General features: G+C 44.4%; 2 protein-coding genes and 1 non-coding gene across 3 annotated transcripts in view; 2 read left to right on the top strand and 1 right to left on the bottom strand.

The window, feature by feature from the left end:
• Positions 1-1,603: 1,603 nt before the first annotated feature.
• Positions 1,604-66,845, top strand: SLC23A3 (solute carrier family 23 member 3). The gene is made up of 12 exons (XM_077447833.1): positions 1,604-1,800; positions 6,099-6,250; positions 20,708-20,802; positions 28,223-28,290; positions 41,088-41,269; positions 52,196-52,319; positions 52,417-52,609; positions 55,845-56,098; positions 58,955-59,060; positions 59,243-59,410; positions 62,869-62,964; positions 65,828-66,845. The coding sequence occupies exons 1-12, from the start codon at positions 1,702-1,704 to the stop codon at positions 66,130-66,132; spliced, it is 1,842 nt and encodes a 613-aa protein (XP_077303959.1). The 5' UTR covers positions 1,604-1,701; the 3' UTR covers positions 66,133-66,845.
• On the top strand, positions 42,042-42,171 carry LOC143925869 (U6atac minor spliceosomal RNA). Its single transcript, XR_013262084.1, has one exon. It is a non-coding gene; the product is annotated as a U6atac minor spliceosomal RNA (small nuclear RNA).
• A 25,407-nt stretch (positions 66,846-92,252) lies between the features above and the next one.
• ABCB6 (ATP binding cassette subfamily B member 6 (LAN blood group)) overlaps positions 92,253-144,179 on the bottom strand; it is a gene marked incomplete in the record, with an annotated part of 73,568 nt that continues 21,641 nt past the window's right edge. Inside the window, 17 exon segments of the mRNA XM_077447834.1 lie at positions 92,253-93,427; positions 94,278-94,346; positions 94,470-94,564; positions 96,873-96,985; positions 97,479-97,653; positions 105,795-105,899; positions 113,380-113,437; positions 115,437-115,522; positions 116,759-116,822; positions 119,646-119,722; positions 119,911-120,036; positions 122,553-122,618; positions 131,916-132,025; positions 138,516-138,637; positions 140,284-140,476; positions 140,573-140,665; positions 143,190-143,373. Coding sequence (XP_077303960.1) covers positions 93,271-93,427; positions 94,278-94,346; positions 94,470-94,564; positions 96,873-96,985; positions 97,479-97,653; positions 105,795-105,899; positions 113,380-113,437; positions 115,437-115,522; positions 116,759-116,822; positions 119,646-119,722; positions 119,911-120,036; positions 122,553-122,618; positions 131,916-132,025; positions 138,516-138,637; positions 140,284-140,476; positions 140,573-140,665; positions 143,190-143,373 — 1,893 coding nt within the window.

The raw sequence follows: 144,179 nt of genomic DNA on the forward strand, positions 1-144,179 counted from the left end.
TGGTGCGATTCCAGACCTTTCAAAATGAATGGGGAGGCGTGATTGGGCAGAGCCACGATGATGTCACTCCCTCGCATGCACGCAGGAGCCGCCGGTCACGGCACAACTCCTGAAGAAACAGCACAGCGGCCTGTTTCTTTGCGCCGATGACATTGGCAGCAGCACATGTACTGCATATCTCCTAAACTGTACATGCTTAGGAGGTAAAAGTGGTGTAACAGGGTTTACAACCACTTTAAGGTGTCAGCATACCAAGATATTTTGGACAATTTCATGTTCCCAACTTTGTTGGAACACTTTGGGGATGGCCCCTTCCTGTTCCAACATGACTGCGCACCAGTGCACAAAGCAAGGTCCATAAGGAAAACCCTAATGCCGCGTACACCCGACTGGACTTTCCGGCAGACTAGGCCCGACGGTCTACCCGACTGACTTGTCTGACTTTCCGAACAAACGGACTTGGCCACACACAATCACACCAGTCCGACGGATTCAAACGTGATGACGTACGACTGGACTAGAATAAGGAAGTTCGTAGCTAGTAGCCAATAGCTGCCCTAGCGTCAGTTTTCGTCCGTCGGACTAGCACACACAAACAAATGGATTTTTCAACCGGACTCGAGTCCGTTGGAAAGATTTGAAACATGTTCTAAATCTAAAGTCCGTCTGATTTTTCTACAGCAAAGGTCCGATGAAGCCGATACACGGTCGAATTGTCTGACGGAATCGTTCTGTCCAAAAGTCTGGCCGTGTGTACACGGCATAACACTGTCTACATGGTAACAGACAAGCATCATGAAAGCACACTGGCCTAGAGCAGACCTCATGTACACTTCTCCTTTATTATGTTTACTACCCAAATATCTACCTACTATAATATGCGTGCTGTAACACAGATTACCAGCTCAATTTACACTTATGCCGCGTACACACGATCGGAATTTTGGACAGAATAAACTCTGATGGTTTTCCCGACGGAATTCTGACGGGATTCCGCTCAAGCTGTCTTACATACACATGGTCACACCAAATTCCGACCGTCAAGAACGCGGTGACGTACAACACATATGACGGGACTAGAAAAAGGAAGTTTAATACCCAGTAGCCAATATCTTCCATCTCCTAGTTGAATCTGAGCGTTGTATACACACGATCGGAATTTCCGATAGAAAGTTTTTCCGTCTGGAAAATTGAGAACATGCTATAAATTTTTTGCTGGCGGAAATTCGGACAGCTAAATTCCGATGGAGCATACACACGGTCGCATTTTCCGATGAAAAGCTCTCATCTGTCTTTTTCTGTCTGAAATTCCGATCGTGTGTACGTGGCATTAGAGGCCTAGTTTACACTTGTGGTTAGGGGGTGGTTTTTACTGCCCCTCAACTTCTCCCCCTTTAGCTTCAGAGGCAGTGGCTGGGGGTATACACATGCAGCGGCCACAGTGCTTTACTTTGCAGCCACTGCAGGAATTATCCCCCCCTATTCCTGGTAACAGTATTCCCTACATATGGTCTCTGCACGAGAGCTTCAGGTTACTGGAAAACCCCTGTGCATGCAAGCATGACACCAAAGTAAATGACTGACCAGAAAGGGGCCTACAGCAATCAGACAAAAGTTGTCAGTTCAGCTGAGGATGGGTCCTTTGGCAGCGAGATCTTTCTCGCCTTTTTACTCCATCCGCCATTGATACTGCGGACAGAGATGTCTATAATCTGTTGTGGAACCAAAGCTTCTCGGATCTCAACCTACAGACCTCATCATACTCCACCCTGGCTACTGAGCTTCTTCTTTGCTCTTCAGGTAAGTGACAGCCTACCCCTACCTGGGAACCTGGAAAAACAGATGCATCTTTTGCGCATAGCAGAAAACGCAGAAAGTATAGCCTAAGCCAATGGTTCTTAACTTTTTTGAGACCAGGGCCCAGTAAGTTATTCCTAAACTTTCCATGCCCCAACAGTAAGAATGAAGTTTATGCTACACAATAAATGTATGGGAATGCAAGGTATGTATTAAATTGCTTGAAGGCTATGGATGGGGCTTGTGTCACCGTGGAAGGGTGGAGGTTTTGAAGTCGGTTAGGGGTCTCTGCAGCAGATTTGGTGGACCTGTAGGGGATGAGGTTTCTGCAGGGGTCTGAGCAATGGGAGGTTGGGGGGCACTGTGGGACACTGTTGGAGGTTGGAGCCACTAAAGAGGACTGGAGGTTCTGCATGGTTGGGAGTTTATGTGAGGGCTGAAGGCTCTCAGTGGGCCTGGGGGCACTGTGGGCTACTATGGAAGGTTGGGGGCAATATGGAAGCTGAGAGGTACTGTGGGGGGGTTAAGTTGTCTGGAGGCCTGGGAGAGCCGAGGGACACAGCTTAGCCATTGGTTGAGGAACACTGGTCTAAGGCTCCATTCACATTAGCGCTTATTTGATGCAACTTTGATCTGACTTTACATTCTCTGGACCAAAGTTGCACCAAAATAGTGCAGGCACCTTTTCAAAATCGCTGCAATTTTAAGTCGCACTGATCTGAATGGGAGTCAGTACAAATAATGGGCTGCGAATGGTCCTGTCCAAAGTCGCATGACAAGTCGCACAAATGTGAATGGGCCCTAAGGTATATTTGAGATCAAATTTACCCCTGTCAGTTTTTGTTAGCTCTCTGTCTCTCATTGTGGGAAAGTTGCCTTTACTTTGTATCCTGTATATACATTATGTGTCAACAAGTACAAGGAAATCTCTTTAAAGTGGGAGAAATCCCCTCTTGGACATTTGTCACATGAACATGTGTCCTCATTTGATGATATTCCCTCTTTTCCTAATGATAAATCAAAATGTTGGATTTCCCATCTCTTTCTGTCCCACTGACATTGGTCATCAGAATGAGGAGAATGAATTTCCTCAGCAGGGACACAGATGGCAATAAAAACCTGATGGAGGTTTTAACCCATCTGTCCATCTGTCTAAAACCAAACCTTATTTATTTATTCACTTTGGATGGTATGGAATGATGTTCTTCTTAGATAGCCTCTGATGGTTTTTGTTAGCTATCTGGGGGATGTTCACTCCCAAAAGAGAGAAAAAATCTCTCCAAAGTGAGGGGAAATCTTCTCTTAACTGTCACTAGAACAAGTGTCTCCTTTGACAAAATTTCCATTATGTACTCCATACTTATTCACATGGGGGCAAGGATCTGGTGCCCCCCCCCTCCCCGCTCGCAGATCCCCACAACAACCGGCCAGGGTTGTGGGGAAGAGGCCCTTTTCACCATCAGCATGGGGGGAAGGTGCTTTGGGGGGGAGCCCCCTGCTCCAAAGAAACTTCCATGTTGAGAGCATGTGACCTGGTAATGCTTTTGTTCGCTCACCCCCCCCCCTTTCCTGGCCTGCCGGACTGCATGCTCAGATAAGGGTCTGGTATGGATTTTAGGGGGGACCCCATGCAATTTTTTTCTAATGTCAGCATTATTTTCTACATTCAGCTGTCAGCAGGTAATCCCGCTGACAGCTGATGAGTCATTGGTTGTTACAGATGCGGTGGCCCACTCCTTACAACTAGCTAGTCGCTGCTGAACACCAGCACAGAAAGTGCTAAACACTGGAACAAAACCACTCAATATGAGCATTTTTTTTCCAGAGCATTTTTGTTCCAGAGTATTTCTGGTGGTTTTTGAAGCTCCTAGTGTGCACGAAGCCTAAGGCTGCCAGATGTATATCTTACCGTATCTGGGAGGCTACAGCTGGCACTCTCTTTCGTACATAAATTTCCCATATCTCTCAATTTCTCAAAGCTCAGATATGGTGTCACTACTATAAAAAAAAAGGCAGGTGACAGGATGTTATCTATAATTCTCATTTCTTGATCCAAGTGCTTTTATTGTGAGTCTTTTGCGTGATGGATAGAGTAGACCCCCTGATGGTAACATTGATTTGGGTAATAGAATTGATCTCTACCAGCCTCAAGTAACATGTTCTCAGTTTCGTATTGTCTTCTGCAGCATATCCTCTGCCAACAATATATCCTGTCCACATTCTCTGATTTCCTCCATTAGGTCTGCAGGTTCTGAACATCCTCTCAAGCATTACATATATTGAATATTATGTGCGGACCTTTGACGATGTCAGGGGTCACATTTAAGGCCCCCTTTAGCTCAAAAGTTGACAACCACTGGAATAGACAATGGTCAAGTTGGCTCATCAACTGCAAAAACAGGTTGTGCTGGTTTATACCAAACACATACTCCATAAAGATTAATAATTGATCCCCATCCATCTGACCGACATCCCTCTCCCGTTTATCTCTCATTCATAAAGGGTGTTTTTTCAGAAAGTTCTGCAGTAGCATATTATAACATTGCAATATAATCCCCTTTGTGGTAGAGGCCCCCTTGATCAAGTTAAATAGAGGTGTCGGAGATTGGAACCCAACCGAAGATTTTCTCTGAGCTATTATGGCATGCCTTAATTGTATGTAATGGAAATATATGGAAAGCAGTAGACCAAACTTCTCTCGTAAAGCTTCAAATGACATCAGTACCCCATTTTGGAAGATTTGTCGGATATACAGCACCCCATATCTCTAACATAACGCCCTATGTTGCAGCTTGGCGAGTTCCATATAAGACCATTCGACCAAATTAGGCTGAACTCAGTAAACCCTGTCACTCCCTGAAAAATATCTAGTTTTATTCCATATTTTTTTAATAAGATTATATCTAAGATATAACTTATGCAGCTTACCGAAGGCCTAAGCCTCAAGCGCTAACGGAACTGTCCCTCTCCCTACTGTTTGCAGCATCACAGCTTCAGAAGAGCTGCGTTTGGCGCTCTCCTGTTCTGCATCCACATTCTGCAGCTGAGCAAAAAAAAAAAAATACAAAAAAAAATACAAAATGTAATTAATTTGTTTTTCATTTTCCCAAAAATTGTGACAAAAACTTAAAAAACTCGCCATGCCTCTTACTAAATGCCTCAGTCTCTCCAAAAAGGAGTCATTTAGGAGATATTCGTGCTGTCCTGGCATTTTTAGGGCCTCAAGAAATGAGATAGGCCATCAGTGCATCAGTACTGATCAATTTTCATATATCCTGTATATACCATACTTTGTAGACGCTATAACTTTCACACAAACCAATTAATATATACTTATTGGGATTTTTTTTTTTTTTTTACCAAAGACATGTAGCAGAATACATTTTTGCCTAAATTTATGAAAAAATTAGATTTTTTTATTTTTTTTTAGTGGATGTTTTATAACAGTACAATAAATGGATTGCTCTAACTTTTGTGAAAAAAATAAAAATAAAATATAATACCACTCCTACAACATATATATCTTGTGCTATGCTGTGCCAACTGTGAATCTATAGTACAATCTTCTGGAGCTTAACATGTTACTAAACCCAGGAGCCTGCATTCACCATATCTGTCTCCCACAGTACACAGACCATGGAAATGTAATAGTTTTAGTAAATATAAACGGCTAAATACCTTTTCTCATCATTAGTATATAACAGTCTTGTGACTTCTATCAGTGTCTGGTTAAAGCTTGTACAAGTAGTTTTCATTCCTATGAGGCTGCATGACCCCTGACCCTCTGTCTGGAGAGTGCTGATTGGCCCTCCCACCAAAAAAAAACAAAAAAAAACAAACTCTCAAGCAATTCATACCAAACTGAGCATGTGCAGAGTGTCCCCAAGGCTCTGTGCTATCAGGAGATGGATTGGGGACTGTGGAAGAAGGGAAGTATCAGAGAAGATAGGATCAAACAGCCTTTTTACACAATGCAGATCATTAACCCCTTAGGTTCCACAGTAAATACAACAAGAATGCTTTACTGCATATACAGACTGATTTTACTGTTGTGGGTTTGGTAATGCAATAAGTGGTTATATTGGACTGTCAGATATAACTATTGTTTGTGATGGTATTACAATGCTGATGTTATAAAATTAAAGTGTATGTTGTGATCATAGATCTCTAGTACCAGTTCTTCATTATAAAACAACATCATGCTTTTGTGTTAGGCCGAAAATAAGAAAAGTAGAACAATAAACTGATTTGTATTAGTTGGTTTTTGCTACACATAACAGTTGTGATCCATCTGTTTCCAGCACCTCTTGGTCCAGGCTTCCCTGCTGTGCACCTGCCATAGCCTTCTCTACCAGAACTTGCGCTTGTCAGCCCCAGACCAGAGCCGTCTATTGGCCAGTAGCCTCTTTGCCTGCGGAATAGCCACCAGCCTACAAAGTGGTCTCGGTACAAGGTAGGGTGCTAAAAACGGACTTCTCATTGTTGGTTCAACTTGAGATCTGACTCTGATTGGGCCAGTATCTCGGCATATGCACTAATAAAATACAGTCTGTGGTATTTTTTAATGCAGCCTACCTGTGTCCATCAATGCTGCTTCACCTGTGCCCATCAATGCAGCCTACCTGTGCCCATCAATGCTGCTTCATCTGTGCCCATCAATGCAGTCTACCCATGTCCATCAATGCAGCCTAGCTGTGCCCAACAATGCAGCCTACCTGTGTCCATCAATGCAGCCTAGCTGTGCCCAACAATGCAGCCTACCTGTGTCCATCAATGCAGCCTATCTGTGTCCAACAATGCAGCCTATCTGTGTCCATCAATGCAGCCTAGCTGTGCCCAACAATGCAGCCTACCTGTGTCCATCAATGCAGCCTAGCTGTGCCCAACAATGCAGCCTACCTGTGTCCATCAATGCAGCTTGGCCGTGTCCATCAATGCAGCCTACCTGTGCCCATCAATGCAGCCTACCTGTGCCCATCAATGTAGCCTACCTATGTCCATCAATTCTGCTTCACCTGTGCCCATCAATGCAGCCTACCTATGCAGGGGGAGAGAGGAGAGGAAGAGGATTGCTGGCCTGATCATCAGAGAGCAGTAGAACATCATTGTAACAGCTTTCATTTCAATTGCTGTGTGTTCCCTACACTCGCCGTGACATACAGCATACCAGCATACACATGCTTCCTAGGCCGGGGACGTTAATATACATGACCTGTCCCGGCTGTTATAGCTGCAAAGGGTGGGCCAACATAATATTGAGCCCTACGGACTAAGCCAGGGATGCCATTAGAGGTCATGTGTGTGTAAAGGCAGGCGTCCCAATACTTTTAGTAATGTAGTGTATAAGTGGCCTTTGCAGCAAAGAGCACATGAAAGGGCATGTCAAGAAACAACAGAGAAAAATTCCCAGCTCACTTACCAGCCAGCCTGCAACAAACCCAATCAACCTGTCTAGTAATTCAAGTTCAAACCGGGGGGAGGGGGGTGTTTAGTTTGAACAAATTTGCAAACACATGCATAAGCTGCAGCAGCCACATCACGGCATCCCAGTGTACCGCAGTCCTAACTCTATAATTTTGAGAGTCTCCTGAGTTGGAGTACATATATAATAATAAATAGATTAAGGACAGGTATGTCTGGAGGGACCCACCCCTCCTTATATGTACAGGGATGTATTGGACATCCAGAAATAATACAATGGCAGCAAACAGGGCCAAAACTAGGGGGGGTGGGGCAGGAGGAGCACCTTCCCCGGGTGACACATCTAGGGAGGTGCCGCCAGGGAACCGTTGCTCTGAGGGTGCCACTGCCGCTCGATCAAGTGTAATGAACAGGCAGGTCTCCCTCTTAGTCCTGCCCAGTGCCCAAACAGCCTATGTCTTTCCGCGTGAGGCATCTCAGAGAAGAGGAGGCTTCAAAGAAGGCCTTGGACTGGGGGGGAGGGTGCCGAGGAGGCCCTGGGCTGGGGGGTGCAGAGGAGGCCCTGGGCTGGGGGGTACAGTTAAGGCCCTGGGCTGAGGGGGGGTAGAGGAGGCCCTGGACTGGAGGGTACAGTGGAGGCCCTAGGCTCGGAGGGTGCGGAGGAGGCCTTGGTTTGGGGAGTGTGGAGGAGGCCCTGGGCTGGGGGGTGCAGAGGAGGCCCTGACCTGGGGGGCGCGCTGAGGATACCCTGGACTTGAGGAATTCAGAGGAGGTTCTGGCGGGCTTGTGGGGGGGGCAGAGGAGGCCCTGACCTGGGGGATGCAGAGGATATTCTGGGCTGGGGGGTGCAGAGGAGGCCCTGGACTGGGGGGGGGTAAGGAGGAGGCTCTGGACTAGGGGGTGCAGAGGAGGTGCTGAACTTGGGGGGGGGGTTCAGAGTAGGTCCTGGAGTGAGGAGGTTCAGAGGAGGCCCTGGACTAGGAAGGGAGTACACAGGAGGCCCTTGACTGGGGAGTGCAGAGGAGGCCCTGGACTGGGGGATACAGAGGAAGCCCTGTACTAGGAGGGGAGTACAATGGAGGCCCTGGACTTGAAAAGTGGGGTTGATAAAGGGCCTGGATTCGGAAAGCAGGGTGCAGAGGAGGCTCTTATTTTGAGGTGGGCTGTAAAGGGATGGGTGCAGAGGAGGCCATTGACTAGGAAATGGGAGTTGGTGTGACAAAGGCCCCTGGATAGGTGGGCGACAAGGGAGATACTGGACTAGGTGAGGGGGTGTCTGGAGGTCCCGGATTAGGAGAGGGGGTGTCTGGAGGCTCTGGACTATGAGAGGGGGATCAAGGAGGCCCTCTGGTCTAGGGTTTGGGTTACTCCATTACACCTATCCATGATTTTTTTGTGTATTGTTATGCATCCTTGATTATTTATATGTTTCTGTGATATTGTAACTATGTATTTTTTGTATAATAACATTTTTTATATATATTTTCCTACGTATGTGAATATGGTAGTACCTATAAAGTCCCACTTCTAGGGGGTTTCTCCATTTTTCTGGTCTAGGAAAGAGTGTGCCTGAGCAGCCTAAAGGACCTTCTAGCTTCAGGGAGCTGTCCATGAGACCCTTGGCTGTCTGGGGACTCGTACTCCTGATTGGCTGTTGGCAGAAGTGGGAGCCATTGGCTCCCACTGCTGTCAATCACAGCCAGTGAGCCAATCGGAAAATGGAGGGAGTGGAGTTGATCCATGGCTCTGTGTGTGAATGGACACAAGCTGCTTGCTGTGGGGGCACCTAGAACGAGGAAGGGGCCATGGGTGCCGGCAAGGGACCCAAGAAAAGGAGGATCCAAGCTGCTCTGTGCAAAACCATTACACAGAGCAGGTAAGTATAAAATGTTTATTATTTAGAAAAAAAACAAAACGCAAGACTTTAATATCACTTTATAGTTATAGTTTATAGTTAGCTGTGCGTAGTAAAGAATATGCAATAGAACAGTTTTATTTTATTAAAATTAGTGTACGGAGGTTTGTACTGTCTGAAACATACTCACTTGTGGCACAGTCATTAACTACTTCCCACCCGGCCAATGTACATTTACGGCCGGGTGGGCGCTCTCTCCTTCTGAATGGGCATTCAGAAACGTCCTTCAGAAGGAGGGGGATCGCGCGCGCGCGCGTGCCTGCACAGCGGCACAATCCCGTTGCGCTTGTGTCACCCGGACACGTCGCATCTCCGATCGGCAGGAGGGCTCTGTGATTGGCCCTCTTGATCACATGATGGCCGTGTCCAATCACAGCCGTCATGTGATGTAAACACGGAGCCAGTTGCTAGGCAATCGGCTCTCCTCTCCTCACACGGTAGTTGTCGGTGAAGACAGGAGAGCAGATCGCTGCAGCCGGTTGGTGAACAGTGAGTATGAGCTGTTTTTTACAGCTTTTTACTCACTGATCACCAACCTAGTGTAAACACACATGTTCCCACACAATGTCCCCAAAACACACATGCCCCCAAATAATAAAAACACATGTCCCCACACAATGTCCCCAAAACACATGTCCCCAAATAATCAAAACACATGTCCCCCACATATGTCAAACTACAATCACATGTTCCAATGATTATCTGCACACATATGTCCGTGATCACCTGCGCACATCTGTAAATGATCATTTGCGTACATATGTCTGTGATCACACAAACCAATTATTATACACTTAACAGAATTTTTTTACTGAAAAGATCTAGCAGAATAAATTTTGGCTTAAATTTATGACAAAAAACGATTTTATTGGTTTTCTTTTAAAATAGAAAGAAGAAAATATTGTTTTTTTCCCAAATTTCCACTTTTTTTCGCTTATATCGCAAAAAATAAAAAACTGAGTTGTGAATAAATGCCACCAAAATAAAGTTCTATTTGTGTAAACAAAATTATAAAAATTTCATTTGGGTACAGCGTAGCACGACCGCGCAATTGTCATTGAAATTGCGAGAGCGCTGAAAAATGGTCTGGGAAGGAAGGGGCCCCTCCCCCTGTTGATACAATCTGACCGCACCCACAGTTTAGACTCTGCGCTGCTATATTGCAACATACCCTTTTTCTTGGGGGGGGGGGGGGGGAATGTCCAGCCTCGGGTGCCAGATGTGCTAGCTACGCCACTTGCAGCCAAGGTATCCAGTGTGTCCTCTCACCAATTCACCAACAGCACAAACAAATGGCAAACACCCCAACCTATAACTGGCTTTGCAGCAAAGGTCACTTAGATGGACGACGTATGTCAAAGAACAACAAAAACAAAATTCCCAGCTCACCAGCCAGCCTGCAACAAACCAAATTGACCCTTTCTAACAGTTCAGATTAAAACCAAGGGGTTTAGTTGGCACACATTTAGAAACACATGCTCTAAACACAATCTCCTGCTTGCATGCTTGCGTTAAGGGCATATGGATTCCAGGAAGTACAGTGCCTTGCAAACGTTTTCACCCCCTTGGCATTTTTTCGTGTTTTGTTGCCTTACAACCAGGAATTAACATGGATTCTTTGAGGATTTGCATCATTTAATTTACAGAACATGCCCACAACTTTCAATATTTATTTTTTCTTTTAATTATTGTGAAGCAAACAACAAATAGGCAAAATAACAGAAAAGGTCAATGTGCATAACTATTCACCCCCCTAAAGTCAATACTTTGTAGAGCTACCTTTTGCGGGTATCCAAGTCACTTTGGATAAGTCTCTGTTATTAATATTATTATTATACAGGATTTATATAGCACCGACAGTTTGTGCAGCGCTTTACAACATTAGGGCAGACAGTACAATTACATTACAATTCAATACGGGGGGAATCAGAGCCCTGCTCATTAGAGCTTACAATCTAGGAGGGAGGGTCGAGTTATACAAAAGGGTAATAGCTGTGGGGGATGAGCTAATGGAGAAAATAGTACAGTTGTTAGATGGAGGCAGGATAGGCTTCTCTGAAGATGAAAGTTTTCAGGGATCGCCTAAAAGTGGATAAATTTGGAGATAGTCTGACAGATTGGGGTAGGGAATTCCAGAGGATGGGCAAGGTTTGGGAGAAGTCCTGGAGGCGGGTAAGGCAGGAGGTGATGAGGGAGCTAGAGAGCAGGAGGTCTTGGGAGGAACGAAGAGGGCGATTAGGTTGGTATTTTGAGACCAGGCTAGTGAGAGTTGTGGATGGCTTTGTAACTTATTGTTAGTATTTTGAATTAAATACGTTGGGTGAGTGGCAGCCACTGGAGGGATTGGCAGAGAGGGGTGGCAGACACTGTGCGATTTGTAAGGTGCATGAGTCTGGCAGCAGCATTTATGATGGACTGAAGGGGGGATAGTCTATTTAAAGGTGAGCCAATGAGGAGGGAGTTGCAGTAGTCAAGGCGAGAGATAAACAGGAAGTGAATCAGGAGCTTTGTGGTTTCATTGAGCTTGCCAAATCTTACCACTGGGATTTTTGCCCATTCCTCCTTGCAAAACTGCTCCAGATCGTTCAAGTTGGATGGTTTGCGCTTGGATTGAGGTCTGGGCTTTGACTAGGCCATTCCAACACATTTACATGTTTCCCCTTAAACCACTCAAGTGTTGCTTTAGCAGTGTGTTTGGAGTCATTGTCCCGCTGGAAGGTGAACCTCCGTCCTAGCCTCAAATCACACACAGAGTGGTACAGGTTTTGCTCAAGAATATCCCTGCATTTAGAACCATCCATCTTTTCGGGCCAGAACACCTTCCTCCATACATTTTGGGAGTCTCCCACATGCCTTTTCACAAACTCAAAACGTGCCATTTTGTTTTTTGCTGAAAGTAATGTCTTTCTTCTGGCCATTCTGCCATAAAGCCCAACTCTATGGAGCGTACGGCTTATTGTCGTCCTATGTACAGATACTCCAGTCTCTGCTGTGGAACTCTGCAGCTCCTCCAGGGTTACCTTAGGTCTCTGGGCTGCCTCTCTGATTAATGCCCTCCTTGCTCGCTCTGTGAGTTTTGGTGTGCGGCCATCTCTTGGCAGGTTTGCTGTTGTGCCATGTTCTTTCCACTTGGTTATGATAGATTTGATGGTGCTCCTAGGGATCATCAAAGATTTGGATATTTTTTTATAACCTAACCCTGACTTGTACTTCTCAACAACTTTGTCCCTTACTTGTTTGGAGAGTTCCTTGGTCTTCATGGCAGTGTTTGGTTAGTGGTGCCTCTTGCTTAGGTGTTGCAGCCTCTGGGGCCTTTCAAAAAGGTGTGTATATGTGATGACAGGTCATGTGACACATAGATTGCACACAGGTGGACATCATTTCACTAAGCATGTGACTTCTGAAGGTAATTGGTTGCACCAGAGCTTTTTATGGGCTTCATAACAAAGGGGGAGTGAATACATACGCACATGCCAATCATCAGTTTTTTATTTCTGAAAAATTGTTTTATGTATATATTTTTCTAATTTTACTTCACCAACTTAGACTATTGTGTTCTGATCCATCACATAAAATTCAGATTAAAAAAAACCCATTGAACTAAAGGCTGTAATGTAACAAAATAGGTGAAAAGCCAAGGGGGGTGAATACTTTTGCAAGTCACCGTAAATGCTACATGTATCATTTGCCACTACTCAGGATGGCCACGGCCAGAAATGCTGGGGAGTTGTTTTTCAAAGTGATTCCTCAACAAAATAAAGTATGGAAACATGGATGGATGGGCGAGTTTGCTTTGAATATTAAAAATGAATTAAATAGTGTTTTTGGTTTGTGATGGGCTCAGATGCTCAAACCCATATTATTACCCAGCAGGGCCCTCTGATTCCTCTCCTACCAAATTGTATTATAACTGTACTGTCTGCGCTCTTGTTGTAAAGCACTGTTGGCACTATATAAATCATCTATAACAATAATTAATTTCTACACTGAACACAACTGCTGAAGGACGGTATTCTGGACAGGGACTTTACTCATTCAGTACTAGTAGCAAAGGTTCCCTGAAGATTTGCTATTGTTGGCAACAATTTTTTTTTTGTTTGTTTACACAACATTAGGTAATACAAATATGCCAAGAATGTACAACCACTTCCTTGTTGTATTAACTTTTTTGGTTTTATGGATAAACAAGTGATCATGTAACCAAGACACAGGGGCGGACTGACAACTCATGGGGCCCCTGGGCAATAGGAGAAGATTATGGGGCCCAGGCAATAGAAGATTATGGGGCCCCTGGGCAATAGGAGATTATGGGGCCCCCGGGCAACAGGAGAAGATTATGGGGCCCCTGGGCAATAGGAGATTATGGGGCCCCCGGGCAACAGGAGAAGATTATGGGGCCCCTGGGCAATAGGAGATTATGGGGCCCCCGAGCAACAGGAGAAGATTATGGGGACCCTAGGCAATAGGAGATTATGGAGCCCCCGGGCAACAGGAGAAGACAATGGGGACCCTGAGCAATAGGAGATTATGGGGCCCCCGGGCAACAGGAGAAGATTATGGGGACCCTGGGCAATAGGAGATTATGGGGCCCCCGGGCAACAGGAGAAGATTATGGGGCCCCTGGGCAATAGGAGATTATGGGGGGGCCCCAGGCAATAGGAGATTATGGGGCCCCCAGGCAATAGATTATGGGGCCACACAGTATACACACACACACATACAGTATACACACACAGACACACAATATACACACACACACAGTATACACACACGCTGAAAAGGTACTGGAGAGTTGGGGCAGCTATAATCTTGGGATTTAAAAAAAAAACACAGATTTTTACATACTGTCCCTAGTTTTATTGTGGTTGGCAACCCTGATGGGGCCCCTTAGTGGCATGGGGCCCTCGGGCAGTGCCCGATTGGCCAAATGGTCAGTCCGCCCCTGCCAAGACACAATGTTATGTAATTCTGAAATAAAAAGATAAGGGAAACTTCAGCCGTATAGTTGATAAATATACATACTATTCACATCCTATATCTTTCTATGTCCCTTATCTGCCTCCAGCACTACAAGGATTGTCATAAGGTATTGTAGTGGAATGAAGGACCCTATTTTTTGTCTGAGTGGTTGATTAGCTGTAGTTCTCTAGGGAGCCATTGGTTGTTTCCATACCTCACAGTACTGTTGATAGTCTTTCTGTGTAAGGTGCCTTTCAAATATTGCTCCTTCCTATGGTTTGCTGGAGAGTATCTAGCTAATGGATAAGTGCCCAGTGAAGTGACAGCACAGTGGTGTAGTGGGTAGCACTCTCACCTAGCAGTAACAAGGGTCGCTGGTTCAAATCCCAACCATGACACTACCTGTCTGGCGCTTGCATGTTCTCCCTGTGCCTGCGTGGATTTCCTCCCACACTCCAAAGACATGCTGGTAGGTTAATTGGCTTCTGTCCAAAATTGTCCCTAGTATATTAATGGGGACCTTGGATTGTGGGCTCCATGAGGGTGTAGGGACCAATGTGAGTGTGCAGCGTTATAATGTACAGGGATAGGGACAATTGTAGACACTCACTCAGGATGGACTGGTGTCTTTATTCAACCTTACTAACTATGTACTATGGATGGTGGTGATGGGTCCTCTTGAGGATTGGGCTGCTGCCTCTTCTGTGCAACCTTACGGTGGATAAATAGAAAGGAGCACCCGGTGCCCAGAGAAGTGCAACCTCTAAAGTATAGTTCATAGAGATTAGTTAAAAAGTAGCAACATGTACATCAAGCCAATGCATTTCAGGGCTGTTGCTATGTACTATTTGATGGGAACAATTCTCATGAATGGATATGTTGGATCAAGGTTTCAGAAACCAGGATGGCAGGATGCTGGCTTTAATTGCATAGGCAGCCTGGGATCATGCTATGAAATAGTACACAGTAACAGCCCCAAAGAATGGGGAGTGTATTCCCCCAAAATCCATTGGCTTGATGTACATGTTGCTTCTTTTTAATAAGCCTATATGAATCATACTTTAGAAGTTGAACTTCTCTGGACACCAGGAGCTGCTTTTTATCCAAGTCCTATGCTTGCTGGGAATTTTGCCCTGTCAATTCCACCGTGGGAATACGCAGGTCATGCAGAGTGAACTGAGAACACAGTAGAGGACTGCCGTGAAGATTTTGGACAGCCTCTAGAAGGCGTTCCTCCTTGGAAAAGAAGGTAAGACTATCTCTATTCAATCGTTCCTTTGAGAGAAGGTCTTGGACACTTTCCACTGTGTGGTTCAGGCTCAGGTTTTTCTCCTTCTAAAGACGGTTTACAATTGTCCCAATAAGCATTCTTTGTCACTAATCAGGATGACTGTTTTATGTTAAACTTTACTACGTTGCCACTTATGGAGAATCTTTCAGGATCCTTTGTTCTTCCATGTATTTGGGGAATTACGATTGCTTGTGTCTGGGGAAATGTCACGTACCTTACAGCGGAGTCCGAAATGACGAGGGTGGCCTCTTGCACGGTCCCGGACCTAGCACCCCTGGAGGTGGAGACAGGAACTGCTAGGGCAGCGGGAGGGTGCAGTTGCCTGAAGACAAGCAGGTAGCAGGTCAAAGGTCAAGCAGGAGTCGGCAACGGGCTGGCAGAGAGGTACACAGACGGCAGGCAGGCTCGTGGTCAGGGACAGGCAGAGGTCGGCAACAGGACAGGCAGCAGAGCACGGAATCAGGAGACAAAGCCTAAGTCAGAGGTTCAAGCCGGGGTCGGTGCAGGTAAACAAGGCAGGTAAGGTTGCAAAGGTTTTCCAAGAGGGTGGTCAGGAAGTGCCGGGTGTTCAAGATCCAGGGAAGTCAGGCAAAGTAGTAGCAGGTATCAGGGCTGTCTTTAATATTGATTGGACCCTGGGCAAATCTTTTCTTGGGGGCCCCCCCCATGCAGTTTTCATTCTCCACCTGCTTTGAGACATACAATAATTAGCAGTTAGACTCAAAATCAGTTTACTGAATCAGATCATCTATTGTGATTGGTTTCCAGAGGTTAGTGTATCATTACCGCTCACTGACTGGTTGCTAGAGGTTACAGCACACATTACAGCTCACTAATTAGTTGCTAGAGGTTACAGCACATGATTTCTGCTTGTTGATTGGTTGCTAGAGATTACTGTGGATATGACCTCAGGGGGACATGATATACATATCAATGCCACCAGCCGCTGATATTTACATATGCATGCCGTTGCTATTTACATATGAATTCTGGTCATTTACATGTAAACAGAGGGTCTGCAGGTGAGTCATCTGTACACAACAATAGGGCAGAGCTGGGCAGCATTAGTAGCAGCATTTCACACTGAGATATTGGAACACAGCACAGGACTAAAACCTCAAGGGACAAGGGAATTTAAACCAGGATAGTTTGCAACTATGAGGTAGCTGCTTTGGGCCCCACAACAATGACAGGGCCCAGGGCAGCTGCCCCTTTTGCCCTGCCTTAAAAACGGCCCTGGCAGGTATACAGGAACGAGTTGAGACAATCCAGCACTGATGCTAAGTGGCTGCTCGTTTAAATAGGGCACCATGAGCCGTGATTCGCCGGCGTGCGCGCATGCGCAAAAGAATGTGCACATTGCGCATGTCCATTCTACAAAAATGCGCTGATGCGCACATCTGTGCACCAATGCGCACATCCGTGCACCGATGCGCATATCTATTACATATGATGCGCCGATGTGCACATATGTTCGGAAAAGGTGCGCAAATGCGCATATTGTATCAGGGATTCACCTGCTTGGTGCGGAGGTTCCCTGACAGGAAAGGAGCAGGACTGAATCTTCTGGTTGAGTGGGCGGCAAGGTGGACCTGAGTTCCTGGTCAGGCCAGGCTAGACCTCTTCCAGAGACTGTTGGGGTGAAGTATGCATGCTTGTGCCTCATTTTTTAGGGAGACTTTGTGAGAGCCCATGTAGGAGAACTGCAGGAAGCCACAAGGGAAGCCTAAACCAGCTACTTATGGTTGAGCTTGCAGGTTTGTTGCATTCTTTGTCATTTATTTAGCTTTAGCGGAGTTTGTGTAAGTAAGGTTGGCTTTATTAGAGTCACGTCTATCATCACCCTATTCTGACATTTTGTTTTCCTGACTTGTGTTGTTGGTCCATTCTTGTACATGCCTGAGCAAACCTGATTACATTGTACTATTTAGTTATTGCTAGTTAGTTTTGTCAGTATTTTGTACAGCTTGTTTATTACTTATGCTCTTTATCCTGGTATAGGCAATGTAAAACTATCTCACTGTGGTTTAAGCTGTCATCACAGTCCAAAGATTAACCACTCATCATCACGTGAAGATCTGTTTATCCATAAATAGAAAGCATTACTATGAGTGTCATTCATTGCACAAACGAGATCCGCCAAGGTATATCCTGTCTTTGATTATTTCACCTGATATTCAGCTTATCATCCTAAGGGTGATACCAAAGAATCAATCAGCCCTACAAGACTGCCTGTCAGGGATTTAGCTTTGGTAGGTTGCATAAGTACCCATGGCCGTCTTTAATATTGATCGGACCCTGGGCAAACATTTTCTTGGCCCCCCCAAGAAACAATAAATAGCAGCTAGACTTAAAATCAGTTTACTGTATCAGATCAAGCAGCGATTGAAATTGGTTGCCAGAAGTTACAGTGTATCATTACCGCTTACTGACTGGTTGCTAGAGTTTACACTACACATTACGTCTTGCTGATTAGTTGCTAGAAGTTGCAGCACATGATTTCTGCTTGTTGATTGGTTGCTAGAGATTACTGTACAGTAATACTGCTCACTGATTGGTTGCTAGAGGTTACAGCACATCATCTCCTCACTGCAGGGGGCATGATATACATGTGAATGCCATCTTTATTTACATATCTATGCTACAGGATGCAGCTATTTACATATGAATGCCGGTTATTTACATGTAAACACAGGGTCTGCAGGTGAGTCATCTGTATACAACAATAGGGCAGATTTGGGCAGCATTAGTACCAGCACTTCACACTGAGATATCAAGACACAGCACAGGACTAAAACTTCAAGGGACAAGGGAATTTAAACTGGGATAGTTGGCAAATATGAGACATCTGCTTTGCCCCCCACAACAATGACAGGGCCCACGACAGCTGCCCCTTTTTGCCCTGCCTTAAAGAAGGCCCTGTAAGTACCCACATCAGTAGTTGGGGGGAAGTTCATGTTTGACGCTACAATGAGTTTGGGGTGAATCCTGCATGTTTGAGATTCATAGTATCAGCACATTTATATGCTGATTTACCTGGGAGAATTTTTTAAAACCACTGCATGATCTTTGAATATTTGCTTGGAACTAGTAAAAATGAGTCTGTCAAGGACCCGGTTTACCTGCTGGTGGCACTGTGCTCAGAGCAGAAGGTTGTAGTTCTAGTGTCCACCAGCAGGTGTCTCCCGGCGGTCAGCAGATCTCAGTAATCAGGCTCCAACTGATGCTGGCTGCTGGGAGGGTATTTAGTCCCATTTCTGTTGTTACATCTTTCTCTAGAGTTTTGCTTTGCTTGCTGCCAGATACTGCTAGCTAGATTTGAAAGATATATATATACGGTGTATGTGTGTGTGTGTGTATGTGTATATATACAGCCCTCAAAAATTACACTCGCCTGCTCACATTTTACGAGTGAATTTTGAGGGCTGGCCAGGAAGGGCTGCCTGGGAGTGAGGAGGGGTGAGCACTGCCAGCCAGCAGGTTGTAATGGAGTCATTACATCAGAGAGCCAGTTGGATGGTCAGAGTGTGAGGGACATCACTAGCGGCATTCATTTTAATAGCCTTTCAGCCTTTAATAGAGTGTTCCCTGGACTCGCTGTCACACACAGCCCCACCCCCTGGTCCCCCTGGAATTTTATAGACAGATTACCCATCCAACCTGGGATGAGTGATGTGTATCAAAGTTTCCTGGCCAGGGGGCGGGGCTGTACGGGACGCCGAGCAGCGGGAACACACAGCAGTTGAAAACAAAGCTGTTATTGTAATGTCCCTCGGCGCACTTATCATCCAAACAGAAATGCTCTTCTTCTGCTCTGCTCCCCTGCATGATGGACACAAGTAGGCAGCACGATGAACACTGCATTGGTGGACAAGGGTGAGACTGCATTGGTGCGGACACGGGTGAGACTGCATTGATGGACATGGGTGAGGCTGCATTAGTGGACACGAGAAGCCTGCATTGGTCGACATGGGTGAGGCTGCATTGTTGGACACAGCTGAGGCTGCATTGGTGGAAACGGGAAGGCTGCATTGGTGGACACGGGTGAGACTGCATTGGTGGACACGGGTGAGACTGCATTGGTGGACACGGGTGAGGCTGCATTGGTGGACACGGGTAGGGCAACATTGGTGGACATGGGTGAGACTGCATTGATGGACACAGGTGAGGCTGTATTGGTGGACACTGGTGAGGCTGCATTGGTGGACACGGGAAGCCTGCATTAGTGGACATGGGTGAGACTGCATTGGTGGACAAGAGTGTGGCTGCATTGCTGGACATGGGCGAGACTGCATTGGTGGACAAGGGTAGGGCTGCATTGGTGGACAAGTGTGGGGCTGCACTAGTGGACATGGGTGAGGCTGCACTGTTGGACACGGGCGAGGCTGCATTGGTGGACACGGGCGAGGTTGCATTGGTGGACAGCTCGCATGGATGTATCCTGGTGAGGCTGCATTGATGATCATGGATAAAGTTGCTTAATTCTGCATAAAAACATTTAAGGGCAATTTCATGAGATAATTTATGAGGGCGTGTTTAGGGGCAGAATTAGGGATGCGGCAGGGTAGGGGTTGGGCGGGGCAATTGGACCTGACTAGTAGCTTAGGACTTGAAATTTTGAGCTCTGTATGTGTGTATATATATATATATATATATATATATATATATATATATATATATTTATTTATTTATATATGTAAAAGGATTAAATTGACTGTGGATAAAAAATAAAATCAAGGGCAAAATACGGAACAGAAATCATTGGTGTGTTATAAATTTATAACAGCATGGTTAAATTCGTAATAAACATTCCCCAGTAAACGAGTTTTTCAAAATTCTTACCCCAGCACTTACAGTTTGCATCTTTCAATGCTACTGGCTACCGCTGTCTAAGTGCTGCTTCCCTGAACTACTAGTCTTCACAGGAAAGAGTTAACAGGGGATAGCACCATCTCCATCCAGTTTGTTAGCTTGGACAAGGGAGGGTAGAGGAGGAGGGAGAAGAAGGGGAGTGTCTTGCCATTCCAGGCTACAGACTGCGTATTGCTATTGATGCACACAGCGTAGGGGTACACAACTCTAGCGCAATAGTAATATTGTTACAAAAACTGTCCAACTCTCTGGAATTCAGGAACACTTGGCAGCTGTAGGGTTGATTTGTTGCCTTTAGAGTTTCAACCAAAATATTATTTTACCACCTCGTACGCTTATCCATACTAATAGATAATTGTAATATTATCACTATGATATGTACATCAATGAACATGCCGAGATTACTGTTAATTGTAGAAGTTTGTTCCCACACATTCTTTTTTGTTATCCAGGCTACCCTTGGTGCAATCTCCGACATTCGAGCTGCTTATCCCGGCTGTGATTCTAAGCAGGCAGTCCACTGCCAATAGAACTAACACTGGGGTTGGTGAGTCCCAAAACTAGCACATCACTAGACACTACTGACTGTATGAATATTCTTATAAATAAACAAAGTAATTGTAAATGACCACCTTGTAAAACAACCCATTCAGTTTAAAATAGAAATGAAATGCAAAACATTTTTGTATAGATATAAAAATACATTATAAATACCTTTTTTTTTTCATAAGTGATCACATTCCCTCTGTTCTCAGCTGCATAAGAGCTGGGAGGAGGAGAAGCAGCAGCAGCAGCAGCACACTGAGCTTCCCAGTGAATGGCTGTGCAGTGGGGGCGTGTCAGGACAATCTGATCATTGGAGGAGAGCAGACTGAGTTCATAGCATAGGTAAAGAACTGATCACAGTGTGCTCTCCTGCTTAGTGTGGTCAGTTGTTAATAGGAAAGCAAGGGGACAGGCAAGAACACCAGGGATTTCACAAAAAGAAAACAATACACAGGGAACAGGATAGTTTCGCATACAAGTGCATGGTACAGCAGGCACATATCAGGAATATGAAATGTTTGGATAATTAATGCTTTAACCCTCTTTACAGAAAGATTAAACCTTATTTTTTTTTCCAAGTAATTGTAAAATGCAATTATTTTTAGATCATTAGGAAGTGTTACAGCTGAATTTCAGGTATGGCAAATTTTTCGTAGTTACATTGGCCCACCCTGGACCAATGTGAGTATGTACATGCCATACCTGTGGGATCATTGTGGAAGATGGAAGTCACTGTAGTAGGCACCAGGAAGCTAGTAATTGCTGCTAGCTTCCAGGTCTGCTGGGAGTGCTGTGACTGTATTGGTCGGCCACTCCGAGGATAAAAAGGCACAAATGCTCAATCTAAAGTTTTTGCAACCCTTCCAAGTGTATGCTGCATACCCAAGACAAAACCAAATAGACCCCCGCCCGCTCAAAAATAAATAAATAAATATATATATATATATATATATATATATATATATATATATATATATATATATATATATATGATTAGAGGAAAGGGACAACCCCCCCCCCTTTCACATAGGCAGAAGAACAAAGAAACTGGCAGAGCTGTACTGTGAATAGACCAGCTCTCTGCTTATTGATCTCTAAGCAACCTCTCCCACACAAATTTCCAGCTGCTTTTGTCTCGTGTGTCAGACAGCTTGTCAGAAATTATCATGCTGATAACAGAGGAACGGAGCAGCAGAAAGACATGGCACTTAGAGCTTTGGAGAGAGATAAGTAAACAGAAATTAGAAATTAACCACACAAATCAAAAATAAATAAATGGAAAAAAAAAAAGAACCTAAAGTGGATGTAAACCCTCTCATATACCCAGTGAAGTGAACAGCCTCAGAAGATACACAGATATGAAACAAATCTCCCTACATAAGGTTTTACATATGTATCTGCTATCTCTTCCTTTTTATATTTCTTCCTGTTTCAGCAGTGGTTGTGGAGTCTGGGTATACACTGTATGAGAGCTGATTAGAGGAAAGGGACAACCCCCCCCGCCTTTCACATAGACAGAGGAACAAAGAAACTGGCAGAGCTGTACTGTGAATAGACCAGCTCTCTGCTTATTGATCTCTAAGCAACCTCTCCCACACAAATTTCCAGCTGCTTTTGTTCTCATGTGTCAAAGAGCTTGTCAGAAATTATCATGCTGATAACAGAGGAACGGAGCAGCAGAAAGACACGGCACTTAGAGCTTTGGAGAGAGATAAGTAAACACTATAGATAGATGTGCCCAAGTCAGATTTCATGAATGGAATTTACAACAACTTTAACAAAACAACAAAACATTTAAAGAGGTGACACAGAGGCTAGCAAGCATGCACACTTGCTGCTGATGCAAAAAAAAGTGTCCTAGAAAGGGCAGTTAGGTCTGTGACACAGAGGGGGGCACAGGGGCATGTAGCTCAGCACACTGCAGTGTACAGCACTGTATGGAAATCTAAACACAGTAAAGCACATTGTAGCACAGTATTTTGCATTTTAGCACATTACAGCACTGTATAGCTCAGTATAGTACGTTAAAGAAAAGTATTTATCCCTACTGAGATTTTTCAGTGACTAACTGCAACACACCCTGACAGTATAGCTGTTGAGACTATTTCCTAGTAGGTGGGTGGGTGGTACTGATTTGTCCATTCTTTTAGATTATTGGCACCTGACCAACGTTGACCAAGGTTGAGAAGCGCTGACACGGGGGCTTACTGAAGACAGGTGGAAATGTCAGAGACACAGGAACTGAGTGGGGGCACTGGGCAGTATTGGAGGGCATAGACATTGGAGATGGGTTGGGTTAGTGAAAGAGAGCAGAGACAAAGCTGCTGAGTGGGACAATTATCAAGAACAAAGAAACTGACACAGGAGCTGAGAAAGTAAGCATGGACCTGCGTCAATGGACTTTTGTTCTCTTCAAGTGGATTTTGCACTTCCATACTGGTCTATGGAAATGCAAAACCACTTGGTGCAGGTCAGCAGGAGGTCAACTGCAGGTCAAATGTACCTGTCAATGAATCTGAATTGTCCCAGAAGCATCTCAATCTAAGAACTAATTAAGGCCATCACCGTGAAATAGAACAGAGGCACAGGAGCTGAGTGGGGACAGTGAAGGATAGCAGAGGCACAGCTCATAATTCTGAATGATCTCAGAAGCATCTCAAACTAACATCTAACTCTGTCATTTTTAAACAGGGTTTCCTCCTGAGGTTGCAAGGTTCTCCTTGAGCTTTGGTTGATTGGCCATCCATTTGATGGTGCTTGCATAGTTCCAGGACCAATGTCAGTTGGAAAAACCAGCGGCATGACCCAATTTTTTTTTTATGCTGTCTGGAACTATGCAACCACCAATGTAAGAGATATTTTTTTTCGAAAAAGACACAAGTCCATCAAGTCCAACCTATGTGTCTCTGCTCTTCTTTACTGTCCCCACTTACTTCCTATGTCTCTGCTCTTCTTCACCATCCTCACTCAGTTCCTATGTCTCTGCTCTTCTTCACCATCCTCACTCAGTTCCTATGTCTCTGCTCTTCTTCATCATCCTCACTCAGTTCCTATGTCTCTGCTCTTCTTCACCATCCTCACTCAGTTCCTATGTCTCTGCTCTTCTTCATCATCCTCACTCAGTTCCTATGTCTCTGCTCTTATTCACCATCCTCACTCAGTTCCTATGTCTCTGCTCTTCTTCACCATCCTCACTCAGTTCCTATGTCTCTGCTCTTCTTCACCATCCTCACTCAGTTCCTATGTCTCTGCTCTTCTTCACCATTCTCACTCAGTTCCTATGTCTCTGCTCTTCTTCACCTTCCTCACTCAGTTCCTATGTCTCTGCTCTTCTTCACCATCCTCACTAAGTTCCTATGTCTCTGCTCTTCTTCACCATCCTCACTCAGTTCCTATGTCTCTGCTCTTCTTCACCATCCTCACTCAGTTCCTATGTCTCTGCTCTTCTTCACCATCCTCACTCATTTCCTATGTCTCTGCTCTTCTTCACCATCCTCACTCAGTTCCCATGTCTCTGCTCTTCTTTGCCATCCTCACTCAGTTCCTATGTCTCTGCTCTTCTTCACCATCCTCACTCAGTTCCTATGTCTCTGCTCTTCTTCACCATCCTCACTCAGTTCCTATGTCTCTGCTCTTCTTCACCATCCTCACTCAGTTCCCATGTCTCTGCTCTTCTTCACCATCCTCACTCAGTTCCCATGTCTCTGCTCTTCTTCACCATCCTCACTCAGTTCCCATGTCTCTGCTCTTCTTCACCATCCTCACTCAGTTCCCATGTCTCTGCTCTTCATCACCATCCTCACTCAGTTCCCATGTCTCTGCTCTTCTTCACCATCCTCACTCAGTTCCTATGTCTCTGCTCTTCTTCACCATCCTCACTCAGTTCCTATGTCTCTGCTCTTCTTCACCATCCTCACTCAGTTCCTATGTCTCTGCTCTTCTTCACCATCCTCACTCAGTTCCCATGTCTCTGCTCTTCTTCACCATCCTCACTCAGTTCCCATGTCTCTGCTCTTCTTCACCATCCTCACTCAGTTCCCATGTCTCTGCTCTTCATCACCATCCTCACTCAGTTCCCATGTCTCTGCTCTTCTTCACCATCCTCACTCAGTTCCTATGTCTCTGCTCTTCTTCACCATCCTCACTCAGTTCCTATGTCTCTGCTCTTCTTCGCCATCCGCACTCAGTTCCTATGTCTCTGCTCTTCTTCACCATCCTCACTCAGTTCCTATGTCTCTGCTCTTCTTCGCCATCCTCACTCAGTTCCCATGTCTCTGCTCTTCTTCACCATCCTCACTCAGTTCCTATGTCTCTGCTCTTCTTCACCATCCTCACTCAGTTCCTATGTCTCTGCTCTTCTTCACCATTCTCACTCAGTTCCTATGTCTCTGCTCTTCTTCACCTTCCTCACTCAGTTCCTATGTCTCTGCTCTTCTTCACCATCCTCACTCAGTTCCTATGTCTCTGCTCTTCTTCAACATCCTCACTCAGTTCCTATGTCTCTGCTCTTCTTCACCATCCTCACTCAGTTCCTATGTCTCTGCTCTTCTTCACCATCCTCACTCAGTTCCTATGTCTCTGCTCTTCTTCACCATTCTCACTCAGTTCCTATGTCTCTGCTCTTCTTCACCTTCCTCACTCAGTTCCTATGTCTCTGCTCTTCTTCACCATCCTCACTCAGTTCCTATGTCTCTGCTCTTCTTCACCATCCTCACTCAGTTCCTATGTCTCTGCTCTTCTTCACCATCCTCACTCAGTTCCTATGTCTCTGCTCTTCTTCACCATCCTCACTCAGTTCCTATGTCTCTGCTCTTCTTCACCATCCTCACTCAGTTCCCATGTCTCTGCTCTTCTTTGCCATCCTCACTCAGTTCCTATGTCTCTGCTCTTCTTCACCATCCTCACTCAGTTCCTATGTCTCTTCACCATCCTCACTCAGTTCCTATGTCTCTGCTCTTCTTCACCATCCTCACTCAGTTCCCATGTCTCTGCTCTTCTTCACCATCCTCACTCAGTTCCTATGTTTCTGCTCTTCTTCACCTTCCTCACTCAGTTCCTATGTCTCTGCTCTTCTTCACCATCCTCACTCAGTTCCTATGTCTCTGCTCTTCTTCACCATCCTCACTCATTTCCTATGTCTCTGCTCTTCTTCACCATCCTCACTCAGTTCCCATGTCTCTGCTCTTCTTTGCCATCCTCACTCAGTTCCTATGTCTCTGCTCTTCTTCACCATCCTCACTCAGTTCCTATGTCTCTGCTCTTCTTCACCATCCTCACTCAGTTCCTATGTCTCTGCTCTTCTTCACCATCCTCACTCAGTTCCCATGTCTCTGCTCTTCTTCACCATCCTCACTCAGTTCCCATGTCTCTGCTCTTCTTCACCATCCTCACTCAGTTCCCATGTCTCTGCTCTTCTTCACCATCCTCACTCAGTTCCCATGTCTCTGCTCTTCATCACCATCCTCACTCAGTTCCCATGTCTCTGCTCTTCTTCACCATCCTCACTCAGTTCCTATGTCTCTGCTCTTCTTCACCATCCTCACTCAGTTCCTATGTCTCTGCTCTTCTTCACCATCCTCACTCAGTTCCTATGTCTCTGCTCTTCTTCACCATCCTCACTCAGTTCCCATGTCTCTGCTCTTCTTCACCATCCTCACTCAGTTCCCATGTCTCTGCTCTTCTTCACCATCCTCACTCAGTTCCCATGTCTCTGCTCTTCATCACCATCCTCACTCAGTTCCCATGTCTCTGCTCTTCTTCACCATCCTCACTCAGTTCCTATGTCTCTGCTCTTCTTCACCATCCTCACTCAGTTCCTATGTCTCTGCTCTTCTTCGCCATCCGCACTCAGTTCCTATGTCTCTGCTCTTCTTCACCATCCTCACTCAGTTCCTATGTCTCTGCTCTTCTTCGCCATCCTCACTCAGTTCCCATGTCTCTGCTCTTCTTCACCATCCTCACTCAGTTCCTATGTCTCTGCTCTTCTTCACCATCCTCACTCAGTTCCTATGTCTCTGCTCTTCTTCACCATTCTCACTCAGTTCCTATGTCTCTGCTCTTCTTCACCTTCCTCACTCAGTTCCTATGTCTCTGCTCTTCTTCACCATCCTCACTCAGTTCCTATGTCTCTGCTCTTCTTCAACATCCTCACTCAGTTCCTATGTCTCTGCTCTTCTTCACCATCCTCACTCAGTTCCTATGTCTCTGCTCTTCTTCACCATCCTCACTCAGTTCCTATGTCTCTGCTCTTCTTCACCATTCTCACTCAGTTCCTATGTCTCTGCTCTTCTTCACCTTCCTCACTCAGTTCCTATGTCTCTGCTCTTCTTCACCATCCTCACTCAGTTCCTATGTCTCTGCTCTTCTTCACCATCCTCACTCAGTTCCTATGTCTCTGCTCTTCTTCACCATCCTCACTCAGTTCCTATGTCTCTGCTCTTCTTCACCATCCTCACTCAGTTCCTATGTCTCTGCTCTTCTTCACCATCCTCACTCAGTTCCCATGTCTCTGCTCTTCTTTGCCATCCTCACTCAGTTCCTATGTCTCTGCTCTTCTTCACCATCCTCACTCAGTTCCTATGTCTCTTCACCATCCTCACTCAGTTCCTATGTCTCTGCTCTTCTTCACCATCCTCACTCAGTTCCCATGTCTCTGCTCTTCTTCACCATCCTCACTCAGTTCCTATGTTTCTGCTCTTCTTCACCTTCCTCACTCAGTTCCTATGTCTCTGCTCTTCTTCACCATCCTCACTCAGTTCCTATGTCTCTGCTCTTCTTCACCATCCTCACTCAGTTCCTATGTCTCTGCTCTTCTTCACCATCCTCTCTCAGTTCCTATGTCTCTGCTCTTCTTCACCATCCTCATTCAGTTCCCATGTCTCTGCTCTTCTTCACCATCCTCACTCAGTTCCTATGTCTCTGCTCATTCTTCACCTTCCTCAGTAAGCCCCAGTGTCTTTGCTCTTCTTCAACATCTCAATAGGGATGTTGAAGAAGAGCAGAGACACAGGGGGTGATTGGGTCTGTAAGGAAAATTGAATATTGGAAAATGTAATTTACTAGTGCTGACATGTACCCTGTGGATTTATGTGAAGTAGGAATTATAAAACTGGGTCTGCTTTAATATCCGTAAAATATTTCCAAAGAGCTTTTTATAGCAACAGTAACAACAGTAAGACTACATAGAAGAATAAACAGAGAGGCAGCAGCTTAATCCTTTTAGTGAAAACATGCCTGGAGCCGATGTTCTGGTTCCATTGTGATTACTCAGTGAGAAATATGTGCCTTGGCTGTTCCTTAGAGTCCAAAGTTCCTAATAGAATTATAGAATGTGCCAGCAGAAAAATTAAAACAATTACAGAGCAAATTTGGATTGGCCACAGTTCTTTTTTTATTAAATTACTTTGTTTAACTCTTTCAAGATTCCCAAGAAAACTGTACAGGAAGTGAATGTGGACAGCTGCAGAGTGACACCCAGCCAATAAGAGAGGTCAGTATGGCGTTGGAAAAGGGTGTCTGGTGTGTGTGTTTTATGGGTGTGTGTTGTATGTGTGTGTGTTTTATGGGTGTGTTGTGTGTGTGTTTTGTGTGTTTGCGTGTGTGTATGTGTGTGTGTTTTGTATGTGTTGTGTGTGTGTTGTATGTTTGTGGTGTGTATTGTATGTGTGGTGTGTGTGTGTGTGTGTGTGTATTTGTGTGTGTGTGTGTGTGTGTGTGTGTATTTGTGTGTGTGTGTTTATTGTTCCCAGTTCTCTTTGTGGACTAGAGAACACACCTCCCCTCTATGAGGCAAAGAAGGAGCAATGGTGAGGTGCTTTTCTAGTACTATTTTAAGGGTGCCAATGCTGACCCCATATACGTACAGTACCACGAGTGAGCGTTGTCACCCTAAGACAGGATGTTTGTTATTGGCAGGATCTCCCAGTCAGAGCCGGGACAAGTGGTGGGCAGGAGGGACGGTTGCCCCCGGCGCAATGGTTTATTACAGGGGTAGGGGGCACCCTGACCCTAACCCTAAGGAAAAGGGGGGGGGGTGCAGTTTGGCATCTTTGCCCTGGGCACTGTATAACCTTGTCCCGGCACTGCTCCCAGTGAAAATAAAGGGAAACAAGGTCTTAAAAAAAAAAAAGATGGTGCAGCCACCACAGCTAAGGACCTGTAGGCTCCACAGCGCACTCCCAGCACAGAGACCGGTCTCTCGCTGAGAGGCTGAGGTCTTGTACTAATGATCGGGACGCAGGACTCCCAGTTCCCACTCACCTGATCGCTGTAATAGCCTCTGATTGGCTATAACAGTCATCAATCACTGTGCAGCTCGCCCCTGTGTTTTCTTTGAATGGAGAAAAAAGACACATTGTATACATACAATCCTATATAATACATTGTATCTTTCTCTCCTTGCAGAGGTATGTAAATGTAAATTATGTAAACAAACAAAAGTGTGTAAAATAAATAAAAAATTCCAGAAGAAAAAAAATAGCTAGATCAAGGTTTGACCTAGGTCAGTGTCAGCGTCAGTGTTACGCCCCATACACTCGATCAGATTTTCCGACGGTGAAATGTTGGATGTGAGCTTGTTGGTGGTAAGTCTGACCGCGCGTACGCTCGATCAGATATTTGTTGTTGGACTTTCCGTCAACAAATATTGGCTGGCAGGTTCTCAAATTTTCCTCCAACAAATGTGCGTTGTCGGACTTTCTGATCGCATGTACACACGTCCGTCGGACAAAAGTCCACGCATGCTCAGAATCAAGTACGAGCCGGAAGCGCTCAATCTTGTAAAACCAGCGTTCGTAATGGAGATATCACATACGTCTTGTACGTCACTACGTTCGTAATTGTTGGCCAACATTTATGTGACCGTGTGTATGCAAGACAAGTTGGAGCTAACAACCTTCTAACAATAATCCACGGTTTTGTTGTCGGAAAGTCCGATCGTGTGTATGGGGCATTATGGTCAAGTTAAGGGTCAAAGGTCAAGGCTGGGGGTCAAAGGCTCCAGGTCAGTATATTTTTGGTAGGATTTTGAAAAAAATTACCTTTATGAAATTAGTATCAGTGTCATTTAGTGTCATTTAGTGTTAGTGTGTTTTAATTAGGTTAAAAAAAGCAAAATGCGCACTATTGTTTGTGGGCTGTACTACGGGTATAAACCACAAATACCGTACACATATGCGATGTCACTGCGATTGTCAGGAGAAGGAGAATTTACTTTGGGTTGTTGTTTTAGTAGCAAGAAATATACAGCTAAATTTAAAAAAATATATATTATTTTGGGCCAGTTTTACTTTGATAATAAAAAAAAAATGAAAGCCCAATTTGTCGCAGTATAATCCACCTGCATGCACGAAGTCAGTTAGCCAATCAGGGGAGAGAGGGGGCGGGGCCAGGTCGGGGCTCCGTGTCTGAATGGACACAGGGAGCTGTAAATCGGCTCGGGTGCCCCCATAGAAAGCTGCTTGCTGTGGGGGCACTCGGCAGGAGGGAGGGGCCAGGAGCAGCGAAGAGGGACCCCGGGAACAGGGGGATCGGGGCTGCTCTGTGCAAAACCATTTCACAGAGGAGGTAAGTATAACATGTTTGTTTTTTTTTGTTTTTTTATAAACAAGACTTTACAATCACTTTAAGGTTGGTTCATCATATTCGTGGCAAAACAGCGTCATGTTTTTTTTTTTTTTTGTTATATTCTTAGATTGCTATCTGATCCTATATGTAAAGGGTACATTGAAATAAATCCTCCTACATAAGTTGTATCTGTTTAGCTGCGGTCTTCTCTTCTCTATGTCTATTAAAGTGCTGAATTTATAAAGCTTTTCTGAGAGTTCAGGAAAAAGGGGGAGGAGAGCTGAAATTACACTCTGCAGAGCTCAGTAAGGAGAGCTCTGAGAGCTGATTGGATAGAAGAGACACTCCACCTTCACACAGCACCCAGGAAAAGAGCTGAGGCTGGTGTTTAATGGATAATACACAGAGAAATGTGTATGTGTTCCAGAGATATGTCGCATATGTTTTTTTTTTTTTTGGCCTCAACATTTGCTCCAATCCATCGCTGCATTTGGACTGTTAATGGAGGCCAATATACACCCGGGGGCAATCTACAGACTCCGTGTAGATTGAGCCTTGGCTGGATTTGGGGTGCTATCCACCCACTCCACAGTGCAGCCCACTACTCACACTATCATCAATGTTGTTATATAGTTACATAGTAGGTGAGGTCGAAAAAAGACACAAGTCCATCAAGTCCAACCTATGTGTGTGATTATATGTCAGTATTACATTGTATATCATTGTATGTTGCGGTCATTCAGATGCTTATCTAATAGTTTATTTTAACTATCAATGCCCCCCCACTGAGGCCACCGCCTGTGGAAGAGAATTCCACATCCTTGCCGCTCTTACAGTAAAGAACCCTCTACATAGTTTAAGGTTAAACCTCTTTTCTTCTAATTTTAATGAGTGGCCACAAGTCTCGTTAAACTCCCTTTCGTGAAAAAAGTGTTCTCCCTATTGTGGGGTCATCAGTACGGTATTTGTATATTGAAATCATATCCCCTCTCAAGCGTCTCTTCTCCAGAGAGAATAAGTTCAGTGCTCGCAACCTTTCCTCATAACTAATATCCTCCAGACCCTTTATTAGCTTTGTTGCCCTTCTCTGTACTCGCTACATTTCCAGTACATCCTTCCTGAGGACTGGTGCCCAGAACTGGACAGTATACTCCAGGTGCGGCCGGACCAGAGTCTTGTAGAGCGGGAGAATTATCGTTTTATCTCTGGGGTTGATCCCCTTTTTTTTTTTTTTTTTTTATTCTTTATTTAAATTTTTCATTTAAGTTGCGTACAAAACATAATCAAGTATTATAAAAGAAAACCATAGGACCAAAATACATTCATGCCCTTAAATTTTTCACATTATCCTGGTTTTCTTTCTTTACTTCTCGAGTTCTTCTAGAATATTTCCCTCCCACCCCTCTCCCCACCCCTACCGACCCATTACCTCGTTAAAAATCATAGATTGTCTAAAGATTTTCCAGTATTTCCATTTCACATGGAATCTCTTTCTTTCTCTTTCTTCCTCCATTCCCAGCCCTTCAATACTATACATTTCCTCAACTTTTCCTAGCCATTCCTTTACTTTGGGTGCTTCTATTTCTTTCCATTTTTTCGGAATCAGGCTTTTTGCCACGTTTATTAATGAGCTTGTGAGGGAATTCCTATACTCCTTAATTGGGGTATCTACTGCATGGAATAGGCATAACCATGGGTTCTCAGGTAACTGTATTTTAGCTATTACTTCTATATATCTTATTATTTCTCTCCAATATTCTTTAATCTTGGGACAATCCCACCATATATGGGCCAAACTTCCCGTTTGTCCACAATTCCTCCAACATTTCCCAGATTGTCCCGCCTGGTACTTTGCCATTATATCTGGGGTCCTATACCATCTTACTAAAATTTTATAATTTGTTTCTATCATCTTACTATTTTCCGTGGATCTGTGCACCATCTTCAATATTTTTTCTATATTTTGGTTTTCACCCCGTGCTCCTATCTCTTCTTCCCATTTTTGAATGAAAGTTGGTACCTCCGCTTCACATTCCCGTCTCAAGACCTTATAAAGCTGGGCAATACCTGCTCTTGGGGATTTCCCCTCACATATCCGCTCCAAGGCAGTCAAATTTTCTCCATCTCTAAGCGGTTGTGGTAGTCTTGAGACGAAATGTCTAAGCTGCAGGTATCGCCACTCATTCAAATCCATCCAATCATTTTCTTTCTGTAATATTGCTAGTGTTTTCAATTTCCCCTCTTTAATTATGTGTTGTAATTAGTGATGGACGAACTTCCGACGGGACGTTTCGCGAACGCGAAACGCGAACGGACACAAACGTTCGCGAAAACGACCGTTCGCCGCGGGCTCCATTGACTTCAATGGGAGGCGAATTTCGCAAACCTTTAGGTCGAATTTGCGGCCACGGGGTAATTATTAGGGGGTAGCACGTAGTCCCACCACCTGGACAATAGCATAATACATGTATGAGGTGAATTTGGGATCGATAACTACAAGCATTTTTTTTTTATTTGGGAAATTGTTCTGACAATTCAGGACTATGGAGCTAATGAAGGCAATGGAGGAGAGGGAAGGTCAGGGACCAGGGTAGGCAAACAAGAGGGTGCAGGAGATACAGAGCACTGACAGCAGCACCGTAATACAGAGCACTGACATCAGCACCGTGACATACAGCGCTGACAGCAGCTCCGTGACATACAGCGCTGACAGCAGCTCCGTGACATACAGCGCTGACAGCAGCTCCGTGACATACAGCGCTGACAGCAGCTCCGTGACATACAGCGCTGACAGCAGCTCCGTGACATACAGCGCTGACAGCAGCACCGTGACATACAGCGCTGACAGCAGCTCCGTGACATACAGCGCTGACAGCAGCTCCGTGACATACAGCGCTGACAGCAGCTCCGTGACATACAGCACTGACAGCAGCTCCGTGACATACAGCGCTGACAGCAGCTCCGTGACATACAGCGCTGACAGCAGCACCGTGACATACAGCGCTGACAGCAGCTCCGTGACATACAGCGCTGACAGCAGCTCCGTGACATACAGCGCTGACAGCAGCTCCGTGACATACAGCGCTGACAGCAGCTCCGTGACATACAGCGCTGACAGCAGCTCCGTGACATACAGCGCTGACAGCAGCTCCGTGACATACAGCGCTGACAGCAGCTCCGTGACATACAGCGCTGACAGCAGCTCCGTGACATACAGCGCTGACAGCAGCTCCGTGACATACAGCGCTGACAGCAGCTCCGTGACATACAGCGCTGACAGCAGCACCGTAAGCAGCCCCAGGAGGAAGTCAGCACAGCACAGGGATGGTGTGATCCCCTCATAATAAGAACCCCCAGGAGGAAGTCAGCACAGCACAGGGATGGTGGGAGCCCCTCATAATAAGAACACCCAGGAGGAAGTCAGCACAGCACAGGGATGGTGGGAACCCCTCATAATAAGCAGCCCCAGTAGAAATATGACACCGCTCAACCTCTTCAAAGAGGAGGGTAGGGGCATATAGTACGGTGTGCTTTTTTGGGTCAGGGAAGTGAGCCAAATGAATTAAGAAGGTCTGTGTGCTTGATTCCAAAAATTGTTTATAGACATATACATGGTCTACTGATCACATGTGTTGAATTCCTCCGAGATCCATGCCTCATTCATTTTTAGAAATGTGAGGTAGTTAACACTGTGGTGAGCTAGGCGAGTACGCTTATCGGTCACAATCCCCCCTGCTGCGCTGAACGTCCTTTCGGACAGGACACTGGATGAGGGGCAAGCCAACAGTTCGATTGCAAATTGGGCAAGCTCTGGCCAGAGGTCAAGCCTGCCCACCCAGTAGTCTAGGGGTTCATCACTCCTCAGAGCGTCCACATCGGCCGTTAACCCAATGTAGTCGGACACCTGACGGTCTAGGCGTTCCCTGATGCTGGATCCGGATGACACCTGTCGATGGGTCGGCTGAAAGAATGACCTCATATCCGAAGTCACCAACACATCTTCAAACCGGCCTCTTCTTGCAGGCGCTGTTGGATTGGTACCCGCAAATCCTTCTCTGGGAGTGGGAATTGCTCCTCTGCCAGCGCACGCAAAAGCAGAATGCAGCATTTCTCGAAGCAAGGCCTGGAAGTGCTGCATTCTGACAGCCCTCTGCGACGGCGGTAACATTTCCGCCATTTTGTGTTTGTACCGGGGGTCTAAGTACGTTGCCACCCAGTACTGGTCCTTGACCCTCATGCTTTTTATACGGGGGTCCCTATTAAAACACTGGAGCATGAAGGCCCCCATTTGCACTAAAGTGGAAGCGGTGTGGTGGCCTGGCTCCTGCTCATCATCCAGGATAATGTCGTCCTCTTCATTCTCCTCTCCCCATCCTCGCACAACAGGGATCCCAGAAAGGTTTAAAGCATGCTCTTCTTGCTCCTGCTCATCCGCCCCGGCACCATCCTCCTCTGACTCCTCATCAGACTCCTGTTGTTGACTTGTCTCAGATAGAGTAGCCCCCCCTGGGAATTCATCCAGCATTGCGACTTCCTCATCTTCCCGCTCCTGCTCCTCCACAGCCTGATCAATGACACGACGCAATGCACGCTCCAGAAAGAAGGCATAAGGTACCATGTCACTGATGGCGCCATGGCTGCGACTGACCAGTTTGGTGATCTCCTCAAATGGCCGCAGAAGTCTGCATGTGTCGCGCATGAGCAGCCACTGGCGCGGTGAAAAAAAACCCAGCTCCCCAGAACCGTTTCTTTCGCAGAGTTCATACAGGTAGACGTTAACTGCACGTTTCTGCTGGAGCAGCCTATCAAGCATATAGAAGGTTGAGTTCCATCGCGTCGGGCAATCGCAAATAAGACGTCTGACCGGCAGATGGTGTCGCCGCTGAATGTCAGCAAGGCGAGCCATGGCCGTGTAAGATCTTCTGAAATGGGCCGAGATTTTCCTTGCCTGCCGCAAGATGTCCTGGACCCCAGGGTATTTGACAAGGAATCGCTGCACGACCAAGTTTAAGACGTGTGCCATGCACGGCACGTGCGTGATTTTGCCCTGTTTCAATGCGCTAAGCAGATTGGCACCGTTGTCACACACCACTTTACCAACTGTCAAATTGAGCGGTGTTAGCCACTCATCTGCCTGTGAACGCAAAGCTGAAAGGAGTGCCGGGCCAGTGTGGCTCTTTGCTTCCAGGCACAACAGACGCAGCACGGCATGGCAACGTCTCACCTGGCATGTGGAATAGGTTCTGGGGAGCTTGGGCGGTGCAGTGGAAGAGACGCTAGCAGCGGAAAAGGAGGAGGCAGCTGAGGAGGAGAGGGAGGAGGATGGAGTAGGAGGAGGAGAAGAAGAGTCAGGCCTGCATGCAATCCGTGGCGGTAAAACCAAATCTACACGGGTGCCACGGGTTACATGCTTGACGGCCGTCAGAAGGTTCACCCAGTGGGCAGTAAAACTGATATACCTTCCCTGCCCGTGTTTGCTAGACCACGTGTCTGTGGTCAGATGTATCTTGGCACCGACACTGTGTGCCAGAGATACATTCACTTGCCGCTGAACATGGCCATATAGCTCTGGGATGCCCTTCTCTGAGAAATACTTCCTTCCTGGGACCTTCCATTGTGGTGTTCCAATGGCCACAAATTTGCGAAAGGCCTCCGAGTCCACCAGTTTATATGGCAGTAGTTGGCGGGCTATGAGTTCTGACAAGCCAGCCGCCAACCGTTGGGCAAGAGGGTTATCCGGCGTCATCATTTTTTTACGCTCAAACATTAGGCCCACGGAAGCCTGCCTTTTTGCAGAAAAATGTGAGCTTGGCGTGATGGAAGGTGGAGTGGAGGACAATTGTGAGGAGAGAGGAGAAGGAGAAGTAGAAGACGAGGCTGGACGGTGAGAGCCTGCAGTGTGGCTTTGTGTGTTCCGTTGCTCCCACTGGGCTCGGTGATGGCTGCTCATGTGCCTTCTTAAGGCGGTCGTCCCTAGGTGAGTATTGGGCTTACCGCGACTAACGCGTTGACTGCAAAGATTGCAGATGGCAACGCTATTGTCAGCAGCGGACACGTTAAAAAAAGCCCACACTGCGGAGCCATGTGCCGGTGTCCTGGGAGCGCCAGATGTGACCGTACATGGTCGATGACTCGCTCCTGATACATTTGCAGTCTGCTTTGTCCCTGCTGTGCAATGTAAGTCATTGCTGCTTCTCCTCCCTATCTGCTGGTCCATATCTCCCTCTGAACTCCCCTCCTCTTCCTCTCTTGTGGGCACCCACGTGACATCACTAGACACGTCATCATCAACGTCACCTTCCCCACCGCTATAAGTAGAGTAGGCAGCAACACCGGGGACCAACCTCCTCCTTGGGCTGATCTGGGTACTGGCGTCAGACTGCTGAGTAGCGCTTGTTGCTACCTCCTCTTCCTGATCCAATACCAAGAGTGGCTGCGCATCAGAAATGTCCTCTTGATATGGATCGGAAAATAATTCCAGTGACTCAAGCGGAAGGTATGTGGTGGTGGTGGTGGTGGTCGTGTTGTTGGTGGTAGTGTCTTTGGGGGTGCACATAGCAGAGAGTGAAGAAGAGGGTGCAGATCGAGAGGATGAGGAGGGTGCAGAAGAGTAAGGCTGAGCGAGCCACTCAACCAAGTCTGGTGCATCCTTTAAAGTAATTGAACGCACCTTCTGCAACTTCCCACTTTGGCTCAAGCCTGTTGCTCCTGCCCTACCCCTACCACCCCTGCGGAAGGGCCTGCCTCTTCCTCTGCATGTCATTTTTTAAATGACCCTGTGACAAAACTCTTAGTCCCTATACCGCTGAAGGACTGCTGCAGTATAGGTGAGCGGTCAGCAGTGGTGCACGTCAACCCTATCTATTGTGGACCGATAGCGGTCCTTACAGAACAGCAGACTGTACCGCACTCAAGCCTATGTACCGTAGCACCCTATACCAAGTTACCAGTCCTTATAAGAACTTTTGTGGACCAAGCAGGTTGTGTATTAGTGTTTAGCAGACTGTACGTCAGTCCCTATACCGCTGAAGGACTGCTGCAGTATAGGGCAGCGGTCAGCAGTGGTGCACGTCAACCCTATCTATTGTGGACCGATAGCGGTCCTTACAGAACAGCAGACTGTACCGCACTCAAGCCTATGTACCGTAGCACCCTATACCAAGTTACCAGTCCTTATAAGAACTTTTGTGGACCAAGCAGGTTGTGTATTAGTGTTTAGCAGACTGTACGTCAGTCCCTATACCGCTGAAGGACTGCTGCAGTATAGGGCAGCGGTCAGCAGTGGTGCACGTCAACCCTATCTATTGTGGACCGATAGCGGTCCTTACAGAACAGCAGACTGTACCGCACTCAAGCCTATGTACCGTAGCACCCTATACCAAGTTACCAGTCCTTATAAGAACTTTTGTGGAACAAGCAGGTTGTGTGTTAGTGATTAGCAGACTGTACGTCAGTCCCTATACCGCTGAAGGACTGCTGCAGTATAGGTGAGCGGTCAGCAGTGGTGCACGTCAACCCTATCTATTGTGGACCGATAGCGGTCCTTACAGAACAGCAGACTGTACCGCACTCAAGCCTATGTACCGTAGCACCCTATACCAAGTTACCAGTCCTTATAAGAACTTTTGTGGACCAAGCAGGTTGTGTATTAGTGTTTAGCAGACTGTACGTCAGTCCCTATACCGCTGAAGGACTGCTGCAGTATAGGGCAGCGGTCAGCAGTGGTGCACGTCAACCCTATCTATTGTGGACCGATAGCGGTCCTTACAGAACAGCAGACTGTACCGCACTCAAGCCTATGTACCGTAGCACCCTATACCAAGTTACCAGTCCTTATAAGAACTTTTGTGGACCAAGCAGGTTGTGTATTAGTGTTTAGCAGACTGTACGTCAGTCCCTATACCGCTGAAGGACTGCTGCAGTATAGGGCAGCGGTCAGCAGTGGTGCACGTCAACCCTATCTATTGTGGACCGATAGCGGTCCTTACAGAACAGCAGACTGTACCGCACTCAAGCCTATGTACCGTAGCACCCTATACCAAGTTACCAGTCCTTATAAGAACTTTTGTGGACCAAGCAGGTTGTGTATTAGTGTTTAGCAGACTGTACGTCAGTCCCTATACCGCTGAAGGACTGCTGCAGTATAGGGCAGCGGTCAGCAGTGGTGCACGTCAACCCTATCTATTGTGGACCGATAGCGGTCCTTACAGAACAGCAGACTGTACCGCACTCAAGCCTATGTACCGTAGCACCCTATACCAAGTTACCAGTCCTTATAAGAACTTTTGTGGAACAAGCAGGTTGTGTGTTAGTGATTAGCAGACTGTACGTCAGTCCCTATACCAATGAAGGACTGCTGCAGTATAGGGCAGCGGTCAGCAGTAGTGCACGGCAACCCTATGTATTGTGGACCGATAGCGGTCCTTACAGAACAGCAGACTGTAACGCACTCAGGCCTATGTACCGTAGCACCCTATACCAAGTTACCAGTCCTTATAAGAACTTTTGTGGACCAAGCAGGTTGTGTGTTAGTGATTAGCAGACTGTACGTCAGTCCCTATACCAATGAAGGACTGCTGCAGTATAGGGCAGCGGTCAGCAGTAGTGCACGGCAACCCTATGTATTGTGGACCGATAGCGGTCCTTACAGAACAGCAGACTGTACTGCACTCAGGCCTATGTACCGTAGCACCCTATACCAAGTTACCAGTCCTTATAAAAACTTTTGTGGACCAAGCAGGTTGTGTGTTAGTGTTTAGCAGACTGTGCGTCAGTCCCTATACCGCTGAAGGACTGCTGCAGTATAGGGCAGCGGTCAGCAGTAGTGCACGGCAACCCTATGTATTGTGGACCGATAGCGGTCCTTACAGAACAGCAGACTGTAACGCACTCAGGCCTATGTACCGTAGCACCCTATACCAAGTTACCAGTCCTTATAAGAACTTTTGTGGACCAAGCAGGTTGTGTGTTAGTGATTAGCAGACTGTACGTCAGTCCCTATACCAATGAAGGACTGCTGCAGTATAGGGCAGCGGTCAGCAGTAGTGCACGGCAACCCTATGTATTGTGGACCGATAGCGGTCCTTACAGAACAGCAGACTGTACTGCACTCAGGCCTATGTACCGTAGCACCCTATACCAAGTTACCAGTCCTTATAAGAACTTTTGTGGACCAAGCAGGTTGTGTGTTAGTGATTAGCAGACTGTACGTCAGTCCCTATACCAATGAAGGACTGCTGCAGTATAGGGCAGCGGTCAGCAGTAGTGCACGGCAACCCTATGTATTGTGGACCGATAGCGGTCCTTACAGAACAGCAGACTGTACTGCACTCAGGCCTATGTACCGTAGCACCCTATACCAAGTTACCAGTCCTTATAAGAACTTTTGTGGACCAAGCAGGTTGTGTATTAGTGTTTAGCAGACTGTGCGTCAGTCCCTATACCGCTGAAGGACTGCTGCAGTATAGGGCAGCGGTCAGCAGTAGTGCACGGCAACCCTATGTATTGTGGACCGATAGCGGTCCTTACAGAACAGCAGACTGTACCGCACCCAAGCCTATGTACCGTAGCACCCTAGACAGACCAAGTTACCAGTCCTGATAAAGAGCTTTGTGGAACAAGTGAGTTGTGAATGATTAGCAGACTGCAGCAGAAGGGCAGCAGTCAAGTATAATATTCTTTCTATATTTGGAAGAAAGAATATTATACGTGTACAAGCCTATTACCGTACCACTGATACCAGTCCTGAAAAGAACCTTTGTGGAACTAATAGTAACAGCAAGTCTTTAAAATTATCCTCACTGCCTGACACACTGCTTCCTGCCTGTCCCTATACAAATTGGCAAAAAAGAGTAGGCTGGAACGATTAGCTGGAACAGCTCTTTTGTGGACCTGATAGTAACAGCTAATGATGATGATGATGATGATGATGAAGAAAGACTAATCTGGCTGAGCTGTCCCTAAAATAGCAGCATACAGCGCTCTGTCCCTTTATCTAAACTGACAAAAGAAACTCAGGCTGCTGACCTAACACCTATACCAGTCCTGAAAAGAACTTTTGTGTACCAAATAGCTAGCGTTTTCTCTGTCCCTACTCCACACAGGATCCTTTCCCTACAGTGACAGAAGAAAGAATGTAAAATGGCCACCGGATCGGGTGTATTTATAGGTTAGGGGGAATGTCCAAGTGTCCATGAGCTGTCATGTCTCAATTGGTTGTCCTGTAACACATGATAAACGTGTCACGAAAGGTTAAAGTTCTTGTATACATTAAACACGTAAGTCCGCCGGGGCGAACGACGGAAAAAGGCGTTCGAACCCGCGGACGGCGAAAGTCGGAAATTCGCCGCGAAACGACCGCCGGGCGAACCGTTCGGCCATCACTAGTTGTAATTGCATATTATCTTGTTTTATCCATTTCCCTCCTATTGTACTTTTACCAGGTGCAAAAAAATCATTATCTTTTATAATCGACTAAGGATCGAGGAGGAAGGATTGATCCCCTTTTTAATGCCAATATTCTGATTGCTTTGTTAGCAGCAGCTTGGCATTGCTTGCCATTGCTGAGCCTATCATCTACTAGGACCCCCAGGTCCTTTTCCATCCTAGACTCCCCCAGAGGTTCTCCCCCCAGTGTATAGATTGCACATCTTATATCGGCCAGCTTGACATTTCATAATTGGGTATAATACCTACTATTGTATTTAATTATTTTTTTTACAGGTTTCAGGGGCACTACTTGTTTCAGGAGTTCTCCAGGTTCTTACAGGAATCTCCGGGCTGTGGGGATGGATTCTGCAGTTTTGTGGCCCAATGGTCATTGCCCCGGCGCTGTCCATCATTGGCCTCTCCTTCTACAAGCCAGCAGCCCGGCTCTGTTCTTTCAGCTGGAGTATCTCCTTGAGGTAAGCCTAATCCAACCCTAATAATGGTGCATTCAGTCGCTTCTAGAGGGTTCGCTAAATGTAGATATATTTTGTTGCAATTAACTTGGCTGTGGCTGCAGCTGCCATCATGACCATGATATCTTTATGTTTTTCTCAGCTGGCGATGCCGTACAATGTAAAAGCGATCCAAACAGTTAATTAGCTGCTGGATTGCTTTTACATTTATTTCAGTTACTTATATAGCGCCATCAATTTACGCAGCGCTTTACATATACATTGTACATTTACATCAGTCCCTACCCTCAAGGAGCTTACAATCTAAGGTCCCTAACTCACATTCATACATACTAGGGACAATTTAGACAGGATTCAATTAACCTACCAGCATGTCTTTGGAATGCAGCGAAAGGGCCCCCCCGCCGTCACTTTCTGGTGCCTTTTTCGGGCTCTCCTGTTACATTGGGAAGCCCGGGACTGAACCCAGCTTACCATAGAGATGACAAAGGACAGGAGTGTCCATGATCATCTCTATGGTATAAGAAACTGAAAGCGACAAGAATTTTGTCACTTCCGGTTTTGCCAAGATGTAAACAAGCCATTACTGGCTTGGGAAAGCATCAACTCAAACTGATCTTGGTGTGACCAGATGCTTTTAAGGGCAGAGGAGAGATCTGGGGTCTAACATACCCCAGATCTCTCCATAAAGAAGACCTGTCACTGCTCCAGCTATCACAAGGGAAGCAATAAAAGTGATAAAAAAAAAATGACAGTTTAAAAAAATAAATAAAACGTGTTGTATGAAAGGAGAGAAGGTTGGCACTCCCCTTGACAAGGATGGAAGAGGTCCCAGTGGCCTTTACAACCCATATATGGTTAAGGCATTGTCACTTACTTCGTAGCATCTCTAACCAAGTTTTTTAAACTTATGGGAATTATAGCAGAAAATCCATGTCAGATGGTATCTGACACCCCATAGAATAGCTAAATTCTCACCACAAAGTTCCAATACCTGCTGGAGGAACTGTGGTGGTGTGGGAACATTGTAACATATACTCTGGTCTTGCCCTACTTTTTTTTTTACTTGCCCTACTATAATCCCCTTTTGGAAAGGAGTATATGGAGTAATTTCAAGTATTGAATAATAAAGTACCCATGTTGCCGTGAAATGCAATTTCATCCTTAGACATAGAGTTAATTCCACCAGAATACAGGACCATAGCTGTGCACATTCTTCTGAGTGCATCATTAACGATAATGCGCCATTGGAGAGATCAACAAACCCCGTCTCTACATGAAGTAATAAATACGATTAATGCCCCATACACACAGTCGGACATTCCGACAACAAAATCCATCAGATTTTTTTCCGACGGATGTTGGCTCAAACTTGTCTTGCATACACACGGTCGCACAAAGTTGGCGGAAAATCCAATCGTTCTGAACGCGGTGACATATAACACGTATGACAGCATTATAAATAGGGCAGTAGCCAATAGCTTTCGTCTCTTAGTTTATTCTGAGCATGCGTGGCACTTTGTCTGTCGGAATTGTCTACACACAATCGGAAATTTAGACGATGGGATTTTGTTGTTGGAAAATTTTAGATCCTGCTCTCAAACTTTGTGCGTCTGAAAATCAGACGGAAAAAGTCAGATAGAGCTCACACATGATCGGATTTTCTGAAAACACTATCCGATCGCACATTTTCAGTTGGAAAATCCGACCGTGTGTATGGGGCATAACACTCACACAGCGTACGAGATGTTATATGCATCAACCCAAAACAATTACAGTAAAGCCCAAAAAATATGGGAAAAATGGGTAGATTGGTACACAATGAAACATAAGACCTAAATGTATCACTTATAAACCTTACTGTGCTACCAAAGGGAAGTAACTATCTGACTGTGTTTTGCTTTTTTTCTTCTTTCTTTCCTAATTTTATTTTATAGTTCTTTTTTCTTTTTCGAACACAAATATCTTTTTCATATACTACTTAGTCTAACATTAGACGTTATCTAACAATGAAAACAATACAACAACCCCCAAAAGAGGGCTGGGGGTCGCTGCTCTCCTCCGGAGCGCAGTGTGTTTCCAGTGGTGTTCCTCACTCTTGATCTAACAAGATATACTTTATATATCACTTTTTTTTTTTACCTTGGTTTTGATGTCTATTATATACAGACTTTGTTATAGAATAATCCCCAAGACTGAAGAAGTGCATGTCTGAGTGACTATTTTTCTACATGTTTTTTCACTTATGTTCTGTAAAATATACAATAAAAAAATATTGATTTAAAAAAATAAAATAAAACAAAAACATTTTTTAAAGCCCCCCCCCCCCCATCCCACTGTGCTCACATGCAAAGACAACGCACGCGTTGGACCAGCATGCATACGTAAACAGCGATTGCATCACACATGTGAAGTATTTCCGTGTTTGTCAGAGTAAGAGCAATAATTCTAGCACCAGATCTCCTGTGTAACTGTAAACTGGTAACCTGTAAAGCAGGGATATGCAATTAGTGGACCTCCAGCTGTTGCAGAACTACAAGTCCCATGAGGCATAGCAAGATTCTGCCTCTGGGTGTCATGCTTGTGGCTGTCAGAGGCATGATGGGACTTGTAGTTTTGCAACAGCTGGAGGTCCGCTAATTGCATATTCCTGCTGTAAAGGCTTTTAAAGCATCGCATATGACGTTTTTTTAAGTACAGTAGTTTGTCGCCGTTTCGCAAACGTGCAGTTTTAAAGTGTGACATTTTAGGTATCTATTCAGTGTAAAATCATCTTTTATATTTTACCAAACTTATAATGTGTTTTTGTGCATTAACCCCTTCCCGCCGAGCGTATGCAGATGTGGGTACTCGGCTTTCGGGGGGTATACCGGGATGATGCCTGCACCTGCAGGCATCATCCTGGTAACGTTTTTCAGAGCCGGCGATCGGCTTTCCAACCATAACAACCGATGCGGCTAAAAGCTGCTCCCATTCAATCGGGAGCCCCCCGATCAAACATCCGATGCCTCCGGCGGCTAGGGAAAGACTGGCTTGAAGTCGTAAGCGGCTTCATTCCAGTCTCCTAATCGTAAACACGGAAGCGACGTCATGAAGTCACTTACCGTTTACTCGGCTGCCAATGGCGCCCATTTAAAAAAAAAATACAGTATTCAAAATCGCAGAAAACGGCGATCTGAATACTTTGAAGTGTAAAGGAGGGATTTAGACCCCCGATCCCTCCATAAAGAGTACCTGTCACAACCTATTACTGTCACAAGGGATGTTTATATTCCTTGTGACAACAATAAAAGTGATCAAAATTTTTATTTTTTTTTAAAACAATTTATTAATTTTAAAATAAATAAGAATTTTTTTTTTTAAAGTGCCCCTGTCCCCGCGAGCTCGCGCAGCAAAGAAAACGCATACGGAAGTCGCGCCCGCATATGTAAACGGTGTTCAAATCACACATGTGAGGTATCGCTGCGATCTCCTCTGCACTAGATCTCCTCTGTAACGCTAACCTGGTAACCGGAATTTTTTTTTAAAGCGTCGCCTATGGAGATTTTTAGGTACTGTAGTTTGTCGTCATTCCACGAGTGCGTGCAATTATAAAGCGTGACATGTTTGGTATCGGCGTAAAGATCATTTTACGCCGATACCAAACATGTCACGCTTTATAATTGCACGCACTCGTGGTCTTTGTGTGATCTTTCACATTATGCAAAAAAATTGGGCTAATTTTACTGTTTCTTTTTTTTAAATTTATGAAAGTGTCCCTTTTCCCAAAAAGTTGCATTTAAAACACCGCTGCACAAATACTGTGTGACATAAAATATTGCAACAATCGCCGTTTTATTCTCTAGAGTCTCTGCTAAAATATATATATATATATATATATATATATATATATATATATATATATATAATGTTTGGGGTTTCCAAGTAATTTTCTAGTAAAAAATATGGATTTTAACTTGTAAACACCAAATGTCAAAAATAGGCTTAGTCATGAAAGGGTTAAAATTCATTAAAGTGTATATTTTCCCCAAAAAATTGCATTTGAAAAACCGCTGCTCAAATACCATGTGACATACAAAATTGCAACACCCATCATTTTATTCTTTAGGGCCTCTTCTTAAAAAGTATATATAATGTTTGGGGGGGGTAAGTTTCTAGCCAAAAAATGCAGAATTTTACACGTAGGAGATGAATGTCAGAATTGGCCTGGGGGTCAAGTAGTTAAAACACATAAATGTTCCCCCACTAACAGCTGTGGTGCTGTAGCAGATAGCGGGCAGCATCTGTTAGTGACAGTTTTAGGACAAAGTTGTGGAAGTACAAACTTTACCTGCAGTGCCATCTTGTGGTGATATTTAGTATTACAGGACATATGTTTTAGCAGGATCTCAATGGCAAGGCTCTGATGGGAGCCCTTCATGTTACTAAGTACAAGCAGAGGCCAAAGTCAGACTGTCTTTTTATACTTTATCCTATTTTATTATTTTTTTTTCATAAAAAATAAATTACAATCCACAGTATATCAAAACATTCAGGACTCAGCAAAGAACTCTGGAACTAACGGAAGTACACAATTCTTGTAGCAAAGTATTAGTTGTCATGCATAATGTAACTTATGTTTATTACCACTTTGTAATAAAAACATCTCAAATGGTAAAAACCATGAATCTGGAGAGAAGCTGTCCTTTTAGGCCTCATGTACACTGCTGCTGGTAAACGGACGTTTAGGAGCCGTTGGGCATTTTTTTCAACTGCCCCTGAACTCTATATTATCTTATCAGTACAGGTACTCGGGGTCGTTTTCTAGTCGTTTTTAGGCAGATGAGTTTAGAGGCTTTCTTTTGGAACCCAAAAAAATGCACTCAGAAGCTGTGTTTAGAGGCATTTCAAACGCCAAACGCGGCTAAACGCGGTGAATCGCGCTTAGCCGCTCTTCGTTTACAGGCGTTTTTCATTTTTGGCTATTTTGAAAAAAATATATATATTTTTCAAACGCTTCTAGATGCAAACGCAGCTAAAACGCGGCATGTAAACGCGGCTAAACAGCTGTTTTTAAATGCCGGTTTATAGCTGTCAAGTTAAAGCGGAGGTCCACCCTAAAGTGGACCTTCCGCTCATCGGAACCCTCCCCCCCTCCGGTGCCACAATCGGCACCTTTCAGGGGGGAGGGGGGTGCAGTTAACTGGATAATCCAGGTAACTGCACCCACTTCCGGGACAGCTCTCTGCGGAAAGGGGCGTAACTTACGCCCCTTTCCGCAAGTGCCCGCCCCTTCCCGCAAGTGCCCCGCTGCCTGCTGGGAAACACACAGCTCCCAGAAGCAGCGGGGAGCGTCCTTATTGCGCAACGCAATTCGCGCATGCGCAGTAGGGAACCGGGAAATGAAGCCGTAAGGCTCCATTTCCTGATTCCCATACCCAAGATGGCGGCGGCAGGACCCGACAGACGACCTAGCGATCGGCTTCGGGTGCCGACATCGCTGGCGCGCTGGACAGGTAAGTGTCACTATTTTAAAAGTCAGCAGCTGCTGTATTTGTAGCTGCTGGCTTTAAAAAAAAAAAAAAAAACGCGGAGTCCGGGAGAACTCCCGCTTTAAATCATTCAGGAGAGGACCCCGTGTACATGAAGACTATAGTTTTGGGTTTGTGATATTGAAAAAGTCGATCCTTTTTTTAAACAGTTTTAGATCTATTTTTGTACTTTTAATATGCAATATTTGTTTTAGAAATACACATTTAGTACATGCTGCACCCAGGATGCAAGATGCACAGAGAATTATTGGTTTTCTAAAGCTGTTTGCCTTCAGGCTCTCTCTTTCTGGTTCTGATTGAAACTTTGTATAAAGCTCTCCTTGGCCGGCAGAAGGTGGGGAAGGGGTTACTCCTCGCGATCAATCGGATCTTCATTCAAATAAATAACGGGCACGTTTTGTCCTGTTAAAGAGCCCTAAGCTCCATGCATTATCTGTAAGGCTAGGGTTACATCTGTGCGGGTGATTGCTGCTGTGGGAAAACACCTGTTGCCGCAACCGCCCGCACAGAAAAAACGCACTGGAAATCACTCCCACATGAACCTTTACAACCCCTTTAACCCCTTGATCGCCCCCTAGAGTTAACCCCTTCCTTGCAGTGTGGGCTCTGACTCCAGAAATGGAGCAGGGTCCTTATCCCTGCATTTCAGGAGGCACAGCAGCCTATTCAAATGAATGGGCTGCCGTGCCTGCGCAAATTGCGGCTCGTAGAGTTGCACAAATGTGAATCTAGCCTTACATTTAAAAAAAAATAAAAAATACATATATGCAATGTTTGTATTTACCCAGCTAAAAACAAAGAAAAACATTCTTTAACAAGTTTGTATTTTTTAGCTAACAGGATCTGAATGGCTGTCACAGTGGTCACTATATTACTGCAGAGACTGTCTTGTTTGTCTTGACAGCTCAGTGATTGTGCTGGAAGCCCACAGCGAGCGATCTCTCAGCACAGAGATCTCGGCCGTCCATGCATATATGCGGCATGTGGGCATTAGCCACTTAAGGATTTGACCCTTTAATGACCCATTTTTTACAATACGGCACTGCATTGCGCGGTCGTGCGACGCTGTACCCAAACAAAATTGATGTCCTTTTTTTTCCCACAAATAGAGTTTTCTTTTGGTGGTATTTGATCACCTCTGCATTTTTTATTTTTGCACTATAAACAAAAAAAGTGCGACAATTTTAAATAAAAACATTTTTTTTTACGTTTTGCTATAATATACCCCCCCCCCCAAAAAAAAAAAAAGAAAATACATTTCTTCATCAGTTTAGGCCAATATATATTCTTCTACATATTTTTGGTAAAAAAAAAAAAAAAATTGCAATAAGTGTATATTGATTGGTCCGCGCCAAAGTTACAAAATAGGGTATAGATTTAAGGCATTTTTATTATTTATTTATTTTTTACTAGTAATGGCAGCGATCTGCAATTTTCAGTGAAACTGCAACACTGCGGCGGACAGATCAGGCGCTTTTGACACTTTTTTGGGACCAGTGACATTTATACAGTGATCAGAGCTAAAAATAGCCACTGATTACTGTATAAATGTCAATGGCAGGGAAGGGGTTAACACTAGGGGGCGATCAAGGGGTTAAAGGGGTTGTAAAGGTTTGTGTTTTTTCACCTTAATGCATCCTATGCATTAAGGTGAAAAAAAAACTGTCAGTAACTGCCTCCCCCAGCCCCCCCCCCCCCTCCGTTTTACTTACCTGAACCCTTGAACTTGACCCACGGGGGCACGCGGTCTCTCTGCCTGGGGTTCTCGGCTGTTGATTGGATAGATTGAGAGCAGCGCAGCCATTGGTTCCCGATGCTGTCAATCAAATCCAATGACACGAGCGCCGGCCTCTATGGATAGCGAATGCTGTACTTGGGAGCGCGCCCGCAAATTAACCCCCTGGGAGAGCACTTCTCCCAGGGGGTTATCTGATGTGGGTAGGAGCCGAGAGAGCCACCGAGGGACCCCAGAAGACCAGGTTCGGGGCCACACTGTGCAAAACGAGCTGCACAGCAGAAGTATAACATGTTTGTTATTTTAAAAAAAACAAAAACAAACCCATAGTGTCACTTTAACCACTTTAGGACTGGGCCTCTTTTTTAGATGTGGTGTTTACAAGTTAAAAACTGTTTTGTTTTGTTTTTTGCTAGAAAATTACTTAGAACCCCCAAACATTATAGATTTTTTTTTCTAACACCCTAGAGATTAAAATGGCGGTTGTTGCAAAACACTTTTTTTAATTAAAAAATAAGACAACAGTAAAGTTAGCCCAATTTCTTTTTACATTGTGAAATATAATGTTACGCCAAGTAAATTGATACCCAACATGTCACACTTCAATATTGCGCCTGCTCGTGGAATGGCGACAAACTTTTACCCTTAAAAATCTCCATAGGCGACATTTAAAAAATTCTACAGGTTGCATGTTTTGCGTTACAGAGAAGGTCTATTATTGCTCTCACTCTACCAATCGCGGCGATACCTCACATGTGTGGTTTGAACACTGTTTTCATATGCGGGCGCTACTCACATATGTTTTTGCTTCTGCACGCGAGCTCTGCGGGACGGGGCGTGTTTAAAAACATTTTTTTTTCTTATTTATTTTACCTTTTCTTTTTTATTTTTACATTGTTTAAAAAAAAAAAATTGTGTCACTAATATTCCTATTACAAGGAATGTAAACATCCCCTGTAATAGAAAAAAAGCATGACAGGACCTCTTAAATATGAGATCTGGGGTCCAAAAAACCTTGGATCTCATATTTACACTAAACTGCAATAAAAAAAATTAAAAATAAAATGTTGTCATTTAAAAAAACTAAAACTAAAATGGCCTTTTAAGAGCTATGGACGGAAGTGACGATGTTATGATGTCGCTTCCGCCCTGCAGTGTCATGGAGGCCATCTTCCCCTCACTTGTCTCCATGCACAGCACTGAGAAGGATCCGATCGCCTCCGCCACTGCCGACGGCTCTGGAAAACGATGGAGGGCACAGGATCGCGGTGGGGGGGCTCTCACCGCCATCGATAAAAGTGCTCTCACGGCGAGAGACCACTTTTATCTTGTACCGGACCGCCGGCCGAACACGGCGATACCGGGGTTATGGCAGCTAGCTTCTGCCATAACAACGATATCTATCCCAAAGTAGGGATGTACAGCAGCATGCGGTGGTACGGACGTGGTTAAAGCGGGAGTTCCGGAGGGGGTAGGGTTCCAATGAGCGGAAGTTCCACTTTAGGGTGGAGCTCCGCTTTAAGTGTTCCCTGGGGAGGTGTTTCTAACTGTGGGGGGGGGACTGACTGACTGGAGGAGGAGAGAGAGGTCTGTTCTTGATCACTAGGAACAGACGATCTCTCTATACTCCCTTGTCAGAACGGGGATCTGTTTGTTTACACAGATCCCCGTTGTGGCTCTCTTTGGAGCGATCAAGGGCGGACGGAGGACATTACGCTGCAGGCACACGCGCTTGCCCACTTTCGCTCTTAAAGCAGCCGATGTGCACCTACAGCGATTCGCGCAGCCGTGCCAACCTGCCTCAGTATAATGATGGCGGCTGGTTGGCAAGCGGTTAAAGTCCAGTCTCTTTGCTGCCATACATATGAGTTGTATGGCAAGAGGTAAAGCCCAACTAAAATGTTTTATTTTTACTTTGGATACTCTATAGAGTGGGATAGGATTAGAGCCTCTGTCATATTTTTATTGCCATCTCTGTCCCTACTGGTGAAACTTCTCCCCATTTCCTTTGAGGACAATAAGTGATGGCAAATCTCTCCAATAAGAACAAAAGCACATTTTTAGTAATGTAAGAAAGTGCTTGGAGCTTAGTACAATGTTTTTATTACTGTCTGTGCCTTCTTGTACTAGTGATAACCACAGCCCTCATTTCTTGTACGGGTGTCACAGAGACAGGAAAGTAAGTGAAACTCTCCCCAAAGGGGGTCACAGACCTGTTAGGAATTTTAACTCTTCTCCACTGTGTCCAAAAGTAAAAGAAAATGGCTTGAGTAAGGCTGGCCATACATGGTTTAATTTTGAGAGAATTTTCTTTTGAAAGTCAGAAAAATTGTGCGTTTTGTGATCCGATGGCGCCACCATTGATTTTGAAATTCGGCCAACCAAGCCTTCAATTTTCCCTCATGTTGCTACAGAAAATAATTTTCGTGGCTGGGAATCTTCTTTTCTTTCGGGAATTTTCTTTTCTTGCACTCATGCGCATTTCTTTTTCGATTAAATTTCTCGCACGATTCTCCCATCATTGATTAGAAAATCGTTTGTTTTTCAAAAAGTTTCCAACATGTCCGATTACTCAAATTTGATTGCCGCACGAAAATCGGCTGTTGCGGCAGCCCACTAATTGTGCGAAATCCGAACGAAAATTCTTAGATAAGATTTTCGAAAGAAAATGATTTCGAAATTTGACCCTTGTATGGCCGGCCTTAGCCCTTAGCCCACACGGCTGGAGATTCCGACAACCAAATCCATCGGATTTTGTCCGTTGGATTTTGTCCGACAGGTCTTGTCCGAAACTGTTGTATACACACGGTCGGACGAAGTTGTCGGAAAATCCGAACGTTCAGAACGTGATGACGTTATTTCGTTACGACGGGACTACGTTCAGGCTAGTAGCCAATAGCTTTGATGTAGGAATTTGATTTGAGCATGCGTTGGACTTTGTCCGATCTGAATTCTCTACACATGATCGGAGTATGTCCGATCGGAGCAGTTTGTCGGAAAATATTTCCAGCAAGTTGGAAAATTTGGTCCAACAGATATTCCGACGGAAACAGTCCGATGCAGACCACACACAGTCGGAATATCCGACAAACCGCTCCGATCAGACACATTCCGACGGAATCTCCGACCGTGTGTACAAGGGCTTAGACTTGAAGGCAATTTGCTTATTTTGTCTTATACAGTATGTACTGAAATTCTCAGTATACTCCAGTTCCTCAGATGCAACTCGGCTGTTTATCATATGCTGGCCATGCAATATACGAAAAATCGGCCAAAATTTGGTCATTTAGACTGCTCGTTTTTCGGCCACTTAATGGGCACAAAATCGATAATCTTTGGGACGTTTTTGAGCCGAAAAAATGAAGGACAAGTTTGGAAATTTTCTGCGGAACGATAACTTGAAAGGTTAATGTGTTTCCCGTCCGAACTGTCTGCACTAGGTATATGTAAAAACAAAAACAAAAAATGCAATCATTATGTCCGCTGAATGATTTATCGGTCATTACATGATGGCACTATCGTTTGTGCTCACGGTCGAATGTTCGTTTATCGAAAATGGGTTCGGCCGATTTTTCGTAAAGTGTATGGCCAGCATTAGCCTCTGTGTAGTCTTATTTCTCTTGAGCCTGACTAGTAAATATCTCTAATATTTGTCCTTCACAGCCTCATCGCAGCGATCACATTTTTGTCACAAGTCCTGCGTTCTCTTCACTTCCCCGTGTACATCTGGAATAAGAAAGGAGGAGAAGAAGGGAAGAAGTTTGCTCCGGTCTTTCGCATGTTGTGTGTAAGTTCAGGGTCCTTGTGTCACAGTTATTCTTCATACACAGATGGGTGCAGTGCAGCAATTTTATATTTCTCTCTATTTATGGTGATTATGACAGATGTTCCTCTGCATTTCTTGTATCTGGATGGTGTGCACGTTCTGGGTTCCACATGAAGAGATCGCGTTTCCAAGTGAATTCCGCCTGGAGCAGAACACATCTGGATCCTTCACCATCAGAACACGTATGTTTGCAGCTAATCGTGGAGGAAACACCACGGAACTGGCCCCATGGTTTCAGTTTCCGTCTCTAGGTATGAATTTATAAAGTGAGAAAAGGTATGGTGAAGGCCCATGTGTGAAGTGCACTATTTGGTTTCAGCAGGATGTGGGGGAACATCTTTTAACCACTTGCTTACTGGGCACTTAAACCCCCCTCCTGCCCAGACCAATTTTCAGCTTTCAGCGCTGATGCATTTTGAATGACAATTGCGCGGTCATACAACACTGTACACAAATGAAATTTTTATCATTTTTTTCCCACAAATAGAGCTTTCTTTTGGTGGTATTCAATTACAGCTGGGAGTTTTATTTTTTGCTAAACAAACAAAAGAAGATGCAAAATAAAAATAAAATAAAAATCATGTTTCATAGTTTGTTATAAAATTTTGCAAACAGGTAATTTTTCTCCTTCATTGAAATGTGCTGATGAGGCGGCACTGGTGGGCACTGATAGGCTGCACTGGTGGGCACCGATAGGCACAGTTAAGGCGGCACTAATAGGCACATATAAGGCAGTACTGATGGGCACAGATAAGGCGGCACTGATGGGCAAAGATGGGCACAGATAAGATGGCACTGATGGGTGGCATGGATGGGTGGCACTAAGGGGCACTGATAGGTACCACTGATAGATGGGACTGATAGGTGGCTCTGATAGGTGGCACTGCTGGGCGGCACTGATGGGCACTGGTAAATGACACTGATGGGCACGGATATGTGGCACTGGGGTGCAGCACTTTTGTTGAGGCAGATTGTGGGCACTGATAGGGGGCACTGTTGGCACCTACGGGTGGCACTGTGGGCACTGATGGATGGCACTGTGGGCACTGATGGATGGCACCGTGGGCACTGATGGGTGGCACTGATGGGGGGCACTTTTTTAATATGTAGGTGGCACTGGCAGGGGGCAGGTGGGCACTGATGAGCTGGCCGTGAGAGGGACTGAAGTCCCTCTCACGGCCGCCGGTGATCGGTCAGCGCGAGGAGGAAAAATAGCCGATTACCGGCTCTGTTGTGTCACATGATCAGCTGTCATTGGCTGACAGCTGATCACGTGGTAAGGGGTCGGGATCGACCCCTTGCTCCAATCCGTGATCAGGCGAGTCTCATAGACCCCTCAGGGGGCGCGCAGGCCGCTCGTGCACGGGACTACGTCAGTAGACGTCGTCCCGGCAAAGCAGGTCCACGCTGTAGCCGTCATTCGACTATAGCGCGGATCTCTAGTGGTTAAATCAGGGGTCTCTAAACTTTCTAAACAAAGGGCCAGTTTACTGTCCCACAGACTTTGGGAGCAAAACTGTGGTCAATGGGAGTAAACAGTGCCTCAGGCTTGGCGGTCAGTGGAAGTAAAAAGGATTACATAGCACCTGTGGTCAGTAGGAGAAGAAATAATTCCTCAGTATTAGTGTTATTGGGAGGAATAGTGCTCCATCGTTGGTATTAGTGGGAGGAACAGTGCTCCATCGTTGGTATCAGTGGAAGGAATAGTGCCCCAGCATTGGTATTGGTGGGAGGACTAGTGCTCCATTGTTGGTATCAGTGGGAGGAACAGTGGTCCATCATTGGCGTCAGTGGGAGTAATAGTGCCCCATCATTGGTATCAGCGGAAGGAATCTAATTAATCCCAAAGGTGTTCTATCGGGTTGAGCTCAGGACTCTGTGCAGGCCAGTCAAGTTCCTCCACCCCAAACTTGCTCATCCATGTCTTTATGGACCTTGCTTTGTGCACTGGTGCGCAGTCATGTTGGAACAGGAAGGGGCCATCTCCACACTGTTCCCACAAAGTTGGGAGCATGAAAATTTGTCCAAAATGTATTGTTTTGCTGACGCCTTAAGAGTTCCCTTGACTGAAACTAAGTGGCCAAGCCCACCCCCTGAAAAACAAACCCACACCATAATCCCCCCCCCCCCCCCCCCACCAATTGATTGGGACCAGTGCACAAAGCAAGGTACATTGATTGGGACCGTGAGCCAGGCCTTCTTATCCAACATTAGTGCCCAACCTCACAAATGTGCTTCTGGAAGAATAGTCAAACATTCCCATAGACACACTCCTAAACTTTGTGGACGGCCTTCCCAGAAGAGTTGAAGCTGTTATAGCTGAAAAAGGTGGGCCAAATCAATATAAGTATATATTATATATATATATATATATACACACTCAAATATGGACTAATGCCGCGTACACACGATTGGAATTCTCATCTGAAAAAGTTCTGATGATTTTCCCAACGGAATTCGGCTCAAGCTGTCTTGCCTACACACGGTCACACCAAATTCCAATTGTTTATAACGCGGTGACGTATAACACGTACGACGCGACTAGAAAAAGGAAGTTCAATAGCCAGTAGCCAATAGCTTCTGTCTCGTAGTTGAATCTGAGCATGCGTGATTTTTGGCGTGTCGGAATTGCATATACATGATCGGAATTACCGATAGAAAGTTTTGCTTGGGGAAAATTGAGAACATGATATCAATTTTTGGCTGGCGGGAATTCGAACAGCTAAATTCCGATAGAGCATACACACGGCCCCATTTTCCGATGAAAAGCTCTCATCGTTTTTTTTCTGGCCGGAATTCCGATCGTGTGTACGCGGCATTAGACTGAGATGCCATTAAAGTTCACGTGCATGTAAAGACAAGTGTCCCAATACTTTTGAAAAATATAGTGTCTATAAGAAATATTGCATGTGCAGTTTGTGTAGTTTGCTATTCAGCCAGGGAGTGGAGATCGAATTTCAGTGCTCTCTCCTACCAGATTTATTAAAAATAAAAAAAAAAGCTTGGCGCTTACAGACATCTATAGATCAACGTGAAGCATATACATCGAAGTGAATGAGTCAGAGTAATGACTCCCTTTGGAGACAGCTCAATATAGTGAGTCAGCATGAGACAGCAGTGCCTGGAAGAGAGCTACTTCTGCTGCTCTTTAGCTAAGCCATAGTGCTTTAGTAATTCTTTATCATGAGATAAATTATAGTTTGTGAAATATATATATATATATATACTGTATATATTTTATATAAAACATGAGTTAAATAGTTTTATAGGCTTTAAAAGTAAAAATGATCTCTTCCCAGGTCTGTGTGACTCATATTTTACCCAATACTTACCGTGTTTCCCCCAAAATAAGCCCGGGTCTTATATTAATTATGGCTACCAAAAACACAGTAGGGCTTATTTTCGGAGTAGGTCTTATTTTTGGGGAAACACGTTACTAGTTTTTCTGTATTCACTGATTACCTTTCTTATCTTCTGTTCACACAGGGGCCTGGGGATGGCCAAGGCTCAGTCTGGAGACTCTCATTATGGGCATTGCCATGACCCTGATTTCCTGCCTGTCTTCCCTTGGGTGTTATATCTTATGTGCCCGGATGCTGTGCTGCCCCCCTCTACCGTTTCACTCCTGTAACCGTGGCATATGCATGGAAGGGGTTGGGAATATCCTCTCCGGAATGTTGGGTGGAGTGTGCGGTGCTGGATCCAACATCCCCAGTGCTGGCGTTACCGGAATCACCCAGGTACTCAAAGCTCCCAGTGACACCTGAATCCTAAAATCATAACCAGTCTTGTGGTTTTGCAAGGCAGGACTTTAAATAAATCAACATCTTTTAACCAGATTACTTACACATATAGTGGGCAAAATAGTAAACTCATTATTGGTTGCTTGTCTTTGACTTTTTGTCATGCTTTTTTAAATATTAATCAAGCCCATCGGGAAATGAAATAGTAAGTTATGAATGAATTATATTACTATCTGTAACTGTGGACTGCCGTGTATGGAAACCTAAAAGTGTGAGCAAAACCTAAAGGAGGACCTTCACCCATCCAATCCACTAGGCATCATACCACTCCTCCCCTCTCCACAATGTCAAATGTAAATGTAGCGGCCATAACCCTCGTTGGGGCGGCCTTGACTTTTGGGCTTACTGGTTACCACCGCTTGGCTGGTTCTTCCACGTCTAGGGGTTCCCAGGGTTAGTACCCAACAACTTTGGACGCTGACACCAAAAAAGTCCTTTAGAAAGGTTTTTATTTGCAGGGGTAGCATCCAACAAACACAGTCTCGTATGGGAACAGAGGGCAAGGGTGAAGAAACTCAGGCACCTTGAACTGCTAATCACCACAAGGTCTCTAATACCACCCAGAGAGTAGCCACTCTCAGTTGGGCGCTTCAAGGCTGAACAAATCTCTAGCCAGAGATCATGGCAGTCAGCAATTTGATCCGGAACATACAAAGTCTCTAACCTTGAACAAAGCTCGCAACCGAAAATGAACAGGAATCTTTTTCTTAGTACCTGGAACGTTCTCTGTCTCCTTGGCAGTATTGGAAAAGCGTGGATTCGTTAGCGTCCTTGACAACCCAGCAACCGGGCACTTCTTGGGATGCCAGCTTGTTGGCCCTCCTCTGAAGAGTGCTCCCCCCATCGCTTACACGGGTCGTGGTGCCCCTCCAAGTTGAGAGCACACTTGGACGCCTTGAATCCTCCTTCAGTTACTGCGCCTCAGACCAGCTGGTTCCGAGACTCGGGAACAGATGGATCCTTACCCTAGACCATACGGGTCTAATGGGGCTAGCCAAACCGACCATGTTGAGGGTCGGCACACGCTCCCGTGACCGGGACCCCCGGCTATCCCGGTCCAGATCCAGGAACAGGCAGCTATGGCCTTACAAACGAACCTTGAACACGTGACTTCAACATCTTAAGTACCCTTCCCCAGACTCCTCAGCGGGGCCAGACCCACCCACTGATTGGCTCTGGGGAACGCTGATACCCAAAGCGTCCAACCAGGCCTGGTTCTGGGCCTGTCATGTGCACCTAACTGTACACATGACCAGGCAGAACTCTAATACAGCCCAGCCAAACTGAGGCCAAAGTTAATTCTACACAATCAGCCCTCAGAACCCCATTACTGTTCTGAGGAAAAAAACTAAATTTGTACATAGCAGACACCTTGTCCAAAATGTCACCGCTTCATTAAAAAATTACCTTTTTCAAAAAGTGTTTTAAGTTAGTCCTACCCCTCCCGGCCGCCATTCTCACCTAGGCAAGAATAATCTCTTGTGTCCTCTGATACCTCCTGGGATATGCACATCACATTTTCCAGGATGCTTCAGGCTCCATTTATGAGGCTTAAAGTGATTGTGAAGGTTAATTTACTTTTCTTAAAAATAACAAACTGCTGCTTTGTACAATGGTTTTGCACAGAGCAGCCCTGATCCTAGATATGTGCAATTTATTTTGGTCCGGATGTAAAATCGGACAAATTTCTGGTTATTCAGAGATTTGGATAGTAACTCATTTTGTTGAAAGTCGTTTCATTTATTCGTTTTCTAACGAATTCCACATTTTTGGAAACCGATTCGCATTCTGTGTGAAGAATAGCTGGTTGTTAAGGAGCAGACCTGGAAGCCGGCCACCGCCTCCTTAACCACCAATGACCCACCGATGACCCATCAGCTGTCAGCTGGCTTCCCCGTTGAGAGCTAAAATGTAAACAAAAGAATGCTAATAATAGAAAAGTTATAATAAAAAATAGTGTGGGGTCCCCTCCCCCCAATCCATACCAGGCTCTTTGGTCTGATATGGATTCTAAGGGGAGCCTCACGTCAAAAATAAATAAAAAATGAAAAAAAATAAACTCAAAGTGCTGCACTATACTCTGCAATCAATATATATCCTGTGGGTTAGTGCAAAAATACATATCCAGTGTTCCATAATAAACTAAACAAGTATATAGTGCAATATATTTATATTCCATACCTTCCATACATGCAAAAAAGTACTACTGTGCTAACGACATAAGCAATATATAAAATTACACATTTAGAAACGTATTAAATAAATAATTTGTTCTGTCCCATATGTGCACTGTTCTGTCCCCTCCCCAACGCGTGTCGACACAGGGATCATGTGTCTTCCTCAGCAATACCCTTGAGCAAGACAGGTGATCCCTGTGTTGACACGCATGGGGGAGGGGGATTGTATAGGCAGTAGCAGCATTGCATAAGCCACCCCACCCGCAGACCCCCATAACCACAGTCCAGGCAGACCCGGCAAAGCCCCCCCTCCCCAAAGCACCCCCCCCATGTTGAGGGCAGGTGGCATGGTATGGTTCAAGAGGTGAGCAGGGCTGGACAGTATTGAAAACTGAGCACAATGCTGCCTGATGGGTAAGAAGGGGGGAAGAGGACAGGTAGGCATACTGAATGTCCTCTTTAAGCCTTCATGTCTAAGCTAAAGTGTAATAATGTTACCGATGTTGCTGGAATACAGTATATGAAGGCTAAACTTACTCTTTTCGACTTCTGTAATCCAGGTCAGGATTACATGACAGGAAAGTGACGCTGATAGATGTTTTTTTTTTTATTTCAGGTGGGTTCCCGTCACTCCAGCCAGTTGAGTGCAATACTCTTCCTTCTCTTGGGCTGCTCTCCCCGGCTGTCCCAGGTGCTGATGACAATCCCTTTTGCTGTCCATGGTAGGTTTCTTCTTTCATGTGCATTTTGATTTCCTCTCAGCTGAATGAGCCCCAAAACTCACACTCAATTAGCTTGTTTGGGGTCCTTATTGTGATGTCCAGATAATTGCAGCTTTTGTAGCCTTTTTGACTATAGCAACCAATCCTCCTGCTGAAATGCCTTATCTTCCTTCTTCATTTAGGCGGCACGTTGTGTCTGACATTCTCCATGGCGGTGGGCGGAGGGGTCTCCTTTTTTCAGTATGCAAATATTGACTCAGGAAGAAACATCTTCATTGTTGGCTTTACAATGTTCATGGCTCTGCTGGTGCCTCGCTGGCTGGAAGCAATGCCAACCAAACTGGACACAGGTGAGAAAAAAAATCTGCAGTAGTGGAAATACTAGTCACAGCATGTCTAATCCCAATTACCATACCTATACACAAGGCATGGCTACTGTGGTACTACATAACCCACCTGCTTTGAGGTTGCATTTCCAAGCACAAACCACAGCTGGGAATTGTTCATAGCTTGTATTGATCCTCACCTAGTGTCATAGGCGTGCGCACAGGGTGTGCCATGTGTGCCCAGGCACACCCTAATCACCCTTTACAGACCAGATTCCCCCTACTTCCTTGGCTCCCCACTTCCCCCTGTAGTGCTACCAGCTTCCCTTCTCTCCCGCCAGCTGTTACTGCAAGAATGTTTTAGGATGAGTGGAGGAAGGGGCCGATAAATATGTTATTGATCATCCCCTTCCCTTTCTGAATGAACATTGAGTGATCAGTAGTGTGTGTTTCAGCTTTGGGGTGCACACCCTAATGCAATAGACTGCGCACACCTATGCCTAGTGTTATAGAAATTTGGAACCTGCAACCAAAGCATGCAGTAAATTGTTGCTTTGTAATGGCCCATACATGCGATCAGAAATTCCGTCAGAAAAAACTTGGATGGTTTTTCCGACGGAATTCTGCTCAAGCTTACCTTGCATACACACGGTCACACAAAAGTTTTCTGAACTTTTGACCGTCAAGAACGCGGTGACATACAACACTACGACGAGCCGAGAAAATTAAGTTCAATGCTTCCGAGCATGCATCGAATTGTTTCAGAACATGTGTCATTTTTTTGCACGTCCGAATTGCATACAAACAAACGCATTTTCGGATAGGACTTTTTTCAGACCAAAAAATAGAGAGCCTGCTCTCAATCTTTTGCTGGCGGGAATTCCGCCAGCAAAAGTCAGATGGAGTGTACACATGGTCGCATTTTCCGACCAAAAGCTCTCATCTGACTTTTGCTGGCAGAATTTCCTATCGTGTGTACGGAGCATATGTCTTGTGTAGCATCCTCCTAGACAGGTGCTAGGTTAGGTAAAAAAAATTTAACAAGAAAACTAGGTTAGGTAATTTTAGTTATTAGCTTACTATAATCAGTTGAGCTGCATGTGATTATTTTGGTCTGTTTTGTGTCTCATTGGCTGCAGAGTTGACTGCTTCCCCCTGTTTTCTTTAAGGGTTCTGGAAGATAGTGGGCTGGGAAAGTCAAATCAACAGCTGCATATTTATACAGCCTTAGCCAGTCCCTGGGGATTGGTGCCCAGATGGTGTCTGGGAGGGAGCATAAATAGCCTGGGGCTTGGAACAGAAAGCTTCTTGTCCTTGAGAACAAAATCCCAGCTTGGAGGGCTGCTGTCCTTCTGGGCAGGCCTGCCACATGTTTGCTGCTTATCGGGGTGCCAGCTATGCTAGCTGAGGGGCCTATTCTGCTAAAACTTGCTGGAAATGACTGAGAGATTGTCTTTTTTGGGCATCTGTTTTGAAGAATTCACAGATGTGTCTGGAAGATATTGGAAAGAGGTATCCAATTATCCAAGGACAATAGTGAGTACAGACTAGTGTGAGCGATCCCAGTAACTGTGTGCTGCTGTTATCCCTCTTGTGCTAGAGTCAGTGTTACTGAAAGGGGAAATTGAACTTGGTGTCCTAGTATTGCTCGGCCCAATATTTGCTTAGGAGGAAAACTAGTGTCCTCAAGTTACTTCTTAAAGTTGCAGGAGCATCCCACAATCATACCTCCCAACATTTTGAGATGGGAATGAAGGACACCTACTAGCAAACTTAGGTAGGCATAGGACACGCCCCCTGCCACACCCCTTAAAGAAGGATTAACCAAACAAAAGGTTCATTAAATCCACAAGGGCTTTTTTTCACCACTACTATTCCTTTATATTATCTTTTAAAATTTACAAACGCAGCAAATTAGAATTTGGATGAAAGGTTTAGCACTGGAAAACACTTTTTGAAAGATAAAAAGTGCATTTTATATACAACTATATAGATCAAAATGAGGGACAAATGAGGGGGTAAGAGGACAGAGGGACATTGCTCCAAATCAGGGACAGTTGGGAGCTATGCCTCAGTTACCCTGCACCCATCAAAGTTCAAGTTCTATAATAAAGCATCAGAAAAACATACCCCTAAACTGATTACTGGGCCAAAAGATTGACTGTGATTGTGTGCCTGGCTGCGGGTCCATCTGCTCGGACCTAAATAGTGAGCTTCTTGTGAGGGTGAGCAGTACACTTGGCACACTTTGCCAGTACAAGATCACAGGTTACATTGCCAGGCTAGAAAAAGACACACATTCACCTAGTCAAACCAAAAATTAACAAAACCTTGCATCCTCAGAACCTTAAACCTGGAAGGCAAAAACCCATCTAAAGTGTGACCCAATCTCTGTAGTAGGAAAAAAAAGTCTTCCAACTTCCTAAAGGCAGTTCGATACAACCTGGATCAACAGTCTATTACTTTTAAATATCAATAGACAGTTATTGTTAATTTTGTACTTTTATAAACAAGTCCTTATTTAAGCAGTTGACTGATTTAGTTAGAACCGGCACTTGTGGAAGTCTATTTCACATTTTCACCCATTCAAATGTATGTATTGTGTTAAGGTGCAATAACGAAGATGCATTGACGCACATTGTGCTGCTTGTCAATGTTTGTTGCATGGATGTGTGAAGATTATTGCATTAGGGTGTGTACCCCAAAGCTCAAACACACACGTATGTGATTCAGAGCAAGGGCTTTCCCATCAGCAGGGAGCATGAGTTTTGCTTCACGCAGAGTTATAGCTCTGACTCATCAGGGGGTGTTTCAGACCTCTTAAGAGAGACCGCTGCTTCCTCACAAAGAGCAAGGGTCAATCTCTGCAGCAGGGGACAGTGTTTGCTGCTTATGTGTGGGTGTTTTATAACGAAAACAAGTTGTGTGACTTTGAACACACTGGGGTTGATTTACTAAAGGCAAATAGACTGTGCACTTTGCAAAGGGCAGTTGCACTCGGCAAGTGCAGTTGTAAATGAGGTAAAGCTTCACTTTGCAAAGAATATCCAATCACATGCAAGGAAAATTTTAAAAAAAACTGTATTTTTGCTTGCACATGATTGATTAAGGAAGTCAGCAAGGCTTCTGCTCATTTACTAAGCTCTGAAGCAACTGCACTTGCAGACTGCAACTACACTTTGCAAAGTGCCCAGTCTATTTGGCTTTAGAAAATCAACCCCACTTTGTTTTTATGCATCTGGAATGTATTTGGCTGAATTAAAGTTAGAAGTTTATTTGGGCTTTAATTTAAACAGAATGATCTCCAGGGTTTGAATTACTATAGCAGGAACATGAGCCTGGCCAAAGCCAGAGACTGCTAGGAAGGGTTCCCTGCGCTCTGTATTATGTAGGTGTTATAAACATATTGTGAATTATTATTCTTCCACTTATAATCAGGGATTGTGTGTATTCTGTTCATCTGTCACTGTGTCTCTATCCAGGCTGGCCTGCAGTGGATATGCTCCTGCTCTCTCTTCTCACCACCCCCATTTTTCTAGGAGGATTATTGTCATTTCTTCTAGATAATACAGTGGAAGGTGAGAGATAAACCCATCACAGTATATACAGTATGTGCTATACACCTTGTGTTTCTACCTTAGTGAAAATGTAAAGTCAGATATTTTTACCTATACACAGGCTTTTTTTGTGAGAGAATGGGTGCACCCCACATCCCGAACACTGGGGATGGCCAAAAGTGGAGGTGGTCAATCAAGGTGCAATACTACAAGCCATACGCCATGTTGCTTCACATCGCATGGCTTGTAGTGTTGCACCTTTTGTCCCTCTGATTTGCTATTTTTTAGGCAAAAGAAACTCTGGGGGTACACTTTGTTTTTTTCAAAGAGATTTTTTATTGTTACTAGTCATCGGAAGGCACAAACCATAACAAGAACTTTAAAAATTTGGTCCAAGGAAAAAGAATACAAGAGAACATTAGTACATCCAAAAATGGGTACACAATACGCAGAACATAAACAAACGGCATCAAGACGAAAAATGGAAGGTGTGGACCAGCTGTATCCCCCCTAGTCCAGTAAACTTTTTTTTTTTTTTAAAGGTTTAAGATTCACCTCAATTTAAAAAAACATAGTAGAACCAATAAAAAACCAAGAAAAAACAAAAAGGAATTCACATATAATACTTTCATCCTACATAGGTCCTTTAGAACGTGTAAAGGCCGTACACACGCTCAGACTTTTTGACAACAAACATGCAAATTAGCTGTTTTGGAGCAACATCCGACTGTGTGTACGGTCCATCGGAAAAACTTTTTCGGTTTTCATCGGACTTTTGTTGCCTGTTGACTTTTTGACAACATAAGTCCAATGGAGCAAAGTCTGATCGTGTGCACACAAAACCATCTGACTTTTGTACAAAGTACAAACACGCATGCTCAGAACCAATGCAAAAGATCAGACAATACAGAAGTTGACCAGAGGTGGCGCTGGAGTAATTGAACGTCCTCTTTTGAAGTGTCGCCAGTACGTTGAAACGTCACTACGTTCGTGTTTGTTGCCTAAAAAGTCAGATTGTGTGTATGCAATACAAACTTACGGCCAACGCCCTTTGTACAAAAGTCCACGGGAAAGTTTGTACAAAGTCCGATCGTGTGTATGGGGTTTTAGACTCCCATTGTTGCTGCCCAGCTATATCTCCATAGTCCATTCGCACCTTCTCCCCTTATTCACTCAAACCTCAGATTCATCCTCCAGGGATTCTGTAGAATCGATCCAACGGAACCACACCTTTCTGCATTTTTTTGGGGGACCCACAGGCCTCATACGTCATTCCGTATAGTGAAAGATCCACATTAATCTTTTCCACATCTCCAAAGTTAAGGTTTCCATATAAATTCATCTTCTGGCAATAAGTTTACAAACATAGAAAAATAGGAGTCTGGGAAACAATTTTGTAGCCTCATCCATCTCCTCATGCTCAATAACTCCCAAAAGACCAAAAAGGAGGTTACAGATATTGGGGAAGCAAAAGGTGGCTATGAATTCTGTCACCTAAGACCACAGAGGCCTCACCTTGGAACACTCCCACACCATGTGAAAGAAGGTACCCTCACACAACTGTCATTCATGACATATCACAGAGTCCCAGGGGTAAATATTGCAATTGAATCATCCTATTAGTAGAGGCAAAAACTGTGGGTAAATACACCCCGGGGGTACACTTAAGAAAAAAGTGGTTTGCTCCCTTATTAATTTGTTTTTTTGGTCGAAACGTTTGGGACACAAGTCTCTGGCAGGCAACTTGTGAAGGACTGATTCCCTTGGCTAAAGCAGCCTCCATTCTTTTGTTTGGCAAGTTTTCATGGATGTTTGATAGAATGCAAACATTGTAGGACTTTGGCCTGTTGAGCGTTACACAACTTGTGGTATTATTGACTGTACTATGACTGCTTTGCTGCGTCTGAACTGCCTTTTCCATGTTATGGCATCTGTATACGCAGTCTTTAAAACCCATGCCTCTTGCTAAATAAAGTATTTAAAGAAAAAAGAAAAAAGTGGGAGTTAAATCAATGTTAGTGTTAGTGAGGGCAATAAAAGTCAAGCATTGGTATCAATGGGATTAATAGTAGCTCCCAGCATTGATGTCAGTGGCTGCGATAAAAACCTCCAGCACTAGTGCATTACTATTTAACTCATGCCAGCATTGGTCAGTGGCAATGATATTTAGCCCCCTCCATTAATGGTAAATAGCAGTAAAATGTATCCGCCCTTCTTGCATTGGTAGGGAGTGGCAATGAAATATAACCCCCCAGCATTAGTGGTGAGTGGCAACGAAATATTACACTCCAGCATTGGTGATGAGTGGCAGTCAAATGTACCCTTCTTGCAGTGGTGATGAGTGGAAATGAAAAATAATCCCCCAGTATTGGTGGCGAGTGGCAATGAAATATAACCCCCCAGCATTGGTGGTGAGTGGCAATAAAATATAACCGCCCCAGCATTGGTGGCGAGTGGCAATGAAATATAACCCCCTCACATTGGTGGCGAGTGGCAATAAAATATAACCTCCCTAGCATTGGTGGTGAGTGGCAATGAAATATAACCCCCCCAGCATTGGTGGCGAGTGGCAATAAAATATAACCCCCCAGGATTGGTAGTGAGTGATCGTGAAATGTAACCCTCCTGCATTGGTGGTGAAAATTGACCTATCAGTATGCAGAAATGAAAAAGGGAAACTGGAAAAAACCCATAAAAGTACAAGAAAAACGTTCAAACTGGTGTAAATTAACCGGTTCCCCAGTGTTTATATATACCCCCAATTTTTTTCCCCATTCCTTACAGACATCGGTCTCACCTTTCTTCCACTGGTTTTAACAAGTGCTTTTGCTGGGTGTTTGCCTTCTATACCAATACTTTTTTTTTCTACCATTTCTGCATACAGGATCTTTGGAGGAACGGGGTCTACATAAAAGCATTTCCCTCTGGCTATCTATCTCCGGTGACAATACACGCAGGGGTCAGGAAGAGCAGCTGGCGCACACTTACGGCCTTCCTCCAGTTGTGGCTCGCTTATTTCCCACCGTGTACCCTTTTACCCAACTGTGCCCCCCTCCATCTGAGACGGTGGTGATAACAGAGGGGGAGGATCACAAACTGTTACCAGTAAGCGCACCAGTGACTGATGGTGAGCAGGGATTGCTACCAAGGACAGAAAACTGTGGTTCTGGAACTGGAGGATATGTATAGATGGACTTTATTTATATCTTGTGTAATTGGAAATGGTACTGATATTAAACTGGTCTATGGAGTCAATGGATGAAAATTCCAAAGAAATATTTCTGACCCAAGAAAATTTGGAAAGGGTACACAGTAGTACAATGTCTATCAAACCACATGACTAGCAACCTCCAAATTGATGTTCTTACCTCATTTTATATATATATATATATATATATATATATATATATATATATATATATATATATATAATTCTCTCGTGCTACCACTATATGTGTAAAATTAATAGAACCGAGACTGCTGCCTTCACTTAGATAGCATATCCATAACTATTAATGTAATAAATAATAAAAATATAGTGAGGCCATGTAGGTATATATAAAAAAAAATTGTGATTTCTAAATATAAAGTGCAATCGTGTGTCATTTTGTGACTAATAAATGTGTTCCTGTGTTTGTATAATAAATATGATGCTTTAGTAAACTATAAAAATGACATCCAAATTCATGCAATTTAAAGTGACTCAAGTGCATAAATCATAAACAATAATAATTACTGTGCTTAACCATGCTGTGGGAGGTAAAATGAAAGAACATAGTAAGTGAACTCATATAAATATTACTTGAATGTCCAATAGTCCAGTGTATCTCCCCATTGTACACTAAATAGTACAATAGTGTAAATCTTTGGAAATATTCCTTAATAAAACAACCTTTCAAATATTCTGGGTGATTGTGCTCTTTTCCTTCACCATTAGTTGTGACACTCTAGGACATAGGTGACAATAAATCCTGCTTCCCGTGTCACCTCCGTGCTCTCTAGCCTCTCACCTTGATTCTGTTAAGCACACTTTAGGCTGGCTTTTCTATGGAAGTTGTAGTGATCTCTCAAATTCCTCTATGGCAGTGATGGTGAACCTTGGCACTCCAGATGTTTTGGAACTACATTTCCCATGATGCTCTGGTACCTTGCATTGTAGTGGAGCATCATGTGAAATGTAGTTCCAAAACATCTGGGGTGCCAAGGTTCGCCATCACTGCTCTATGGGGATGTCCACTGCTCTGCTCTCTCGTGTACTGGGTCTTTGTTCCTCCTAAGGGGTTCTCATGGGTATCCTCTCAATAGGGGTATATTGAGAAAGGAAAATGCTCTCGTAGCGTAGTACCTTAATCAGTAAGTTTTATTCAAATAAAGAAATGCATTACACTCACATTTAAACAAAATCAGACAGCGGCATAAATCTACGAGTTCCAAACTCGTTCCTAAACGGCGTTACTTCCGGAGTGCCTGCACTCACTCCCTACGCGTTACGTCACAGTCACATGACTTCATCAGGGGATAATGGAGGCTAAGGGAAGTGTGTTTAAATAATGTATTGAAGTCATCAATTTCGGCCAATTTTTTTAAGCTCTGTGTGTGTATAACCGGGCGGCCATTTTACAATGGATCCCCACTAGTATTTAAAGATGCCTTCCTGTTAGCCTATTATTTAATTGGATCTGTTATACAAGATTGTCACACTTAGATGTCAATTCCGATGTCACAGCACTTAATTATCCATCCGTTCCCCATCTCCTGGGTCAATGTATTGGATGTGGTCTCTTTTGCCTCCAACAAAATGGCAGACGGGAGGAAATAGGCCAACGATAGGAAGGCATCTTTAAATACTAGTGGGGATCCATTGGAAAATTTGTAATTGTCCATTAGTGTACAATTGGGAGATACACTGGATTATTGGACATTCAAGCAATATTTATATTTTTACGAGAAATATTTATTATGAGTTCATCTACCATTTTCTTTAATTTTACCTCACCCAGCATGGTTAACCACTTGCCGACCGCCGCACGACGATGTACGTCGACAGAATGGCACGGGCAGGCATAAGGGCTTACATGTACGTCCTTGCCTGCCCGCGGGTCGGGGGCCCGATAGGGCCCCCGCCCGGTGCCTGCGGTGGTCGGTATTCGTTCGGGAGCGATCCCGGACGAGGGGACGGCCATTCATTCATGGCCACCCCCTCGCGATCGCTCCCGACGAATGAAAATGTCCCGTGACATCACTTCCTCTCCTGTAATGTAAACACAGGAGAGGAAGTGATGTATTCTCTCCTCCGTGTCGGTATTTTTCGTTCCGGCACCGAGGAGAGAGCATCGGTGAGTTGCACAAGCACTACACTACACAGTAGAACATGCCAGGCACACTCACACCCTCCCTTTACCCCCGATCACCCCCCAATTACCCCTGCCCCCCAGTCACAGTGACACCAATTGCTTTTTTTTTTTTTTTTTTTTTTGCATTGGTGTCATTTGTGACTGTAATAACTGTTAGGGCAGTTAGGGTTAGCCCCCTTTAGTTCTAATGTGCCCCCTAACCCCCCCAATAAAGGTTTAACCCCGTGATCACCCCCCGTCGCCAGTGTCACTAAGGCTGGGTTCACATTGCAGCGGTTTATGAGAACGAATGTGATTCGCACCGCACTGCAGTGCAAATCACATCCGATCTCTGTGCGATTCGAGTTCAGCCATACAGATAGTATGGCTGAATTCGTGTCGCACCCGCCGCACCCGCCGCACCCGCCGCAAATTCGCACGGGACCCTTTTTTTGGCCCGCAGCAGAATCGGATCGCATGGGTGTTCACACCATGCGATCCGAGTTTGCAGATCGCACTGCGATATGCGAACTGATCTGGGGGTGTCATTAACATTTCACTGACACTCCCAGCAGTTCGCATAGGGCAGTGTGAACTGCCGCCGGGAGGCATGCGATGCGGGAACCCGCCACGGATTCGTGGCGTTCCCGCATCGCTCCAGTGTGAACCCAGCCTAATAAGCGATCATTTTTCTGATCGCTGTATTAGTGTCACAGGTGACGCTAGTTAGGCAGGTAGGTATTTAGGTTCGCCGCAGCTTTTTATAGCGCCAGGGACCCCCATATACTACCGCATAAAGCCCCCTGATTTCCCCCTAGTTAACCCTTTCACCAGTGATCACCATATAACTGTTACAGGTGACGCTGGTTGGTTAGTTATTTTTTTATAGTTTCAGGGCACCCGCCATTTATTACCTAATAAAGGTTTAACCCCCTGATCACCCGGCGGGTGTCATTTGTGACTGTAATAACTGTTAGGGCAGTTAGGGTTAGCCCCCTTTAGTTCTAAGGTACCCCCCTAACCCCCCCCAATAAAGGTTTAACCCCGTGATCACCCCCCGTCGCCAGTGTCACTAAGGCTGGGTTCACATTGCAGCGGTTTATGAGAACGGATGTGATTCGCACCGCACTGCAGTGCAAATCACATCCGATCTCTGTGCGATTCGAGTTCAGCCATACAGATAGTATGGCTGAATTCGTGTCGCACCCGCCGCAAACTCGCACGGGACCCTTTTTTTGGTCCGCAGCAGAATCGGATCGCATGGGTGTTCACACCATGCGATCCGAGTTTGCAGATCGCACTGCGATATGCGAACTGATCTGGGGGTGTCATTAACATTTCACTGACACTCCCAGCAGTTCGCATAGGGCAGTGTGAACTGCCGCCGGGAGGCATGTGATGCGGGAACCCGCCGCGCATTTGTGGCGTTCCCACATCGCTCCAGTGTGAACCCAGCCTAATAAGCGATCGTTTTTCTGATCACTGTATTAGTGTCACAGGTGACGCTAGTTAGGCAGGTAGGTATTTAGGTTCGCCGCAGCTTTTTATAGCGCCAGGGACCCCCATATACTACCGCATAAAGCCCCCTGATTGCCCCCTAGTTAACCCTTTCACCAGTGATCACCATATAACTGTTACAGGTGACGCTGGTTGGTTAGTTATTTTTTTTATAGTTTCAGGGCACCCGCCATTTATTACCTAGTCTCACTAGTGTACCCCTAAATTTAGGGGTGTCTACTTTCCAAAATGGGGTCATTTGGGGGGGGTTTGTGCCATCTAGGCATTTTATGGCCTTCAAAACTGTAATAGGTAGTGAGGAGTGAAGTCAAATATTTACGCCCTTAGAAAACCTGAAGGCGGTTCTTGGTTTTCGGGGCCCCGTACGCGGCTAGGCTCCCAAAAAGTCCCACATATGTGGTATCCCCGTACTCAGGAGAAGCAGCAGAATTTATTTTGGGGTGTCATTTCACATATGCCCATAGCATGTGTGAGCAATATATCATTTAGTGACAACTTTGTGAAAAAAAAAAAAAAAAAAAAATTAAAGTTTGTAATTTTCCCGCAACTTGTGGCAAAATATAAAATATTCCATGGACTCAAAATGCCTCTCAGCAAATAGCTTGGGGTGTCTACTTTCTAAAATGGGGTCATTTGTGGGGGTTTTGTGCCATCTTGGCATTTTATGGCCTTCAAAACTGTAATAGGTAGTGAGAAGTGAAATCAAAAATTTACGCCCTTAGAAAGCCTGAAGGCGGTGCTTGGTTTTCGGGGCCCCGTACGCGGCTAGGCTCCCAAAAAGTCCCACATATGTGGTATCCCCGTACTCAGGAGAAGCAGCAGAATTTATTTTGGGGTGTCATTTCACATATGCCCATAGCATGTGTGAGCAATATATCATTTAGTGACAACTAAATGTAAAAAAAAATTGTAAAAAAAAAAAAAAAATTATTTTTTGTCATTATTCAATTGCTTGAGGCAAAAAAATAAAATATTCAATGGGCTCAACATGCCACTTATCAATTTCCTTAGGGTGTCTACTTTCCAAAATGGGGTCATTTGGGGGGGTTTTGTACTGCCCTGCCATTTTAGCACCTCAAGAAATGAGATAGGCAGTCGTAAACTAAAAGCTGCGTAAATTCCAGAAAACGTACCTTAGTTTGTAGATGTGACAACTTTTGCGCAAACCAATAAATATACAATTATTGACTTTTTTTTTACCAAAGACATGTGGCTGAATACATTTTTGGCCTAAATGTATGACTAAAATTGAGTTTATTGGATTTTTCTAATAACAAAAAGTAGAAAATATCATTTTTTTTCAAAATTTGCGGTCTTTTTACGTTTATATCGCAAAAAATAAAAATCGCAGAGGCAATCAAATACCATCAAAAGAAAGCTCTATTTGTGGGAAGAAAAGGACGCAAATTTTGTTTGGGTACAACATTGCATGACCGCACAATTACCAGTTAAAGCAGCGCAGTGCCAAATTGTAAAAAGACCTCTGGTCATTTACCAGCAAAATGGTCCGGTCTGAAGGTGGTTAAGCACAGTGATTTATTATTGATTATGATTTATGCACTTGAGTCACTTTAAATTGCATTAATGTGGATGCCATTTTTATGGTTTACTAAAGCATCATATTTATTATATAAACACAGGAACACATTTATTATTCACAAAAGGACACATGATTACACTTACCTCTTTTCTATTGCAGCAAGCTGTGCAATCTGATATGCACCAAAGTTAGACCCAGTGCACCCAGTACTCAGCACTCTGTAACAGAACAGGTCAGACACACCCCCTCTATCTGCAATACAAGTCTGCGTGATGACAATTGTAATGAGGGGTGTGGCTGATACTCAGCTCTAGCAACATAGAGCACTGAACTGTGAGAGCAGCATTTTCACGGATACAAAAAGGGAATTTAAGACTTTTCCAAGTCACAATTCAGAACTTGCTGGAGTACAAGACGGGTAACTGCAATTGGACTTTAAAGAAGAGTTATTTTTTTAACCAATGAACTTTAAACACAGGAAAAACAAGAACAAAGGGTGCAGTCTTGCAAATTAACTTAACCACTTTCAGACCGGACCATTTTGCTGGTCAAAGACCAGACCACTTTTTGCGATTCGGCACTGCGTCGATTTAACTGACAACTGCGCGGTCATGCGACGTGGCTCCCAAACAAAATTTACGTCCTTTTTTTCCCACAAATAGAGCTTTCTTTTGGTGGTATTTGATCACCCCTGCGGTTTTTATTTTTTGCGCTATAAACAAAAATAGAGTGACAATTTTGAAAAAAACGCATTATTTTTTACTTTTTGTTATAATAAATATCCCCCAAAAATATATAAAAAAACATTTTTTTCCTTCAGTTTAGGCCGATACGTATTCTTCTACATATTTTTGGTAAAAAAAAACGCAATAAGCGATTATTGATTGGTTTGCGCAAAAGTTATAGCGTTTACAAAATAGGGATAGTTTTATAGCATTTTTATTAATAATTTTTTTACTAGTAATGGCGGCGATCAGCGATTTGTATTTCGACTGCGACATTGTGGGGGACCCATCGGACATTTTTGACACATTTTTGGGACCATTGTCATTTATACAGTAATCACTGCTATATAAATGCAGTGATTCCTGGGTAAATGACACTGGCAGTGAAGGGGTTAACCAGTGGGTGGCAGTGTAGGGGTTAAGTGTTCCTAGGGATGTGTTACTAACTGTGGGGGGGTTGGGCTTTAATTTAGTGAACACTGATCTCTGCTCCAATCACATGGAGCAGAGATCAGCGTCACTAGTTGCTAGGCAGAATGGAGAAATGTTGTTTACAACGGCACTTCTCCATTCGGCTGCTCCGTGAGACGATCGCAGGGATGCCCGCGGCGATCGAGTCCACGGGTCCCGCGACCGGACTCACGGGGGTCCCAACAAGCGCGGGAGCGCGCCGCCGGCGGCGCGCTCCCGATGGCAGGGCGGCAAATTTAAAGGGACGTACATGTACGCCCATTTGCCTGCCCGTGCCATTCTGTCGACGTACATCGTCGTGCGCTGGTCGGCAAGTGGTTAAAAACGCTTTTATTGAAGAAATAAAACAGATGTCTTCCCACAAACAGCACATGGGATCAACTCATCAATATCCACAGTGACCAGCACATTCTGGTCCACTGCACCAATCCTAATGTAGGGAAAATGCTTTACATGGCTGGCGTGTTTCAAGGGTAGGTCCCCTCTTTCTCAGAGCCAAAACTCTGGCTTCGAAGACCCGTGACATCACTTCCTCTCCTGTAATGTAAACACAGGAGAGGAAGTGATGTATTCTCTCCTCCGTGTCGGTATTTTTCGTTCCGGCACCGAGGAGAGAGCATCGGTGAGTTGCACAAGCACTACACTACACAGTAGAACATGCCAGGCACACTCACACCCTCCCTTTACCCCCGATCACCCCCCAATTACCCCTGCCCCCCAGTCACAGTGACACCAATTGCTTTTTTTTTTTTTTTTTTTTTGCATTGGTGTCATTTGTGACTGTAATAACTGTTAGGGCAGTTAGGGTTAGCCCCCTTTAGTTCTAATGTGCCCCCTAACCCCCCCAATAAAGGTTTAACCCCGTGATCACCCCCCGTCGCCAGTGTCACTAAGGCTGGGTTCACATTGCAGCGGTTTATGAGAACGAATGTGATTCGCACCGCACTGCAGTGCAAATCACATCCGATCTCTGTGCGATTCGAGTTCAGCCATACAGATAGTATGGCTGAATTCGTGTCGCACCCGCCGCACCCGCCGCACCCGCCGCAAATTCGCACGGGACCCTTTTTTTGGCCCGCAGCAGAATCGGATCGCATGGGTGTTCACACCATGCGATCCGAGTTTGCAGATCGCACTGCGATATGCGAACTGATCTGGGGGTGTCATTAACATTTCACTGACACTCCCAGCAGTTCGCATAGGGCAGTGTGAACTGCCGCCGGGAGGCATGCGATGCGGGAACCCGCCACGGATTCGTGGCGTTCCCGCATCGCTCCAGTGTGAACCCAGCCTAATAAGCGATCATTTTTCTGATCGCTGTATTAGTGTCACAGGTGACGCTAGTTAGGCAGGTAGGTATTTAGGTTCGCCGCAGCTTTTTATAGCGCCAGGGACCCCCATATACTACCGCATAAAGCCCCCTGATTTCCCCCTAGTTAACCCTTTCACCAGTGATCACCATATAACTGTTACAGGTGACGCTGGTTGGTTAGTTATTTTTTTATAGTTTCAGGGCACCCGCCATTTATTACCTAATAAAGGTTTAACCCCCTGATCACCCGGCGGGTGTCATTTGTGACTGTAATAACTGTTAGGGCAGTTAGGGTTAGCCCCCTTTAGTTCTAAGGTACCCCCCTAACCCCCCCAATAAAGGTTTAACCCCGTGATCACCCCCCGTCGCCAGTGTCACTAAGGCTGGGTTCACATTGCAGCGGTTTATGAGAACGGATGTGATTCGCACCGCACTGCAGTGCAAATCACATCCGATCTCTGTGCGATTCGAGTTCAGCCATACAGATAGTATGGCTGAATTCGTGTCGTACCCGCCGCAAACTCGCACGGGACCCTTTTTTTGGTCCGCAGCAGAATCGGATCGCATGGGTGTTCACACCATGCGATCCGAGTTTGCAGATCGCACTGCGATATGCGAACTGATCTGGGGGTGTCATTAACATTTCACTGACACTCCCAGCAGTTCGCATAGGGCAGTGTGAACTGCCGCCGGGAGGCATGTGATGCGGGAACCCGCCGCGCATTTGTGGCGTTCCCACATCGCTCCAGTGTGAACCCAGCCTAATAAGCGATCGTTTTTCTGATCACTGTATTAGTGTCACAGGTGACGCTAGTTAGGCAGGTAGGTATTTAGGTTCGCCGCAGCTTTTTATAGCGCCAGGGACCCTCATATACTACCGCATAAAGCCCCCTGATTGCCCCCTAGTTAACCCTTTCACCAGTGATCACCATATAACTGTTACAGGTGACGCTGGTTGGTTAGTTATTTTTTTTATAGTTTCAGGGCACCCGCCATTTATTACCTAGTCTCACTAGTGTACCCCTAAATTTAGGGGTGTCTACTTTCCAAAATGGGGTCATTTGGGGGGGGTTTGTACCATCTAGGCATTTTATGGCCTTCAAAACTGTAATAGGTAGTGAGGAGTGAAGTCAAATATTTACGCCCTTAGAAAACCTGAAGGCGGTTCTTGGTTTTCGGGGCCCCGTACGCGGCTAGGCTCCCAAAAAGTCCCACATATGTGGTATCCCCGTACTCAGGAGAAGCAGCAGAATTTATTTTGGGGTGTCATTTCACATATGCCCATAGCATGTGTGAGCAATATATCATTTAGTGACAACTTTGTGAAAAAAAAATAAAAAAAAAATTAAAGTTTGTAATTTTCCCGCAACTTGTGGCAAAATATAAAATATTCCATGGACTCAAAATGCCTCTCAGCAAATAGCTTGGGGTGTCTACTTTCTAAAATGGGGTCATTTGTGGGGGTTTTGTGCCATCTTGGCATTTTATGGCCTTCAAAACTGTAATAGGTAGTGAGAAGTGAAATCAAAAATTTACGCCCTTAGAAAGCCTGAAGGCGGTGCTTGGTTTTCGGGGCCCCGTACGCGGCTAGGCTCCCAAAAAGTCCCACATATGTGGTATCCCCGTACTCAGGAGAAGCAGCAGAATTTATTTTGGGGTGTCATTTCACATATGCCCATAGCATGTGTGAGCAATATATCATTTAGTGACAACTAAATGTAAAAAAAAATTGTAAAAAAAAAAAAAAAAATTATTTTTTGTCATTATTCAATCGCTTGAGGCAAAAAAATAAAATATTCAATGGGCTCAACATGCCACTTATCAATTTCCTTAGGGTGTCTACTTTCCAAAATGGGGTCATTTGGGGGGGTTTTGTACTGCCCTGCCATTTTAGCACCTCAAGAAATGAGATAGGCAGTCGTAAACTAAAAGCTGCGTAAATTCCAGAAAACGTACCTTAGTTTGTAGATGTGACAACTTTTGCGCAAACCAATAAATATACAATTATTGACTTTTTTTTTACCAAAGACATGTGGCTGAATACATTTTTGGCCTAAATGTATGACTAAAATTGAGTTTATTGGATTTTTCTAATAACAAAAAGTAGAAAATATCATTTTTTTTCAAAATTTGCGGTCTTTTTACGTTTATATCGCAAAAAATAAAAATCGCAGAGGCAATCAAATACCATCAAAAGAAAGCTCTATTTGTGGGAAGAAAAGGACGCAAATTTTGTTTGGGTACAACATTGCATGACCGCACAATTACCAGTTAAAGCAGCGCAGTGCCAAATTGTAAAAAGACCTCTGGTCATTTACCAGCAAAATGGTCCGGTCTGAAGGTGGTTAAGCACAGTGATTTATTATTGATTATGATTTATGCACTTGAGTCACTTTAAATTGCATTAATGTGGATGCCATTTTTATGGTTTACTAAAGCATCATATTTATTATATAAACACAGGAACACATTTATTATTCACAAAAGGACACATGATTACACTTACCTCTTTTCTATTGCAGCAAGCTGTGCAATCTGATATGCACCAAAGTTAGACCCAGTGCACCCAGTACTCAGCACTCTGTAACAGAACAGGTCAGACACACCCCCTCTATCTGCAATACAAGTCTGCGTGATGACAATTGTAATGAGGGGTGTGGCTGATACTCAGCTCTAGCAACATAGAGCACTGAACTGTGAGAGCAGCATTTTCACGGATACAAAAAGGGAATTTAAGACTTTTCCAAGTCACAATTCAGAACTTGCTGGAGTACAAGACGGGTAACTGCAATTGGACTTTAAAGAAGAGTTATTTTTTTAACCAATGAACTTTAAACACAGGAAAAACAAGAACAAAGGGTGCAGTCTTGCAAATTAACTTAACCACTTTCAGACCGGACCATTTTGCTGGTCAAAGACCAGACCACTTTTTGCGATTCGGCACTGCGTCGATTTAACTGACAACTGCGCGGTCATGCGACGTGGCTCCCAAACAAAATTTACGTCCTTTTTTTCCCACAAATAGAGCTTTCTTTTGGTGGTATTTGATCACCCCTGCGGTTTTTATTTTTTGCGCTATAAACAAAAATAGAGTGACAATTTTGAAAAAAACGCATTATTTTTTACTTTTTGTTATAATAAATATCCCCCAAAAATATATAAAAAAACATTTTTTTCCTTCAGTTTAGGCCGATACGTATTCTTCTACATATTTTTGGTAAAAAAAATCGCAATAAGCGATTATTGATTGGTTTGCGCAAAAGTTATAGCGTTTACAAAATAGGGATAGTTTTATAGCATTTTTATTAATAATTTTTTTACTAGTAATGGCGGCGATCAGCGATTTGTATTTCGACTGCGACATTGTGGGGGACCCATCGGACATTTTTGACACATTTTTGGGACCATTGTCATTTATATAGTAATCACTGCTATATAAATGCAGTGATTCCTGGGTAAATGACACTGGCAGTGAAGGGGTTAACCAGTGGGTGGCAGTGTAGGGGTTAAGTGTTCCTAGGGATGTGTTACTAACTGTGGGGGGGTTGGGCTTTAATTTAGTGAACACTGATCTCTGCTCCAATCACATGGAGCAGAGATCAGCGTCACTAGTTGCTAGGCAGAATGGAGAAATGTTGTTTACAACGGCACTTCTCCATTCGGCTGCTCCGTGAGACGATCGCAGGGATGCCCGCGGCGATCGAGTCCACGGGTCCCGCGACCGGACTCACGGGGGTCCCAACAAGCGCGGGAGCGCGCCGCCGGCGGCGCGCTCCCGATGGCAGGGCGGCAAATTTAAAGGGACGTACATGTACGCCCATTTGCCTGCCCGTGCCATTCTGTCGACGTACATCGTCGTGCGCTGGTCGGCAAGTGGTTAAAAACGCTTTTATTGAAGAAATAAAACAGATGTCTTCCCACAAACAGCACATGGGATCAACTCATCAATATCCACAGTGACCAGCACATTCTGGTCCACTGCACCAATCCTAATGTAGGGAAAATGCTTTACATGGCTGGCGTGTTTCAAGGGTAGGTCCCCTCTTTCTCAGAGCCAAAACTCTGGCTTCGAAGAAGAGGGCACCCGCTCTCGAAATGCGTCAGCCATTTGAAGTTGGGATCAGTTGGCGCACCCTTTATTCTTGTTTTTCCAGTATTTTTTTTTAGGCTACCCAAGTCCTCAGGGAGCTGCAAAGTCTTGCTCAGTTTCAAGCTGTTAAAGACTTAAAGTCCTCCATTGCTAGAACATCCACCTTGAGCACAGGGGGTTGTTCATTTTGCTTGTATTTAACTTTAAACAGGGATCTAAGCCTATCTCTGAGTCAGTGACCGCATAAAGGCTCATCTTTGTTACTGATGTTGTTTAGGGACATATTTTTGCTAATAATTATCTGTAAAACGTATGTCACTATTATGCAGTTTATTGTATGTGAATCCTCTATTGCACCACATTTGGGTTTCTCATAACATATCCTAGTTGTAACTGTTCCCTGCATGGTTCAGTAAAAGAGTGCATTATCTAAAACAGTGGATCTTAACCACCATGTCATGGCCCACTGCCGGGCCATGGCCACCCCTCTCCCAGGCCTCCACCCAGCTGCAGTTTCCTTACCTGCCCACAGTGCCTTCCAGCTCATGTATTGCCCCTCCCAACCTCCTATAGTGGACAACAGTGCCCCTATGCCAACTGAGAGCCTTCAGCCTACAGTGCCCCCCAGCATGCTGCAGAGCCTCCAGCCCTTCATAGTGCCCCCAACTTCCAACAGTATCCCCCACCCTCTCACAGAGTTCTTCAACCCTTTTCCAGAAACCTTATCTCCTACAGAGCCACCATGTCTGCAGCAGAGTCCTCTAACCCACTTCACAACTCCCAACCCCCCACCCCCAGTGTAACAGCCAGCTCCATCCAGAGCCTTCCAGCATTTCAATGCATGTTTTGCATTCCCATTCCTTTTTTTTTTGTGCGAGTATAAACTGTATTTTTCCTGCTGTGGCATGGGCAAAGGGCCTTTTTTGGGGCATTATTCCCCCCACTGTCAGCAACATTTGGGCATAGTTCTTGCCACTGACAATGGTGCACTTTTCCTCCCACTGACACCAATAATGGTGCACTATTCCTCCCACTGATAACAATGATGGGGCACTATTCCAACTACTGATACCAATAATGGGGCACTATTACTTCCCCTAATACCACTCATGGGACATTGTCTATTCTCTGTGATGTCAGGACATTTCCTAGTTCCACTGGCCACAGTGCGCCCCCCCTAACGTTTGAAGAACAGTAAATTGGCCCTTTGTTTAGAAAGTTTGGAGACCCCTGTTCTAGAACATACACTATATTAACAAATGTATTGGGGTACCTGCCTTTACACGCACGTGAACTTTAATGGCATCCCAGTCTTAGTCCGTAGGGTTCAATATTGAATTGGCCCACCCTTTGCAGCTATAACAGCTTCAACTTTTCTGGGAAGGCTGTCCACAAGGTTTAGGAGTGTGTCTATCGGATTGAGGCCAGGGCTTAGCCCCTTAGTTCCAGTAAAGTGAACTCTTAAGGTGTCAGCATACCAAGATATTATGGACAATTTCATGGGAACAGTTTGGGGATGGCCCCTTCCTGTTCCAACATGACTGCGCACCAGTGCATAAAGCAAGGTCCATAAAAGACATGGATGAGCGAGTTTGGGGTAGAGGAACTTGACTGGCCTGCACAGAGTCCTGACCTCAACCCGATAGAACACCAGGCTGCAAGCCAGGCCTTCTCATTCAACATCAGTGCCTGACCTCACAAATGTGCTTCTGGAAGAATGATCAAACATTCCCATATACTCCTAAACCTTGTGGACGGCCTTCCCAGAAGATTTGAAGCTGTTATAGCTGCAAAGGGTGGACCAACTCAATATTGAACCCCACGGACTAAGACCGGGATTAAGGTTAATGTGCGTGTAGGCAGGTATCCCAATACTTTTGGTAATATAGTGTATGTTTGGGGTCATGTACCACAAGCGTACGAGGCTTTGGAGATAAATATTTGTGAATCTCCATTTTGATCCAATAGAATGGTGTCTCTTGACACCTTTGGCCCCATTAAAATCTATATGTATGCGTTAGCGTGTGATTTCTTGCATTGCCATACATTTTGAAGCACTTTTTTGGGCTTTAGAATTTGGAGTGGATAGGGTTACCATCCCTTGACCAAGGCTTGTTATTAGCTGTTGTCATATGAGTTTTGATGCTTTGCCATTGACTTTGATGGGCCTTCCAATGCATTAAAAATGCAGAAAAACCAGATAAGTTGTATTTTTAAAAATGTGCTCAATTGCAGCCTTAAGATGGGAAGAGACACTATCTTTTTTTATGGAGGACCACAACGCATGCATTTAAACATGTTGTAACACGTGTGTTTTAACATGTTGTGTGTTTTAATGTGTAGTAACAGTGTAAATAAGCCCCTCGATGTATCTAAAGCTCAACTTTGTGGTTTAACGATATATGATATTTTATTCTGTAAAAATGAAAACCATCAAAACAGTTTTTATTGCTTGTAGCGGTTCGCTGTTACAAACTGGGAAATAAAAGAAAGAAATTAGTCAATTGTCACTCTCAGTAAGTTTCTCTTTCTGAAAAAGTTTGCTGGGTGAGGTTTGCAGTTTATTGTAATGAGACTTTAGGCCTCGTTCCCACTACAGAGTAACACCCATGCAAGCCCGTGTTTACTTGCACGAGGACGCACAGGTGTTCCATGCATCTCAATCCTGAAAGTTCCATTGATGCCAATGGCACAAAGCAGATGCACAGTGTGTGTGTCCCCAAACTTAACTGTGAACTGTAAAACGTATAAAAAAATAAAAAATAAAGTAAATATTTTTTCAATTCAATTCAATAAAAAAAAAGCTTTTATCTATGGTGGTCAACCTCCTTGATATAGGGGACCTCAAGTGTGGTCCCTTTCAGTGTTGATCAGTGGCTGTGGTGGTCAACCTCCTTGATATAGGGGACCTCAAGTGTGGTCCCTTTAGATCAGTGGTGATCAACTTACTTGAATTAGTGGGCCTCAAGTGTGGCCCAGTCATCACAAAGGAACCCCCACATAATATTCAGTGAATGTAATGCTATAGAAACCTTCCAGAGACTGCAGACATGTCACCAGACATAACTTACGAGAGGAAGTGTAGATCGCGCTGGACTGATTAATCACTGCTGTAAGGTATGCAAGGTGGGGCAGATAGAAAGAGTTTGTTCGCAGAGGTTCATGCCCGTTTTGAGGAAAAGGTGATGGTGGGCACTGTTGGGGCCTGGGCTGCTACCTTGGGGTACGGCCTTGTGGTCAAATCTGTGTATGCCTGGGAAAAAGTGAAAGTAAAGGAGCGCCCGGTATACAGTAAATGCAGGTATTGAAGACGTTTTATTTGAAGTCACAGCAATAAAAGGCCAACGCTTTTTGGGGGACTAAGGACTCCTCCTTCATCAGGGTGGCTATTGAGAGTTTTAAAAGAATGGCACTGTTGGGGCCTGGGCTGCTACCTTGGGGTACGGCCTTGTGGTCAAATCTGTGTATGCCTGGGAAAAAGTGAAAGTAAAGGAGCGCCCGGTATACAGTAAATGCAGGTATTGAAGACGTTTTATTTGAAGTCACAGCAATAAAAGGCCAACGCATTTTGGGGGACTAAGGACTCCTCCTTCATCAGGGTGGCTATTGAGAGTTTTAAAAGAATGGTCCTGTTGGGGGTTGTCTTTGGCATATAGACCAGACCCATAGATGACTCTGACAGTCAGCACTTGGACATCTATCGGCCCAGTCTATATGCCAAAGGCAACATTTAGGGTACCATTAGCAATTAATGCCACTGCAACCGCGCCGCACTTTTTTTTTTCACGTTACAGTCACGTTTGTTCACTGTGTTGGTCCGCCATTTCTTGTTATCTGTTTTGCTTTGTTCACTGTTCTAATTTTGACAAGTACCGGGCATGAGGGATTCTACATACAGAGCAGGTTCTTCCATAAGGAGATCTATGGGTGGGGTGAAGAATATTCAATACATTTGATAAGAGTAAATGTGGCGCTCACTCAATGAGCAATAACATCAGAAAATATAATATGCAAATACAGAAAGTGACAGTGCATCAAATAATGTGAACTTCACGCACCATAATAATATAATAAAGTGACACTGCAATACAGAAAAAAAAAGTTTATGAATTAAAGTGCTTGTGTGAAGAGAAATCAATAAATCCAGTTCATAAACCACATCTACCATCCGAAGTGCGCTTGTGGTTTGCCCCAGCCTCTCACCTCACATGAAGAACCCCTACAGGTCTAGTTGAGCTTGGGTGTAATGGATGTCTCCAGAATCCAAACAGTAAATGCCTATTCTGGTGACCTTCAATCAGACTGGACATGATTTCCGCGCATGCCAATAAGAACTTTAGACAGGTAATTACTTCCCTCCATATACCGCTCACATGAAATACAAAGTAATCTCCATGGTGTAGTAGCCCAAAATATATTTATTTAAAAAACAAAAACAAAAAACAAAAAAAAACGGTAGACTTGCAGTTTAAAATCAGAACAAATTACTTCACATATAGTACTTCCGGACTCGGCCGCGACCGGGAAGTGACGTCACCTGTCTCTTGAGGAACCCATGTGAAAGGGCTCTTACTACGTTTTTTTTTTTCTTCTTATTTAACTTTCCTATTTAACTTTTTGACTTTGGAGAGACATCAGGGGTCTAAACACCAGGGGACAACAAAGACCCTGAGCTGCACTGTGGATGTATGAGATAGGAGTCTATTTAATGACTCCTATTCATTCATAGGAATGAAATATAATAAACGATGTTTACTATATTTCATTCACAAACTGACAAATGGTAAACACAACTTACTATGTGTCAGCGATTAATGAATACAGAAGTGATCAGTACTGTGATCGCTGTCTGTATTCTTTCTTCATCCAGCCACATCTCCCACTCAGGGGGTGAAGCAAGCGGCAGGGGGGGGGGGGGGGGGGGGAGTTGGAGAGCCGGCCAGCAATTGCATGGAAGGGGCCCCTGGCAATCAGGGAGGTGGGCTAAAGGAAGGTGGGGGGTCAGAGGAGCAGAGGGGAAATCTAATTGGACAAACCAAACCCTCTATGGATGCCCTGCAGCTCCAAAAGTCAGCTGGAGGGCAGAGAAAGGGAAGCCGGGAGCTGCAGGGCATCGTGTTTGCGGGAGTCAGTGCAACGGGGTGAAGTGGCAGAAAGAGGGAGCCTGAGAGCGGCATCTCCCCCCTGAGAACTACTGCCAAAGACAAAATGCCTTGTTTGCCTTGTGGCAGATTTGCCCCGATCTAGTATTTTGTATGACTTCCATGGTTTGTAAGAACAGAACCAAGTCTTCTAGGCATGGAATGAACAAGTTGGTGACATATTGCAACTTCTATCTTTTTTCCATTCTTCAAGAACGACCTCTATTAGATACTGGATGGAGCGTGAAGCTCAACTTGTCTCTTCAGAATTCCTCCTAGGTGTTCGATTGGGTTCTGATCAAGAGACATACTTGTCCACTGAATCACTTTCCCTGCGTTCGTCTTCAGAAATGCAACAGATGTGTGTTTTGGATCATTGTCATGTTGGAAAAGTGCACGACGACCAAGGGCACAGAGTAATGGTAGCTTCTTCTCTTTCAATATAGAGCAGCACATCTGTGGATTCACGATACCATCAATGAAATGCGGCTCCCAGCTTTTGAAGCACACTGCCACCACCTCACCTTTGTGACACCATACAGTTTTGAAGCCATCAGTTCCAAAAACATTTATATTGGTCTCATAACTCCAGAGTACAGAGTCCCATGAGACATCTTTTTTTTAGCATGGGCCCTGGCAAATTCTAGGTGGGCTTTTTTGTGCACAGGCTTTAGAAGAGGCTTCCTTCGTGGAGGACACCCATGCATGCCAGTCCTCTGCAGTGTACGCCGTATTGTGTCACGGGAAACAATCAACCCAGTTTGGCTTTCTACTCCTTTAGCCAACTGCAGTGAACGTACATGGAGATTTTCTTCAACCCTTCTCATCAGCGGACGCTCCTGTTGAGGTGTTAACTCCTCTGGATGGCCTGGATCACTTTTGCTCCAGTGTTCTGACTGATAAGTAAAGCTTTGCTGATCTGCTTGTAGCCTTCGCCTTTCTTGTGTAAAGAAATTATTTTCTTTCTCAGTCCTTGTGACAATTCTCTTCCATGTGGTACCATTGCTGACAGCATGAAATTGGAAGGTTTTTTCTTTAACTACTTCAATACTGGGCACTTTCACCCCCTTCCTGCCCAGGACGATTTTCAGCTTTCAGCGCTGTCGCATTTTGAATGACAAATTGCGCGGTCATACAACACTGTACCCAAATTATTATTTTTTATAATTTTCTTCACACAAATAGAGCTTTCTTTTGTTGTCATTTAATCACTGCTGGGTTTATTTTTTTCTAAATAAACGAAAAAAGACCAACAATTTTGGGAAAAAAATAATGTTTCTTAGGTTCTGTCAGCATCTTTTTAAAATAAATAAGTAATTTCCTTCACTGGTGTGCGCTGATAAGGCTGCAGTGAAGGGCACTGATTGGGTGGCACTAATGAGGAGGCACTTATGAGCAATGATGGGTGGCACCGAAAGGTCACACTGATTAGCATAACTAATGGGCCCAGACTGGCGTCACCGACGGGCACTGTTGGGGCTGCATTGTAATCAGGGCACTGATGATCAGTGCCCTTATTACCTTTACACATTTTTTCTGTAAGGAGATGCCACTTAGTAGCTCTCCTCACATTGCACTGTCAGTGTGAGAGATGAAAAGCTGATAAACGGCACCTTGTTTACATGTGATCAGCTGTGATTGGACATAGCCGATCACATGGGTAAAGAGCCACGGCCGCATCTCTTTGCCGAGATCAGGGTTGCGCCACGTCGTTGTCATCCCAGAACAAGCGCATTCCCGCTGTCAGTGTGAACCTGGGCTAAAGGTTCTCTGACAAATCTGTTGGGGTGCACTAATTTATGCTGAGCACTGTATATGTAAAGTGCTGGGTAAATTGATGGCACTATACAAGTACCCCAAATAATCTCAATTAAAATGTTTTTATGCAAAGTTTGCTAGAAATGCAGAAGGGTGTATAGCAGTGTGCAGAGGGTTTATTCAAACGTTTTTCTGGTATTCATGTGGTCACACCCCTTTAGCACCTGATAAATTATACAGTATATGTAAAGCCATTTGGATTTGAGCACAGACATGTCTTATTTTGGTTTCATTTGCATGTACGGGGGGGGGGGGGGGCTAGGGCAGCTTTTAGCTTTTTTTTATTTTATTTGAAATGTATTTTTTTAAACTTTTGCCATATAACTTCATTGCTATCACAAGCAAATAGACTGTGCACTTTGCAAAAATACCATTTTAATTTGAGCAGATGGGTACATCTGAACTTGAAAAGTGCACAGGCTATTTGCCCTTAGTAAATCAACCCACAGGATTTGGTTTGGCTATCGCGGGAGAATGTGAATATGGTGCATGGGGGGGTAGATTTACTCCCCCCTTTTTCAAGGGACCAAAAGTAATTGGACAATTGAATCAAAAGCTGTTTCATGGCCAATTGTGGGCTACTCCTTCGTTGTTTCTTCATCAATTACCGTATATACTCGAGTATAAGCCGAGATTTTCAGCCTCTTTTTTGAGGCTGAAAGTGCCCCCTCGGCTTATACTCGAGTCGCCGCTGTCTGACTGCTCGATCAGCGTATCGAGCAGACAGACGGCGGACATTAAAATTCAAAAGCCGCGCCTCCTTCTCCGCCTCCGCCTGTGATAGGCGGAACACTGAATTTCCCAGCAGTCAGTGTTCCGCCTATCACGGACATCCGCTCATTCTCATACTACGGACGACGATGAGAGGATGTCCGTGATAGGCGGAACACAGGCTGCTGGGAAATTGAGTGTTCCGCCTATCACAGGCGGAGGCGGAGGCGGAGGCGCGGCTTTTGAATTGTAGAATGGCCGCCGAGAAGAGCGGCGATCCATCGGCACGACACGGGACGGAGGAGGCACGGGACGGAGGAGGCACGGGACGGAGGAGGCTCGGGACGGAGGAGGCACGGGACGGAGGAGGCACGGGACGGAGGAGGCTCGGGACGGAGGAGGCTCGGGACGGAGGAGGCTCGGGACGGAGGAGGCTCGGGACACAGGTAGGCTGGACACACACACAAGGCTGCACGGACACACACACAGGGATGGATGGACACACACACACACACACACACACACACAGGGATGGATGGATGGATGGATGGATACACACACACACACACACACACACAGGGATGGATGGATGGATGGATACACACACACACACACACACACACACACACACGGATGGATGGATGGATGGATGGATACATGGATGGATACACACACACACACACACACACACACACAGGGATGGATGGATGGACGGACACACACACAGGGATGGATGGACGGACACACACACAGGGATGGACGGACACACAGGGATGGACAGCCATGTCTCACCCTCGGCTTATACACGAGTCAATAAAGTTTTCCAGTTTTTTGGGGGTAAATTGGGGGCCTCGGCTTATATTCGGGTCGGCCTATACTCGAGTATATACGGTAAGCACATAAAAAGGTCTGGAGTTGATTCCTAAGGCCCGTAGACATGATCCGAAAATTGGATGGAAAAATTAGTATGACAAGCTGTCTGCTGATTTTCAGATCAGTAGTACAGCGCTTTCGACAGCCGATACAGCTTTTTTCCATCAGACAAAAGCTAGATGTACAGACTATAACATTTTTGTCGGATGTGAACTCAGCATCCAATTTTCATTTCATTAGCACGGTTTTCATATGAAAAATATCGTAAGAGCAAGACTACGCATGCTCAGAAAGGAAAGAATACATACTAAACTATTCAACACATTACGCCATTTCAGACATTGTATTCTGTCGTGTGAAAATGTTCGTATCTTCACTTTCGACAGGAGACTAGCATGCCACAAAAAATATTCAGTCGTCTGAAAATCGAACTGTGTATATGAGGCTTAAGTGTGGTATTTGGAATCTATTGCTGTGAACCTACATCATGCGTTCAAAGCAGCAGTCTATGCAAGTCAAACAGGCCATTGTAAGGCTTCAAAAATAAAATAAAAATAATCGGAGAGATAGCAGCAACATAGGGAGTGGCCAAATCAACATTTTGGTACAGGCTGAGGAAAGAAGAACACACTGGTGAGCTCAGCAAAGTAAAAAGGCCTGGACGTCCACGGAAGACAACAGTGGTGGATGACCGCAGGATCCTCTCTATGGTAAAGAAAAACCCATTCACCATTCATTCCAGACAAGTGAAGAACACTCTCCAGAAGGTGGGTGTATCAATGTCAAAGTCTACAATCAAGTGAAGACTTCACAAGAGCAAATACAGAGGGTTCACCACAAGGTGCAAACCCTCCATAAGCCTGAAGCATAGAAAAGCCAAATTAGACTTTGCCAAAAAACATAAAAAAGCCAGACCAGTACTGGAAAAGCATACTCCGGATGGATGAAACCAAGATTAATCTTTACAAAAACGATGGGAAGAAAAAAAAAAAATGTGGCGAAGGCTTGGAACAGCTCATAAACCAAAGCACGCAACGTCATCTGTAAAACATGGTGGAGCTTGCAGTGTGATGGCATGGGCATGCATGGCTTCTAGTAGCACTGGGTCATTGGTGTTTATTGATGATGTGACAAAAGACAGAAGCAGCCAGATGAATTCTGCAGTGTTTAGAGATCTACTGTCAGCCCAGAATCAGCCAAATACAGCAAAGTTGATTGGATGGCGCTTCACAGTACAGATGAACAATGATCCCAAAACACACTGCAAAAGCAACCCAGGAGCTTTGGAAGGAAAAGCAGTGGAATATTCTGCAATGGCCATGTTAATCACCTGATCTCAACCCAATTGAGCATGCATTTCCCTTGCTGAAGGCAAAACTAAAGGCAGAAAGACCCACAAAGAACAACTGAAGACAACTGCAGTTAGAGCCTGGCAAAGCATCAGAAAAGGAGGAAACCCAGTCTTTGGTAATGTCCATGGGTTCCAGACTTCAGGCAGTCATTGCCAGTAAAGGATTCTCAACAAAATATAAAAAATGAACATTTTATTTATGATTATTCTCATTTGTCCAATTACATTTGAGCCCCTAAAATTTTGGGGGGGCCATGTATAACCCCTTCCTGCCGAGCATACGCAGATGTGCGTACTCGGCTTCCGGGGGGTATACCGGGATGATGCCCGCACCTGCAGGCATCATCCTGGTACCGTTTTTTACAGCGGGCGATTGGCTATCCAGCCATAACAACCGAAGCGGCTAAAAGCTGCTCAGCTGTTATGCCGGAGGAGCGGGAGGGGCCCGCCGCCTCCCACCGCTGTTACCAGTGCTCCCGTTCAAATCGGGAGCACCGATTCACGATGCGATGATTCTGGCTGCTGGGAAGGAACTGGAACGAAGCCGTAATCGGCTTCGTTCCAGTCTCCTAATAGTAAACACGGAAGCGACGTCACTTCACGTTTACTTGGCTGCCAATGGCGCCGGTTTAAAAAAAAATAAAAAATATATACAGTATTCAGAATCGCCGTTTTCGCGATCTGAATACTTTAAAGTGTAAAGGAGGGATCGGGGGGTCCATAAAGAGTACCTGTCACCACCTATTACTGTCACAAGGGATGTTTACATTCCTTGTGACAGCAATAAAAGTGATCAAATTTATTTTATTTTTTTTCAAAACAATTTATTCATTCTAAAATAAATAATTAAAAAAAAATATATATATTTTTTTAAAGCACCCGCCGTCCCCGCGAAGCAAAGAAAGCGCATACAGAAGTCGCGCCCGCATATGTAAACGGTGTTCAAATCACACATGTGAGGTATCGCCGCGATCGTCAGAGCGAGAGCAATAATTCTAGCACTAGATCTCCTCTGTAACACTAACCTGGTAACCGTAAAAAAAAAATTAAATCGTCACCTATTGAGATTTTTAGGTACCGTACTTTGTCGCCATTCCACGAGTGCGTGCAATTATAAAGTGTGACATGTTTGGTATCTATTTACTCGGCGTAACATTATCTTTCACATTATGCAAAAAAATTGGGCTGATTTTACTGTTTCGTTTTTTTTTTAATTCATGAAAGTGTCCCTTTTCCCAAAAAGTTGCGTTTAAAACACCACTGCGCAAATACCGTGTGACATAAAATATTGCAACAATCGCCGTTTTATTCTCTAGAGTCTCTGCTAAAAAATATATATATATATATATATATATATATATATATATATATATATAATGTTTGGGGGTTCCAAGTAATTTTCTAGCAAAAAATATGGATTTTAACTTGTAAACATCAAATGTCAAAAATAGGCTTAGTCATGAAAGGGATAAAAATGGCTGCAGTTGCTAAAATTTGTACTTGATAATTATGTTCAACCCCTTGAATTAAATCTGAAAGTTCAAATTCATTTGGATTGTTTTGTTTTACTTTTATTCTGGTGGGATACAGAGCCAAAAGTTATGAAAATTGTGCCTGTGTCCAAATATATATGCACCTAACCGTATAGACAGGTGGTGTGAAGAGGACTCATCTAGAAGCTCATGAAGGGAGTGGCCAAGCAGAGGACGGCACTCTCCTCCCATTGGGTACCGTATGCAGCTCCATGTCTGGTACTCAGGCAGTGCTGCCCACTGTTGGCTTCCTCTGGCTGTCCAGACCTTTGGAATGGGAGCCGATGAGAAAGCTCCCTGTGATTCTGCCCTCCCCCCCCCCCCCCCCATACCTCCTGTATGTGTCACCTCCTCCTCCCAATTGCCCAGGGATCATGAAATGAAAAAAAAAAACACACACACAAACATCTGACGCTTATTAAATATTTGTATTTATTAGTGTCAGTGCATTTTAAATATTATATTGTCAGTGTTCTTGTCCACAAATAAAGGATGCAGGGCCTCACATAAAACATCAAAAGAGTTTTGGATGATCTCAAAATTTGGATGATTTTAAAAATGCACCATAACAAGTCCATAACAACCAGGTCAAAGCAACTAATCCTTCGCTTAGGACAACACAGACACCATCACTCAATTCTCTGTTTTCCATGAGGCCCACTGCTCAATAAAATATAATTATGTCCCTATTCAAATCACCCGTATCATTATACAAATCCTGAATTAAAAAAAAAAAAAAAAAAAGAGCGAGCTAAAATCTTCCACCCTGAGGTCACAGAGGCTTTTGCACATGGACACCCATGTGAGTTTGTTTCTTGTGTTTGAAATGCACGTCAAATGCAAAGCAGGTTGAGCGCAACCTTTGCTGAGTTTTGCATTTGAGCAATGTCACACTCTATTGCAACAGCATTCGGCAACAACACCCAACTACATGAACCCCAAAACTAGCAGCTCACAGGCAGATTCTGTATCATATATGTAGTGTGGAGGCCTGTCAATATAATCCAGTTAAATATATCTAATCAGGTGTGCACGCACAATACACAGCTGTAGCTAAATTTTGCTAATTTGAAAGATTAAATCCAAGCGAAATCTGACTGTGAGTAGACTGCAAAAAAATTGTCCTGTAAGGACCTGTACCTTATAGTAGCCTTTCATAGTCTTAAAATGAAGGGAAGTCTAAAAATGATTTTTCAGTTTTGTGTGGTTCCTGGCTGAATCATATTTTCCAGTGGTAAGGCTTTACTGCCACGATTTCCAGTCCTCTACAGCGGCCATATACACTATATTGTGCAAAGTTTGTAGACACCTAACTATTACACCTATATGAATGTTTTGGACATCCCATTCCAAACCCATGGGCTACAATATGGAGTTTACATCCCCCAGCTCTTCTGGGAAAGCTTTCAACAAGATTTCGGAGGATGTTTGGGGGAATTTGTGCCCATTTAGCCAGAGGACTCTGTGGAGGCCACTTAAGTCTCTCCATTCAGACTCCTCAAACCATGTCTTCACGCAGTTACTGGTTGAGAAGACCTTGCTCATTCTAATTCATCCCAAAGGTGTTCAGCAAGGTTGAGGTCATGGCTCTGTGCAGGCCATTTGAGTTCCTCCACATCAAACTATCTCTATGCAGATATTGGTTGAGAATACCTTGCTCATTGCAATTCCCAAAGGTGTTCAATAGGGTTGAGGTCCTCCATAGCAAACCATGTCTTTATGTAGATGTTGGTTGAGAAGACCTTGTTTAGTTCAGTACATCTCAAAGGTATTCAGTAGGGTTGAGGTCAAGGCCGCTTGAGATCCTCCACACCAAACTCATAACACCATGTCTTAATGGAGCTGACTTTGTACACAGAAGCAATGTCTTGGAACAGGAAACCTCAAACTTTTCCCACAAAGTTGAAAGCACACAATTGTCTAAAACAGCCTTTCTCAACCTTTATAAACATGGAGGAACCCTTGAAGTAACATTCAGGTCTTAGGGAAATCGAAAACACAAAAAACAGGGAGAAGGTGCGCCAGACTAAGTGCAGTACAAACGATAAAGTATTTATTAAAATAAAAAACATACGGCCAAATGGCTACTCACAAAGGTCAGAGTGATTTAGGCATGTAAATTAGATAGGGATGTATCCATGTCTCAATCCGGTCCACGGGGTTTGCAGAGCTGATGGAGTATAAAAGCAGACAGGGGGGACGACAATAGGCTTGCCTCTGTGTTCCAAAAGCTGATTTGGAGCAGCACCTCTGTACTTCTAATAGTTTTCATCGGTTTCCAGCTTTGTTAAGCGTCCGGATGGTCGGATGGACGGAACCGGAAGTGCGTTCCAGCGTGGAACGCAAGCTCTGGGATCCGGAAGTGACGCGTGGGCCAATCAGAAGACGCGTTTCACAACTTCAGTTGTTTCCTCAACCGGAAGTGCATTCCAGCGTGGAACGCAAGCTCTGGGATCCGGAAGTGACACGTGGGCCAATCAGAAGACGCGTTTCACAACTTCAGTTGTTTCCTCAGAACTGAGGTTGTGAAACGCGTCTTCTGATTGGCCCACGCGTCACTTCCGGATCCCAGAGCTTGCGTTCCACGCTGAAACGCACTTCCGGTTCCGGCCATCCGGACGCTTAACAAAGCTGGAAACCGATGAAAACTATTAGAAATACAGAGGTGCTGCTCCAAATCGGCTTTTGGAACACAGAGGCAAGCCTATTGTCGTCCCCCCTGTCTGCTTTTATACTCCATCAGCTCTGCAAACCCCGTGGACCGGATTGAGACATGGATACATCCCTATCTAATTTACATGCCTAAATCACTCTGACCTTTGTGAGTAGCCATTTGGCCGTATGTTTTTTATTTTAATAAATACTTTATCGTTTATACTGCACTTAGTCTGGCGCACCTTCTCCCTGTTTTTTGTGTTTTCAAATTCTTTAGAGAGCCCTGCTTCTCCTCTCAAGACTGTTGCTGCCGACGGTGCTTCTCCTATATTATTACAAATGCTATTGTTATTGACATTTTAAAATACTCATACTCAAATAGAGACTATACAGTGACTGATTCTTTGCGCCATCTGATCCCAAATATCTCTCAGGTCTTAGGGAAACCATGCCAATAATTATTATATCTACCACTCACTGGATATTAACGTGAAGGGTACATTGAGGATATGTTACGCATATTTGAAACTTAGGGCTGCTCTGAAAACCAAAGTTATTGTTGGTAATAATAATGAAATAAACAAATATTTTTTTTCCCCATAAACTCATACTTAGATTACAAAGGGTCTCTTCTCTTCTCTCCACTGTGCAAATATAGCAATGGGACAGCAAAGGAAAATGGGATATAGCAACTGGGCAAGGGAAGGGGATTGGTTGGGCATTTAAGTGAACCTATTGCTTTGCCCTGCAGCACATGTTCATTCTAAGCCAGTTGGTCAAGTTCTTTACAGGATGTACTTGAAGATACACATTTTACTGCATGGAAATGTCACTACTGGAATCTGACACACCGGAGATTCCGTAAACCAGTTTTAGTGCCAACGGCCACCAAAAACTGAAATATCAGTACCCCGTGCAGCCTCATTCACCACAATGGGCCAATGAGCACAAGGGTGCCAGTGTTTGGGCTGAGCTGCAGGTTCTAGAAGTTATGGTTGTAAGAGCTACACCGAGTTCACGTTTGGCAAACCTGCAAGATCCTAAATGTGAAATATTGGTATCTGCAGCGTTTTCCCAACATGGGTTATGTGAAAGCAGAAGCTTTGTTCCAGCACGGCCCTTTCCTGCCTCTGCTAATAATAGGAGATTTGATCACTGCCATTAATCTTCTCACTTCCTACAGAGGAGGACAATCTTTTCTCTACCCAACATTGTCCACAGCTTGCCGTGCAGCACAAAGCGGCATTACGCTGCTGTCTAGTGAGGTTTCCTTAGGGCTGGCTTGGGCTGTTGTAGCTTCTCTGAGATTTTGTCTTTCCTCTCGGTTTCGGAGTCAGAGGAGGACTCATTGTTGCTCTGCTGCTTCTGCCACATTCCTGCATAGATGCCTCCTTTAGAGAGGAGTTCCTCGTGTCTAAAAGCAAAAGAGAAGAGATGAAAGGATTTATTGATCAAAAGGAAAGCAAAGATCACCATTCACCAATTTCAGCCAACCACATCTTAACGCTTCAATACATGGACACAAATCATTTTTTAACCATTAACTGTCCAGGGCTGAAAGCAGAGACCTTTGAGAATAAAATGGTGGTTATTGCAATATTTTATGTTTATCCAACACATATTTGCAGGAAAAAATACACTAAAATGATCATTAGTCCACACAAACACAATAGAATACCCAATGTTTTGGTAAAATATATATATATATATATATATATAAAAAAAAAAAAATGAGGTTGTGTCAAGTAAATAGATACCAAACAGGTCAAGATTCAAAATTGCATGTGCTTGTGATATAAAACGACAAACTACAGTACCTACATTTTTTCATAACTGACAGGTTGGTGCTTTTAATTTTAATACAATTATTTATTAATTTTTTTACACTTTTTTCATTTTTTGTTCTAACTTTATTGCTACCACATACTGTAGGGGGCTTGTTAGCCCATTTACTTGGCATAACCTCATCTTTTATGTTTTACCGAACAATTAGGTATTAACATGTTTTAAAGTGTACTAAAGTGCAGGTAACAGGATCGTGTTTTAGAGACTTCAGGGTCTACTAAACACCCAACGTCTCCTCTGATCTCCAATGCAGCTAATCAAGCAGAGATAGGAGAACCCATGGAACACATTTGGTGTTGACCAGATGGGTGTTAAGAACGCACTCCACCCTAAATAGGATGTTTTCCAGGATATGGCGAATAAGCTTTAATAAACTGTACTATTTTTATTAGCCAGGTTGCCCAGAGTGCTGCCCTTACCTTCCTCTCTCTAGAATTTGTCCTTCTTTCAGAACCAGGATCTGATCTGCACTGATCACAGTGGAGAGTCTGGAAACAAAGGAGTAAAAATAAATCAGGGATCAAAAACAAACCACAAACAGCCCACCGCAATGCTGTTCTATAAACCCCCTTTTAGAAATGCCACAGAAAGAGGAACGGATTGATTCTCACCGATGAGCAACAACAACTGTAGTGCGATTGGCACAAACTTTGGCCAAAGAAGCTTGGATGTTGCGTTCTGTTTCAGTATCCAGTGCAGACGTAGCCTAAAAAAAAAAAACAGACATGGCATCAGTAAAATTGGGGAGGAGCATGGTACAGAGGGCACCAAGTGTTACTGCCAATATGAACGTCTGGGAAGCCGCTGATGCAACAATATATAAATTGGCTGCTTACTGGACAAGTTCCAAAGGAGTGTCCTTTCAGAAATTCGTTTTTAACCTCTAAAATGGTTGATTTACTAAAATAGAAGAGTGCAAAATCTGGTGCAGCTCTGTATAGAAACCAATCAGCTTCCAGGTTTTATTGCCAAAGCTTGAGGCTGGGTTCACACCATTACGAATTGGATGCCGGATCCCGGCATCCAATTCGCAATAGCTGGAGATTTTGACCAGCTCTCTATGGAGCTGGTTCACATATATCTGCAGCAGGTCTGCTGCGTTTTGCAGAAAACCGCTGTGTGTCCTTTGGTCCGTTTCAGGTCCGATATGCAGCCCAAAATTCAGGCTGAGATCGGACCTGAAATGGTGAACCAACATGCACCGGACCCCTGCTGTGAGCCACATACGGCTCATGTGTGAACTGAGCCTAATTGAAGAACCTGAAGTTAGAAGCTGACTGACTACCACGCACAGCTGCAACAGATTTTGCACTCAACAGTTTTAGTAAATGAACCCCTAAGTCATGTATGTCAGCATAACCTATAGCAATGGTTTATCAAATTGTCTTTATTTAAAATTTCATTGTAAAGGGGATTTCCAGCCCTTTTTAAGTTTTGGGGCGTGGGAAAGGGTTAGAAGCTTTGTCAAGCTTTTAATGCAGTGTTCCTAATAGGAAGATGTCTCCTGTGTGATGACCAGACAGGAAGTGTGGAAGAATATATAAAGTTAAAACAAATAAAGTGAGAAAACCCTTTCTAAACTGCACTGGTAAAAAGAAAAAGTTGTTGCTGTATTTCCATTGGAAAAATTCCCAACCATTTCCCATTTTGGCGACCGCAAAAGAAGTAATGGGAAATGTCCCCAATGGCAACACAAGTGGCACATAAAGGCTACATTCATCTTCTCATAAAAAATGAAAAGGTAGCCAACTACAAAAACCCTCCCCAATGTTTATTAAAGGCAGCTGATCAGTCAACGCAGGCATGACAGCAGTGATCAATGACAATGTCTTGTTTGAGGAAATAAGGCACAACATAGATTGTCATTTATAAACGTTGATATGGAGAGGTTGATGGGCCTGTCTGAGGAGAAGAGGAGGACAGCGGGGACTGGGGAGACTGGGGAGACAGGCCACCTCCAGCCACCTTTCCAGGCTTTACCGTCCTACCAGGGAGCGCGGGACTGAAGACTGTTCTGCTGGCTTACCATAGAGGTGTATTTTGTCATTTTCGCTTCTGACAGGATGTAAACATCCTGATCAGATGCTTTTAGGGGCAGAGGAGAGATCTGGGGACTAATAAAACCCCAGATGTCTCAGTAAAGAGGATCTGTCACAGCCCATGCTATCAGAAGGGATCCTTTGTGATAGCAATAAAAGTGATCAAAAAAAGTATTTTGCCGCATACACACGGTCGGATTTTCCCACTGAAAATATTCGATGATAGCTTCTTGTCGGAAATCCTGACTGTGTGTAGGCTCCATTGGGTATTTTCCATCGGAATTTCCAACACACAAAATTTGAGATCTGGATCTCAAATTTTCCCAACAACAAAATCCATTGTCGGAAATTCCGATCGTGTGTACACAATTCTGACGCACAAAGTTCTACACATGCTCGGAATCAAGCAGAAGAGCCGCACTGGCTATTGAACTTCAATTTTCTCGGCTCGTCGTACGTCTCCGCGTTCTTGAAGTTCGGAATTTCCGACAACATTGTGCGACCGTTTGTATGCAAGACAAGTTTGACCCAACATCCGTCGGAAAAAATCCCATGGATTTTGTTGTCGGAATGTCCGATCGTGTGTACGCGGCATTTGCGTTTCTGCCCTGAGAGGATGGATGAGCTCCATCCTGCCTGCACTTGCTCTTCTTGGACATGGGACATGCTACGTAAACCGCCAATTTTTGAAAGTTAAAGTCAGGACTCCAAATCCAAAACATTACTGGATTACCATGACAGCCAGGGAACTTGCATTTTCATCAGAAGTTAGCAATGACAGCCTACATATAGTCCCTCAGTAACTTTAAATCAGACAAGAGATTCCAACCCTTCCCCCAAGCTATACAAAACTAAAAACCACCAAAAACAAATAAGAAGGCTCTGGCTGAAGTTTCACACTTCACACTTCTGGTACTCAAAGAATGTTCAACCACCCACGGATGAGGACGGTATGTGACATTATCTCCGAATCACCTCATCTAGAAGGACAATCTGTGGCGACTTTAGAATGGTACGTGCAATGGCGACTCGTTGCTTCTCTCCACCGCTTAACTTCAGACCCCGTTCCCCGACTTGTGTGTCATATCCTGCAGACAGAAGAATAAAGAAATCAAAAAACACTTCCCCCGGAATCTGCACCCATCTCTTGGGATACTAATACGAAATAAGTTAGTGAGTGTGGTCCCATGGAGAGGAGCAATACAAGGGCCTGCCAGCCCCTATTTTCTGGTGGGTGGACTTCAAACTGTGCTTTCTTGAAGGGCTATGGGCACCAATGGTATCTGATGCCACCAGATGTTCTGGATGCTTGGTCCCTGCTGGGATTTGTGGTTCTCGCCTGCCAGCCCCTACACCATTACTGTGTCCTGTAATGACATAGCGACTTGTGGGAGGAACCACAGGCAAACCTGCTGGAAGCTCTACCACTCTGCATGTAAAAGTTATAGTATATGATTGATTATATAGTATATTGATTATTTCAGCTTCTATTAATATAATTTCCCCTCCCAGTTATATCCATTTTAGAAACACACAGAGCATTTTCCTAAACCTATTTATGATAACCCCTCATTCACCCACCATCACGGAAGGAGAGTATCCGTTCATGAATATCAGCCGCCACGGCCGCTTGCTCCACCTCCTCATCGGTGGCGCTGACGCGTCCATAGCGGATATTGTTCCGAATGGTGTCATTAAACAGCACCGTGTCCTGAGGCACCACCCCGATGTGGGAGCGAAGAGAGGCTTGCCGAACCTAAGAGAGAGGAACCAATAATAGAATGAGAAATCGTAAACAAAACCATGTGACATTCATCAGTTCCAGGAACACCAGAGAAAGTTTCGTCTTGTGAAAATAAAAGCTTTTTAAAAATAAAACCTCTTTAGGTTAGGGATGCTGTAATAATGTAAAAAGTAAATCTGTGATTTGCTCAGAGAACAACAACTTAAAGCGGAGCTCCACCCTAAAGTGGAACTTCCGCTCATCAGAACCCTCCCCCACTCCGGTGCCACAATTGGCACCTTTCAGGGGGGAGGGGTACAGATACCTGTATAATATAGGTATCTGCACCCACTTCCGGGCATAGATAGCCGCAGAATCTGCGGGCATTTACGCCACTTCCTGCGGAGCCCCCGCTGTCTGCTGGGAAACACACGGATCCCAGAGACAGCAGGGACCTTCCTTATTGCGCAGCGCGACTCACGCATGCGCAATAGGGAGCCGGGAAGTGATTTCCACACCGAAGATGGCGGCGGCAGCACCCGAAACAGATCGGCTTTGTGTGCCGACATCGCGGGCGAGCTGGAGGGGTAAGTGTCCATATTTTAAAAGCCAGCAGCTGCAGCATTTGTAGCTGCTGACTTTAAAAAAAATAAAATAAATAAATAAAACGGCGGAACTCACGCTTTAAATTTCCCTCCACAGATGCACTTTCTCCCTGACTTCCCCTCTGAACTAAGCTAAGACAGTTGCGAGTGGCTCTTGATCAGCCTTTTTCAACCAGGGTGCCCAGGAACTCTGGGGTGTCTTGAGGTTTCTTCAGGGGGTGTCTTGGCAAAATGCCTAAAAGTTGATCAAATATTCTATACAAGCCAGCAGGAAGATAAAACCTGCCTTTTAGTTACACAAAAGCCACGGGTTTTCATTATGCACCATTACGACTTTCTAGACACTGACATCCTAACAACCAATGATGTCTTCCGTTAATAAGGAGGATGTCTGTTGCCTCCTCAGCACCTTTGTTTGACCCTCCTCTGCCTCTCACATTAGCTGACTGATGAGAGAGAAATTGAGGGAGAAGAGAAACATTGGAACACTAGTCAGTACCAGTGTGCAAAAGTGTATTTGCTTTGAAAGAATAAATCACCTCTAATGTTGGGTGTCCTACATGTAGAGGTTTCTGCATTTCTTTACATTTTAGAATGTGGTGCCTCGAGACCACAATTTTAAAGGGTGCCTTGACTGAAAAAATATTTGCGAAACACTGCTTTAGATGGGGCTTACACAGGGCTGACGACTCCTCCTCACCCCATGTGACAGTGCTGGGCCAATCACCAAGTGCCAGGGCTGTCCTAAGACAGAAAAGCCAATAAGTCAAGTGATCCTCCATATCTAGAGCTGCTGGATATTTTGGCATCCCTACTAGGTATTTCTTTTGTTCCCTCCCTTTGAGCCTCAAAGCAAAGCAAACAGCAAATCAGAGACAACAGTGCTTTAGGTGATCTCACACTGCAGATATACAGCTAGGCAAAACTCACATACCAGGAAGTGCACTGTACATTTTCAGGAGGAATACCAGACAAACGTTAAAACATTCTGGGTAATTCTTTGGGACAATTAACAATTCTAGACTTTCCTTATAGCACAGTAGTGATGGACGAACTTCCGACGGGACGTTTCGCGAAAGCGAAATGCGAACGGACCCAAACGTTCGCGAAACCGAACGTTCGCCGCGGGCCCCATTGACTTCAATGGGAGGCGAACTTTGCAAACCTTCATGTCGAATTTGCGGCCACGTGGTAATTATTAGGGGGTAAAACGTAGTCCCACCATCTGGACAATGACATAATACATGTATGAGGTGAATTTGGGATCGATAACTACAAGCATTTTTATTTTATTTGGGAAATTGTTCTAACAATTCAGGACTATGGAGCTAATGAAGGCAATGGAGGAGAGGGAAGGTCAGGGACCAGGGTAGGCAAAGAAGAGGGTGCAGGAGATGATCACCAGCAGCGTGACATACCGGAATGACACATGCACCGTGATAGAGGCATCTGACAGCAGCACCGTAATACAGAGCACTGACAGCAGCACCGTGACATACAGCGCTGACAGCAGCACCGTGACATACAGCGCTGACAGCAGCACCGTGACATACAGCGCTGACAGCAGCACCGTGACATACAGCGCTGACAGCAGCACCGTGACATACAGCGCTGACAGCAGCACCGTGACATACAGCGCTGACAGCAGCACCGTGACATACAGCGCTGACAGCAGCACCGTGACATACAGCGCTGACAGCAGCACCGTGACATACAGCGCTGACAGCAGCACCGTGACATACAGCGCTGACAGCAGCACCGTGACATACAGCACTGACAGCAGCACCGTAAGCAGCCCCAGGAGGAAGTCAGCACAGCACAGGGATGGTGTGATCCCCTCATAATAAGAACCCCCAGGAGGAAGTCAGCACAGCACAGGGATAGTGTGATCCCTTCATAATAAGAACCCCCAGGAGGAAGTCAGCACAGCACAGGGATATCATAAGCAGCCCCAGTAGAAATATGACACCGCTCAACCTCTTCAAAGAGGAGGGTAGGGGCATATAGTACGGTGTGCTTTTTTGGGTCAAGGAAGTGAGCCAAATGAATTAAGAAGGTCTGTGTGCTTGATTAAAAAAATAGTTTATAGACATATACATGGTCTACTGGTCACATGTGTTGAATTCCTCCGAGATCCATGCCTCATTCATTTTTAGAAATGTGAGGTAGTTAACACTGTCGTGAGCTAGGCGAGTACGCTTATCGGTCACAATCCCCCCTGCTGCGCTGAACGTCCTTTCGGACAGGACACTGGATGAGGGGCAAGCCAACAGTTCGATTGCAAATTGGGCAAGCTCTGGCCAGAGGTCAAGCCTGCCCACCCAGTAGTCTAGGGGTTCATCACTCCTCAGAGCGTCCACATCGGCCGTTAACCCAATGTAGTCGGACACCTGACGGTCTAGGCGTTCCCTGATGCTGGATCCGGATGACACCTGTCGATGGGTCGGCTGAAAGAATGACCTCATATCCGAAGTCACCAACACATCTTCAAACCGGCCTCTTCTTGCAGGCGCTGTTGGATTGGTACCCGCAAATCCTTCTCTGGGAGTGGGAATTGCTCCTCTGCCAGCGCACGCAAAAGCAGAATGCAGCATTTCTCGAAGCAAGGCCTGGAAGTGCTGCATTCTGACAGCCCTCTGCGACGGCGGTAACATTTCCGCCATTTTGTGTTTGTACCGGGGGTCTAAGTACGTTGCCACCCAGTACTGGTCCTTGACCCTCATGCTTTTTATACGGGGGTCCCTATTAAAACACTGGAGCATGAAGGCCCCCATTTGCACTAAAGTGGAAGCGGTGTGGTGGCCTGGCTCCTGCTCATCATCCAGGATAATGTCGTCCTCTTCATTCTCCTCTCCCCATCCTCGCACAACAGGGATCCCAGAAAGGTTTAAAGCATGCTCTTCTTGCTCCTGCTCATCCGCCCCGGCACCATCCTCCTCTGACTCCTCATCAGACTCCTGTTGTTGACTTGTCTCAGATAGAGTAGCCCCCCCTGGGAATTCATCCAGCATTGCGACTTCCTCATCTTCCCGCTCCTGCTCCTCCACAGCCTGATCAATGACACGACGCAATGCACGCTCCAGAAAGAAGGCATAAGGTACCATGTCACTGATGGCGCCATGGCTGCGACTGACCAGTTTGGTGATCTCCTCAAATGGCCGCAGAAGTCTGCATGTGTCGCGCATGAGCAGCCACTGGCGCGGTGAAAAAAAACCCAGCTCCCCAGAACCGTTTCTTTCGCAGAGTTCATACAGGTAGACGTTAACTGCACGTTTCTGCTGGAGCAGCCTATCAAGCATATAGAAGGTTGAGTTCCATCGCGTCGGGCAATCGCAAATAAGACGTCTGACCGGCAGATGGTGTCGCCGCTGAATGTCAGCAAGGCGAGCCATGGCCGTGTAAGATCTTCTGAAATGGGCCGAGATTTTCCTTGCCTGCCGCAAGATGTCCTGGACCCCAGGGTATTTGACAAGGAATCGCTGCACGACCAAGTTTAAGACGTGTGCCATGCACGGCACGTGCGTGATTTTGCCCTGTTTCAATGCGCTAAGCAGATTGGCACCGTTGTCACACACCACTTTACCAACTGTCAAATTGAGCGGTGTTAGCCACTCATCTGCCTGTGAACGCAAAGCTGAAAGGAGTGCCGGGCCAGTGTGGCTCTTTGCTTCCAGGCACAACAGACACAGCACGGCATGGCAACGTCTCACCTGGCATGTGGAATAGGTTCTGGGGAGCTTGGGCGGTGCAGCGGAAGAGACGCTAGCAGCGGAAAAGGAGGAGGCAGCTGAGGAGGAGAGGGAGGAGGATGGAGTAGGAGGAGGAGAAGAAGAGTCAGGCCTGCATGCAATCCGTGGCGGTAAAACCAAATCTACACGGGTGCCACGGGTTACATGCTTGACGGCCGTCAGAAGGTTCACCCAGTGGGCAGTAAAACTGATATACCTTCCCTGCCCGTGTTTGCTAGACCACGTGTCTGTGGTCAGATGTATCTTGGCACCGACACTGTGTGCCAGAGATACATTCACTTGCCGCTGAACATGGCCATATAGCTCTGGGATGCCCTTCTCTGAGAAATACTTCCTTCCTGGGACCTTCCATTGTGGTGTTCCAATGGCCACAAATTTGCGAAAGGCCTCCGAGTCCACCAGTTTATATGGCAGTAGTTGGCGGGCTATGAGTTCTGACAAGCCAGCCGCCAACCGTTGGGCAAGAGGGTTATCCGGCGTCATCATTTTTTTACGCTCAAACATTAGGCCCACGGAAGCCTGCCTTTTTGCAGAAAAATGTGAGCTTGGCGTGATGGAAGGTGGAGTGGAGGACAATTGTGAGGAGAGAGGAGAAGGAGAAGTAGAAGACGAGGCTGGACGGTGAGAGCCTGCAGTGTGGCTTTGTGTGTTCCGTTGCTCCCACTGGGCTCGGTGATGGCTGCTCATGTGCCTTCTTAAGGCGGTCGTCCCTAGGTGAGTATTGGGCTTACCGCGACTAACGCGTTGACTGCAAAGATTGCAGATGGCAACGCTATTGTCAGCAGCGGACACGTTAAAAAAAGCCCACACTGTGGAGCCATGTGCCGGTGTCCTGGGAGCGCCAGATGTGACCGTACATGGTCGATGACTCGCTCCTGATACATTTGCAGTCTGCTTTGTCCCTCCTGTGCAATGTAAGTTATTCCTGCTTCTCCTCCCTATCTGCTGGTCCATATCTCCCTCTGAACTCCCCTCCTCTTCCTCTCTTGTGGGCACCCACGTGACATCACTAGACACGTCATCATCAACGTCACCTTCCCCACCGCTATAAGTAGAGATCTCGGAGTAGGCAGCAACACCGGGGACCAACCTCCTCCTTGGGCTGATCTGGGTACTGTCGTCAGACTGCTGAGTAGCGCTTGTTGCTACCTCCTCTTCCTGATCCAATACCAAGAGTGGCTGCGCATCAGAAATGTCCTCTTGATATGGATCGGAAAATAATTCCAGTGACTCAAGCGGAAGGTATGTGGTGGTGGTGGTGGTGGTCGTGTTGTTGGTGGTAGTGTCTTTGGGGGTGCACATAGCAGAGAGTGAAGAAGAGGGTGCAGATCGAGAGGATGAGGAGGGTGCAGAAGAGTAAGGCTGAGCGAGCCACTCAACCAAGTCTGGTGCATCCTTTAAAGTAATTGAACGCACCTTCTGCAACTTCCCACTTTGGCTCAAGCCTGTTGCTCCTGCCCTACCCCTACCACCCCTGCGGAAGGGCCTGCCTCTTCCTCTGCCTGTCATTTTTTAAATGACCCTGTGACAAAACTCTTAGTCCCTATACCGATGAAGGACTGCTGCAGTATAGGGCAGCAGTCAGCAGTGGTGCACGTCAACCCTATCTATTGTGGACCGATAGCGGTCCTTACAGAACAGCAGACTGTACCGCACTCAAGCCTATGTACCGTAGCACCCTATACCAAGTTACCAGTCCTTATAAGAACTTTTGTGGACCAAGCAGGTTGTGTATTAGTGTTTAGCAGACTGTACGTCAGTCCCTATACCGCTGAAGGACTGCTGCAGTATAGGGCAGCGGTCAGCAGTGGTGCACGTCAACCCTATCTATTGTGGACCGATAGCGGTCCTTACAGAACAGCAGACTGTACCGCACTCAAGCCTATGTACCGTAGCACCCTATACCAAGTTACCAGTCCTTATAAGAACTTTTGTGGAACAAGCAGGTTGTGTGTTAGTGATTAGCAGACTGTACGTCAGTCCCTATACCGCTGAAGGACTGCTGCAGTATAGGGCAGCGGTCAGCAGTGGTGCACGTCAACCCTATCTATTGTGGACCGATAGCGGTCCTTACAGAACAGCAGACTGTACCGCACTCAAGCCTATGTACCGTAGCACCCTATACCAAGTTACCAGTCCTTATAAGAACTTTTGTGGAACAAGCAGGTTGTGTGTTAGTGATTAGCAGACTGTACGTCAGTCCCTATACCGCTGAAGGACTGCTGCAGTATAGGGCAGCGGTCAGCAGTGGTGCACGTCAACCCTATCTATTGTGGACTGATAGCGGTCCTTACAGAACAGCAGACTGTACCGCACTCAAGCCTATGTACCGTAGCACCCTATACCAAGTTACCAGTCCTTATAAGAACTTTTGTGGAACAAGCAGGTTGTGTGTTAGTGATTAGCAGACTGTACGTCAGTCCCTATACCGCTGAAGGACTGCTGCAGTATAGGGCAGCGGTCAGCAGTGGTGCACGTCAACCCTATCTATTGTGGACCGATAGCGGTCCTTACAGAACAGCAGACTGTACCGCACGCAAGCCTATGTACCGTAGCACCCTATACCAAGTTACCAGTCCTTATAAGAACTTTTGTGGAACAAGCAGGTTGTGTGTTAGTGATTAGCAGACTGTACGTCAGTCCCTATACCGCTGAAGGACTGCTGCAGTATAGGGCAGCGGTCAGCAGTGGTGCACGTCAACCCTATCTATTGTGGACCGATAGCGGTCCTTACAGAACAGCAGACTGTACCGCACTCAAGCCTATGTACCGTAGCACCCTATACCAAGTTACCAGTCCTTATAAGAACTTTTGTGGAACAAGTGAGTTGTGAATGTTTAGCAGACTGCAGCAGAAGGGCAGCAGTCAAGTATAATATCCTTTCTATATTTGGAAGAAAGAATATTATACATGTACAAGCCTATTACTGTACCACTGATACCAGTCCTGAAAAGAACCTTTGTGGAACTAATAATAACAGCAAGTCTTTAAAATTACCCTCACTGCCTGACAACACTGCTTCCTTCCTGTCCCTATACAAATTGGCAAAAAAAGAGAACGATTAGTGGTTACTGGAACAGCTCTTTTGTGGACCTTGATAGTAACAGCTAATGATGATGATGATGATGATGAAAGACTAATCTGGCTGTCCCTGTAGCATACACCGTCCTTTCCCTTTCTCTAAACTAACAAAAGACACTCAGGCTGCTGCAAGAATCAGCAGCACAGCAAACCTATCAACACCTAACACCTATACCAGTCCTGAAAAGAACTTTTGTGTACCAAATAGCTAGTGGTTTATCTCTCCCTACTCCACACAGGAACCTGTCCCTATCGTAACAGAAGAAAGAATGTAAAATGGCCACCGGATCGGGTGTATTTATAGGTTAGGGGGAATGTCCAAGTGTCCATGTGCTGTCATGTCTCAATTGGCTGTCCTGTATCACATGATAAACGTGTCACCAAAGGTTAAAGTTCTTGTATACATTAAACACGTAAGTCCGCCGCGGCGAACGACGGAAAAAGGCGTTCGAACGTGCGGACCGCGAATGTCGGAAATTCGCCGCGAAATGACCGCCGGGCGAAACGTTCGTCCATCACTATAGCACAGCAAAAACTTCTCTTTTTGAGTTCAGGGACACTTTAATAAAAAAAAAAAAAAAAATGCTGGGAGGTAGTAGAATAGAACCTCCAACACCTCTTTTGCCAAACAATCCTTTTCCTCTCATCAGTTTGTTTTATGTATACTGCCTGCAGAACAAGCACAGTGCACATTATAGAGCGATAGCTCTAAGGATCCCGCTCTGCTTGGCACACTCACTGTGGTAATATCCTGCCCATCGATCTGGATGCTGCCTCCTTTCACATCATAAAAGCGGAAAAGAAGGCGAATAATTGTGCTTTTTCCTGACCCCGAGGGCCCCACCTGAAAGGAGAAGAAGAACGTTAAATTTAAAATTCTACACATGGCCAAGTGTTAGCCCCCTACAACCCTTGGGGTGCTGAGCATCTTAAAGCTCTGAGGAAATTCTGAAACTTGTAGCTCCCAGTAAACTGAACACAGAGGTTGTAGACCAGGGGTGCTCAACTTTTTGAAAAGTGAGGGCCACTCAAGTGATTTGGTAAGCGGTCACAGGCCACAATATACAGTGGGGCTTTACTGCCCCCCCCCCCCCCAAACCACAAATGTAAATAAGCCCTTACGGTCCTGAGCCCCCTATAAGGCTGCTTTCACACTGACCTACACCGTGGGCACAGCTCAGTCCACCTGCTGCTTTCCTGCCGGTTAGCTGCACTGATCCATAGACTTTCCATTACATCTTGTAGGAGTGGCACATTTTCTGAAAGCCCACCAAACCCACAGGATATAATAGAAGCCTATGGCTCAGTGAAACAAACCCACCGGAAAGCCACAGGGGCGCTGTACTGCACCCGCGGATCAGTGTGGAAGCAGCCCAATAGCTTTTTTTTTGAAAAGTGATAAAATGCCAATTGCAAAAGTGCAGTGTATGTGTATTGTTTAATACACTGACCTTTCCCTCTTCCAGCTTCTACTGACCAAGGTGAGTGTAAAGGAGTGCCCAATATACAATAGATGAGAACAGTGGCGGCTGGTGCTCAAAATTTTTTGGGGGGGTGCAAACAAAATGAAAAATACTGAACCCGCCCCCCCCCCCCCCATCAATTGCAGCCTCACTGTGCCCGGCAAACACACCCTCCATGCACGTGGCTCTGACAGACCCCGCCCCCCCCCCCAAAGCACTTACTGCCAGGCAGCAGCTCCTCTCGTGGCAGTGTGTGCACCCAAGCGGCAGTGACCTCCGCTCCAGCATGCGCCTCCTCCGATGAGTCCGCTCCTCTTCCTAAGCGCCAGGCATCCAATAAGGTGGCCCGGTGCTTTGGCCAATCAAGAAACAGGTCTGATGCCCTGCCTCCTGATTGGCGGGGAGGAAGGTTAGTTTGAAAATCGTCAGACAATTGGGTAAGATCAGAGAGTGCGCCGGAGCCCACCCTATTTTGAAGCCTATTAGAGCCTCTGGCTTTAATCAGGTGCTTCAAAAAGTACCACCCCCTCCCGCCATAGGATTCCATGTGTCCGCCATCCTGAAAGCAGTGCACGGGCCGCCACTGGATGAGAATATAAAAACACTTTATTGGGAGTACAGATGATAGAAATAAAGCCAACGTGTTTCAAGGGACAGAGGACTCCCACTTCTTTGGATTTGTCTGTATCAGATCCATGATTTTCCAGATGTCGACTGAAGCTTGGGATGCTGCCTCCCAAGGCCGCACCCCGGGGTAGCAGCCCAGGCCCACAACAGGGCTCACCATCTCTCCATAACAATCTGGGCACCAATTCTTGGAAGGAAACCTTTCCTATCTGCCCTTCTGACCTCCCAATCATAACCAGTGATTATAAAGTCATTCCAGATCCATCTACACCCTTTAACCACTTCAGCCCGGACCATTTGGCTGGCCAAAGACCAGAGCACTTTTTGCGATTCGGCACTGTGTCGCTTTAACTGACAATTGTGCGGTCGTGCGACGTGGCTCCCAAACAAAATTGACGTCCTTTTTTCCCCACAAATAGAGCTTTCTTTTGGTGCTATTTGATCACCTCTGTGGTTTTTATTTTTTGGACTTTAAACAAAAAAATAAAGCGTCAATTAAAAAAAAAAAAAAAAAAAAAACGCATTATTTTTTACTTTTTGCTATAATAAATATCCCCAAAAAATATCTAAAAAAAAATTTTCTTCAACAGTTTAGGCTGATAAGTATTCTTTTTTTTTTTTTATTCTTTATTTAAATTTTTCATTTAAGTTGCGTACAAAACATAATCAAGTATTATAAAAGAAAACCATAGGACCAAAATACATTCATGCCCTTAAATTTTTCACATTATCCTGGTTTTCTTTCTTTACTTCTCGAGTTCTTCTAAAATATCTCCCTCCCACCCCTCTCCCCACCCCTACCGACCCATTACCTCGTTAAAAATCATAGATTGTCTAAAGATTTTCCAGTATTTCCATTTCACATGGAATCTCTTTCTTTCTCTTTCTTCCTCCATTCCCAGCCCTTCAATACTATACATTTCCTCAACTTTTCCTAGCCATTCCTTTACTTTGGGTGCTTCTATTTCTTTCCATTTTTTCGGAATCAGGCTTTTTGCCACGTTTATTAATGAGCTTGTGAGGGAATTCCTATACTCCTTAATTGGGGTATCTACTGCATGGAATAGGCATAACCATGGGTTCTCAGGTAACTGTATTTTAGCTATTACTTCTATATATCTTATTATTTCTCTCCAATATTCTTTAATCTTGGGACAATCCCACCATATATGGGCCAAACTTCCCGTTTGTCCACAATTCCTCCAACATTTCCCAGATTGTCCCTCCTGGTACTTTGCCATTATATCTGGGGTCCTATACCATCTTACTAAAATTTTATAATTTGTTTCTATCATCTTACTATTTTCCGTGGATCTGTGCACCATCTTCAATATTTTTTCTATATTTTGGTTTTCACCCCGTGCTCCTATCTCTTCTTCCCATTTTTGAATGAAAGTTGGTACCTCCGCTTCACATTCCCGTCTCAAGACCTTATAAAGCTGGGCAATACCTGCCCTTGGGGATTTCCCCTCACATATCCGCTCCAAGGCAGTCAAATTTTCTCCATCTCTAAGCAGTTGTGGTAGTCTTGAGACGAAATGTCTAAGCTGCAGGTATCGCCACTCATTCAAATCCATCCAATCATTTTCTTTCTGTAATATTGCTAGTGTTTTCAATTTCCCCTCTTTAATTATGTGTCGTAATTGCATATTATCTTGTTTTATCCATTTCCCTCCTATTGTACTTTTACCAGGTGCAAAAAAATCATTATCTTTTAAATAAATTAAAGGGGAATTATATTTCCACTTATTATGTTTGTGTATTCCCTCCCATACTCTAAACACATTTTTTGTGACCAAAGGTGTTGTCTTCCCTAGTGATCTATATTTTAAAGGAGTCCAGATTTCTCTACCTAAATTTGTGCCTGATAAACTGTGTTCTATTTTTCCCCATCTTTTTTTACTTTCTAATTTTGCCCATTCCACCACCCGTGTTAACACTGCTGCTTCGTAATATTTTCTAAAGTCTGGGACATTCAGACCCCCCTCGTCTTTTCCCTTTTGCAAAGTCTTCAGTGGGATTCTAGGTTTCTTGTTGTTCCAGATAAATTTAGAAATTAAAGAATTTATCATTTTAAAATATAGGGGGGGGGATATATATTGGTAATAGCTGAAATTTATAAAGGATTTTAGGTTGAATAATCATTTTTAAGGCATTAATTCTTCCTAACCATGACAGGGGCTTTGTTCTCATTCTCCTTATTTCTTCTCTCAATTCTTCTAGAAGGGGGATATAGTTTATTAGGTACATTTTTTCTATTGATGCAGTCAGTTTAATCCCTAAATATTTAATTTCCTTTTGCCATAGAAATGGGAATTCTCTCTTAATGTCAAGTTCTTCTCTCGGATTTATATTTACGTTTAAGATTTCTGACTTGCTTGGGTTGATTTTAAAGTTAGATAATTCTCCGTATTCCTGTAAAGCCTTTAACAAGTTTGGCATGGAGATTCGTGGGCTGGATACATAAAACAGAATATCATCCGCGAATGCGGCTGTCTTATGTATTTCCCCCTCTATCTCTCAACCCCCTTTATATCTGGGTTTCTCCTTATCGTCTCCAGGAGTGGCTCCAATGCCAGAACGAACAATAGGGGGGACAGCGGACACCCCTGTCTAGTCCCATTGTTCATTCTGAAGGCTGTTGATAGTACCCCATTAACTCTTACCACTGCCTTGGGGCTGTTATATAGTGCCTTTATCCACTTCAAAATTTTGGGACCAAACCCCATTCCCCTTAGGGTACCCATTACTAGAACATTTAAGACAAGCTAATATTAAATATAGTTGGGGGTTTCCTGCAGCATTGATAGTACATAGGGACGGAAAGACGGTTAGATTGAAATTTCCGGAAGAAGTACAGGACTTTTGTACAGAGTTACAGATTCCAACCATTAGTATACCTAAGCGATCGGAAAGAGAAGAAAGACTAATTGAAGAGGGAATAGGGCAGAGAGCTTAATGTAAGGGGGGGGGGGGGTAGGGGGAGAGGGGGGGAGGGGGGGCTGGTGTAATTTATTACAAAAGAAACGAGATGGGAGAGGTAAAGTAAATAAAAGTTAATGTGGGTATGGGTGAAAACGGGAAGAGCCTCCCTGGACTATCTGCTCCCTCCTCTCCCCCCCTATGTCTACCGGGCCTTCAAGGCCGGGGGGGGAGTGGAGGGACACGGAATGCCGGGCTTGGAGCTTCACCCCAAGGGGTGAGGTACATATTCCAGGATGGGGATATATTCTGGATATAGGTACAAGGACCAAAGAGGGGTCTGGGAGGGTTGGGAGGAGGTTGGGAGGGGGGGTGGGAGGGGTGGGGGGAGAAAGAAGACCCGACAGCAGAGAACCTCGTTAAGTGAGAAAAGAGGAGAAACCAGCCTGACTAAAAGCTATGTCTATAGTTAATTGTTTGTCATATAACGTTAGGGGGCTAAATGAATCAGCAAAGCGGTCTAAAATTCTGAAAGAAATAGAACAATATGAAGCGGGTATAGTGTTCTTACAGGAAACCCATCTATCATACGAAAGCAAGATTAGAATATACTCCCCTAGGTTCCCGGTGTGGTTTTATGGAGATTCTTACTCAAGGAACTCAAAAGGGGTAGCTATCGGTATAGGACGGGAGGTATACTATAAAATAGAAGAAAGATTAGTCGACCCGGAGGGTAGATTCCTCTTTCTGAAGGGGAAACTATGGGGAGTAGACTATACCCTCGCTAACATATACTGCCCAAATAGAAGTCCAACGGTTTTTCTGAAAGGAATATTGGAGAAATTATGGGATTTTAAAAGAGGAAGAGTAATTATAGCTGGAGATATGAACTTTTGTATGAATCCGCAAATGGATAGTTCGTCCCGTGTGCAGGGGATTGGGAAGGAGCAGAGGAGAATAATAAAACACAGGCTATATCAGTACCAGCTTATGGATGTGTGGAGAACTATGCACCCAAGGATACGAGACTACTCGTTCTATTCCCCGGTACACGGGACGTACACAAGGATCGACTACTGGTTAGTGGAACATAGGGTTCTGGACGAGGTGATATCCACAGATATAGGAATTAGAACATTGTCTGATCATTCTCCAATATGCCTGAAGATCAAAATCCCAGGATTTCAGAAATCTCCTTTTTCCTGGAAATTGAATAGGGAACTGTTGGACGAGAAGGGAGAGGAAATAATTAGAAAGGAATTGGAGTTTTTTTTTACCACTAATTTAAATGAAGAGAATATGGAAAATATTATTTGGGAGACACATAAAGCTTATATAAGAGGGATATATATTTCACTAGGTACAAATAGGAAGAGAGAAGGTATTAAAAAGAGTAGAGAGTTGAGGGAGGAAATCCATGGATTAGAGCAAGAACATAAAAAGGCAAATGGCAGGGAAAGTGGACAGGTAGTGGACCTATTACATAAACTGGCTATGAAAAGAGAGGAACTCGGGGAATTAATGGAACAGGAAATGAGGACGATATATAATAGGATTAATAAAGAGAGATATTATAGCGGCATTAAAAATAGTAAGATCTTAGCAAAGATATTGAGGAAAAAAAGATCGAAGAATTATATAGAGAAAATATTAAATAAAGAGGGAGAGTCGGTCTATAAAACTAAGGAAATAGCAGAAGTTTTTAGAGAATATTATGGGCAGTTATATTCCGTGAGAAAAAAAGAGACAGATAAGCAAGAGATGAAGAGAAGGGGAAAAATCAAAGACTATATATTTCAAGCAAATATCCCTAAAATACCGGGGGAATTGGCGCAGGAATTGGAGAATCCAATCTCAGTCCAAGAAGTAATACAGGCAATAAAAGAGACCAAAGGAGGAAAGAGTCCAGGGCCTGATGGCTATACAATAGAATACCTAAAAAAGTTTGGAGACATACTAGCCCCAATTTTATGTGCATATTATAATGGACTAGGTACAAAATATGGACTGAGCGAGGAGGCCTCCACTGCGACAATCTCCACGATATTGAAAGAGGGAAAAGAGAATACAATATGCTCAAACTATAGACCGATCTCACTACTCAATACGGACATTAAATTGTTCGCAAAAATATTGGCCGCTAGAATAAAGAAGTTAATGCCTAGCTTAGTCCATGCAGATCAGGTGGGATTCATTGAGGGGCGAGAAGGAAAAGATAATGGAGTAAGGTCATTATTACTGCTTCAGAGGATGAAGGAGAGTAGAATCCCCAGTCTACTCCTATCAATAGATGCTGAGAAAGCTTTTGACCGAGTAGACTGGGGATTCATGATGGGTACCCTAAGGCTGATAAGTATTCTTATACATATTTTTGGTAAAAAAAAGAATTGCAATAAGCGTGTATTGATTGGTTTGCGCAACAGTTATAGCGTCTACAAAATAGGGGATAGTTTTATGGCATTTTTATTAATAATTTTTTTTTTTTTTTTACTAGTAATGTCGGCAATCAGTCATTTTGATTGTGACTGCGACATTATGGCAGACACATCGGACAATTTTGACACATTTTTGGGACCATTGGGATTAATACAGCAATCAGTGCGATTACAATTGCATTGATTACTGTAAAAAATTTCACTGGTAGTGAAGGGATCAATGTGTCCTAGGGTGTGTTCTAACTGAAAGGGGGAGGGGACTGTGCATGGAAACTAACAGATCACTGTTCGTACTCTGTATGAACAGACGATCTGACAGTTCACTGCTCAGAGAACCGGAAACCGTGCGTTTACACACACAGCTCCCGGTTCTCCATGTGCCCCGAGCGATCGCAGGAGCCCAGCGGTGATCGAGACCGCAGGGCACTCGCATCGGCTCAGGGAGTGAGCAGGAGGCGTGCAAGCGCCCCCCTAGTGGCCATTTGTGTTACCGAGATAACATAACAGCGATTTGCGCAGTCGAGCCATGCTGCCGCAGTACAACTGGTCGGCATGAGGTTAAAACAAGCTTCTGCCATTATCCCTCTCCAGGTTTCCAGAAAGGTCCCAGGTGAAGTGCCATTGCTATCACTCCGCCAGGGAGAAGAGCCGGTGCTACAGAGGAAGCATCAGCTTATGCGGCTCCTGCTCCCTCTGCAGTCGGCTCCATGCACTCTAATGCTTTGGGATGGCAGGTCGGTAACCAGTTGGCTTCCCGACTCACCATCCCAGCATGGCCTTCCCCTGTTTCAGGTTGCGGGCCACATTAGAGGGATTTGCCAGCCACGGGTTGAGCACCCCTGTTGTAGATCTGTGTCATACATGCAATAAAACTCACCAGTGCCACAGTCTGCCCGGGCATCACAGTGAAAGAGACATCTCGCAGGATCTCGCGCCTACGGTAGTGCAAAAAGAAACAGTTAAACATTGTGTGTGTTTTTTTAAATGCAATTGTCAAATGGTCAACTGAGTAAAGAATAATCATATCAAGGATTTCATGTCAGGGTTCACCAAAAGGCTTCAAAAAAACGAGGTGAAATAATGGTAAGGCTAGTTTCACACATGCCTGGCTGCGATTTCCAGTCTGGAGTGGTTTTGTTTACCAGTTCAGGTACAAATTTTGAATTGAATTTGCACCAGAATCAGACCTAAAAATCGTGCAGGAATTTTTTTTTCCAAAAATGGGCCACGGACTTCCTAGACATGTGTGAACAGTGTTCATAGAAAGCCGGTTCAGTTCACATGTTACCATATTGGATGTGGTTCAAAACCCATGTGATTCGCATATATGTGAACCGAGCCTAAGAAATCATGACCCGTCTCCAGCGGCGGCTGGTAGTTTTTTATTGGGGGGGGCAAACAACCAACCCCCCCCCCCCCCCCGCTGTCTGCCGGTCTGTCCACCGACTCTTACCCCATCTAGGCATTGGGCATCAGCAGACATATGAGAAGTGGCGGGGGATCGGGCATCCAAAGAGCGGCGGCGGGGGAATCGGGCAGTGGCTCTTCTCCTCCTCACTTCCGCCATGCGTCTCCTCCATTGGCCAGTGGCCAGATTGAGGATCAGTATTACAACAGCAAATATTCATTCGCTGTTGTAACACACCTGGGTGGGCTCTGGCTGCACTCTCGGTGACCCAAGCCCACCCTATTTTAAAGCCTATTAGAGCCTCTGGCTTTAATCAGGTGCTAAAAAACAAGAAAAAAAAATAGAAAAAAAAACTGCCCACTGAAATTCATGCACGCAGTGCCCTAAAAGAGGCCGGACGCATAAACAGGGGGTGGCTGCGGCGGACGTGGATAGATTCATTCTATGTTCTATGCATGAATTTATCCAATGCATATAGGGGGTGGCTCCTGGACGCCCCCTAATGGACGGGCTGCAGCTGCCCGTCTCCCTCTCGGGGTTATGGGCAGAAACGATCTTATTAAAATGATTTTACTCCCCAAAATAGAATATATTCTTTGGCATTCACCCACGTATCTATCACTCACATTTTTCAAGCTCACAGATTCTCTCTTTAATACCTTTGTTTGGTGGGGAAATGGTTGACATAAACTGCCCTGGCACACCCCTAAAGTGAAACTTCACCCTAAAATGGGAAGTTCGATTATATGAAAACCCCTCCTCCTTTGGAGTGGATACTTGGTTTTGACTTCCGGTGGGATTGCAGGGGTGATCCCCCCAGAAGTTTTCCTTCCACCTGCAAACTTCTGGGACAAGTCACAGGTCCTAGAAGGGCCATTCACAAAGTGTAGCGTGACTTGCACGTGTGCAGTAGGAAGCCGGATGTGAAGCCGCAAGGAGGAACGATAAACATGGTTAAAAAACAAATAAAATAAATAAAATAAAAAGACACGGTTAACACAGTGATTGATTTCAATAGAAAGCTGAACCAGATTTTGCACTCCCCATTTCTAGTAAATAACCCCCAGCATGGCAGGTCCCTTCACCTCGCTGAGCAAACAAAGTGTGTGAAAAGCAATTCCTTCTCCTATACACAGTGTATGACTAAGATTTGTGCTTTATCCCCATAACGAGCCATATTGTACCCCTCATACCGAGCCATGTTGTACCCCTCATACCGAGCCATGTTGTACCCCTCATACCGAGCCATGTTGTACCCCTCATACCGAGCCATGTTGTACCCCTCATACCGAGCCATGTTGTACCCCTCATACCGAGCCATGTTGTACCCCTCATACCGAGCCATGTTGTACCCCTCATACCGAGCCATGTTGTACCCCTCATACCGAGCCATGTTGTACCCCTCATACCGAGCCATATTGTACCCCTCATACCGAGCCATATTGTACCCCTCATACCGAGCCATATTGTACCCCTCATACCGAGCTATATTGTACTCCTCATACCGAGCTATATTGTACCCTTACCCATCTGTATAGCTGAAATAGACATTTTCAAACTCAATTTTTCCAGTGCGGAACCTCAGCTGGTCAGCATTCGGCAGATCCTTCACCTGTGGAATACAGACAACACAAGATAGCGATTAGCAAGGGTGATCGACCATATCCAGGCTAAACTTTGAGAGCCCGTTCATACCCGTGTGTTCTAAAATGTGATATGTGTTTTTTGAAAACACACATCGCGTTTTTAAATGCATTTTGATTGCGTTGTATTAAAATTAAATGCAACGCATAATGAGTCTTTCATGCGCTTTCCTCCCTGGTCACCTGTGAAAAAATAGACAAAAAAAACCCACTTAAAACAACGTGTGTTGTGTTTTTGGTGCACTACCATTGACTATAATGGAAGATGTGTCTTTGCTGCATTTTTCACAAAATACACTGAAGGTGCAGCAAGCAGGACTCTTCGAAAGCTCAGTGCATAGCGCTGCACAGATGTAAATAGTTACATAGCATTTAAAGGGGATATTTTATTTGAGACGCTGGAAAGGTGTGTTTTAGTGTGGCAAAAGCACACAGATGTCAGACCCGTGCAATTTTTGTTCGATCCGAATTAGTTCAAAAAAAATCGACAAAATTCAACAAACTCAATAATTCACAAATATTCTAATTAACGGAAACCCGTTTAACAAATTTTTACAAAAATTCGAAAGAACCAAAAATCAGAAAATTCGAAGATCCAAAAAATAACGAAAAGCTGAAATAGAAAAATCCGAAAAAAAAAGAATGACAATATGAAAAGAACGAAAATTCAAAATAATAACCAACAATAACTACCGGTATTAAATTATAGGTATTGGAAATTCCTTTCAAATTTGTCTGTGAATGTAACGAATACGAATTTATCCATAGTTATGAATGATCCGAAATAACGAATGGAGAATCGAAATAAATGGAATGTAAAAATAATAATAATAATAATAATAATAATAATAATAACAAAAACATATTATTTACCATTATTAATTTGTTACGTTTCATTTGTTTATCTAAAGAGCGGAATTGAAAAAAAAAGGAAGGTAAAAGGTACAATGCATTATATCATTGTATTGCACTGAACCTCTACAACACACACCAGCAGTGGGGGTTATATGGAGCACATCCCAGATGGTATGAATGAGCCCTAAACATGGTCATACACATTACAATCCAATTGTACAATCCAAACTCTCCAATCCAAAACTCTATCATGATGGACTACTCAGACAATCCGAGTCATATCCAATCAGGTGGACCCGGTACTCTATACTCATTGGTGGATCTATAAGAGATCATAAAAGGCTGCTCACCTCCTCTTCTTCACTGAAGAGTTCAAACATGTTCTCCATGTCGATGAATGAATTCTGAATCATCCTATAAACAGACAGGTAAACATTTTCAGCAACACAGACATTCACATAGAATCTTTCCATTTTCAGATGATGGATTGAACAGTGCTCCGTGAGATGTTGGCCCATTTTTTATATATATATATATATATATATATATATATATATATATATAAAACCTAACCCTGCTTCAACCTTTTCCACAACATTATCCTTAATGACGCCGTTTATTCACTAAAGTTATCTAAAAATCCTCTGAGGGCTTCACAGAACAGCTGTATTTATACTGAGAGTAACCACTTGCTTACCGGGCACTTAAATCCCCCTCCTGTCCAGACAAAATTACATTTTTATCTCTTCCCCCCCCCCCCACAAATAGAACTTTCTTTTGGTGGTATTTGATCACCACTGCAGTTTATATTTTTTGTTAAAAATTAAAAAGACTAAAATTTCAAAAAATAAATAAATTTGTTAAATATTTTGTTATAACATTTTAAACAGGTAATTTTTCTCCTTTATTGATGTACGCTGATGAGGCGGCACTCATGGGCACCGATAGGTGCCAGTGATGGGCACTGATGGGTGCCAGTGATGGGCAGCACTGCTAGGTGGCACTAATTGGCACCACTGGTGGGCATTGATAGGTGTCACTCGTGGGCATGGATAGGTGGCACTGGTGGGCACAAATAAGGCAGAATTGCCTCTTCCTCTTCGGGACCGATGTCCCTTGCAGATGAGCCGGTGATTGGCTTTTTTTTTCTCCTCATGCCATCAGCATGAGGAGAAAAAAATAAATAAAAGATTACATCATGTGACCAGCTGTCATTGGCTGACAGCTGATCACATGGTAAGGGGCCGGGACCGGTCTCTTACTCGGATCTGTGGTCACACGAGTCTCAATGATCACCGCGCGCTCCCTGCAGGGCGCTCGCAGGGAGTTTGCACAAGGGAACCGGTCATAGCCTCCCGGAAATTCAGGTCCGCGCTGTGGCCATCCTCCGGCTATAGCGCGGACGGCAAGTGGTTATATTACACACAGCTGACTATTTACTAATAAGGTGATGTTTGAAGGCCATTGGTTCCACTAGATTTTAGTTTGGAGTATCATAGTAAAAGGGGGCTGAATACAAATGTACACCACACTTTTCACATATTTATCTGTAAAAAACAAAAACCATTTATCATTTTCCTTCCACTTCACAATTCTGTGCCACTTTGTGTTGGTCTATCACATAAAATCCCCAAAAAATACATTTTTGATTTTGGTTTTAACCAAACCATGCCCCATGCCTATATAAGTGGCTGCGCACTGCTCACACGGCATTACAGCGGGAGAGAACATTGTGTCAACATCGCAGGAAGAGAAGAGGGAAGAAGACGATGCAGAAGACCAGGGCAATGCTACCAAAAGAGCTGGAAGAAGATAGCGGAGGCGGCAGAAGAACTGGAGATCGGGAGAAGAGGCCGGACAGCGCAGAGAAGTCGGAAGAAGACCCCTGGAGCTGATTAATTACTTTAAAAACCTGTAGTGTGTTTTTTTACTGCCAATTTTTCCCCAGGTGAATGGGTAGGGGTACGATGTACCCCATACTCATTCACATAGGGTGGGGGGCCGGGATCTGGGGGCCCTCTTATTAAAGGGGGCTCCTGGATTCTGATAAGCCCCCTGCCCGCAGACCCCGACAACCAACGGCCAGGGTTGTCGGGAAGAGGCCCTTGTCCTCATCAACATGGGGACGAAGTGCTTTGCGGTGAGGGGGCCTAAGGGCCTGGTTTGCCCCTGGAGGGGAAACCCATGCCGGTTTTTAATATTAGAGAGGCGACATTGTCGCTTCAATATAAATGGAGATCCGACTTTGAGGAGACTTCCATTGAAATCAATGGGTACAAGTCGCCTAGAAGTCGGATTGAAGTCATACCAGGAACCTTTTTTGAAGTCAGAGCGACTGCTGTAGTGTACATTAAGAAGGCTCCATTCACTACCATAGATTTTCTCAACAGTGCGACTTGGGACAACCTGAAGTCAGGTCCCGGGTTGCCCCTGTGTGAACCAGCTCTGAAGAAATGACACTTTGCTACAATGTAAAGTAGTGAGTGTACCGCTTGTATAACAGTGTAAATTTGCTGTCCCCTCAAAATAACTCAACACACAGCCATTAATGTCTAAACCGCAGTGAGGGGTGTACGTGTGTGTGTGTGTGTGTGTGTGTGTGTGTGTGTGTGTGTGTGTGTATGTATGTATATATATATATATATATATATATATATATATTATAACTCTCAAGAAACACCGGTGAGTGGCAGGAGGGCTGGAGGCGTGGCCTCCTGCTGCTTTTTAAAAGTGATCCATCAGCTAATCAGCTACTTGGATCACTTTTACCAGAAAGAAAAATCGCTGGCTGAGAAAAAAAAACACACCAGGATTATGGCTTCAGCTTCAGCCATAACCCCAGTAAACCACTTCAAACCCACAACTTCAATTTACGCTGGGGGGTCTTGAAGTGGCTGTTCTTCAAGCTTTCAAAACGTGGTCTAACCCCCTTTAACTCTTTTATCAGTACCAAGTGGTAGAACAGACTTTACTACCACTTTAAACAGGCCGCTGTTGTAGGTGGGAGGGACCATCCAGAGTCTGCGTGGATCTTAGGTAGGCTTTTGGTTGGATTAACTGTGTTCCAGGGGCCGAGACTGAAATGTTAGCAAGTATATGTCTATATATATTTAATGTTCTAGACCCTGTATATCTTTACAGCCATGCAGAAGATGGTGTCCCTCTACCAACAGATTCCAATAATGCAATAAATCATTTGATCCTTGTATTATCTCTTGGCTTCTCAGCACAACTTACCTGTAGTAAGTACCAAACCAGTTGAGCGGTGTGTAAAGTTGGATGATATAGGTGCCGAAAAGCACATAGTCACCAACCTGCAAATGCAAGAAAGATGCAAATCAGAGAGGATATCCATCTACACAGACAGACACAGACAGACAGACACACAGACAGACACACACACACACACACATACAGACAGACACACACACACACACACACAGACAGACACACACACACACACACATATGGCACAGGGACACGGTTAGTTATTTTAACTTACTTTAAACTTGTTTTCAGTGACGAAGTAGGCACAGAGCAAGGAGCCAGCCAAAAGCCCCAGCCCAATGATAAGGTTCTGGGTCTGATTTAAAAAAGCCAGCGTAGCATTAACCTTCCACTCCGACACCTAAAGAGAGAGAAAAACACTGAAGAACACACAGTCCAATGAAGAAAACAGATTGACAAATCAAACCAAAAGGGGCTGTGTGCATAGGTTTTGGGCTTTATTATTCTTGGTAAAAGATAAGAAGATAAAGACAACACGTTTCTGGGGTTAACAGCCCCCCCCCCCCCTTCATCAGGGCTAACAGACAAGTTAATATAAGACAATATTAACCCCCTTTGCGCCTAAGGGTAAAACAAATCTTAAAAGGGGTTGTAAATCCTTGTTTTCTTAAAATAACAAACATGGTATACTTACCTCCACTGTGCAGTTAGTTTTGCAGAGTAGCCCCGATCCTCCTCTTCTGGGGTCCCGGGCGGCACTGGTTGCTCCTCCCCACATCGGGTGTCCACGTTGGAGCAGCGCTCTGCTGGGGTGGACACTCATCCGGGCACGCTCCTAAATCCTGCTTTGTATGGTGTATTCACGCAAAGTGGGACACGGGCCCATCCCCCAATTGCAGCGATACCACATATGTGTATGTTAGTTGTTGTTTGTATCCATAGTGCAGCCCAGAAACAATAATGCGCATTTTGGTTTTTTTTCGGTATTAGGCGACTCCCAAGGACTTCTGTGATACACGACGTTGGATATCCCAGGTGTCCATGGGAAGAGTAAAAATTAGTGGAACTCCGCTTTAACTATAGAAGAAAAAGCCAACAATTGGATCCCATACACACTAGATTGGATTAGATTCGATTTTCTGCAGATTTTTGTCTTCAGGTTTACCAAAACCATATAATATGAGGTCAAACCTTAATGCCTCATACACACAGTAGGAAATTCCAAACCACAATGGATTTTGGCCAAAACTTGTGTTGCATACACACGGTCGCACAAAGTTGTCGGAAAATCCGATCGTTTGGAGCGAGGCGACGTACAAAACGCCTGACAGGACTATGTAGAGGCCAGTAGCCAATAGCTTTCGTCTCCAAAAATTTTTCTGAACACGCGTGGCACTTTGTGCGTCGGCATTCTCTACACACGATCGGAAAATGTCCGATTGGATTTTGTTGTCGGAAAATTTTAGATCCAGCTCTCAAACTTTTTCCATCGGAAAATTCTGACGGAAAAAGTCCGATAGAGCCCACACACGATCGGATTTTCCGACAACATAATCCAATCAGACTTTTTCCGTCTGTATTTCCGATTGTCGGTATGTATGGGGCATAAGAGTTTCAATTTGTATGCAATCAGGCAGGCCCCTTGCACTACATGGTTTTGGTAAATCTGAAGACAAAAATCTGCAGAAAATCTAATAGTGTGTATGGGGCTTTAAGCTGACAGTGACAGTCAGCGTTGGCAACAGGGGTGTCGGCAGGGGGTGGCTGGAGCCCCGAATGGGTCCCCGAAAAGCCCAGAGTCTCAGGAAGGCACCATCCAATTGTTAACCCCCGAGCACGGCCGGCTGCTGCCGAGTGGGGACCGATCTGATCCGCCGAGTAACCTAGCAGGTCCCGCCTTCTGGAGCCAAGATGGATGCCCCACTGGTCCAATGGCGGGACCGCGGGACGTGTGACGTCCATCATAGGCGCTGTAGGCTCCAGAAATGCAGGAATTACAATGCCGCCACTGCGCCGCACCACATCACTGAGATCCCCGCTCAAAAAGATCATCATGGCAGCGGAGGAGCAATCGGGCGAGATCTGTCAGTGACTGCACCAATATATTGTTGATGACCAGCTGTATGCATGTCAGGTAGGTCAGTGTGTCAGGTAGCTGAGTGGTCAAAATTGATGGGCACTGGTGAGCCCCACCCAGCCAAAAACCCTGTGCCACGACCACCCTGGACAACACCCCCCCCCCCCCGGTGCCAGCATCGGACTTTGGGCTGAAGCCCCTGGTCTTTTTGCCACCTAGCAACGCCCCTGGTTGGCAAGTAGTATAGCAAGCATGGCAAGTGTATACTGCTCTTCTCCTGTTCTACCCCTTTCCACACACACACACACACACACACACACAGTGACTGGTTGCCCCTAACAACCAAGCAAAAATGGATGAAAAACTGACTATTTGTCAGTTTACATCCGATTTTCACCCAATCCATTTTTTTGATGGATGAAAATCAGGGCTATTATCTGTTCAAAAAAAAACAAAAAACGGATGTTGATGGAAGCGAATGAAAATAGATGATCGTTCGTTGTTTTTACACCATTCACCATTCAGATGGCTAAAATACAACAAAATTTGAAATGGCATTTTAGTCAAAAAAAGACTAGGACTAAAACTAAAAATTAAAATTTGACATTAAAATGAACACTGATGTGCCTTAGGCTGGGTTCACACCTATGCATTTTTAGTTTTTTTTTTGCATTTTGCACTACAGTCCATTTATCATGGTTTCCTATGGAACATGTTCTGTAGTGCAAATCTGCAAAATGCATTAAAAATGCATTAGGTGTGAACCAGGCCTACATATTACTGGGAGAGAATCCTAACCAAAGCAAAGTAATCCTGGAACAAGGTGTATATGCACTGACCTGGTACTTCAGTATGGCGTCATTGAATCTGTTCACCTCGTAGTCTTCAGCATTGTAATATTTCACCTGAAATGCGACAGACAAATACGTTAGCATTAAGGCTCATACCCATTGGTGCTTGGCCCCGCAGGTGCTTATTTACTTTTCTGTGCAATTGCTGAGCTGCGTGCACATATCTCATACAAGTAAATGGGAGCACATGGTTTGTGCCGACTCACCCTGTACAGCCAAGTTTGACAAGTTTGCAGAGATGGAAGCTCTGTTCATCTCGCTTTGGGCTTCTGTCTCTGCAAACTTGCACAGGATTTCCCTTTCCTTATGCGATTCTAAGCTATTGAAGTTCTCAGACGAGATCAAGAAACATTGTAGCATTTTCTTCTTTTAGATCAAAAGGGATGAACTTTGGTCTTTAAATGAGGTCAGTTTAACCACTTAAAAGTGGAACTTCAGTCATTTTTTTTCATCTTTTCATCTATTAAATCTTCTTTTTCTGCCAGTAAATCCCTTATACAACCCACTTCCTGTTTCTTGTCTGGTCATTAGCCTAGGCTTATGACATCATGCATAGCTCTCTCTCTCTCTCTCTCATGAGAGTTTGCCAGGAAGGGAGGGGTGATGAGTCATACGAGGGCCAATGAGAGCTGCAGAGCTGGGAGGTGTGCCTCTGTGTGTCTGTGTAAATCCAGGAAGTGAACAGGCAGCAGCATATTTGGCAAGTACAGAATCACAGTATATATAAAATAATATGCAAAGTGGTTGGAGTGAAGCTTCAGAATGGCAAAATGTTTTTATTACAAACACAAATGTGAGCAGACTGCAGTTCCTCCTTAAAGACCAGGCCTTTTTCTGACATGTGTTGCTTACAAGTTAAAATCTGTATTTTTTGCTAGAAAAATTACTTATATAAATTACTAATATATATATATACACACACACTATATATAGAGATATTCTCTCTATATCTCACATATATATATATAATCTCTCTCTAATATATATATATATATATATATATATATATATATATATATATCTCACTCACTCTCTCGATATAGAGATATATATATATATATATATATATATATATATATATATATATATATATATATATATATATATATATATTTTTTTTTTTTTATCAGAGACCCTAGAGAATAAAATGGTGGTTGTTTCAATATTGTACGCCACACTAAATTTGTGCAGCGGTCTTTCAAAACGCAATATTTTTGGAAAAAATGCACTTTAACCACTTCAATACAGGGCACTTAAACACCTTCCTGCCCAGACCAATTTTGAGCCTTCAGTGCTGTCGCACTTTGAATGACAATTGCGCGGTCATGCAACACTGTACCCAAATGAAATTTTTATCATTTTTTTCCCACAAATAGAGCTTTCTTTTGGTGGTATTTGATCACCTCTACGGTTTTTATTTTTTGCGCTACAAATAAAAAAATACCGAAAATTTTGAAAAAAAAAATGTTTTTTTTTGTTTCAGTTTCAAAACTTTGTAAATAAGTACGTTTTCTCCTTCACTGATGGGCACTGATGGGGCTACACTGATGGGCACTGATAAGGTGGCACTGATGGGCACCAATGTGGCACCAATGAAGTGGCACTGATAGGCGGCACTGATGAGCGACACGGATGAGCGACACGGATGGGCGACACGGATGGGCGACACGGACGGACACTGATAGGTGGCACAAATTGGCACTGATAGCTGGCACGGATGGGCGGCACGGATGGGCATGGATAGGCGGCACAGGTGGGCATGGATAGGCGGCACAGGTGGGCATGGATAGGCGGCACAGGTGGGCATAGATAGGTGGCACAGGTGGGCATGGATAGGCGGCACAGGTGGGCACTCATAGGCGGCACAGGTGGGCACTCATAGGCGGCACAGGTGGGCACTCAGGCGGCACAGGTGGGCACTCATAGGCGGCATCGGTGTTATAGTAATGGATGCCAATCAGTGCCAAACAATAATGCATGCCAATCAGTGATGCCCATTGTGGCCACTGATTGGCATCCATTATGGGCACTGATTGGCACCCATTGTGCTGACTGGCACCCTGGTGGTCTAGGGAGGATTATGGATTTTTATTACCTTTTCCCTGGTGGTCTAGTGGTGTCCCTGGTGGTCCAGTGTGGGCATCCTCGGGGGGGCTGTGCTGATAATCGATCAGCACAGACCCCCCCCTGTCAGAGGAGCAGCCGATCGGCTCTCCTCTACTCGCGTCTGACAGACGCGAGTGAGGGAAAGCCGATCACCGGCTCTTCCCATTTACACTGTGATCAGCCGTGATTGGACACGGCTGATCACATGGTAAAGAGTCTCCGTCGGAGACTCTTTACCGAGATCGTAGTTGCAGGGTGTCAGACTGACACCCCGCAACAACGATCGCCGCGATGCGCGCCCCCGGGGGCGCGCAGCGGCTCATTATCCTAATCACGTCATATGACGTCAGGTTAGGATAATGAAACCACTTTGCCGCCGTCAATTTGTAATAGGGCGGGCGGCAAGTGGTTAATTTAACAAAAAAAATAAAAAAAAATAAACAGTAACGTTAGCCCAATTTTTTTGTGTAATGTAAAAGATGATGTTACGCCAAGAGAATTGTGATCTTTATTCTAAGCAAAAAAACCCCCAAAAAACGTGATTCTTATTTTAGCGAGAACTGTGCAGCTCTACTTTGCATGGGAGAAGGATTGTGAATACTAGACAATCGTGAGAGATGCACTTGAAAAAATTTAGCTCTGCAGACCTTTATTTAATCTAGAACTATAAAAGGCAAACTTTTTTGTTTTGTTTTGGATAGAGCGGAGATGGATTATGATCAGGTTTTTTATTGCTGTCTGTGGTCTCATTAGGGAGACTCACCCTTCTTATTTGTCCCGTTTACAATTTTCATTGAAAGTGAAAGAAAATATAAAATTTTGCCATGTCACCAAAACAGAAATAGAGGAAATATCTTCCAACGGGGACACTAGTTCTGGTGACAACCCAGGATTCCCTCACTTTACAGGGATTTCCTCTCACTTCCTGTTTTAGCTATGGGACAGGAAGTGAAGGGAAATCTCCCCAATGGGATACAGATGGCAGACAAAAAAAAATAAAAAATACTGATGGATTATAAACTCTTACGTGAGAAAAATAGATTTGACTTCTACTTTAATAATAAGGTCAATATTCTCTGATGAGTTACTTGTGAGAACATTGGTTGTGGGAGGTTTATACACAGCGGTAACAAGGCACACAATTGTTTGCAGGGTGATTTTATTTTCTTGGATATCTATTTGATAATTGCAACATGGTTACCATGGGTATATGGTTAATAAGTCACTTGTTTCTTTGTATAGAATTCGATTTTGTGGTTGTATTTCTGGTCATTTTCCAAGGCGCGCTGTAATCTGACTGGAGTTCTTGGCAAATGACACACCGGATACATTGGGCTTGCTTCCAAAAACAACGGAAAAAGTGACCTTATTCACCAGGGACAACCAATCAACAGCATTGATAGGTTATCAAGTAGCTGGTATTGACCTACAAGTAACTTTATATTAGCTTTAACTTATCAATTATATTTAGAGGTGTGTGTGTGTGTGTGTGTGTGTGTGTGTGTGTGTGTGTATGTGTGTGATTATATATATATATATATATATATATATATTTATTTATTTTATTTTTTTTTGTGGCAGAGCGAGGCTCTGCCCTTAGGCTGCTTTCACACTGGGGCGGTATTCAGGCGTTACAGCGCTATAAATAGCGCCTGTGTAACGCCTGAAAAAAACCGGCCCCTTTAACTCCAGTGTGAAAGCCGGAGGGCTTTCACACTGGAGCGATGCGCTGGCAGGACGGTGAAAAAAGTCCTGCCAGCCGCATCTTTGCAGCGGTGAAGGAGCGGTGTATTCACCGCTCCTATACCGCTGCTACCCATTGAAATCAATGGGACACCGCGGCAATACCGCCGGCAAAGCGCCGCTGCAGCGGCGCTTTGCGGGCGGGTTTAACCCCTTTTCGGCCGCTAGCGGGGGTTAAAACCACCCCGCTAGCGCCCGCACACCGCCGCTAAAACGACGGTAAAGCGCCGCTAAAAATAGCGGCGCTTTACCGCCGACGCTGCTCTCGCCCCAGTGTGAAAGCAGCCTTATGAATTTGGAGGGAAAAGAGACACAGACACAGAGTTTGCATATCTGCGGACTGCAAGACTACAGAGTGTAGCGTTTAAAATGGAGAAAACTGCTCTGTCAGTTTTCTCCAGGTTTTGCTAGCTTCAGATGGGATTCTGTAGTTTGGAGATCCCTGAGAGTCATGGGTGGGACGGGATCTCCAACCCTGTGTCCGGGTCTTGAGGATAGCGAGCAGGGTGTGTGCCCAGCTGCACACAGCCCATATAACGAGGGGCTGTTGGGAGTAGAGTGTGGAGGATGGTGGAGTATGAGCAGCTTGCTGCTGCTGTTTGAAGAGTGGTCTGCTCTGTGGGAGACTGTAGCCTGTGTAAGGGGGATTCTTTGCTCATGGACTGGGAAAGGCTGACAGCCTTGAGAGTCGGGAAAACTATGGAAGCCAGCGAGTCCAGGGGGCTGGAAAGAATCAATAAGTCTGTTGGGAGCAAGCAGAGGAACTGCTGACAAGAGAGCCAGGTGGCTTGGTATGTTTTCATTGGTGTGTGCTGAATGAAGTTAAACTCCTGCGTGGGATTCCTGGATGGACTATTGTTTTGTTTTCCCTTTAATAAACGTGGCCTAACAGGCCCTTAACTAGAAATGCCTGTCTGATGTGGACTGCATTTAACCACTTGAGCTAAACACCCCAATGTCACAATATAATATATATATATATATATATATATATATTTATTACACACACACACACACACACCGTATTTATCGGCGTATAGCACGCACTTTTTTTCCCATTAAAATCGGGGGAAAATCATGGGTGCGTGATATACGCCGGTCTGTGGAGCGCCGCCGACATTTACCGAGCTGAGCCGAGTATACTGTGTACTGTGTACTCGGCTCCGCTCTCAGTCACGCCCAGTCCCGCCTCCTAGCCTTTACGTCCCGCCATTGGCCCGGTGTTGTGTCCATCACAGGAGCCAGGACAAGGGGCGGGACGGGGGCGTTACTGCAAGCAGAGCCGAGTACCCTCAGCTCGGCTCGGTCTTTGTCGGCGGCGGGAGGAGCCGAAGATCTCGGCGGCGGGAGGAGCCGAAGATCTCGGCGGCGGCGGTAAATTTAAAACTAATTATACTGCAATATTGGGAAAGGCTGCAGGGGGACAGTGTAGGGCTTCAGGGGGACAAAGCATTGAGGCCTCTAGACGTGGTGAAGACAACTTGCTGAAGTTCAAACTGAGCATCGGAATGGGGAAGAAGGGGCATTTAATGGACTTTGAACAAGGCATGGCTGTTGGTGCCAGACAGGCTGGTCTGAGCGTTTCAACAACTGCTGATCTACTGGGATTTTCACACACAACCATTTCTCGGGTTTACAGAAAATGGTCCTGAAAAAGACAAAATATCCAGAGAGGGGCAGTTGTGTGGAGGAAAAGGCCTTATCGATGTCAGAGGAGAATGGGTAGACTGGTTCCAAATGATAGAAAGACAACAAAAACTCAAATAACCACTCGTTACAACCAAAGTATGCAGAATACCATCTCTGACACACAACACATCCAACCTTGAAGCAGATGGGCTAAAGCAGCAGAAGACCACACTGGGTGTCACTCCTGTCAGCTAAGAACAGGAAACTGAGGCTACAATTTGCAAAGGATCACCAAAATTGGAAAAACTGACGAGTCTGGATTTTCAGCTCCGACATTCAGATGGTCAGGTCAGAATTTGGTGTAAACAACATGAAAGCATGGATCCATCCTGCCTTGTATCACCAGTTCAGGCTGCTGGTGGTGTAATGGTGTGGGGGATATTTTCTGGGCACACTTTGGGCCCATTAGTACTAATTGAGCATGGTTTAAACCCCACGGACTCCCTGAGTATTGTTGCTGACCATGTCCATCCCTTTATGACTACAGTGTGCCCATCTTCTGATGGCTCCTTCCAGCAGGATAATGCACCATGTCACAAGGCTCCAATCATCTCACCACTGGACAATGAGGTCACTGCACTCCAATGGCCTCCACACTCACCACATCTCATCCAATAGAGCGCCTTTGGGATGTGGTGGAATGGGAGATTCCCATCATGGATGTGCAGCCGACAAATCTGCAGCAGCTGTGCAATACTATCATGTCACTATGGAGCAAAATCTCTGAGGAATGTTTCCAACACCTTGTTGAATCTATGCCACCAAGAATGAAGGCAAAAGGGGGTCCAACCCGGTACTAGCAAGGTGTACCTAAAAGTGTCTGGTGAATTTATATATGGCATGGTAGACAATAATCCCGCTCATGACTCCTGCTGCAGCTGTGGGCTTGGTACCGTCTTTAAGGGCCGGCGAAGAGCTTGCAGATAAATTAGGCAGCTCTAGAACGGCCCGATCACTTTTATGGGGCTCTCAAAGAGCAGAACCTGCAGTGGTTCCTGGGCTCCCCAGTTCTCCCAGGTTACCAGGGACCATATTAACCACTTCAGCCCCGGAAGAAATTTACCCTCTTCCTGACCAGAGCACTTTTTGCGATTCTGCACTACGTCGCTTTAACTGACAATTGCGCGGTCCTGCGACGTGGCTCCCAAACAAATTTGATGTCTTTTTTTTTACCACAAATAGAGCTTTCAATTTTGAAAAAAAAAAACGCATTACTTTTTGCTATAATAAATATACCCCAAAAATATATATATGAAACATTTTTTTTTTCCTCCCCGATACGTATTCTTCTACATATTTTTGGTAAAAGCGCAATAAGCCATTATTGATTGGTTTGCGCAAAAGTTATAGCGTCTACAAAATAGGGGATAGTTTTATGGCATTTTTATTAATACATATATTTTTTTTAAATGTCGGCGATCAACAATTTTTATCGTGTCTGCGACATTATGGCGGACACATCGGACATTTTTGACACATTTTTGGGACCACTGTCATTTATACAGCAATCAGTGCTATACAAATGCTGATTCCTGTGTAAATGACACTGGCAGTGAAGGGGTTAACCACTAGGTGGCAGTGTATGGGTGTGTCCTAGGGGCGTGTTGCTAACTGAGGGGGCGTGGCTGTGTTTTACAGATCACTGATCTCTGCTCCAATCACAGGGAGCAGAGATCAGTGTCACTGTTGCTAGGCAGAACGGGGAGATGCTTGTTTACTTTAGCATCTCCCAGTTCTTCCTCTCCATGAGGCGATCGCGGGTATCCCCACGGCGATCGAGTCTGCAGGGAACCCGCGATGTGACTCACAGAGCTTCCCGCGAGCACGCCCCCGCTGCCTCTTACAGAGCAACGTACAGGTACGCAATTTTGCCTGTACGTGCCCTTCTGCCGACGTATATCGGCGTGAGGCGGTTAAACAGGTTGCCCTGTGAGAGTAGGAGGAACTCCATTCCACAATCCCTCCTACAACCAATGATCCCATAAGCCAGGGGTAGGCAACCTGGGGCTCTCCGGCTGCTTTGGAACTACATTTTGCATGAGGCATTGCAAGGCTGGCAGGTACAATTACTCCCCCGAGGCATGATGGGACTTGTAGTTCTTGCCGTAAGTGATATGTATTACATCACTTCCGGGGACACGGCTATCGGATGCGGCTATCCAAAGATCAAATGTTTGAACGATTTTTTTTAGCAGGAAACGAGGAGGCCCCTCAATAAGAACGTTATAAATATGGATGGAAGATAAAGGCGGGTTCAATTCATCCGGGGCCTAGTCATCAACCCCTGGAACCAGAAGGACGTCACTTTCCAGGTATGTCTGGTTAGAAGTTGAGGACTCCCCTGAACTGGAAGGACGATATGTTTATCTCGTTTATCTTTTTTTTTGTATGATATGTAGAATCCAAATGAATACATTTCTTTTATTATTATAGTTTGTACAAGTTGTCGAAATATTGCATCACATCCAACTATCTGCAAGGTTACACAGAGTAAGCGGTTAACAAAGTAATAAAGATTAAAAGCGGAGTTCCGCTTAAAAAAAAAAAGAAAAAAGTCAGCAGCTACAAATACTGCAGCTGCTGACTTAATAATTCAGACACTTACCTGCCCCAGGGTCCAGCGATGCGGGGAACGAAGCCCTGCTCGTCTCCTCCGCTCTGCGGCGCTGGCGTTGTTACAGCTGGGCACCCACTGCTCTTGCGTGTGCCATTACTGGCCACGCAATCTGGGACCTGTCACGTGTCCCAGATGATTGCCGAGAGGGAGGAGGGAGAGGTGATATTCCCTCTGGCGCTGAGGGTGCGCCAGAATGAAGAAGTGGTATCTGGAACCCCCTGAAAAGAGGGTTTGCGATTCCCCCCCAAAAAAAATGTGGCATGTCAGTTGGTCACCTTCTCTTAAATCGGTAGTTCCAATTTTGAGTGGAACTCGGCTTTAACTCTTTATTACACATTTTTAGGTATCACACCCTGCATCAGTAGTGTATTTAGGATTTGTGCTGCCCTAGGCATGACTAAACTTGTGCACCCCCCAATTTAAATATGACCCACCCCCTTCCTGTCAAGGCCACACCCCTTTCTGTTTAAGACCTGCCCTGAAATTTTGGAGTGGGGACACTAGTTCTGAGGACTGGGGGGGGGGGGGGGGCAATGGATTCCCTTAATTTGCTTTCACATCCCGATTGGCTATGGGGTAGGAAGTGAAGGGAAATCTCTACAATGGGGCAGGGATGGCAAAAAATAAACTGACAGGGGCTATAACCCTCCCTTGTTCTATCCAAAAAAAATAAATAATAAGCGTTGTCTATAGTTCTACTTTAAGCACAAAATTCTGATAATTTTATGGAGAGGACTAAGAAGATATAACCATGCCAATGGTGCAATAGAAAACATATAGCACAGTGAGGAAGGTTTGTGGTCCAGGATGAGAGGACAGTTAAAATTAAGAGCCCCCCCCCACAGTTGCAGAATGCCAGCCGCCCACATACCGGAAGCAGTGCGACCGCTTTATGGGGGCGCTAGACTAAAATTAGGCTCTCAGCCCAGTCCGCTCCATAAGACAGGCGGGGAATCTTTCCGTGCTACCCCCCCTGCAAAGTGCTGCCCTAGGCCTGGGCCTTGTCGGCCTAGGCCAGGACACAGCGTTGCCCTGCATATAACAGAGATCCGATCTTAGTTGAAAAATAATATTCACAACCAAAGTAAACACACAAACCATATAAATGTCACACATCAGGGCCCATCAATTTAAAACATGGAAGAAAAAAAAATAAAAATAAAAAAAAAATTAAAAAAAAAAGGGAAGAAGGTCACCGTTTCAAAGTTGAGCAGAGAGTCTACGGCCCGGGATTTGGCTTCATTGTCTCTGGTGTTCATATCCCGGCGGTACTTCGTTCTCCATTCGGTGATGATGATAGTGAGAGCTGCGAATCGGGAATAAGATTGTTAGAGGACTTTCACCCAGACAGCAGAGGACGCGCCAATCATAAGGAGGACCTAATACAATCTGAGCTGAGAGTTTATGGCTAAATTTACTAAAGAAGTTGAGAATCTTCACTGAAAAAAATATAAATAAAATAAAAAAATGTATAAGCATTCATTTAATTGATATAATCATGTGAAAAGCTAATAACCTGATCACTTTGAATAAGTGGCTGTAAACCTCAGACATGAAATATGAACAAAGCATATCCCCTTAAAATTAGAAGAAAAGAGGTTTAAAAACTTAAACTGGTTAGAGGGTTCTTTACTGTAAGAGCAGTAAGGTTGTGGAATTCCCTTCCACAGGCGGTGGTCTCAGCGGGGAGCATCAATAGTTTCAAGAAACTATTAGATAAGAAAATGAACGACCGCAACATACAGGGATATACAATGTAATACGGACATATAATCACACACATGGGTTGGACTTGATGGACTTGTGTCTTTTTTCAACCTCACCTACTATGTAACTATGGCCAGCTGAAGCTGCTGCCTGTTCACTTCCTAGATTTACACAGAGGCACACCTCCAGCTCTGCAGCTCTCATTGGCCTTGTTATGACTCATCTCCCCTCCCTTCCTGGCAAACTCTCACCAGAGTCAGTGAGAGAGCTGTGCATGATGACATAAGTCTAGGCTGTAAAAGGTATTTACTGGCAAAAAAAAAGTTTTATTATCCAAAGTTAAAACAAGGGCAGAAGATTTGATAGATCGAAAGATGAAAAAAAATGACTGAAGTTGCGCTTTAGATTTTTCACACTGGAGGCGTTTTTCAGACCCTTTAGCACTAAAATAGCGCCTGTAAAAAGCCTCAACTGCAATCCCAGTGTGAAAGCCCGAGTGCTTTCACACTTGGGCGGTGTGCTGGCAGGACGTCCAAAAAAATCCTGCAAGCAGCTTCTTTGCACCGCTCCTAAAGCGTCCCTGCCCATTGAGCAGTGGAGCATGTCATCTCCTCCATGTGGCAATGCTTGGGGCCCTAAGCGATTAATTGCCTATCAGGCTGCAGGACCCCTCACCCTCTGTCTGGACAGTGCCGATTGGCCCTTTCTGTCTGTCTTTTTTCAACCTCACCTACTATGCAACTATAGTGCCTTGCGAAAGTATTCGGCCCCCTTGAACTTTTCAACCTTTTGCCACATTTCAGGCTTCAAACATAAAGATATAACATTTTAATTTTTTGTGAAGAATCACCAACAAGTGGGACACAATTGTGAAGTGGAACGAAATCTATTGGATATTTTAAACTTTTTTAGCAAATAAAAAACTGAAAAGTGGTGCGTGCAAAATTATTCGGCCCCTTTACTTTCAGTGCAGCAAACTCACTCCAGAAGTTCAGCGAGGATCTCTGAATGATCCAATGTTGTCCTAAATGACTGCTGGTGATAAATAGAATCCACCTGTGTGTAATAAAGTCTCTGTATAAATGCACCTGCTCTGTGATAGTCTCAGGGTTCTGTTGAAAGCGCAGAGAGCATCATGAAGACCAAGGAACACACCAGGCAGGTCCGTAATACTGTTGTGGAGAAGTTTAAAGCCGGATTTGGATACAAAAAGATTTCCCAAGCTTTAAACATCCCAAGGAGCACTGTGCAAGCGATCATTTTGAAAAGGAAGGAGTATCAGACCACTGCAAATCTACCAAGACCTGGCCGTCCCTCTAAACTTTCAGCTCAGACAAGGAAAAGACTGATCAGAGATGCAGCCAAGAGGCCCATGATCACTCTGGATGAACTGCAGAGAACTACAGCTGAGGTGGGAGAGTCTGTCCATAGGACAATAATCAGTCGTACACTGCACAAATCTGGCCTTTATGGAAGAGTGGCAAGAAGAAAGCCATTTCTCAAAGATATCCATAAAAAGTCTCGTCTAAAGTTTGCCACAAGCCACCTGGGAGACACACCAAACATGTGAAAGAAGGTGCTCTGGTCAGATGAAACCAAAATCGAACATTTTGCCCACAATGCAAAACGATATGTTTGGCGTAAACGCAACACAGCTCATCACCCTCAACACACCATCCCCACTGTCAAACATGGTGGTGGCAGCATCATGGTTTGGGCCTGCTTTTCTTCAGCAGGGACAGGGAAGATGGTTAAAATTGAGGGGAAGATGGATGCAGCCAAATACAGGACCATTCTGGGTGAAAACCTGTTGGAGTCTGCAAAAGACCTGAAACTGGGAGATTTATCTTCCAACAAGACAATGATCCAAAACATACAGCAAAATCTACAAAGGAATGGTTCACAAATAAACGTATCCAGGTGTTAGAATGGCCAAGTCAAAGTCCAGACCTGAATCCAATCGAGAATCTGTGGAAAGAGCTGAAAACTGCTGTTCACAAACGCTCTCCATCCAACCTCACTGAGCTCGAGCTGTTTTGCAAGGAAGAATGGGCAAGAATTTCAGTCTTTCGAGGTGCAAAACTGATAGAGACATACCCCAAGCGACTTGCAGCTGTAATCGCAGCAAAAAGTGGCTCTACAAAGTATTAACGCAAGGGGGCCAAATAATTTTGCACGCCCCACTTTTCATTTTTTCATTAGTTAAAAAAAGTTTCAAAAATCCAATAGATTTCGTTCCACTTCACAATTGTGTCCCACTTGTTGGTGATTCTTCACAAAAAATAAAAATTTTATATCTTTGTTTGAAGCCTGAAATGTGGCAAAAGGTTGAAAAGTTCAAGGGGGCCGAATACTTTCGCAAGGCACTATATGTGTGTATTTGTCTCAATTGAGACCACTAAGTGTCATTTCTATCCGCTGCCTCCTGACAAGTTTTCCTGGCACGGATGAGCACCTCTCAGTGCCCATCTGTGCCATCTATCAGTGCCCATCTGTGCCGCATATCAGTGCCCATTAGTGAAGGAGAAAAAAAAAAAAACACTTATTTACAAAGTTTTGTAACAGAAAAGAAAAAACCTTTTTTTCTAAATTTTCGGTCTTTTTTTTTTTTATTTGTTTAGCAGAAAATAAAAATCCCGGAGGTTGAAAATCACGTACCTGTAGGTTGCCCTGTAAGAGGCGGCTGGGGCGTGCTCGCGAGAAGCTCTGTGAGTCGGGTCACGGGTCCCGTGGACTCAATCGCCCCAGGGATACCCGTGATCGCCTCATGGAGAGGAAGAACTGGGAGATGCTAAAGTAAACAAGCAACTTCCTGTTCTACCTAGCAACAGTGACACTGATCTCTGCTCCCTGTGATTGGAGCAGAGATCAGTGATCTGTAAAACACAGCCACGCCCCTAGGACACACCCATACACTGCCACCTAGTGGTTAACCCCTTCACTGCCAGTGTCATTTACACAGGAATCAGAGCATTTGTATAGCACTGGTTGCTGTATAAATGACAATGGTTCCAAAAATGTGTCAAAAATGTCTGATGTGTCCGCCATAATGTCGCAGACACGATAAAAATCGTTGATCGCCACCATTATAAAAATAAATAAATATATTATATATTTATTAATAAAAATGCCATAAAACTATCCCCTATTTTGTAGACAGTATAACTTTTGCGCAAACCAATCAATCGCTTATTGCCATTTTTTTTTTTTAACCAAAAATATATAGAAGAATACGTATCGGCCTAAACTGAGGAAAAAAATAATGTTTTTTTATATATTTTTGGGGGATATTTATTATAGCAAAAAGTAAAAAATAATGCATTTGTTTTTCAAAATTGATGCTTTTTTTTGTTTATAGAGCAAAAAATAAAAACCGCAGAGGTGATCAAATACCACCAAAAGAAAGCTCTATTTGTGGGAACAAAATGATAAAAATTTAGTTTGGGTACAGTGTTACATGACTGCACAATTGTCATTTAAAACTGTGACAGCGCTGAAAGCTGAACATTGGTCAGGGCAGGAAGGGGGTATAAGTGCCCGGTATTGAAGTGGTTAAAAAAAAAGGTATAATCCACTTTTAAGATGATGTTTTATGGTATACCAATACTTTGGGTCTAACATGAAGCATGGTTACATACGCCAGCCTCCTTTACCCAAAACACCTCCCTCTCCTTACTCCAGGCTGTTATCACTATTTAATTCTGCCCACATAAGCCACGTCATCCACACATCACAAGGCTCTAAGACTGCCACACGTCTCATCACCACCATCAGGGTAGGGATGTCTTCACACTTGGGGTCCATTGATTGCTTCTTACAGCCTGTATTGACCCAAGGCTGGGTGCAGGAGCTTGTGCCAACAGTGCCATGCATTTAGAACCTGAAAAGCATTCTATGAATGAAGGATGGATGGATACATGAAAGATTTGCCTCCTCTATTCATAGATTGCATTTCATTGCTGGAAGCTATAGCACAGCTTCCATGAATGGAGGAGGTAAGTAGTAAGTGTGGGCATAATGGGCACTCCTGGCAAGTGCCTCTGATAGGTCCCTTGGCTCATTATAACCCCCGCAGCATATTATGGTAGAAGGGGTCAGAGGACTTTTGATGTCAACTAAAAAAAAAAAAAAATTGTAGCTGGCAACACAAGGGACACTTCACATTGAATGCAAGTGCCATCCTGTGCCAAATTTTTTTTTTCTTTTTTTTTTTATAAAAAAAATAAATAAAAAAAAATTGGCTTTAATAAATGCATTTTTTTAAATTAATGTATTTTTGGTGCGTTTATTGTTTTATTTTTTTTTTTTTTTTTTTAAAGGCGACGTACTATGTCATTATAAAGCTGATGCTTTCATATTATTAGATAGCTGAAGGGAATATTCAATCTTTTCACAGAATCTTTTCAGTGAAGATTCCTTCAATAAATTAGCTTCACTGAATCAACTCTATCCTTTGGAATTTATTTGTATTTTGAAAATTTAGTGCAAAAATGTAAATACATTTTTTTTTTTTCAGATATTTCCAAGTTTTTTGTTAACTTTGCAAAATTCCTTTTTCAAGCAAGCTGGTCCAAATGAGCAATTTCCTTCCCCAACTTATGCATCGGCTGTAATACACTACATACAGTATACAGCGCCGAGTTCCTGCAGCAGGATGGGGACTTCCCATCCAGCTCTCGGAACAAAAATTGAGTCAGACTGAGCGCTGCTCAGCCATTCACAAAAAGCCTCGACTACAAAAGTTTCCTCTCTTTGGTCGAGGTGGAGAGGTAGGCAGAAGATTTCACAATCTCCTCCTTAGCCAGTCAGAGGAGGTCTTCATTCATATAAATACATGGCTCCTTGTGATTGGCTGGGCAGTGCTCAGTTGAATAGATTTTGTTCCTGGAACGGGGGCGGGCAGTATCAGTATTGCTGCCAAAAACACAGGGCTGTATACAGAATGGAGCTCCGATAGCCACTGCATGCGTTCCAGAAGGAAATTGTTTGTTTAGACCAGATTGGTCCAAACTATTTAAAATTAACTAAAACCTTGCAATGGGCTTTAAAGTTTTACTAAACCCACAAAACTAAAATCAGTCTGTATATGCAGTAAAGCATGCTCGTTATACTCACTGTTAAACCTAAGGGGCTAATCCCTCTGCATTATGTAAAAAAGCCGTTTGATCCTTTCTTTTCTGATCCTCTCCTTCTTCCACAGTCCCCAATCCATAATATATATATATATATATATATATATATATATAAAACAGAGCCTTTGAGGCACTCTGCACATGCTCAGTTTGGTATGTATTGCTAGGGAGGTTTTTTTTATTTAATTAGTTTTTTTTTGGGAGAGTGCAAGTGATCGGCAAAGGGCCAATCAGCACTGTCCAGACAGAGGGTGAGGGGTCCTGCAGCCTGATAGGCAATTGATCGCTTAGGGCCCAAGCATTGCCACATGGAGGAGATGACATGCTCCACGATAGTGGACTGGAGGTGGTGAGGCAGGAGAGCAAATATATGTTGCGGGGGGGTAAGCTATCAGGAGAAACTCTTTAAGAGGCATGTCACACTGCCAGCAGCCGGGCGTCGGCGGTAAAGTGCAGCTAGTTTTTTCAGCGATTTACCGTTGTCTTTGTGGTGCTTTTTGGGCTCTAGTGGGGCGCATTTAACCCCCGCTAGCGGTTGAAAAAAGGCGCCATACATAATCACGGCGGGAGCGGACTGCCAGCGGCGCTAACGCGTGCCCCAGATCCAGAAGTGTCGGATCACATACTAGGCAAGCGAAAAAAAATGATACGGTAACGAAAAAAAAAAAAAAAAAAGAAGCTAACAAGAAAAATAAATAAATAAAATAAAATGGTAACAAAAAAAAGAAGAAAAAAGAAAAAGAAAAAAGAAAAATGGAAAAAGAAAAAAAAAAGGTAACAAAAAAAAAAGGAAAAAGAAAAAAAACAAAAAAACAACTTCACTGTCCTATTTGTGTAGTGGGAGGAACTTTACAAGGAGGGTGAAGGTCAGCGGTTAATCATGCTATTTCATTATAGTATATTACAACATAGCCAACAGCACAAATCAAACATCCTTCACCTTCTCTTAGTACTTACTGAGATATAAAGTCATACAGACGAAAATGATCAACCCAAACCAGGCATTGAAGGAAGACGTAAAATAGATGATCCCAATGATAATATCGGCAATGGTTGGAAGTATACTGAACACTATATAACTGGAAGAGAAAAACAGATTGATCAGTGCCAAGCAGTGCCAGTAATATGAACATTGCGTCAAAGAGAACCTTTAACCACCCCCCTCTCACCCCTTTGGAAAAGAGAAGTTTTTGCATTTTTTCTATGGACCTATTTATGCGGCAATAATATTATTATTTAAGATAAAAGTAGAGCATACTATATATCAGCCCAAATCTACTTGCCTGCCGGCATTTTGCGAGTGGATTTTGAGGGCTGGCGAGTGTGGGTTGCCTGTCGGTGGGGGGCGAGCACCACCAGCAGCCTGGGTTTGTCAGAGAGATTGTAGAGGAAGGGAGAGGAGAGGAGAGCTTTCATTTCAATAGCTGTGGGTTCTCCGCCGCGCGTCATCACATACAGCCCCTCCTCTTTGTCTGGGCACTTTGATAGACAGATCGCCCATCCCAGGATTGGACGGGTGATCTGTCTCTCAAAGTGCCAGGACAAGGGGGGAGGGTCTGTATATGACGGCGCATGGTGGGGAACACACAGCTATTAAAATGAAAGCTGTTATGTTCTCTGCGCTCTGATCAACCAGGTTAGCGGTGGCTCTCCTCTCCCTTCCCCTACACAGGGCTGTATTGGCAGACACAGAGCTGCCCTGGTAGACACAGAGCTGCTCTGGCACACACAGAGCTGCCCTGGCAGACACAGATAAAGTTGTTAATATCTATTTTTCTGTCAGATTGTGCCCCGCGATGCCGAGGCGTGTTCATGTCGGTGAGGGGTGGATTATTACATGATGGGGGCGGATTATTAAATGATGAGCAGTGCTGCAAAACACATCATTTTCTGCTATTTTTCCTGGATGCTTGCGGGACGTGTTTAGTCCACTGAAAGGCGGATCAGAAAGAGATGTGTTTTGCAGCACTGGGCATCATTTAACCCCTTCAGATCCGCGCTATAGCCGAATGACGGGTACATTACGGATCTGCTTTGCCGGGAGTTTTTGTCCTTGTCCTAGGTTCAATATTCTTGTTTTTATCTTGTACTAAATTTTAAAATCTATTTTTGTAATATATTTGTAATAAACAGAATTTCATAAAATTATGTAGTGTTCCTTTTCTGGCACCGCTCAAAATGTCCTAATCTTTTAAATAGTAGAAAAAAAAAAAAATTCCACAAATATATCTCATAGTTTGTAGACGTTATAACTTTTGCACAAACCAATCAATATACGCTTATTCAGTTTTTTTTTTCGTTTTTTTTAACCAAAAATATGTATATATTTGCACTATAAACAAAAAAACAAAAATAAAAAAAATAAGAATTTTAGATATAAATAATTAAAAATAATAATAATAATAATATTATATATATATATATATGTATATATGTATATATATATATATATATATATATATATATTATATATATATATATATATATATATATATATATATATATATATATGTATATATATATATAAATTTTTTATTTAAAAGTAGTCTTTTTTTTTTGTTTATATTGCAACAAACCCCCCCCAACAAAAAAAACACACCAAAAGAAAGCTCTATTTGGGGGGGGAATCAATTTTGTTTAAGTCAAGTGGTTAAGTTGGTCACACTGGCATTCCTTTGAAGGGTACAATAATTATTCTCTCGTTGGCCTGTAATGTCAGTCGTACCTCAGTAGACTATTGATGCTGCTGGTCCCTCTGTCCACACTACGCAACACCTCCCCTGTCTTGCGTCCAAGATGCCAGCGCAAGGACAGTGAGTGCAGGTGGCCGAACAGGCGGATCTGCACCTCGCGGTTTGTAAACTGCTGGACCCGGATCCATAGGAAGGTTCTTAAATTACTTACAAACCCTGTTGCACCTGAAAAGGCACAAAACAAAAAATGCCAACTTACAGCAAACAGCCACATGGAGTAGACAGAACCCACTTCAATGATGGCGTCCCTCATGGACTTACCTGCTCCTCCTCCTTGCAGCAGCTTGAGTAGTACGTATATGCAGACAGTGAGAGCCAACGTGTGCCACACAGATCCCTCCGTCAGCTGGTCCACTGTGATGGAGACAACACAGACAGTCACATGACAAGCAACTCCACATCTGATTGGCACCTACATTTCCATTCGGTGCACCTCTAATGAAAGTGCCCACTATTGAACTGTTTAAATAAATACACTAACTAAAATCAAGCCAAACTCCAGCCAACACTTTATAATCCGTTACAGAAAATAGTCTCTTGTTCTTCCTTTTGGGATAAAGGTTTTTTTACGTGAATAAAAGCTGATCATTGTAAGCACCCCTGCCAGAGTTAAAGTGTTAGTAAACCCCGGACCCTGCATTCAATATATCTGGTCTCCCACAGTACACAGAACATGGAAATGCAATTATTTTAGTAAATATAAACTGCTAAATACCTTTTCTCATCAGCAGTATATATATAGCAGTCTTGTGACTTCTATCAGTGTCTGGTTAAAGCTTGTAGGAGGAGTTTTCATGCTGCTTTGACTGTCCTATGAGGCCGGAGGACCCCTGGCCCTCTCTCTGGACAAGGATCCAGGGACACTGGGAGTGACTGGAAGATTAACATAGGTACTTACAGCCACCACAAGTTCCTTCTACTACACTGACATTCTTTTAAACCTTTTGGGTTAGGTGAAATGCACTGTAAGTTCCACAATTTCCCCCCCCAGTCACAAGGCTATAAAATGCTCCTGGTCATGGGGGTTTTGTTCCTCATCTGCCTTCCATCTACAGAGTTATGGTTGCAGTGGTCTTTTCTTCATTTAACAAAATTAAAGTGTTTCTAAACCCAGGAGGCTGGAGGACCCCTGACCCTATGTCTCGATAGTCTTCACATCACATGCATGTCCAGTGTTTTTCTTCTGCATCAAAAACACATGGAAAGTAGGCTAAAGAAGGAAGGAAGGGGGGAAGGGAGAAAGAAAGAAAGGAAGGGAGAAAGAAAGGAAGGGAGAAAGAAAGGAAGGGAGAAAGAAAGGAAGGGAGAAAGAAAGGAAGGGAGAAAGAAAGGAAGGGAGAAAGAAAGGAAGGGAGAAAGAAAGGAAGGGAGAAAGAAAGGAAGGGAGAAAGAAAGGAAGGGAGAAAGAAAGAAAGAAAGAAAGAAAGAAAGAAAGAAAGAAAGAAAGAAAGAAAGAAAGAAAGAAAGAAAGAAAGAAAGAGAGAAAGAAAGAAAGAAAGAAAGGGAGAAAGAAAGAAAGAAAGGAAGGGAGAAAGAAAGAAAGAAAGAAAGGAAGGGAGAAAGAAAGGAAGGGAGAAAGGGAGGAAGGAAGGGAGAAAGGGAGGGAGGGAGAAAGGAAGGGAGGGAGGGAGGGAGAAAGGAAGGGAGGGAGGGAGGGAGAAAGGAAGGGAGGGAGGGAGGGAGAAAGGAAGGGAGGGAGGGAGGGAGAAAGGAAGGGAGGGAGGGAGGGAGAAAGGAAGGGAGGGAGGGAGGGAGAAAGGGAGGAAGGAAAAAAAGGGAGGAAGGAAAAAAAGGGAGGGAGGGAGGGAGGGAGGAAGGGAGAAAGGAAGAAAGGAAGAAAGGAAGGAAGGAAGGAAGGAAGGGGAAGGGAAGGAAAAGGAAAGGAAAAAGGAAAGGAAGGGAGAAAAGAAAAGATAATAAAAGAAAAGATAATAAAAAGAAAAGAAACACTGCACAGGAACGCTTAAAAAAAAACAACACACATGCAGAAAAGCATCTGAAATGCATCCGGACTGCGTTTCTATGGTGTGAACTGGTCCTTACTCGGTCTTATCCAGAGATAAATTTGGGGACAGTGGAAGAAGGAGAGGATCAGAGGGGACAGGATCAAACAGACTTTTTTTTTTTTTTTTTATAAACACAGTGCAGAGGATTAACCCCTTAGGTTAAGTGAGTATAACGACCATGCTTTACTGCATATACAGACTGATTTTACTGTTGCAGTTTGTCTCATTTATGTAAACTGATACATTTTGCTGGAGAGCTTGAGCTTGTGAAAAACAACAGACGTGCTGGCTGGATTATGCAGCCATCGTATATTATGCTGGTCATACACTATACGAAAAACCCATTTTCGAAAAAACAGACATTCGGCCATGAGCGCAAACGATGGTGCCATCATGTAATGACCATTCTTGTTTGATTTTTTTAAATATACCTAGTGCAAACAGTTCAGATGGGAAACACATTACCCTTTCAATTTATCGTTTGCTCAGCAGAAAATTTCTAAAACTTGTCCTTCGTTTTTTTTTGGCTCAAAAACATCCCAACGATTATCGATTTTGTGCCCATTAACTGTCCAAAAAACGAACGAACTGTCTAAATGACCGAATTCCGGGCCGATTCTTCGTATAGTGTATGGCCAGCATAAGGATCGGTAAGCTGCTATATAATAAAATGTTTGCTTTTCGGTTTAATACAACTTTGACACAATTAAATAAAACTGACCAAAAACACTAAGTACAGGTAGATTTTATTTTGTCATGTAAATGTATAATCTGCAAATAAAATCTGATTTTACAAAAACCGATCAAAACCAGAAATACTTTTTCACTTTTAAAAGGAAACAAGAGAAAGTAAGGCTTGCAGCCAGTCTCACCTATTTTCTTGTAATAGATGGGGACGAAGACATTGATGGCTCGCTCCAGACCCATCAGCCCCATGCAGAGGACCACCAGAAGCTGCAGCAGAACATTCTTCTGCGGCCACAGATACGGAACGAGGAGGCGCACTTTCTTCCAGAAACCCTGCCATGTTGACTGGTTCTCATTCCTCAAAAGAGGCTAAGAGGATAGAAAAAGGGGGGGATAAAACCTTGAGCAGTCCATCTATGTCAGGTGAAGGCCAATCCAGCATGGAGAACACTCATGAAAATAAAACATGTATTCTTAGCCGCTCTGCTGAAAAGAAAACCCGCCCCCCCCCCCCACGCCTGCTTTGTTTGGATTGCACCATGCACAGTTTAAAGTGGTTCTAAAAGGCGGAAGTTTGTTTTATGTTATGCATTAAGATAAAAAAAAAAAAAAGTCTTCTGTGTGGAGCAGACCCCCCCCCTCATACTTACCCGAGCCACCCCCTCCTGATCCAGTTATGTTGCACGACAGCCTTGGCTGTCCGGGACACTTCCTTCTCATTTGCTCTGACGTCTGTGTAGACGAAACGCGGCGGATCGAGTCCTGCTAACATCATTGCGCCATTCTATATTGTCCTTGCAAATGCATTTATCTACATGTGAAACTCAAGTGTTTTTCCGATTTTAGCCCTTTTAAATAAATTCTATTATCTACGATATCACACTAAGTGGAACCGGTTTTAATCTTTTGATTACATCGTGTGAATACAGAGACCCGTTGTGGTCCTCTCTCCATTCATGAAAAATATATCTGCACATCACACTGGGAATCTGTTGATGAGGAGTGTTCGGTCTTGATCTGGGATAGCGATCGTAGATGTCACATCTTCATACATATGGTGATTAACACCACAAGCCTACATGACTTAAGAGGTGTATATGCCTTTAAGTCCATACATTCCGGTAAGCCTTTGCACAGTCGGTGGTGCTCTACAAATACTTTTTATTACCGTGTTT

Source organism: Lithobates pipiens, unplaced genomic scaffold (genome assembly GCF_037356315.1).
Source record: "Lithobates pipiens isolate NorthernLeopardFrog02 unplaced genomic scaffold, aLitPip1_a1.2 Scaffold_22, whole genome shotgun sequence".
NCBI lineage: Eukaryota > Metazoa > Chordata > Amphibia > Anura > Ranidae > Lithobates > Lithobates pipiens.

Excerpts from the sequence above, each read along its gene's own strand:
- SLC23A3 (XM_077447833.1), top strand. The coding sequence starts at position 1,702 with ATGTCTATAATCTGTTGTGGAACCAAAGCTTCTCGGATCTCAACCTAC. Across the intron at positions 6,251-20,707 it reads CAAAGTGGTCTCGGTACAAG|GCTACCCTTGGTGCAATCTC; the intron begins GTAGGGTGCTAA and ends TTTGTTATCCAG. Across the intron at positions 52,320-52,416 it reads CGGTCTTTCGCATGTTGTGT|ATGTTCCTCTGCATTTCTTG; the intron begins GTAAGTTCAGGG and ends TGATTATGACAG.